The sequence below is a fragment of the Lolium rigidum genome, chromosome 3 (genome assembly GCF_022539505.1).
Source record: "Lolium rigidum isolate FL_2022 chromosome 3, APGP_CSIRO_Lrig_0.1, whole genome shotgun sequence".
NCBI lineage: Eukaryota > Viridiplantae > Streptophyta > Magnoliopsida > Poales > Poaceae > Lolium > Lolium rigidum.
Window position 1 is genome coordinate 114,624,368 of NC_061510.1, and position 106,788 is coordinate 114,731,155.

The 106,788-nt window shown below is 44.5% G+C and overlaps 8 protein-coding genes across 8 annotated transcripts; 6 read left to right on the forward strand and 2 right to left on the reverse strand.

Moving 5' to 3' along the window:
• The first annotated feature begins 18,141 nt into the window (after nucleotides 1-18,141).
• LOC124702193 (probable LL-diaminopimelate aminotransferase, chloroplastic) lies at nucleotides 18,142-21,425 on the forward strand. The gene is made up of 10 exons (XM_047234308.1): nucleotides 18,142-18,239; nucleotides 18,315-18,400; nucleotides 18,500-18,567; nucleotides 18,659-18,775; nucleotides 19,040-19,102; nucleotides 19,740-19,844; nucleotides 19,930-19,980; nucleotides 20,168-20,488; nucleotides 20,614-20,820; nucleotides 20,893-21,425. The coding sequence occupies exons 1-10, from the start codon at nucleotides 18,166-18,168 to the stop codon at nucleotides 21,184-21,186; spliced, it is 1,386 nt and encodes a 461-aa protein (XP_047090264.1). The 5' UTR covers nucleotides 18,142-18,165; the 3' UTR covers nucleotides 21,187-21,425.
• Nucleotides 21,426-24,433: 3,008 nt separating this feature from the next.
• On the reverse strand, nucleotides 24,434-26,053 carry LOC124698035 (probable xyloglucan 6-xylosyltransferase 1). The gene has a single exon (XM_047230564.1). The coding sequence runs from the start codon at nucleotides 26,051-26,053 to the stop codon at nucleotides 24,698-24,700; it is 1,356 nt and encodes a 451-aa protein (XP_047086520.1). The 3' UTR covers nucleotides 24,434-24,697.
• A 7,121-nt stretch (nucleotides 26,054-33,174) lies between these two features.
• On the reverse strand, nucleotides 33,175-37,552 carry LOC124698037 (programmed cell death protein 2-like). The gene is made up of 11 exons (XM_047230565.1): nucleotides 37,297-37,552; nucleotides 37,099-37,182; nucleotides 36,874-37,010; nucleotides 36,676-36,773; nucleotides 36,045-36,133; nucleotides 35,752-35,845; nucleotides 35,499-35,662; nucleotides 35,342-35,412; nucleotides 35,034-35,148; nucleotides 34,250-34,453; nucleotides 33,175-33,536 (listed from the first exon to the last, which is right to left on the reverse strand). The coding sequence occupies exons 1-10, from the start codon at nucleotides 37,531-37,533 to the stop codon at nucleotides 34,286-34,288; spliced, it is 1,257 nt and encodes a 418-aa protein (XP_047086521.1). The 5' UTR covers nucleotides 37,534-37,552; the 3' UTR covers nucleotides 33,175-33,536; nucleotides 34,250-34,285.
• A 235-nt stretch (nucleotides 37,553-37,787) lies between these two features.
• Nucleotides 37,788-44,714, forward strand: LOC124698038 (WD repeat-containing protein 43-like). The gene is made up of 12 exons (XM_047230566.1): nucleotides 37,788-37,883; nucleotides 37,958-38,098; nucleotides 38,188-38,303; nucleotides 38,701-38,855; nucleotides 39,685-39,773; nucleotides 39,893-40,427; nucleotides 40,643-40,810; nucleotides 41,196-41,365; nucleotides 41,502-41,581; nucleotides 41,680-41,788; nucleotides 44,230-44,304; nucleotides 44,389-44,714. The coding sequence occupies exons 1-12, from the start codon at nucleotides 37,788-37,790 to the stop codon at nucleotides 44,521-44,523; spliced, it is 1,869 nt and encodes a 622-aa protein (XP_047086522.1). The 3' UTR covers nucleotides 44,524-44,714.
• A 524-nt stretch (nucleotides 44,715-45,238) lies between these two features.
• Nucleotides 45,239-46,083, forward strand: LOC124698039 (pathogenesis-related protein 1-like). The gene is made up of 2 exons (XM_047230567.1): nucleotides 45,239-45,464; nucleotides 45,547-46,083. The coding sequence occupies exons 1-2, from the start codon at nucleotides 45,278-45,280 to the stop codon at nucleotides 45,840-45,842; spliced, it is 483 nt and encodes a 160-aa protein (XP_047086523.1). The 5' UTR covers nucleotides 45,239-45,277; the 3' UTR covers nucleotides 45,843-46,083.
• Nucleotides 46,084-51,677: 5,594 nt separating this feature from the next.
• Nucleotides 51,678-52,443, forward strand: LOC124698040 (pathogenesis-related protein 1-like). The gene is made up of 2 exons (XM_047230569.1): nucleotides 51,678-51,929; nucleotides 52,008-52,443. The coding sequence occupies exons 1-2, from the start codon at nucleotides 51,743-51,745 to the stop codon at nucleotides 52,301-52,303; spliced, it is 483 nt and encodes a 160-aa protein (XP_047086525.1). The 5' UTR covers nucleotides 51,678-51,742; the 3' UTR covers nucleotides 52,304-52,443.
• Nucleotides 52,444-52,557: 114 nt separating this feature from the next.
• LOC124695383 (pathogenesis-related protein 1-like) lies at nucleotides 52,558-54,927 on the forward strand. The gene is made up of 3 exons (XM_047228237.1): nucleotides 52,558-52,614; nucleotides 52,794-52,875; nucleotides 54,629-54,927. The coding sequence occupies exons 1-3, from the start codon at nucleotides 52,558-52,560 to the stop codon at nucleotides 54,925-54,927; spliced, it is 438 nt and encodes a 145-aa protein (XP_047084193.1).
• A 17,439-nt stretch (nucleotides 54,928-72,366) lies between these two features.
• LOC124698041 (pathogenesis-related protein 1-like) lies at nucleotides 72,367-72,939 on the forward strand. The gene is made up of 2 exons (XM_047230570.1): nucleotides 72,367-72,553; nucleotides 72,644-72,939. Exons 1-2 carry the CDS (start codon nucleotides 72,367-72,369, stop codon nucleotides 72,937-72,939), a joined length of 483 nt encoding a protein of 160 aa, XP_047086526.1.
• The last annotated feature ends 33,849 nt before the right edge of the window (nucleotides 72,940-106,788 follow it).

Sequence of the window (106,788 nt, forward strand, 5' to 3'; positions counted from 1 at the left end):
ATCTCGGTTAGGCACACGACGTACCCAGCTTCGGGTCCCCTCGGTGGAGGATCCCTACGTGCTGCTAGCAATCCTCTATATGAACACAAGTATCTTTACAGGGTGCCGCCATTGGCGGAGCTATGTTGTCTATCTTTTGTCTATCTGTTGGCCTCTCTATTTCGGGTGCCCTGGCTAGCTTTATATATGCAACCAGCCTAGGGTTTTACAAGAGTCCTAGTCGACTACTTCTTCGGGTTGCCTTGTTGGGCCTTCTCCATATTTGGTCTTCTCCATATTGGGCCGAGCCGGGTATACTAATAATGGGTACCCGAAGGGTATGCCCATGTCGCAGTAGCCCCGAGTTTATAGGGAAGTCGAAGACTTGCGTAGAAACTCCAAGCATAACCATCTCCGAAGTCGAAGAAATACAACGCGAGGTCCATGTCGTAGATCATGTGTAGCGTAGATGATGTCGACGATTCTCAAAGTTATTTTTCTATCGGGTACGCGACAGCGCTCCCGATGGGAGTAGCCCCCGAGTCTATGGGTAAGTGCTTGCACTTAGGCATAGACTCAAGTTGTACTACTCGATGAAGAACTTAACTATATTTCTGGAAGACTTGATGAAATCCATGTGCTCCCGATGGGAGTAGGCTCCACTCGAGTCATAGAATCGAGTTGAGTCTACAAACCTTAATTGTCGTAGATGATGTCGAAGTTATTTTTCTATCGGGTGCGCGACCAGCGCTCCCGATGGGAGTAGCCCCCGAGGCTACAGCCAAGTGTTTGCACTTGGGTGTATGCTCAACATGCATTTAATCGATACCACAATTTTTCCTCTTTCTTGTATCTTATCGGGAGGGTGAACAATACTCTCGATAAGAGTAGCCCCCGAGCCTATGGGCAGGTGATACGTCTCCAACGTATCGATAATTTCTTGTGTTTCATGCCACATTATTGATGTTATCTACATGTTTTATGCACACTTTATGTCATATTCGTGCATTTTCTCGGAACTAACCTATTAACAAGATGCCGAAGTGCCGCTCTCGTTTTCTCGCTGTTTTTGGTTTCGAAATCCTAGTAACGAAATATTCTCGGAATCGGAAGAAATCAACGCCAAAGATCTTAGAATCCCCGGAAGCATCCAGAACACACCAGAGAGGTCAGAGGGGGGCCACAGGGCCACCAAACCCTAGGCTGGCGCGGCCAGAGGGGGGGCCGCGCCGCCCTATGGTGTGGCCCCCCTGTTAGCCCTCCTGCGCCGCCTCTTCGCCTATATAAAGCCCCTGACCTAAAAACCTCGGGGCGTTCGACGAAACCCACGAAAACCTTCCAGAGCCGCCGCCATCGCGAAGCCAAGATCTGGGGGACAGGAGTCTCTATTCCGGCACCCTGTCGGAGCGGGGAAGTGCCCCCGGAAGGCTTCTCCATCGACACCGCTGCCATCTCCACCGCCATCTTCATCACCGCTGCTGCTCCCATGAGGAGGGAGTAGTTCTCCATCGAGGCTCGGGGGTGTACCGGTAGCTATGTGGTTCATCTCTCTTCCATGTACTTCAATACAATGATCTCATTGAGATTCATATGAGTTTGTATCACAATTTATCCATGTGCTACTCTAGTGATGTGTTATTAAAGTAGTTTTATTCCTCCTGCATGTGTGCAAAGGTGACAGTGCGTGCACCGTGTTAGTACTTGGTTTATGCTATGATTATGATCTCTTGTAGATTATGAAGTTAACTATTGCTATGATAATATTGATGTGATCTATTCCTCCTACATATGCATGAAGGTGACAAGTGTGCATGCTATGCTAGTACTTGGTTTAGTCTCGTTGATCTATCTTACACTAAAGGTTACTAAAACATGAGCATTATTGTGGAGCTTGTTAACTCCGACATTGAGGGTTCGTGTAATCCTACGCAATGTGTTCATCATCCAACAAAAGTGTAGAGTATGCATTTATCTATTCTGTTATGTGATCAATGTTGAGAGTGTCCACTAGTGAAAGTCTATTCCCTAGGCCTTGTTCCTAAATACTGCTAAGTTACTACTGCTTGTTTACTTGTTTTACCGTGTTACTACTCGTCGCAATACTACCACCATCAACTACACGCCAGCAAGCACTTTTCCGGCACCGTTGCTACTGCTCATACTTATTCATACCACCTGTATTTCACTATCTCTTCGCCGAACTAGTGCACCTATTAGGTGTGTTGGGGACACAAGAGACTTCTTGCTTTGTGGTTGCAGGGTTGCATGAGAGGGATATCTTTGACCTCTTCCTCCCTGAGTTCGATAAACCTTGGGTATCCACTTAAGGGAAACTTGCTGCTGTTCTACAAACCTCTGCTCTTGGAGGCCCAACACTGTCTACAAGAATAGAAGCTCCCGTAGACATCAGCAGGTGCTTGCACCTAGGCATAGGCTCAAGTTGTACTACTCGATAAAAAAACTTGACTATATTTCTGGGCGCAACCCCTCTTTTTATCGACTCCAGGCCGTTGCTATTTTTATTTGACATCCATATCTATATTGTACAGGGATAATGGTAATTGGGGCTAGTTCATCTGACGGATCAGGTACTAGTTAACTGCTCTTGTGGCAATCCGCAAAAACCTACTTCAAGATCACATCCCCGGACATGATCCCGGATACCGGTGTTAACTCGACAGGTGCCGCTTAAGGTCTTACCATTCTGTCGAGTCCCAGTCATATTTATCGGGTACCTAACGCGTCCGTTAGGATTTTTCTTCGTATCTGTTGATACGGATAAAAGTAGCAGAGCGCAGTCTTTGGCGATGCCACGCCCAGCAGAATGGATCTGGGTTCTTACCTTCGCAAAGTTTTGCGGCATTCAGAGATTGATCGCAACTTTGGCGCCCTGAGAATATATTGTCGAGTGCCTTATTCGGCAGATGCAGTGACCCATTTTGCGGGTTCTTCTATATTTTTCTCTCGGGCTTGATGAGATAGCCGAATATATTGGTTCTTCTATATTGTCGTCAGGCATATCGCCGATGCTCTTGCTCAGAACAAATAACGAGTCAATGGACCCGAAGATTTGTCCATCCTCTTTTTTTTTCCTACTCCTCTTTTTTTTCTCCTTGATGATAATTTCGTCGAGTTCTTCCCTCAGGAAAATTTCTTCGGGTCCTCCTTGAGGACAATTCTTCGGGTTCCTCCTTCAGGAAAATTTCTTCGGGTCCTATTTGAGGACAATTCTTCGGGTTCTCTTTGAAGATATTTTTTCGGGACCTCCTTGGAGATAATTTTTCGGGACCTCTTTGAAGATAATTTTTCGGGACCTCCTTGAAGATAATTTTTCGGCAACTCCTTGAGGATAATTCTTTGGCAACTCCTTGAGGATAATTCTTCGGCACCTCCTTGAATAAAATTTCATCGGGTTCTCTTTTGAAGAAAATTTCGTCGGGTTCTCTCACAATTTTATCGGGTTCCTCCCTGAAGAAGATTTTGTCGGGTGCTCTCTTTGAATTTTGCTTTCTCCTGCACAAATAAATAAACTTTTTCTATCTTTCCCTTGACTATCTTTTTCGCATGCGGTGTCAGATGCTCAGATTCGATGATATGTAAAGTGAATACATGCCGCGCAGCCCCCGAGCGTCGGGTGTGATGAAAGTAAACGATAATCAACTTTGCACAAAATAAAAGAACACTTAGCTTTTTGGACACGATGAAGTCGATGCATGATGAAGTCTTTGAGTGTAGATAAGAAATCTAGCCAAAGTAGAAACCACCAAATAGCAAAAGTGGATGCTGCGAAATTGTTGATGAAGAAATAGCCGAGCCCCCGAGTGCTGCTGAGGTAATATCATGATTGTTGTGTCGCAGTCGTGACCCAAGGAGAAATCGTTGTCGAGCCTCCGAGCGTTAGGCGTGACGTTTAAATAAGTTGATGGAGTCGCGGCGTCATATTTGGTGAAGCCATTTAGGATGAAGCCATAAACCATAATATACGAAGATGAATCCCAGATGAAGTATTTGAGATGAATCCATATTGAAGATTACGCCATTAAATATAGAGCATATATTGAAGATAAATCCGTCGATATCATAGAGGATGAATCCATTGACCCGAAGAATCCAGTAATAACCATAGAAGATGAATCCGTCGATATCTTAGATGATGAATCCATTGACCCGAAGAAAATAGTTCCAGTAATAATCATAGAAGATGAATCCATTGACCCAGAAACACATCGGGTAATATTGTATAAGAGGAAACCAATGATAACCCGAAGATAATAAATCTAGTAAACCGAAGAAAACCAATCCATTAAGCCGAAGAAAATAAATCCACTAAGCCGAATAATTTAACTGAGCCGGAGAAAATAATTCCACTGAGCCGGAGAAGATATATCTAGAGCCGAAGAAAATAAATTCACCAAGTAACCGAGTATATTTGTGGTAACGGAGTAATGGCACAACCTCCAGTGTTGGGTGAATTTGCTCTAATGATGTAATGGTGCAGGCCCCGAGTATTCGGGTGTGGCGAAAGTAAATAAATAATTGAATCTTGGAAGAGGAGGAAAACTTAGCTTTTTATCGGGTGCGGCGAAGCCGATGTGGACGCAAGTCGTGCCTCGGATGTAGTCGGTAGTTACGTGGCGCCTAGCCGAAAGTAGTAGATGTGGCCGTCATAGTCGATGAAGAGGACGCAGTCGATCCGGCGGATCCGCGATGGGTGAATTCCTTACTGTGTTAAGTCCGCGATAGGCAACTGTGCGCGGCGAAGTAGCAGAAACTTGTTCCGATCTGCGATTATATTACGACGCAAAAAACTACGCGCAAATAAAAGTATACGAGCCGAAAAATATTTGGCAGAATAAATTTTACGTAACTGGAAATATAGCACCTGATTTCTGTATCGGATAGCGAAATCGAGACAGCGGGTCTGCGGTGCCAGGACATGCTTTATTGTACATAGAGGCGTAAGGATCTGATCTTATCAATACCTTTATTTAGTGCCCATGCTTTTTTGTTGAGATTGAAAGAAAAAGGCAAGTGACATAATATCAGGAGCCAAAAATAATCCAAGAAAAGAAACTTTATTGTACATAGAGGATGATATGCGGGTCCCATTTTGTAGCAGCGGTCTCAACGCTTCCAAGGCGGCACAGGACCGAAAGAAAAATGAAGTAGCCGGAAACCGAGGTGTGAAAAAAATCCAAGAAAAGAAAGATTTCAATTGGGCCAGTATCCGGACATCTGGGCCTTCGAACTATCCTGCTGGGCCTTTTGACTCGTACAATTTCAGCCCACTCCAAAACAGGAAAGGTCGGATTTTTCTCAACAAAAAAAAACAGGAAAGTCCTATGCTTCGCAAAAACAAAAAACAAGGAGATTCAACATATAAGTTTGTTTATGTAGATATAAAGATTTAATTTATCCGTTTGCAATAGCTCAGAGCGAAATACAACGTTTATTGTCTGCAAAATAAAATATCACATGTTTCTTGTACGGGGAGGCTGAATCGGGGACCCATGAGCCAGCAGCGTCGTCAACGTTTCAAAGGCGGCAGGGGACCGAAAATAAAAAAAAAAGCCAAAAATCAGTTGGTAAAAAAATACAAGAAAAGAAAACATTTATCGTTCTGAGAGGATGACATTGATGACCCACAAGTATAGGGGATCGCAACAGTCTTCGAGGGAAGTAAAACCCAATTTATTGATTCGACACAAGGGGAGACAAAGAACACTTGGAAGCCTTAACAGCGGAGTTGTCAATTCAACTGCACTGGAAACGAGACTTGCTCGCAAGAGTTTATCGAGTAGTACCAGCTTTATAGCGATGAGCGTAGTGAAATAACAACAGACAGAGTAACAAAGACAAGCAGAGTGATTTTAGTAAACAGCGAGGATTAAAATACTCGTAGGCACGGGGACGGATGACGGGCGTTGCATGGATGAGAGAAACTCATGTAACAATCATAGCAGGGCATTTGCAGATAATAATAAAACGGTGTCCAAGTACAAAGCAATCAATAGGCATGTGTTCCATATATAGTCGTGCGTGCTCGCAATGAGAAACTTGCACAACATCTTTTGTCCTACCGAGTCGGTGGCAGCCGGGCCTCAAGGGAAACTACTGGATATTAAGGTACTCCTTTTAATAGAGTACCGGAGCAAAGTATTAACACTCCGTGAACACATGTGTTCCTCACATCGCTACCATCCCCTCCGGTTGTCCCAATTCTTGTCACTTCGGGGCCATTGGTTCCGGACAGCGATATGTGTATACAACTTATAGGTAAGACCATAAACAATGAATATCATGATGAAACAATAACATGTTCAGATCTGAGATCATGGCACTCGGGCCCTAGTGACAAGCATTAAGTATAACAAGTTGCAACAATATCATCAAAGTACCAATTACGGACACTAGGCACTATGCCCTAACAATCTTATGCTATTACATGACCAATCTCATCCAATCCCTACCATCCCCTTCGGCCTACAGCGGGGGAATTACTCACACATGGATGGGGGAAACATGCCCGGTTGATGTAGAGGCGTTGGCGGTGATGGCGGTGATGATCTCCTCCAATTCCCCGTCCCGGCGGAGTGCCAGAACGGAGACTTCTGGCTCCCGCGACGGAGTTTCGCGATGTGGCGGCGTTCTGGAGGGTTTCTGGCGACTTCGACTTCTCCCCGTGCGTTTTTAGGTCGAGGCCGATAAATAGTCCGAAGGAGGGCGTCGGAGGCCGGCCGAGGGGCCACACCACAGGGCCGCGCGGGCCCCCCCTGGGCCGCGCCGCCCTATGGTGTGGGGCCCTCGGGCCTCCACCTGGTTTGTCCTTCTGGCTCCGTCAGTTCTGCGGGAAAATAGGGCCTTCGCATAAATTCCGAGGATTTTCCCGAAAGTTGGATTTCTGCACAAAAACGAGACACCGGAGCAGCTTCGCTGAAAACAGCGTTAGTCCGTGTTAGTTGCATCCAAAATACACAAAATAGAGGCCAAACAATAGCAAAAGTGTTCGGGAAAGTAGATACGTTTTGGACGTATCAGACATGCGGGACCCATGAGGCAGCAGCATCCTCAACGTTTCAAAGTCGGCATGAGATCGAAAGAAAAAGCCAAGTGACATAATATCAGGAGCCAAAAATAATCCAAGAAAAGAAACTTTATTGTACATAGAGGATGACATGCGGGTCCCATTTTGTAGCAAGCGGTCTCAACGTTTCCAAGGCGGCACAGGACCAAAAGAAAAATGTGGCGAGCAGCATTCTCAACAATTCCAAGGCGGCAGGGGATCAAAAGAAAAAAAGGAAATAGCTAGAAATTTATTAGGGGTCAAAAATAAATCCACCAAAGGAAACTTTTACTGTTCATAGAGGATGACATGTGGGACCGACCTGCCAACAACGTCCTCATCGTTTCAAAGGGGGCAGGGGATCAAAAGAAAAAGGCAAATAGCCAGAAATTAGGGGTCAAAAATAACTCCAAGAAAGGAAACTTTTATTGTTCGTAGAGGATGACATGCGGGACCCATGAGCTAGCAGCTTACTCAACGTTTCAAAGGTGGCATGAGATCGAAATAAAAAGGCAAGTGACCAAATATCAAGAGCCAAAAATAATCCAAGATTTATTGTACATAGAGGATGACATGTGGGTCCCATTTTGCAGCAGCGGTCTCAATGTTTGTAATGCGGCTTGAGATCAAAAGAAAAAGAAAGTAGCTAGTAATTAGGGGGTGAAAAAAAATCCAAGAAAAGAAAGTTGATGGACATAGAGGATGACATGCGGGTCCCTTGAGCCAACGAGCTTACTCAACGTTTCAAAGGGGGCGAGGGATCAAAATAAAAAGGCAAGCCAAAAATCGGAGGGTGAAAAAAAATCCAACAAAGGAAACTTTTATAGCACATAGAGGATGACATGCGGGTCCCATGAGCCGGCAGGTTCCTCAACGTTTCAAACGTGGCATGAGATCGAAAGAAAAAGGCAAGTGAAAAAATATGAGGAGCCAAAAATAATTCAAGAAAAGAAACTTTTATAGCACATAGAGGATGACATGCGGGTCCCATGAGCCGAGCAGGTTCCTCAACGTTTCAAACGTGGCATGAGATCGAAAGAAAAAGGCAAGTGCCCAAATATGAGGTGCCAAAAAAACTCCAAGAAAAGAAAGTTGATTGCTCATAGAGGATGACATGCGGGTCCCATGAGCCTGCAGGTTCCTCAACGTTTCAAACGTGGCATGAGATCGAAAGAAAAAGGCAAGTGCCCAAATATGAGGTGCCAAAAAAACTCCAAGAAAAGAAAGTTTTATAGTCCATAGAGGATGACATGCGGGTCACATTTAGAAGCAGCGGTATCACCGTTTGAGAGGCGGCAGGGGATCGAAAGAAAAAGGCAAGTGACCAAATATGAGGTGCCAAAAAAATCCAAGAAAAGAAAGTTTTATAGTACATAGAGGATGACATGCGGGTCCCATTTAGCAGCAGCGGTATCACCGTTTGAGAGGCGGCAGGGGATCGAAAGAAAAAGGCAAGTGACCAAATATGAGGTGCCAAAAAAAATCCAAGAAAAGAAAGTTTTATAGTACATAGAGGATGACATGCGGGTCCCGAGTTAGCGACAGCGGTATCACCATTTGAGAGGCGGCGGGGATCGAAAAAAAGGCAAGTGACCAAATATGAGGTGCCAAAAAAAGTCCAAGAAAAGAAAGTTGATTGCACATAGAGGATGACATGCGGGTCCCATTTAGCGACAGCGGTCTCAACGTTTCCAAGGCGGCAAGGGATCAAAAGAAAAAGGAAGTAGCCGGAAATCGGGGGTCAAAAAAATCCAAGAATAGAAAGAATTTTGGTTCATAGAGGATGACATGCGGGACCCATGATCCTGCATCGTAAACGGCTCGATCGGAGAACGTTGAACGAGATGGCGCGATCGAGAAAAAAAACAATGCCAGAGAGGCTGCCATATGGGCCCTACATCCCTCGGCGGTGCGGATTTGCGTTGACTCGGCCGGCGAACGCGAGATTTCGAGATGCACCACGTCCCGGGCCACCATACGCGACGTTTTGGCCGCTTTCGTCGGGCTAGGTGGCCTCAAAAATGAGAAAAAAAAAGTTTTGACATGCACCACGGAGGGACCCAAAATCGTCGGCCATGGTACACCAGCAACCACGGCGCGACTTCAAATTCGTCGGCCATGGCAACTTTTCTTGTAGTGTCAGTAGCAACATGAGCAAACTCAACAATATAACTATCACATAAAGCATTCTTATCATGAGTCTCATACATAAAATTATTACTCTCCACATGAGCATAGTCAATTTTTTTAGTTGTAGTGGGAGCAAATTCAACAAAGTAGCTATCATTATTATTCTCATCATCAAATATAGGAGGCATATTGTAATCATAATAAAATTTATCCTCCATAACAGGTGGTACCAAAAGACCAATATCATTATCATAAATAGGAGGCAAAGTATCATCAAACAAAATTTTCTCCTCAATGCTTGGGGGACTAAAAAGATCATGAAAACCAGCTTCCCCAAGCTTAGAACTTTCTATATTATTATCAACAATGGTGTTCAAAGCGTTCATACTAATATTACTACCAGCATGCAAATAAGATTCCATGGGTTTTTTTAATTTTCGCATCAAACAATCCATGTTTTAAATCAGGAAATAGAAATAGAAGCTCATTCTTGTCCATTATGCCAAACTAGTGTAAACAAGAAACAAAAAGATGCAATTGCAGGATCTAAAGGAAATAGCTTCGAGTACTTACAACGGCGAAAATAGCTTAGTAGCCGAGATCCGAGTGTGAGTACCTTTTACCTTTCCTCCCGGCAACGGCGCCGGAAAATAGCTTGATGTCTACGCCCCTTCTTTTCTCGTAGACGGTGTTGGGCCTCCAAGAGCAGAGGTTTGTAGAACGAGCAGCAAGTTTTCCCTTAAGTGGATCACCCAAGGTTTATCGAACTCAGGGAGGAAGAGGTCAAAGATATCCCTCTCATGCAACCCCGCAACCACAAAGCAAGAAGTCTCTTGTGTCCCCAACACACCTAATAGGTGTACTAGTTCGGCGAAGAGATAGTGAAATACAGGTGGTATGAATATATATGAGCAGTAGCAACGGTGCCGAGAAAATAGCTTGTCTGGCGTGTAGTTGATGGTGGTAGTATTGCAGCAGTAGTAACGCAATAAAACGAGTAAACAAGCAGCGATAGCGATATTTAGGAACAAGGCCTAGGGATTAGACTTTCACTAGTGGACACTCTCAACTTTGATCACATAACAGAATAGATAAATGCATACTCTACACTCTTGTTGGATGATGAACACATTGCGTAGGATTACACGAACCCTCAATGCCGGAGTTAACAAGCTCCACAATTCAATGTTCATATTTAAATAACCTTAGAGTGCATGAAAGATCAATTCGACTAAACCAAGTACTAGCATAGCATGCACACTGTCACCTTCATGCTATGTAGGAGGAATAATACACATCAATACTATCATAGCAATAGTTAACTTCATAATCTACAAGAGATCATGATCATAGCATAAACCAAGTACTAACACAGATGCACACATTGTCACCATTACACCGTGCAGGAGGAATAAAACTACTTTAATAACATCACTAGAGTAGCACATAGATAAATTGTGATACAAAATACATTGCAATCATAAAGAGATATAAATAAGCACTTCACTATGCCATTCATAACAGTGAATAAGTATTTTGTGAAATATAGCCTAAGAGACCCACACGGTGCACACACTGTCACCTTTACACACGTGGGACAAGGAGTCTCCGGAGATCACATGAGTAAAATTCACTTGACTAGCATAATGACATCTAGATTACAAGCATCATCATATGAATCTCAATCATGTAAGGCAGCTCATGAGATTATTGTATTGAAGCACATATGAGAAAGATGAACCACATAGCTACCGGTACAGCCCCGAGCCTCGACGGAGAACTACTCCCTCCTCATGGGAGCAACAGTGGTGATGAAGATGGCGGTGGAGATGGCAGCGGTGTCGATGGAGAAGCCTTCCGGGGGCACTTCCCCGTTCCGGCGGCGTGCCGGAACAGAGACTCCTGTCCCCCAGATCTTGGCTTCGCGATGGCGGCGGCTCTGGAAGGTTTCTGTGGGTTTCGTCCTCCGTATCAGGGTTTTCACGACGGAGGCTTTAAATAGGCGAAGAGGCGGCGCAGGAGGGCTGACAGGGTGGCCACACTATAGGGGGCGCGGGCCCCCCCTTGGCCGCGCCGGCCTAGGGTTTGGTGGCCCTGTGCCCCCTCTCTGGCGGTTCTCGTGTGTTCTGGATGCTTCCGGGCAAAATAGGAACCCGGGCGTTGATTTCGTCCAATTCCGAGAATATTTCGTTACTAGGATTTCGAAACCAAAAACAGCAGAAAACAACGAATCGGCACTTCGGCATCTTGTTAATAGGTTAGTTCCAGAAAATGCACGAATATGACATAAAGTGTGCATAAAACATGTAGATAACATCAATAATGTGGCATGGAACATAAGAAATTATCGATACGTCGGAGACGTATCAGTCCCGAAAATGAGTAAGCATGAAAATTTTCCAAACATCATAATTTGTGCCATCAAATATAAACAATTCATTGTGCGCTAATCCCCTAACCGACATCTTTACTCTCAAGGCGGTGAAGCCTAAGAATGAGAGACCTTGCTCTGATACCAATTGAAAGGACACGGATGTCGCCTAGAGGGGGGTGACTAGGCGGTTTAAAACGTTTACGAGATGGGCTTAACAAATGCGGAATAAAACTAGCGTTTACTTTGTCAAGCCCAAAGCCTATATACTATGGTTCACCTATGTGCACCAACAACTTATTCTAAGCAATATAAGAAACTAGGTGATAGCAAGATATATAAATTCAAGCACGATGGCTATCACAAAGTAAAGTGCATAAGTAAAGAGCTCGGGTATAGGAATAACCGAAGTGACGCGGAGACAACGATGTATCCCGAAGTTCACACTCTTGCGAGTGCTACTCTCCGTTGGAGCGGTGTGGAAGACAAGTCACTCCAAATGCACGAGGGCCACTGTATTCTCCTCGAGAATTCCCACCAAAAGGGATATCCTCGATCCACTATGGAACCTTAGTGAGGTCACCGAACCCGCACAAAGCTTGGGGCTATCTCCACAACTTAATTGGAGGCTCCCAATAAATTGCCACTAAGGCCTTGCCCTTGAAGAATGTCCACAACTGAATTGGAGTCCCCAAGATCGAACACCACAAAGATGCCACAAAGGCCTTGCCCTTGAAGAATCTCCACAACTTAATTGGAGTCCCCAAGAACACCACAAAGACGCCACAAAGGCCTTGCCCTTGAAGAATCTCCATAATTTAATTGGAGTCCCCAAGAACACCACAAAGACCACTAAGCCGTCTAGGGTCCAAAGACCCAAGAGGAACAAGCTCCGGGAACAAGCTCTCGAAGAGAATATCTCACGAACTTTCACCTCCACGTATCACCGCGGAGAAGTCAAACCGATGCACCAAATGCAATGGCAAGAACACCACAAAGATGCTCAAGTCCTTCTCTCTCAAATTCCAACAAAGCTACAAAAGCTATTGGGGGAATAAGAGAGGAAGAACAAATAAGAGGAGGAACACCAAATTTCTCCAAGATCTAGATCTAGTGGATTCCCCTCACAAAGAGAGGGATTTGATTGGTAGAAATGTAGATCTAGATCTCCTCTTCCTTTTCCCTAAAAAAGATTCAAGAAGCATAGGGGGAGTAGAGGGATATGGCAAGATCTCAAGGTCAACAATGGCGGAGAGCAAATGGGGGAATAGATGATAGCCCAAGGAGGAAGAAGGGGGCTTAAATACTCCCTCCCATTGAAATATGACCGTTTGGGTAGGCTCAGGCCGGATTATTCGGGGCCGGATATTTGCAAAATTCCGGCCCCCGAAAAACGGCTAAGGACTAGAAAAAACGTGCCCCTGGATGGGGGCCGGATATTTGGCCGGATAATCCGGGCGCCGGATAATCCGCCCCCAACTAGGGCCGGAATATCCGCCCCCCTGAAAACTGCAGAATCACCAAAACGAGAATGATCATAACTTGAGTATCCGAACTCCGATTTTGATGATCTTGGGCTCGTTTCGAAGCTAGTAACAAGAACTACAAGATCATGCAGGGAACCATCATAGTAAAGCAATGTAGGATAGAAACAATGATGAAAGGTTTAACCTATCTAAAATACATACCGGTAAAACCTCCAACCTTGAAAATGCAACAAGTTGTCCGTGCAAAAACCATTCTCGATGAACTAGAGCTTGTCATGAGAATAAGCACAAGCTCTAAAAAATCACATGGATAAGATTCAAATAACAACCAAGAAAGATGGTGCAAGGATGCAAAGGTTTGAGCTCTCCGAAGGATACGATCGAGTTACTCACTCGAGAGCCCTCTTGATAGTACGGCAACTAAACTATAAACCGGTCTCCAACTACACCTTGAGACCGGTGAGAAAGAAACCCTATCAAGAGCAAACCTTAACCTTGCGCATTCCACTTGAGCTTGATGATGACGGTCTTGACCGCAACAAGATGGAACGCATTTCTTGATTGTGCTTGCTTGATGAAGTCATGCGAAATGCTCCCCCATAGTCCACTATGGGAGAGCTTCTTCTTCGGCGCATCTTCACATATCTATGATCACCATATGGATGGCAAGCTTCAAGCATATGATCTGTTCGAGTTGGCTCATATTAAACTTGCACTTCATTTCTTCATTCTTCATCATGTTGATGTCTTGAAGTAACTTGAGGGCTCACTTCATCTTCATCTTCAAGACATACTTGATACTTGATATCCTTCATCAATTTCTTCTTATTGCAACCTTGAAGCCAACATATGGTTCAAGCATTGCCTATGAACAACTCCTACAAATATAACTCAATGCAAACATTAGTCCATAGGGATTGTCATTAATTACCAAAACCACATATGGGGGCTCCATGCACTTTCAGAAGCAAAAAAAAAATCTAGGAAGCAGCTCAGATAGAGTGCAGTCATTTCAACTGCAAGGGAAGGGAGTGAGAGCATCTCCAGTCGCGTCCCCCAAACCGTCCCCCAAAGGGATTTGGGCGCGCCGGACAAAAAACGTTTCCAGCCGCGTCCCCGAAAGCCGCTTTTTGTCTGGCGCGCCCCGATACGGTGTTCGGCGCCCCGAGCCCGTCCCCGCCCCATAGGGGACGCTCCGGGCACGCCGGACACAACAAAAAGCGAGGCAGGCTCCCACATGTCGGCGACTATTTCCATAAACCGTTGGTTCGCGCCTTTTTTCTCATCGCTCCTTTCCTCCCGCGCCTCCCACCCCTCCGCCGTCGCTGGATTTGTTGGCCATTTTGACGGCTGATCTCTTCTGAGAGTCGGCACCTTCGTCGCGGCTGGCACTCTCGCCGGTCGTTCCGCCGCCGCCGTTTCGCCAGCGTGTCCTAGAACGCGGCGTCAAATCCGCCCACCTCCACACACACACAAGGTGCTCGACACCTTGCCAGGTAGGCGCGATTGACCGTTATTCGTTGCCTCGTTTGCCGTGGCACAATTCTCACCATTGATTTTGCTTCAGACATGGATAGGGACGACGAGATGCTTGCCCTACTGCTAGAGAACGAGCAAGCCTTCGACGACGACCTCCGGGAGCTTTTGCTGATCATCGTGTCCCTCCAGGACATGCTTGACGCCGAGGCGAAGAAGAGGAAGAGGCCACGCCGCGGAGGATCAAGGCCGGTGAGAAATAAGTCGAAGCCCCGGAAGAGGATGGAGGGGCATACCATGCTGCACAACGACTACTTCGCAGATGACGCAACACATGCCGACAATTTTTGGCGCCGATATAGGGTGAGCAAGGGTCTGTTCATGAATATCTTCCACGGCGTTCGAGAGTTCGACCCTTACTTCAAGCTCAAGCACGACGCTGTAGGCGTTGTCGGGAACTCGTCGAAAGTGCATCGTCGCCATGAGGATGCTTGCATATATACAGAGCACCTACCGATACACAGGATGACTACCTTCGCATGAGTGAGTCTACTGACATTGAGTGCATGTACAAGTTTTGCCGAGCTATGGTGAGAAAATTTGGCAAATACTACTTGAGAGGGCTAACTGAGGAAGAGACTGCAAGGATCATGGCACAAAATGCTGCCAGAGGATTCCCTGGAATGCTTGAAAGCATCGATTGCATGCACTGGTCATGAAAGAACTGCTCATTTTCTTGGCAAGGTATATACAAAGGGCGTCATGGATATTGCAGTGTGGTACTTGAAGTTGTGGCAGATTATGACCTGTGGATTTGGCATTCTTTCTTTGGTATGGCGGGATCACACAATGACATCAACGTGTTGCAGCAGTCTCCGGTGTTCAGCAGACTAGTGGAAGGGCATGCTCCACCATGCAACTATGAGATCAATGGCCACCAATATACCAAAGGCTATTATCTAGCCGATGGTATATATTCAAAATGGGCCACTTTTGTCAAAAAAATCTCGGCTCTATCAGGTCAGAAGAATTCTCACTTTGCTGCGCGACAGGAGGCTTGCATGAAGGATGTCGAGCGGGCATTTGGTGTGCTTAAGCTCAATTTGCAATTGTCTGGTACCCTGCTCTAAGCTGGTCTCACGACCAAATGTGGGAGGTGATGCAGCCTTGTGTGATGATGCACAACATGATCATCGAGGATGACCGCAAAATCATGCCAGGAGACATGTTGGTCCCTATGAGTGTGAGGGCCCTCTTGCGGAGGTTGATCATAAGTTGCCTGCATATTTTGCTGATTTCCTCGCCATGCATGCAGAGATCCGTGACAACAATGTTCATGATCAACTTCAAGCTGATCTCGTTCACCATTTGTGGAGGATCAAATGATTATCAACAAATGCCGTGACATCTTGATCTAGCCCTATTTATTACATTTGTTTAGTTGTTTTATTGTTTGTTGTATTTTAATTTGAAAACAATCTCCGCAAACATATTTATTTATATGCTATATTTGATAAATGGTTGTGTTTTCAAAAATCCTTAAAAAAAGTTTGGGGCGGCGTTCGGGGTGCGCGACGTCCCCCAAACGCGGCACGAACAAAACACATCCCCCAAACGCTCAATCCGGTGCCGTTTAGGGGACAGTTTGGGGAACGCGACTGGTGATGCTCTGAATGGAACATCATATCCGTAGGTGCATATCCACGCAGACTGCTAGCTGGTATAACAATTTCATGGCATAAATTACAAATAAAAATATAAAAAGTATCACTAGTTGGACATGGTCTGTTCTGAAATGTAATTGGAACCTACAATAGAAGATATGGAAAAATGTAAACTGAACTTACGGAAGCATTGCGAGGAAAGTGAATAACACTACGCCGCCGGTAGGTGTGTTGTTGAATCGGTGCAGGTAGAATTAATAATTGCATTGTGCAAATTAAACAGAACACATATGACTAGATGGACATGGTCTCATCTTGACCTATAAATAGGAGAAGGGAGAGCACAAGAGCTATGAGTGATTTTTAATAAAAAGGCCGTGTGCATCAATTGATGCAGAGGCTGGGACGATTGCTACTTTATCTAAAAACAAGAGCTATGAGTTAAGAGGCAGTTGATGCATGAAGCTATGAGTACATACATGAATGTATCATGTATGTCCTGACTAACAAGGAGCGAAGCATGCAACTCGATTCCAGTGTTTGTAGCGTCTTATAGGACTGTGAGGTATTGGGATCTTACAATTAACATTAATGTAGCGCATGGGTTTCAGATTCTTTCTACATTGGCAACTTAGGAAACCACTAGCTACTTTTCTCCTTATTCGGCCTTGTTTGCAAATTCTTTGAATACTTCAGTTTCTTCAGCTCTTGCTAATTGACGAAGACATTTCAGATCTCTGTCACCTTCTACTACCGGAAGCGGCTTATGTTGAGTTCCACAGTTTCAGTAATTCGATCTTAAATGTTCCAACTGGAGATAGTAAAGATATTTGGTCTTATAATTGGGGTTCAGACTATTCAGTATCCAAAGCATATGCTGCTTTCCCTTATTGAAGTCTTGTTGCCAACATAAGCGCTTTTTTTTTTAAAGATAAGAGAGCATAGCCCCAGCTTCTGCATCAATAGATGCACATGGTTTTGCTTTATTTAACTAAAATAAAAGTTCATAAAGAATCCAGTATTACAATTAAGGAAAAACTAAGATTAACACATGAATCAACCATAAGAAAATGCAGGACATAGACTTATTTTGGTTACTCCTTCCGGACAGACTAAATACCAGAGACTTAGTGATGAGAAAACAATTTTTCCATTGAGGATTATAGTTGTGGTCTATGCAATGAGCATACACGTGAGAGTAAAACACGTATGTTCTTTCAATGCCCCTTTTCTCAGGTTTGCGGGAAGTATCTTTGTCCATCTTGACTTAGGCAAGGTTCATATACTTATTTTGACCGCATTTCTCGTATTAAAGGACAATTTAATAAACCCCTTTTCATGGAAGCTATTATCCTTGGAGCATGGGTTACTTGGATGACCAGAAATGATGTCATTTTCAAACATATTAGGGCTCATTTTTGGGATTCACAACATAATCCTCGAGGATGAAAGAGGGTTTAACTTGCCATATTTCTTTGATAATGTTGGCACTCGAGTGCAACCCAAGAGGAACCCCGATCGGCTCGTAGCTTTCCTTGAAACGCGTCGCCAGATTGAGAATGAGCAGATTCATCATCAGCTCAAGAATGATCTGATCGAACACCAGTGGATGCTGGATGGCCTACGCCAATGATCTTCCTGCCCTCTGTTCTCCCCATTCACCCTAGTGCGCCGCCCCTCAACCACCGGCCACCGCTCATTCCCGTCGCCCCCGCTCACCCCGCCGCTCGCTGTCACTGCTCATCGCTCGTTCCCGCCGCCGCGCCATATTGTTAAAACAAAAAATAGCAAAATCACGGAATATTGTGACGGGCCGGCCAATCGAGTAGCGGTGGCCTGCAGGTGAGTCCGGTGGGCTCATTCGACCCGGCCCGGCCTGTCTCAGTGCTCTCCTTACTGCCTCGTCGGACTCGGGAGGGCTAAGCTAGTAGGTACGGACTCTCCCTCTCCCGCTGTCAAGCCACGCCGCCGCCGCCACTCCTGCCGCCGTCGACCATGGGAACAACCGCCTCGCCCGCCACCACGGCAACCCCCTCGTCCTTCCTCTCGTCGCCGTCCTTCTCCCTCAGGTATCCCACTTCTCCCCCGCTCCGCACCGTTCCGACGCGCGACGAGTTCCTCTAACTAGTGACACATGCTTCAAGGGCGTCGAAGTCGAGCCACCTCCGGCCGACGAGGAGGCTGCCCGTCAACGTACGCTGCGTCAGCAGCCCTCCGGCCGCCGATACAGGTACCATCCTCTCTCTCAAACACCTCGCTTCTAATATTTCAACCTGCTGCCATACTCAATACTATCAGTTTACTGAAAGATTCTGCTTTCGTGCTGAAGCTTACACGACCAAGGTTTCGCGGAATGCGAACATAGCCAAGCTCCAGGCAGGCTACTTGTTTCCCGAGGTACTGTTCATCTTTTAACTTTCTTCTTGCTGATGCTATTGTGTTGCGGAGATTTGGGTTTGATAGTGGTAGTCTCTCAACTGCCGTTCAGATTGCCAGGAGGAGAGCTGCTCATCTGCTCAAGAATCCTGATGCTAAAATCATAAGCTTGGGGATCGGTGACACGACGGAGCCCATTCCTGAGGTCATAACAAATGCCATGGCAGAGGTACCTCATCGTTTCTTAAATCACTTGTTGTGTTGCTTTAAACTTTGGTTATCACAAGAGGATGGCAAAAGTTCGTTCTGTCAAAACATGTTGCTAGATGTTCTGCATGACACTTGTTCTAGTATTTAACATCTTTCTTTCAAAGCATGGCCACTCACATGTTCGATCCAGGAGTGAACTAATAAAAATTCATATCTTATTTTGTTGCATAATGTATCTTTTGTAGTACAGTATTGTTCTTTGATGCTCTATGTATACATGCAGAGAGCACATGCTTTATCTACAGTAGAGGGCTACAGTGGTTATGGAGCTGAACAAGGTGAAAAGGTACTATAGCTTCTCACTTTACTACTAACTTCATTTGTAAAATAGATGAACCATAAAAAGCATACAGTCAAACTTCTCTAACTTAAGTTTGTAATCTATGTTTAATTATTTAGGTTGGTTAGGTAATTCAAATGTCATTAGATTGGTCAGGAATATATTTCTGTAGTATCTTGAATTTATAATTTCTTACAAACATATTTGTATGAGAACTAATGATCAACAATATATGTTGGAGGCCGTGCCCATGTCGCCATATCTAAACTTTCATCTATTTGCGAATGGAGTGTGTAGCATTACTTCTCTCATCCATCAGTAGACATCATTCAAGTAGGACATGTGCTCTGTTAATCCATGTAGGTATACTAACATGTAATTGCATCCGACTCGTTGGTTCAGTGAGTTGTGTTTTTGAATTGTCAACTTTATGCTTTAGGTTTTCTCTTCAAGAGTCAGATATCACAATCACTTGATAAGTTGATTTTACTAGCACATCCAAGTACTTTTGTGGCTCTTGATTTTGGCTACATTGAATTTAATGCTTGTCCTGTTCAGTTACATGTTTGGGTTATTCCTTGACATACTCCCTCCTATACTGTTATTTCATCATCGTAAAATAGTGCATTATTTTTCTGTACAGAAACTAAGGGCAGCAATTGCTGCGACCTACTATGCTGATCTTGGTATTGACGAAACAGATATATTTGTTTCTGATGGTGCAAAATGTGACATTTCTCGTCTACAGGTTCAGAACAGACCCTCTTCTTCCTCCATTAAGTTTACTGTTCACTTTACATTGTCATTGATAATTTTTCCGACTCAAATTTCAGGTTCTTTTTGGATCTAATGTGACAGTTGCAGTCCAAGACCCATCCTATCCTGTAATGATCTTCTGCAATTTTGTTTTATCCTTCAGTTGTTGTCCCTTAAAATATTTGTGTTTCCTGAACCTAAATGATGTCTGTGGCGATATGATACTTTCTATCGTTGTTATCATCCTGTTATTAAGTTAAACTATTACTTGTGCTTTCTGTTGTGAAATTAATATTATCTCTCTTTTTTTTATAGGCATATGTTGATTCAAGTGTTATCATGGGGCAAACTGACTTATATCAGCAGGATGTTCAGAAGTATGGAAATATTCAATACATGAAATGCAGTCCTGAAAATGGATTTTTCCCTGATCTCTCAAATGTCGCACGGACAGATATAATATTCTTTTGTTCACCCAACAATCCTACTGGTGCTGCTGCATCTAGGGAGCAGCTAACACAGCTAGTGAAATTTGCGAAGGACAATGGGTCCATAATAGTCTATGATTCTGCTTATGCCATGTATATATCAGATGACAGCCCAAAGTCCATTTTTGAAATTCCTGGAGCAAAGGAGGTATGCTCTATGTTTGATTTTTTTTTTCCATCATATGTTTCGTCCTAGTAGGTTCTTAAGTTAAGAATCATCTCCACCGAATACTTCAAACTAGACTTATGCCATAATGGTATGTTCATGTGTAGGTTGCCCTTGAGACAGCATCTTTCTCTAAATATGCTGGATTCACTGGTGTCCGTCTGGGTTGGACCGTGGTCCCTAAGGAGCTCCTTTTCTCTGATGGACATCCAGTTGCTAAAGACTTCAACCGCATAGTCTGCACTTCCTTCAATGGCGCATCAACCCTCTCTCAAGCTGGTGGTTTGGGCTGTCTCTCTCCAGAGGGTCTAAAGGTAGAGTTTCAGTGCTTCAAATCTTTTTATGGCTCTTCCACACTGTTTTTTCTCATCCCTATTCCCATGCAGGCTATGCAAGATGTTGTCGGGTTCTACAAGGAGAATACCAAGATCATTGTTGACACATTTACGGAGCTCGGATTCAACGTCTATGGTGCCAAGAATGCTCCCTACGTGTGGGTGCACTTCCCTGGCCGTAATTCTTGGGATGTCTTCGCCGAGATCCTTGAGAAGGCAAATGTGGTTACTACTCCGGGCAGTGGATTTGGGCCTGGCGGTGAGGGCTTCGTGAGGGTCAGCGCGTTTGGCCACAGAGAAAACATTATTGAAGCCGCGAGAAGACTGAAGCAGCTATACAAATGAGTGTTGATTCAGCCGATGCCCTCTCTCGCTGGGGAGCCCATATCAATAAGAAACCCAGTAGCACTAAGAACATGAGATTTGCCCCTGGGCTACTGGCAAGTGTTAGGATTTGGTTTGAACAATGCAGGGTGTTGTATTTGCTACTCTAGGTGTTACTCCATTCATAAACATTTAATACACAGAGATTTGCTTGTTGAATCGCTGTGGAGTTTGAATCAACATATCCTACTTGTGTCTCACATATGCTCATAGAGTCAAAGTACACCGCTGTGCATTGTTATTGTCACGCTTGTGTGTCTAACAGACTACATTTCTCAAATCAAACCAGTTTTGTCACCTTGGCACGTGAACTGCCGTTATAATACTGCAGTACCACGGAAATTGCTCCAGTATGTACCTTAGTTGACTTACCTAGTAGTGTATAGAGAAGAAAACTCATTGGGGCATGAGCAGTAATTACTCCAGCGTTGAGAGAAGCAAATCGTTGACTCTGCTAATATTTAAGTTAACTGGAAATTAACATGTACTGACCATGTGATGACATTGGATACTGAAAAACCACTGTCCCAGATCCATGGCAGACTGGCAGCACAGGTGTTCACACAGAAAATACCAGAAGGTGGCGAGTCCTTCAACTGTGCAGAACAAATCACTACTAGAGGCAGATAACCGATCTATGAAAGAGTCAGACTTAGTCTTTCGGTATTTCCCAGCTGCACTGAAGTACAGACAGTCATTTGTATCACGCAGAAATCAGCTCTGTGATGGTAAAGTTGCCACACCAGCAATATAGATAAAGGCCTTCATGTGACAAAAGCCACAACACAGATGTGGGCAATTGCTGCTTTCCATGGAAATAGAAATAACCGACTAGATTGTGTAAATTTGCAGATAGACAAGACACTGAAAAATGCAACATGAAGCTTTACATAAAAGGGTTTCATGACAGAGAATGATGACTATTACATACACAACCGGGCACTAACTTAGTTCATATTAATTCTTAATTTTGTCAAAAGTACAGAAGTGGATGAACTGATGTGTTGCATATACCTACCAGCCATATTAAGTGATTCAACAGTAAACTGAGAAAGATGAAGCTAGGACAACTGGAAGTAGTTCCAACTAGGTTGTATATTTTTGGGAATTTGCAGTCACTAATATATGACAAAAACAAGATATCCTCCTACTCTACTACCACCAACAGAAATGCAAAGAAGAAACCAAAATAATTGGCTCAGATGGACAACCATATCCTACTGAAGAAGACGCCAATAAGCACATGACAAATACTCCCTCCATCCCATAATATAAGATGTTATTACAGCTACTATATGTTGGTTGTAATAGCATCTTATATTACGGGAAAGGAGGGAGTACCTTTTAGGGAACTTAGTTGTACAATTGTCACAAACGAAAATCCTAGCTATTTCAGTCAATAAATGAAATAACAATGAGCTTTGTAATAGTCAAGCTGATACATTACAGAGTATAGATGAATAAGCTTATGCAATCCGCTGGAGTAAATTTGCAGATAGATGAAATCGAAAAATGTAGAAGATACAAAGCATTACATAACACGGCATTACAGAGTATTGCCAATACAAGATATGGCTGAACACACAATGTAACATGACAGAGAAATGACAGCTAATATGTTGACCACCCAGCACTAACAAGTTTACATCAATCCTCAATTTGATTAAATCTTAAAAGTTTACAAAACATGATGATTGATGTATTGCATACCAGCCATATTAAGTGATTCAACAGTACATTCAGAAAGATGAAGCTACCACAGCCAGCCAATATAAACTGAAAGTACCTTCCCAATCCTCAATTTGATTAAAGCTTAAAAGTTTACAAAACATGATGATTGGTGTATTGCATACCAGCCATATTAAGTGATTCAACGCTACATTCAGAAAGATGAAGCTATCACAGCCAGCCAATATAAACTGAAGTAAATTTCCAGTAGGCAGTAGGTGCATTTGTGAGAAATCAGTCCTCATATATGACAAAACAAGATATCCTACTACTCAACTACAACCAATAGTAATGGAAAGAAGAAAGCAAAAAAAAAAAAAAAGGTTCAGAGGAAGAACAATATCCTACTAAACAAGATGTCAATAAGCAGTTAAGCACATGACAAATACCTTTTAGGGCACTTAATTTGTACACTTGTGACAAACGAAAATCCTAACTATTCAGTCGATAAATTTTTTTATTTAGAAGTGACCAATTAGTCCAGTTACCTTCACTAACAATTTCTAGAAGCGTTAAGACATATATTACGTACTTGCATTGCACAGAACAAATAGCTGAACAAACCATATATTTCATAATGGAGAAATGACAACTAATATATAGACCACCCCGCAACTGACAAGTTCACATCAGTACTCAAGTTGGTCAAAAACACATAAACATTGATGAAATGATGTATTGCATAGCAACCATATTAAGTTACTCAAGACTAAATTGAGAAACAAGAAGCAAGGACACAGCAGGCCAATATGAACTGAAAGTAGCTTTGCTTCCAACTAGGTTGTGTACTTTTGGGACTTTGTAGTCTCTCATATATGACAAACAAGATATCCTCCTACCTAACTACCACCAATAGCAATGCAAAGATGAAACCAAAAATTGTCTCAGAGGCACAACCATCCTAGTGAAGAAGATGCCAATAAGCGCATGACAAATACCTTTTAGGCCACTTAATTATTCAGTCGATAAATAGTTGAAAAAAATAGGAAACCTGAGTAACTCAGTTCCCTTCACTAACTGAATTTCTAGTAAGACGTTGCTTATGCCATTGATGATATAATATGATTCTCTAAAATCTGACAGAGAAATGACAATTAATTTGTAGACCACCCAGCACTAAAAAGTTTACATCAATCCTCAATTTGATTAAATCTTAAAAGTTCACAAAACATGATGATTGATGTATTGCATACCAGCTATATTAAGTGATTCAACACTAATTTTAGAAAGATGAAGCTAGGACACAGCAGGCCAATATGAACCAATAAAAGTAGCTTCCAACTAGGTTGTGTACTTTTGGGAGTTTGTAGTCACTCATATATGACAAAACAAGATATCATCCTACTCAACTACCACCAATAGCAATGCATAGAAGAAAGCAACATAATTGGCTCAGAGGGATAACCATATCCTAGTGAAGAAGAGGCCAATAAGCATATGACAGATGCCTTTCAGGGCACTTAATTGTACACTTGCCACAAACAAAAATCCTAACTATTCATCAGTAGATAAAAGAGAGAAAAATTAACCCAGTTCCCTTCATGCTAGCTGAATTTCTAGAAGTGTAAGACATTGCTTACGCCACTGATAACATAATTTGATTCTCTAAAACCTGACAGTACAACATAGATACCGATCCAAACTCCTTTAGCGAGTCTACAAAAAGAAGAGCAATTATAGGATCCAAGAGGACCTAGAACGAACGAACAAAATGAAAGTGGAATGTAGTAAAAAATAACTATGATCACGAAGGAGTGGTCTTGACAGCCTTGAACGCGGGGTGCAGCAAGCCGTAATCATCCTTGGTCTCAAGCGGGTTGCTGGTCTCATTCCTGATCCTCTTGACCCTCCTGCTGGCAAGAGACTTGTGCTCGAACCCATACATGTGCAGGACCTGGTTGTCCCCGAAGTTGAACGCGCGGTCCATCTGCTTGAGGCAGCGCTCGACGGGGTAATCGCCGAACTTGGAGCAGGGCTTGCATCCGACAAAGTGGGTGACGAGGGGCCATCGGTGGTCGCCGAGCCCTGGCTGGTAGTTCTCGAGCATCTCCTCGTACCTGTCGACGAGGATGCCCCAGTAGCCGTGGAGGTAGTAGCCGTTCTCGAGGTAGACCTTGTCGCCCCACTTCTCGCGCTGCGTGGCGAGGATGTAGACCATGGCGGACTGGTCATCGGCCTCGAACACGGGTCGGTCCTTGAGGTGCTTGGTGAGCACCCTGCCGGCCTCGGTGCGGACGGGGCCCTTGGGCCCCATGGGCGCCCAGGTGTCGAGGTAGTCGAGCGACCACTGGCAGTTGCGGATGAGGAAGCTGCCGGTGTTGAGTCCGATCCAGTTGCGGTCGTCGTAGACCATCTCGTCCCAGCCGTGGAGCACGAAGTTGTAGGGCCCGTAGCGCTCCCAGGGGAGCTCGAAGGCCATGTCGGTGAACATGGCGTCCGAGTCCATCCACCAGAAGAACTCCACCTCCGGGTGCGCGAGCAGGAGCGCGCGCAGCAGGGGCAGCTTCGCCCAGAAGCCTGCTAGTTCGGCGTCGAGCAGGGCCATGTTGTAGAAGACCTCGATGTCGTGGATCCGGCAGTAGTCCATCTTGTTCTTGATCGACTTGAGCAGGTAGTGGTCCCCGACGGGATTCTCGCAGGGCTTCGGGGAGGACCCCGTCACGAGCATGACGCGGGGTTTGATGTCGTTGAGGAAGGGCGGGGTCTCCGGGTGCCGCGCGTTCCAGGCGGCGCGTTGCTCGTCCCAGTCGGAGATTTTGGGGCCGAGGGTGTACGGCGGGTCCCGCAGCGACCGCGGCTGCGGCTCCGGCTCGTCGTCTTTGGGGGTGGTGGTGGAGGAGGCGGAGAAGGAGGTGGACTTGGAGAGGGCGTCGTGGTGCTCGGCGAGGGCGCGCTGCTGCTGGGGGTGGGGTTGGGAGATGAAGCGGAGGCGGAGCTCGGTGAGGTCCTGCTGCGGCGTGCCGAAGCGGCCGGCGCCGACGGTGCCGCGGAGGACCAGCACGGTGAGGAAGAGGCAGACCACGGTGAGCCTGGCGTTCCGCGCGAAGCGGTTGATCTCCCGCATCCGGCGCTCCCCCAGCATCCGCTCCGCCACCCACATTTCGCTCGCCGCCGATGTCCGATCGAAGGACGAAACCCTCGCCGCGCGCCGCCGGCCCGACCAAATCAGGGAATGCGTGGGGTAGAGAGGGAGATCCCTCCTCCAAATCGACGGACGCCGCGGCCGGGCAGCGCGGCGGTGCGGGGGCGGGGACGAGGACGGCGAGGAGGAGGAAGGTGGGGGAGGAGGTTTTGGAGTGGGGAATGGAGGGGGAATTAATAAGGGAGGGGGCGAACTCTAGTGCGTGCGTGAGGCGCTGCACGTTGAGGGGACGCCCTCGGCCTCGGCCTCGGGGAGCGGATTGCGGTGGCTGTCTGGAGCTGAGATTGGGGGAGGAAATCTGGAGGCGGGATCGGAATGGAATCGATCCGGCCGCGGAATGGAATGGCTTGGGGGAGGAGGAAGGTGAGGAATAGAAATGGCAGACGAGCTGGCTGGACGCGGATACGAGATGCGATGCGATGCTTCTACTGCTTTTTCCACCTTGTCGCCTCGCTGCCTGCCTGCACGGTAATTACGCGTTATTATCAAGGTTTAAAATAGCGTGCTAAATGAAATAGCGTCGGTCTCCTTCAAACGCTATGGACGCTATATCGTGCTAATTGCGTGCTATATTTCAAATAGCGTTCTGAAAAATATATCAAATATAGTCTAAAAATAAAGGATTTCGCTAAAAAGTTTGGATATTTAGTCCAAAAAATGACTGAATCATACATACATAGCCACATACAACAAATAGATCTCGAATTTTCAGAAGGCTAACATCAGTATTCCACAAGGCGACGACATAGTATAAATTATTTATTAAGAATCATCAGCATTAGCGATATTAAGTTCTAATCTAGAAGAGGAACCAACATATCGCAGTTCATCATCACGAAAAAGTGAAAGTAACTTTGCCTGAAAAAATAGCGCGCTAACGCTATGAAGTTTTAGCACGATATATCATGTTATTTCACAAATAGCGCCATAGCGAGTAAAATTACTAAAATTTAACGTAAACCCTCCAAATATGCTATTGCGTGGTATTAACGGAGAAATAGCGCGCTATTTTAAACCTTGGTTATTATTAGTGACTCTTCCAGATTTGTTGGTGCCGGCGTGCGGGCTAATGGGTCGATGGACGGGACCGGGTGGGAGTGGCCCATTTTTCAGTGGGGGGTGCGTGTGTTGGGTAGGTACACGTCATAGCGGTGTGGCTGAAGAACGGGTCTGCGTTGCTACCTGGCTGGTAATCAGGTTCGGTTTCGTGCTCGAACCTTGTCATCTATATGGTGATTATGGACATGTGAAAATGCGTTGAAGAAGAAGCTCTTCCATAGTGGAGTATGAGGGAGCAATTCGCATGACTTCATCAAGTAAGCACAAATCAAAAAAGGCATTCCATTTTGTTGCAGTCAAGACCATCATCATCGAGCTCACGTGGAATGCGCAAGATTAAGGTTTGCTCTTGATAGGGTTTCTTTCTCAATGGTCTCAATGGTGTAGTTGGAGACCGGTTTATAGTTTAGTTGCCGTACTATCAAGAGGGCTCTCGAGTGAGTAACTCAATCGTATCATTCGGAGAGAGCTCGAACCTTTGCATCCTTGCATCATCATTCTTGGTTTTTATTTGGATCTTATCCATATGATGGTTTAGGGGTTGTGCTTATTCTAATGACAAGCTCTAGTTCATCGAGAATGATTTTTGCACGGGTAACTTGTTGCATTTTCAAGGTTGGAGGTTTTACCGGTGTGTCCTTTTTAGATAGTTCAAACCTTTCATCATTTATTTATATCATCCCTTGTTGGACTATGATAGTTCCCTGCATGATCTTGTAGAGCTTGTTCCTAGCTTCAAAACAAGCCCAAGATCATCAAAATCGGAGTCCGGATGCTAAAGTTATGTCCGTTTCGGTTTGTTGTTTCTGCCAGTTTTCGAGGGGGCGGATATTCTGGACCAAGTTTGGGGCGGATTATCCGACCCCGGATTATCCGGCCCGAATGAAATATCCGGGGCCCATCTAGGGGCATGTTTTTTTTTGGTCCTTAGCCATTTTTTGGGGGCCGAATTTTTGCAAATATCTGGCCACGGATAATTCGGCATGAGCCTACCCAAACAGTCATATTTCGATGGGAGGGGGTATTTAAGCCCCCTTCTTCCCCCTTGGGCTGTTACCTCTTTCCCTTTGTGCTATCCACCATTGTTGACCTTGAGAGATTCCCCTTTCCCTCTACTCCTCCTATGCTTCTTGAATCTTTTTGAGGGAAAAGGAAGAGAAGATCTAGATCTACATTCCTACCAATCAAATCTCTCTCTTTGTGAGGGGAATCCACTAGATATAGATTTTGGAGAAATTTGGTGTTCCTCCTCTTATTTGTTCTTCCTCTCTTATTCCCCCAATAACTTTTGTAGCTTTGTTGGAATTTGAGAGAGAAGGACTTGAGCATCTTTATGGTGTTTTTGCCATTGCATTTGGTGCATCGGTTTGAGTTCTTCACGGTGATTCGTGGAAGTGAAAGCAAGAAAGTTGTTACTCTTGGGTTCTTGGAACCCTAGATGGATTTGAGGCCTTTGGGGCGATTTCTTGGGAGCCTCCAATTAAGGTGCGGATGCGTGCCCCAAGCTTTGTGTAAGGCCCGATTTCCGCCTCGAAGGAAATCCCTTAGTGGAACCGTGACCTAGGCCTTTGTGACGAGGGTCACCGGAGAATAAGGTGAGGCGCATTCGTGGCGTTCGGTGTGTGGTGTGAGTACCACATCTTGGGGTGAGGCCTTTGTGGCGTTGGTGTGCATCGAGCAACCACACCTCAAGGTGAGCCTCTTGTGGCGTTCGGGAGCACTAAGCCACCACACCTCTCCAACGGAGATTAGTACTCGCAAGAGTGTGAACTTCAGGATAAATCATCGTCTCCCGTGTGCCTCGGTTATCTATATACCTGAGCTCTTTACTTATGCACTTTACTTTGTGATAGCCATCGTGCTTGAAGTTATATATCTTGCTATCACCTAGTTGCTTATATTGCTTAGCATAAGTTGTTGGTGCATATACGTGAACCATAGTATATAGGTTGTGGGCTTGACAAAGTAAACGCTAGTTTTATTCCGCATTTGTTAAGCCCATCTCGTAAAAGTTTTAAACCGCCTATTCACCCCCCTCCTCTAGGCGACATCCGTGTCCTTTCACCAGTGAACGGGGCGCCGTCCGCACCGTGGTCCTGGCTCGTGCTGGGTCCCTGGCTCGTACGCCGGGGAGTAGAAGACTGAGTTGGGTGTTGAAGCCTCCATGTGGCGGCGTATCCTGGTAGTACGGCGACAAGTTTGGCGTCATGCACCCGGGAGTGGCGGAGGGGCCGTCGTTGTAGACCCCGGATGTCGACGGAGAGACAACTCCCGGTACGTACACCGGCGCCGACGTACTCCATGGGCTCGCGTTGGTGGCAGCGATACACCCGGCTAACACGTGCTGGTGCGCGCGCGCCGCCAACACCTTGTTCTCCTCCGTCCTTTTTCGCTCTGCCGTCGACATCTTCTGGTGCAGACAATCTTTATGCCACTGATCATCGGTCCAGCCTTCCGGCTTCTTCTTCGGAGCCGGCGCCTTCCGCGGCTTCGCGAAGGGTGCCTTCGCCTCTTTCATCTCATTGCCCGGCGGCTTCTTCGCCGCTTTCTTGGCCATTTTTTTTGGGACTGTCGACGTCGCCATGGATGGGGAGAGGGTAGGGGCGGCGGGAGGAACAGAGTACATTGGCGGGAGGGAGAAATGAATCGGCGGGATAGGTCAAATGTGTTGGTACGACAGAAATGCGCGGCGGGAGAGGCGCGATGTGGTGGCAGAGGCACGATTTGGCGGGAGAGGGTGACGGATTTTTCCTGTGCCGCTGACGCATCGGTCCCGCCACTCCCCTCTTTGCTTTTCGTTGTGTCCGACGTGCCCGGAGCATCTCATGTGGGGCGGGGACGAGCTCGGCCGGACACCTTAACGGGCTGCGAACTGCTTTGGAGACGCGAGTGAGATCTTTTTTTGTCTGGCGCGCCCAAATCCCTTTGGGGACGGTTTGGGGGCTGACTGGAGATGGTCTAATTTGTCAAATTTGTGGAGCATTTCTTAGCCAAACGATTGGCAAGGCGACTAACATTTGGTAAAAACCGTGATGTGAACTTCTGGTGTGAAGAGCTACGGGCAACAGCAGATCCGGTAACCCGTTTAGTCAAAACGGGGAAAGTTCATCAGTCATCACTTGAGCCAGTGCCGGCCAGTTGTAGCCAGCCAGCACCGCCGCAGGGCAGGGACATTGCAATTTGCAAACCAGCACAGCACATGACGCGGTGACTTTTTCCAACGTTTAAATCCGCGTCTACATCCTGGGCCCACCCAGTTCAAACTACCTAGAGTAGTTCTTTCCTGACGTGCGGGGCCACGTATCACTCGGCCCCAGATGGCAGTCAGATGAGAGGTAAACCTGCTGCGTAGCTTTCGGAGGAGCTAGACGGTGTCGGTCGAGCAGCTTTCACTGTACTTGCATTTGCTTTTGCTTCCTGCTATGGGATGGCGACGGCAATCAAGGGTTTAACTGGTAAATTAAGGTTTTGCACTTTTGCCCGTGTAACGAAAATCACAGAGAGAGCGGGGTGCAAATTATATTTTTCAACCACGTGACATCACCTTGGACTACACAAGTACGCAATTACAAAACTAAGTTTTTCATACTACGTTCAGTATAACGTGGACACATCTGCATCGGAATAAGCTATAAAGTAGTCAACTCTTCCCTTCGCATCTGGGAATTGCTCTATTTCATGTACAGTACTCGTATTACGCCCTATTCAGTTCAAAGAAATGCCATAAGAATTTGGTAGGTTTTCTGTTCTATAAATTTTTTTTTCTCTATGCAATGTTCGATTTGAAAAATTGGAGCCCTTAGGAATGACTATAATATTTTCCTAGAATATGATCCAATCACATCTTATCCTATAATTCCTTTGCTTCTTCCGTAAGTCAAATGCTACTTGAGAAAATATCATGTAGATTTCAAATCGAATCATGTAAGATTCAAGCGGACATGACATTCTAATTATACAGTTTTCCTATTCTTGTGCTCTAAGAATCAAACATTCCCTACTACATTTTAACAGGTGAAGTTCAATGTTTTCTTAGCCCCAAATTCATTAATATGCGGTCTCGTATCCTATGTTTAGACAAATGTATTCCTAAGTTGCATTAATGAAATTGAATCGGAGGTTTTATTTCGGCCAATCAGCTTCATCCTTCATCCTTCACGGCACGCCCGTCCAACACCCTGTGCGTAGGGGCAATACATGGTTGCCGGTGGTTTTATTGACGTCGAAATTGTGCTAGCACATTATTTGACACACAGGTGTGAGCCCAAAATATGATCAACACCCTCAGTGACCTATTGAAGATGTTATTGAGGCCACCGATGGAGATGTTTTAAGGTTTTGCCCGTGTAAGAAAAATTACGCCGATGGATCCATTCATCCATCATGCCTTTGGGTAGGTGCCAGGGAGGCACAAATTATAATTTCCAACCACGTGACATCACCTTGGACTACACAAGTATGTACTTGCAAAAAGAGCCTTCATCTACTAAGCCTAGCATCAGCTAGAGAAATCTGCTTATTGCATTGTTAAAGTAGTCAATGCCCCCCCCCCCCCCTCCCTCTCACATGCATCCAGAAAATGATAGTACTCCGATTCACTAATGTACTGTAAGAAATTTTAGTTTCTTTTTCTTCGTAGATCTACCAATCCCAAGACGCTTTACCGTGTATACTCATTCATTTTGATTCGTCTCTAGTACTTTGCTGTAAAATATTTAAAATGATAGAGGAATTACGTTTTAAACGAGGCCCTATTCAGTCAGTCAGCAACAGCACTTTAGGATTAACCAGAACCGACACTAGTTTTGCACTGATACCTTGGTGATGCAGATCAGCAGATCTCGCGGTGGATCTCAGAGGTGATTCCTCCAGCCAGCGTCGTGCGCCATGGACCCATGATTACCGGCGATCACTGTAGGGATCTGCATTATTGTAATGTAAGCGGCCGGTGCCGGTCGCCGTCAACAGGCGCGGTGCCGCCCTGAAACTTGCACGTATCCACGGAAAAAAGTCGAATTGTTTTGTTTCCTCTTGGCTCTGGCCGGCCACTTGCCTTGCCAGGGGCCATGCCTTCTCGCCACGCACGGCACATGTCCACGGCAAAAAACAATGATGATCGGCCGCTGGATCCGAGCCGAGCCGCTCGCCGTCGTCTTTCCAGCTGATGGATACTTGCCGTGCCTCGCCTGCACGCCAAATGCCTAGTAGCATACTCGCCGGCTGATCATCGTTGTTTTTTGCCAAAACACAAACTCGCCTAAAAGCATACTCGCCGGCCGTGGAATCGGCAACATGGTTTGGTAGACACGTCGCTTCCTGCTGACGACGAGAGGAGACGGCGGTTTCGGTGCCGAGTTTTCCCATCCCTACATGTTTTCCCGGAAAAAGGCAGCGCTGGTTCGTCTCGAGTATGTTTCCAGAAGGGCAGAAAATCTGGGCAGCGGCTGGTCGTGCAAGCAACGCCTACGAACAGACGTGCAGCCATGAACGCAAACCAACGTGCTGCTAACAGGAAGTAGAAGCATTGCGCATGGCCTCACTCTCACCGGTCGTCGCCAAAATAAAGATCACATGGACACTGAACGCACATCCTGAGCATCATTTTGACCGGCATTCCAGCGAGCTGAGACCAATGGTGAGCAAGGCAGAAAAGTCTCCTCATTTGCATAAGACTAGTCATAGTGGGGAGTAACATAGAGTAGTAACATGGTGTATGTTACTACCCTATGTTACTACCTTCATAGTGGGTAGTTACATATATGTGGTGTCATGCATGCCATATTTATTAGATTGTAGACTCATCTTGTCTTGAGAAGTGTGATGTTATGATAACATAGCTAGTTACCACCCCACTCTCTTTCTTCATTTATTGACATGCCATGTCAGCAAAATGCTTTGGGGTGTGTGATGTTACTACCTATGTTACTCCCACTATGAGCAGCCTAACTAACTTCAAGGATCAAAATTTCAGCCGATAAATATAAAACACTGGAGACTAGACAATTTACATGTATAGAAAATACCTGAAGAATAAAATGAGGACTTTGGATCTTACGGACTTTAACATAAACCCCCAAAAAAGACAAGGATATTCCATATAAAAAGAGCCAACAGTCTCAACCAAGAAAAAAAAGACACATACTACACTAATGCTAGTGACCAACGACCTGTCTTCAGATGTTCTAGATGGGCCATAGCGGCCAAAACCGACCAGAGCCAATGCAGCGAGCATCAAATCATTCAGAGTTTGGGACCACAGTGTTAAGCTGGCTCATTAAGGTCTGGAAACATCAAGGCCCATTATGAAATCTCGGGTAGGTAAGCCTAAGCTATCTCGCTCGGAACACAAGTCTTCAACTTGAGATGCACATGGATGATGTCCCTGGTAAGACAAGACAGTGTTCAACAGGTTACTAGGAGCCATTATCGTCAGCACAGTGCAGATCATCACACCAAAGCTACATCTTCTACTAAATGTATGCTTTACTCCCCCCTATATGATATACAAGGTACATTCGCCAGGCAGAGGGAAAAGCAGAGCTATTCACCAAATAGTGCTTTCTGATTTAACTATTCTCTAAAACACGTATAGACCAAACCAATGGTGGCCAGTAATTAGCAAAAATACTTGCAGAAACAAAACTGAAAACTGTAAGCAACATCACGGAAAATCTGTAGCTTTTGAATAATGGTGCCACTTACACGACCGATATTGTTCAGTGTTCACATTGGTTATTTTGACTCATCATTTTAACTAAGTAAAACTTTGTTATATACAGTCCAGGGCACGCATCATCAAGCAGTACTGAAGACTACAGACATTGGAGGCACAGCTAACTACTGGTACTCGGCTTGGAATATAAGAAAGTTCACGCCACTTGGAACATCCTATTCCAAAATTTTCTCATACTAGGTGCATCCACTAAACTTGTACTGCAATACAGTATAAGTTTACTTCTGATGCTGTATACACCAATGAAACACGCGGAACTTTGCTTATCAATGCATCACATGTGCTATTAACCATATAATTGGATTTGAGGGCTTCAGCAGTTGCTAGAGCATAACAAGAAATTAAATGAGCAAGTTACAAACCTGAAGCAGTGAAGAACAGACATTACGTAAACATTACTAATGCCGTGAGGGTGCTGTAGGGTATAACTGAACCCATGCAAATTCTTCCTTGTAGCTAATGTTTTGGTCACATGATCCTTGACACGTGTACACAACAATTGTAGCCCAATCAAGAGAGTCTGGTTCATTTTTCACACCAAAGAAATACAGCAACTGTGGCATTATCTGGAGATACAGTGTACAGAGTGTAAGCATATGTAATCACATGAGAGTGTGTATGTAGTAGGCACAGGAGGGAGAGAAATGTAATGATAAGCATACTGCGGTTGAAAGGAATACTTAACATAACATAAGTCTACCAGAATTAATTTCATTTACAACATTGCTTGAAGCAGGGAATGAATTGCTTCCTGGGCAGTTACATGCAAGACAATATAAGCAGAAATCAACAGTAACTGACAGGCATAAACCATACATTATATCATGTCCCATCTTGATCTAGTAGCATAAACAATTAAACAGCTAATAGTGCTAGGACCATTAACTTCTGAATTCTGTATTTTAAATTGATGGTAATAATGGCTCATACACAAAGTATTTGCCCGATGGACATTTTACAGAGCAGAGAGACATTTCCTCAGTTCATTATTTGTGTGTCCGTGTTGTTGCCTATTGACTATAACTGTTATGATGGGACATTACCACAACAAAGCTAGGGTTCTTGAGTTTATTATTTTTGGATATGCAGCATTGGCTATCACTGTTGCATCAGAAATGTAATTTGGTCCATAGAATATTGACCAACCTGAAATTCATAGCATAGTGGACCTTTACAGTAGCCACATGAAGGGATATCAGCATTGGATGGGCGACCAGCTGACAAAGCCCACAAAGGCTTTGCATTTGGTTCTCGACAATATCTGCGTAGTTTAGACAAGTTACTCATTTCCCAATACAATAGTTGTTGAGGATAACTATGCAAGAGAGCTGAAATGAACTCAATTACGAAGTGATGGGAACAATGTTTGAAACTGCTCCCATTTTCCGAAGCAAGCAAAATGAAACTAAATAGATCACTAAACATAGGATATACTTCATGCAAGTGATGCCTACCTCAATATTTGCTTTGGTTCTCTTGAGATCCGTTCTTCAAAATGTGCCCAACACTGGTTGTCAGCATCAGCCTACACAAAATGGCAGTGAATAAGCAAATCATCTGGCTTACCATGCTAGCAAATGTATAAAAGAGAGAGAATGTACAGTTCAAAACCTCAAATTGATCCATCCACGATTGCATCAAATCATCTGGTTTACTATGTTTTTGCATCACCAACGACTTTGAGTTGCTTTCATCTCCATCACAGCTATCAGAATCCGAATCAGCTTCATAGTCAATCGTTATCTTATATTCTGGCCAGGAAGCCCTAGCAGGAACTGCAAATAGATAGGAACTGTAAGAAATAAAAGACACAATTCAATAGTTACAAGCATATATATAGCATTGTCCATTCAAACACAATCACCTTTCCCTACAGCTGGCAGAACAGAACTTGAAGCTTCGGAAGAATTGATCATCTGTAGGCAATCGTTTTTATGACCAGAGCGCCAATGCAGTGCCTGATAAAGAGTGATGTAGAATTGCTCAACCAAAATAGGCCCTTGGTTACCAAAAGAATATTTAGGGTGTCTTGACCAAGGCAGACAAAATTGTATCGGAAGACCTTTTATTTTTACAAAATGGTAGGATCTGGGCACAAAGTCGCAAATCAAACATACATAAGAGACCGATAGGATGGGTAAAATGAAATAAGAATACCTGATGCTTCTCAGAACAGTAGCGTGATTTCTTGCAGCTGCCACATATTTTATCACCTTTCCATGTACCACACCAATGACAAAGAGGAGCTGGCAACACACGGTCGGTTAAACGGAGGAAATCGATAGAACTTACATGGAATATGACCATCTATTAATATAAACAGGTTTCTGACTGACAGCAAGCGACAATTGTTGCCTATGAATATAAGTGCATCAATAAACTAAATTAATAAGCATCTAGCAAACCCCACCCAACCTATGAATATAAGTGCATCAATGTTTTTTTTTTGGAAAAAAAACAGAAAGCAAAAGATAAATAATTTTTTTTAAGAATACTTTAGAAGCAAAGGTTGCTGCTATGTGGAGAAACCAGCATAAACAAGTGAACTTCAAGATTTCAGCATATTGAAGAGATGAACCAGCAAATCTTAAGTCATATATCAAGAAAGTATCTATGTAATAGCTAGATAAAGTGAAAGGGATCTGCTGGGCATAAGCACATTTTCCTCCAGGATAATAATAACTAGTTAATTACTACATCAAGCAGGAAATGTAGCGATGTCATTCAAAACTTATTAAGCATGGAAACTCCAAGATACCATACAACAACAGAACAAAACGAAAGCTACCTCCTGCACACAGTGGCTTGTCAGAGTTATTGTGTTTTGGAGCTTCACTTGAGTAAAAGGCATTGCTACGGGGCAGCTGGCACCGGAAAACCTTCACACTGCAATCCACCCAGGCAGTCAAAATCAGCAAAATGTTTTTGAGCTCTGCTCTAAAGTCTAAACAAACAACAACAGATCGGCCACGGCACTCTGCTTCACCTTCTACGAGGATTGCCCTGCTTGCGCGTCCACTGTTCGTGCTGGTCCCGGTGCAAGCACTCCATGGACGGGCACATGAACATGAACAGAGTGCGGTGAAACGTCGCCGCCTCATTGTCCCCAATCGGAGCATAGATCTACAGTGAGACCAACCCAGTTTCAAAACGAAGTTGTCATCCAAACAACAGGTACAGCTGCTGCTAGTACTAGGCGCAGAGGGAGCACCTGGAGGACGAAGTGCAGGGGCTCGCCGCAGAAGCCGCAGCAGCTGGAGTTGCCCGACGGCAAGTTCGCAGGATCCAACCAGGCCTGCATGGAATTCGCAGAACCTGACATTAAAACCTTGGCCGAATTGTATATACAGTGCTACCAATTTAAGGGCAGTCAGTTGGTATTTTAACAATCGTGTGGTGTGGCACGCACCGGGATGCCGCCGGCCTTGCTGGGGAAGAGGTGCCGGAGGAGGAGGCCCGGGCGTTTCGGCTCCTCCAGCAGACCAAGCATGACTTCCGCCTCCTCCTCCTCGTCATCGTCGTCATCGTCGTAGTCCACGGCGGCGGCGGGCAGGGGTTGGTGGGGCAGTTCGGGCTCGTCGTCCTCTTCATCGTCGTCCAGGGAGGTGATGCGAAGGCCGCGTAGCTTGTCGGCGCTGGGCTCCATCTCCGGCGGCGGCGCGGGTTGGACGGGGCGGGAGCGGCGCCGCAGAATGGCTTTTCTGGGGCTAAACGGTTCTGGGCTTGAAAACCCTAGCCCGTCTCGGTCCGGCTCAGACGCGCTCGAGTCCAGATAGATACAACCAGAGACCACACGCTCGAACGAAAACCCTCGCCCGCCGCGCCGCCGCCGCCGCATAAACCCTTCTCCTCCTCGCCTCCGCCCCCGCCGCCGCGGCGACCGTCCGCCACCCGCGGCCCATGGCGCCCGCCCCAGCGACCATCCGCGACCTGCTCACCTCCTTCAGCCCCGCCTCCGACTTCCTCGCCCTCTCCTCCGGCGACGGCCGCATCAAGGTGCGGAACCATCCACCCCGACCCAACCCCGTTCCCGCTTCCACGTTAACCCCTACGATTCGCCTCTGCCGCAGGTATGGGACGCCGCGCGCGGTCACTTGCAGACGGAGTTCGCGGACATCCCGGCGGTGGAGGCCGGCGCGCTGGCCGAGGCGAAGCGCGGCCACCTCGCGCTCGACTACACGTGCATGAAGTGGGTGCAGCTCTCCAGCAAGGTGAGGAGACGCCCCCCCCCCCCCATTTCCGAGCTGTTACTGTCCGCCTCTGTGTGCGCGTCTCATGTGTTTGTGTTTTGGCCCAGCAGAAGAAGCGGAAGGCTGGGAGCTCGCTGCTTGTGCTTGGGACGGGCAGTGGGGATGTACTCGCGCTTGATGTTGCTGCGGGGCAGTGGAAGTGGCGGATCAGCGACTGCCATCCTGGGTATGGCTGGTGTTTTGGTGCATTTTGTCTCTCTAGCTACTAGGAGGGGAACCTCGTGGTTCATTTGTGGAAACCACGTTTTAGTATGAGATCTTCGTAAAATTATTTCCCGAGCCCATACCCGCAGCTGTAGTTTTGTTTCTGTTTGCTATTTCCCTCTAGGGTTAATTTCTGCGGAGCTTGAGCTCGGAAGTGTTCACTCGTGGTTCATTTGTGGAAACCGCGTTTTAGTATGAGATCTTCGTAGCACCATTCCAATGACGAAAATCCTAAAATTATTTCCCGAGCCCATACCCGCAGCTGTAGTTTTGGCTCTTGTTTGCTATTTCCCTCTATGCCTAATTTCTGTGGAGCTTGAGCTCAGAAGTGTTCACTTATGTTGGTTGTACATGTTCAGGGGTGTGACAGCAGTAGCATACTCGAGGCTTGGGCGGACGGTGTACACAGCAGGCGCTGATGGCATGGTCTGTAAGATTGATCCCTCAGATGGGTCTGTTGCAGGGAAATTTAAATCTTCCTCCAAGGCAATATCTGCGTTGGCGGTGTCATCAGGTATGTCAGTGGTGAAACCAGGCTTCTTGTTTCTTTTTTCCACTTTTTTTGGTTTCACTATTGTTTGATTTGCTGAATTATGCACATGCTGCCTTTTCATCTGTTCTATGGATGTTTCGCATTTACTTGTGTGGTTTCTTCTTGAGCCAATTCTGAACTGTAGTTTAACTGCTCTTACAGATCCTAACAACAGTTTAATAGTTGACTGATCACGGTGACCTTTATAGTCAACGAATAGATAAGCTTCATTGACCATGTTTTATCCATCTTATCATGTTGGCACCCTGAAGTTGTTTGCTAATAGAATGTCTACTCTAATAAGTTCTTTTCTGAAAATACAATTGTAATGTTCTATTCGAAGTGTAGATGGAAATCTAACACAAGTACCCCCTCCGTCCCACCGAAGTTTGTCTAAATTTGAATGTATCTAGTCACTATCTGGTGTCTAGATACGTCCACATTTAGACAAGCTTCCGACATGTTTTGTGGGATGTAGGGAGTATTACCTACCAGACACATGGATCCAATAAAGAAAGTCCTGCTACCTTCATTTGCTTGTATATAATCCCTTCTTTTGGTGAAGTTAGAGCTTAAAATGTGTATCCATTGCTTAATACGATGTATGCACAAATGTATGCTTTTTTTTAATTATCATATATATCCTTTTATTGAAGGGTCTTGTAGGATCTTATATTTGTCTCTATGGTATATTTCCTATGTTGAAATGAAGTATGCCTATTCATTTGGTTTTGCTTCTATCTGCTCCATACCAAACAATTTCCATTCTAGTTCAAAGAAATGAAATGCGCTATGTATTTGATCTCATCAGATGGAAAGGTTTTAGCAACAGCAGCTGGTCAGTTGAGGACATTTGATGCTTCTGACAACAAGAAGATTCAAAAATTCTCTGGGCATCCGGTGAGTGTGTCTTGTATGCCCTCATCTATCGTGTTCCTCTTCTGAACCTTGTCATGAATTTGATTGTATTTTTTCCCCTAAATGCTCACCTGTTGCTTTTGGCTACATGTCCATTTTAGGTGGCTGTGAAAACCATGATTTTTAGTGACAACGGTGAATATGTTCTGTCATCTGGAGTTGGGGAACGTTATGTTGCCATTTGGAGGTTGGGCAGTGGTAAAACTCATAGCTCAAGCTGCATACTCTCTATGGAACACCCAGCAATCTTTGTGGACTGCAAGTGTTCAGGTATTAATGCCAATAATGGAGAGATACATGTGTTGGCTATTTCTGAGGTTGGTATCTGCTATTTCTGGTCTGGGAATAGCATGGACGACCTGCGCAACAAGAAGCCAACTAAGATTGCTTTGTCCGAGTCTTCTCTTTCAAGAACAAAGCAGGATTTCACAATATTTGCCGCAAAACTTCAAGGAATAGATGGACCTAATTCTACGCATGTACTTCTGGCATATGGATCTGTGGTGAAACCATCGTTCAATAAGCTTTTGGTTTGTTATGGTAAGGATATTAATTTGGGTGTATCTGAAGATGGAGTCCTCTTGCCTACAATTCAACCCACCATGGCCCAGAAAGGTCAATATGCTAAAACGAAAGGTATTCTACTTGTGTTCATTAACTATGGTGGTAATTTAAACTTGTATGTTGTTTATTTATATATGAATATCCTGGTGGCCCAACCGGCCAAACCCTGTTTAGAACAGCGGATTCTGGTAGGAATTCCTTAGAGAAATGATTGTCTGCCTTCATTTGAGAAGACTCAAAGGTTATTGATGGTGAATCTCGGTCTGAATCTTGTTTGCTTTTGGTAGGAACTATCACTGCTCTAGACCGGGCGAATGCAGAAGATGCCATCCTTCCTCTTCCGAAGCTTCATACACAAGAAAAGAAAAGGAAACATGGTGTAACAAAACCGAGTGGTGACAAGCTTGCGATTGATAGTGACCTTGGAACCACAGCAAGATTAACAGAGAAAAGAGGTAAATTATCTCTTGCCGTGTCTTCTCCTTTTCTACCAGTGATGAAATGTCGCTAATATTTGTTCCCAATTGGAGTCTGCAGCAATCAACTGCAGAGGAATAACCTGCTGTTCTTCACATGAAATGATGTACACCATCTGTTCCTAAATATAAGACGTTTTGGGAGTTAATTTAAGTCCCAGTACATCTTATATCTAGGAACGGATGGACTAGCAACTAATTCTATGACAATGAGTCATACATGGCTATATGTTGCATTATTTTAGGTTTAACTATTTTTTAGGAAGACACAGAATACTGATAGTGCTTGCTATATTTACTTTCAAATATTTGTTATTATCAGAATTTTCTAGCTCAATCACTTAACTCTATTTTCCTTATTTAGTTCCTGTGCAAAGAATTGAAGATGACAGCATATGCATCGAAGACATGCTTAGGGAGTGTGGTGTCATTGATCAGAGCATTGAGCGCGATCCTGACATGGCAACTAAAATCTTGTCAGATCTGTTTGGTCGCAGCGGCATACCAATTGACTCTAATTTACCCAGCAAGAAGGTTTGTGATAACTCAGTTTCAGTTTAAAGTTCTAGCACTGTTTGCATCTTTACCATGTATAAGTGCAGCTGTCAAAGTTAATTCATTGATGTGAAGAGGGGTGTTCTTACTATTTTGATATTGTTCTGTTCAACAGATTCGAGCACATCTAAGATCTTTGAAGCCTGTAGATGCTTGCAAACTTCTAGAGAATCTTGTATCTGCATGGAAATCAAGGTGCTTATAAATCTACACCTGTCTTTCACCGCTGTGCATTTGCATGCAATGTACAACTGTGTATCATCTGTTGATTGCTTATATGTTTCTCTCCACAGATCTGGCAGCGCCGAGCTTGTTTTGCGGTGGATATACTGCTTATTGGTTATTCATGGTCGTTTTATCTCCTCAGAGAAACCAAAAAAACTAATTAGCAACCTTGAGAAGGTATTATTTCTTGTTACCACTTACCAGTACTACCTGTTTGTTTCTGTTATCAGATCTGTTGATCATTCAAAACATAATCCCTCGAACAAAGAGAAGTGATATTGTCTAGATATGTAGCTAGGTATGTTAAAATGATGACTAAACCTGTTCTATATTTTTGGGACGTTTTCAAATATACTCCATCTGTCCTAAAATAACTTGCTCAACATTTCTAGATGCAGATGTATCTATAACTAAAACGAGTCTATATACTTTCGTATGTAGACAAAGTTGAGCAAGTTATTTTGGGACGGAGGGATTATTTAATTTCTGGGACGTTTTCAAATATATGGTTACAAAACTTAGTGCTTCAGATAGCATCTTTATGACTGCCAAAGATTAAGTGCCATTTTTTCCCTGAATCCAGTACTAAAATGGTGTTCTGGTGATAGAGGGTTGTGCTATTAACAACTGCTTCTATCCGTTTGATATAAGATGATGCACAATGGGGATCACATATTTAAGAATGGGAGTTGGTTCCCGTTTAACCAGTGGTTCGGTTAGCCAGACCTAAAAAGGAGCCCATTAGGTTTTTGGTTCAGCCCCTAAATTGCAATAGGTTATTTGGGTTTGCTCCATTTTTACCTAAGTGGTGCGAACCTTAATAACCAATGGCTGACCATTTCTAGCCCTAATAACTAAATAGGTAACCCATTTTACCATTTGCACGACATGGCTAATTAGGTTGGACTACAGAACAAAAATGGTTAACCTAATCCCATCATGACAAATATTCAAACTTAAGACTATAAGTACATTGAGGGTAGTTTAGCTCAGTAACAAACCTGGCCCTGTCATACAAAAGTATAACGAAATGCAAGAATCTGAGTATCAGTGGCCATCGCCTGATGTTCAGAAGGTCCATGACTTAAAGTTATTGTAGTTTCACAGTAACCTCTTTTATAAGGCACATCAATGGCAGTGAGCTGAGACATTGATATGGGGCATGGATACAGCAATTTCCAGAAACAGCCTTACGGGGTATGCTGGTGTTGTTGCTGACTGGCTAGGGAGTGGAGAGTGGGGGCGAGTGGCATCTGGGGCAGTGGCAATGTGGCATGACAGGCACACAAGCTTCTGGTGGTTTGAGTGGGACTGGTACTGGGACTGGGACTGATCACACATCTTAAATGATTAAGTGTTTACATGCTGGATGCTGCATTTTTATAAAATAGAAAACCAGCAAGAAAATTGATAGACAACAAACAGCCAACAGAAAACCAGCAAGAAAATTGAATACAGCAACAACAGAAAACCAGCAAGAAAATTGAATAGCAAGCAGCCAAGCAAACACTAGGTGGAAAGAACAGCAAGTAGCTGCACTAGCCAGGACTGCATGCCGGCAAGAACGCAGACCAGCAGGTGAGTGTGCGAAGGAGGGAAGGGAGAGAAGAGGATGTGAACTGTGTATGTTTGCTGCTGGAATTAGAGGAGATTTGGTGGCGATGAGTGAACACAGACCAGCAGGCGAGTGGGAGAAGGATGGAGTGGAGAGAAGAGGGTGTGAACTGGGTAGTGGGTAGCTTGCTGCTGGGATTAGAGGAGATTTGGTGGCGATGAGTACAGGGTGTGTCCATATTCTGTTTGTATCACCACCCATGCACCATTGCTTCCCTTTTTTGGGTAAAAAATATCAGTGCTGTGTTCGTACGTACGTGGATGCGGCCAACTCTGCTGTATCAGTTCTTTCTACGTGAGTACATGGTGAGTACTCACCTTTGTTGAGTACATGCAAACTCACGATCTGAACCTTCTGATTATTGTGAAGAGGATTCACTTGCCAACATTATGTTGTGGCTAATGTTGTTAGAGAGTACGATGTCTGGAAGGTGAAACACTTGATTGTGCTGATGATAGTTTGCCCTAGACAGATTTGGATAGCTCGAATCACGAGTTCCCGAGTCATCCTGGAAAGATGGATTTCATTTGGGATCCCAAGTTGTACCTGCACTTGATAGAGGTCAGTTGTAGGTTCGCTGCACAGTATTGTGCAAATACGCATACAGAGATAAGGCCTCAAGGTTTAAAGGAGTGAGCGTAGTGTACAGATTTGGGTGATATGCAGAAATGCAATATCAGCGCCGCACCATAATTTCGTGGGCATAATGAATTATTTTATTTATATCTCATGATTGATCTGAGTAAGCTCCCAACTAATGTCATTACACTTGTCATGCCAAATATGATGTGGCCTTTGGCTGCTGGGTGTTTGGCGGTGAATTCGCCAAAAAATACAACCTGCATTGGCATGCCCAGTTTGATCAGGACAACCAAATTGGGCTCGTTGATGCTTGCAAATTGATGCTACAACTGCGAGCCCACAAGCCAGTCTCCAATCATGTAAATTTGAAAATAGGCCAAAGAAAACAAAATGTAGAACTGACCATTCTTTTCTGCTTCAGATGTGTGCAGAGAGATATGCAGCAACTGAGGATTTACTGAAGCTTTCTGGTCGTCTTCGCCTGATAATCGCTCAGGTTTTGATCAATTTATAAGGCTGAAAATAAGTCTATAGTCGCTTCAGTTAATGGTAAAATGATCATGTATTTCACTTTGCCCAGGTCGACAAGGATGCGAAAGATCTATCAGTGAAGACGCAGGATTCTGTCTCAACCCTGTCTGATGAGGAGGAAGAAGAAATTGATGAATTGGTGTATGGCGAAGACTTGGAAAACAGTGATGATGATGCTGAATAGAGTCACCACCCGTAGCATTTGGTGCTCTTGCTACGTCTTATTGTAGTTTTTAGCCTTCTTGCCGGAGTCGAGTTTGTAAAAACTAAGCAACGCCCGAAAGGTTGCGAAGAATTTTGACAAAGGAGGTAGCATCTGGATGGCACTATATAATTGTGTATCTGTTCGCTTGCAATTTCCTTCTCTGGCACCAAGTGTCTGATCTGAATCTCATTACGTGGTTTACCTAAAAGAAACTTGGTAAAACTAAATCAAGTTATGCAAGTGTGCTAGCTAAGTTTCCAAAGTTCCATTCACTTCAGTGCCAGTTTGTTTCTTCGTTCTAACAACACCAACCGTGACTAGCAACTCTATCCCTTGCTTTGATCTAGGAGTCGGTCATCATTCCCCTTTTATCATTCTCGAACATTTTGCACACGCGGACTTTGCTGCCAATTTGAACAAATCTTCGCCTTTAGCTAAAAAAATATATCTTGAAAAAGTTTGAGCTTTCAGACATGTCCTTCCAGACCCATCAATGAGAAAAGCTTAGTCGACAGACAGCCATCTAGTACTTTGGAAAAACTAGACGCCCGGTTTGACTCACCACACCCACATTGGCCCAGCCAAGCTTCACCAACCCCGGTTTTCGAGGCCTATTTAGAGCGCTCACTTCTCCGCTCTCCAGGCAACCAAGCAGCAGCTGCACTACAACACATTTCAGCTCATATCACTTGCACTCCAGCCGGTCATAAACTCATAGTAGATCACCGCAGCAATGGCCTCCACCAACAGCTGGACACTCGAGATTGAGTCGCCGGTGGCCGCGCAGCGCCTGTTCCGCGCCGGCGTCATGGACTGGCACACCCTGGCTCCCAAGCTTGCACCCCACATCGTGGCCAGCGCCCACCCTGTCGAGGGAGAAGGCAGCATCGGCAGCGTCAGGCAGTTCAACTTCACCTCAGGTTAGTACACGTACGCGCCACACACGTACACTCATGTCACCTCAGGCAAGAGCAGTAGCATAACAGGCTGTTGATGTTGCAGCCATGCCCTTTAGCTTCATGAAGGAGAGGCTCGACTCCGTGGACGCAGACAAGTGTGAGAGCAAGTCAACCCTCATCGAGGGTGGCGGCATCGGCACGGCGATTGAGACAGCCACGTCGCACATCAAGGTGGAGACAACGGCTAGCGGTGGGAGTGTGGTGAAGGTGGAATCGACTTACAAGCTGCTGCCGGGAGTGGAAGAGAAGGATGAGGTAACCAAGGCCAAGGACTCCGTCACCAACATCTTTAAAGGCGCCGAGGCCTATCTCGTCGCAAACCCGGATGCCTACAACTAAATCACTTCATTCAGTGGGAGAAATATTTATACAGTAATGGGGCGTTCCTTATATGTGCGAGTGTTTTTCTTTCCATCCAAATAAAAAGCTGCCCTCAACGGTGGCGAGAGATCACCAGGCAGGATGTGTGAACCTAAGAAGTGTGCCACGGAAAGTTGTGATTTGAGAGTGTATACCTTTTTGTTGTTTTTGCTATGTATTTACATCTTCGTTTTGCAAGTGAATAAAAGTTATTCAAGAAGTGGTGCTCTGTTTTGGAATGGGAAGTCAGTATGTATTCTGCAACTTCTTCATTTGAAATCATCTTGGGGAATGATTCTTCCACATTACAAAATAATACAATGGTTCCCACGATAAAATAGGTGGATATGATCATATATTAAGTCCACATATAATCCTACACAACACGACAAAATGGAAACAGGACACAAAGAAACAACATTGAACGCATATAACCAAAAATAAGTTAAATTGGCTAGATATATGTGAGAATTTATTGAAGGCAAGAACAAGAGGTGCAACGTATGATGCGTTTGGTACATATCTACTGATGATGAAGCGAACTCAATGACGACCTAAAAGATAATAACAACATGGGTGGCGGTCGGATCGTAGCTATGTCTCGCTGCACAATGTAACATAGGAACAAAAGCACGAGTGTACAATCCGTGAGTGGGTTCTCTCATTTTTCTATAGGTATGTCCATAGCATTTCCCGATCTCCGCGTATGTTTATTGTTTAGGCATAGCAAGCCCAAAACCTGGGTAAAGGAGAAGAGATATGATATGGTTGACAAGCCAACATAAAAACACAACATTCCTATGAATATGAAACCCAACAAAATCTCTTAGTGACACGCCATAACGGAACCTGGGTATGGTGTTAAACGAGAAAGTTCAGATACACCACCCATTTGGTGGTACATGAGCAATGGTCTTCACATTTTAGTTGGCGGATGCTAAGGGTTAGGAAGATAGTCAAGGAAAATAGGAGGATGAGTAGTTGGAATGCAGGGCCTTTAACAATGAAGCTATAGAGTTGTTGATGTTGTTATTAGAGGCGTACAATTTTTTTTTTGCCCAAGAGTAAAGGAGAGGTTCAAAAGGCGAGGAAGTAGGGAATGTCAGCTTCAAGCTTTGGTAATCAGACTTAGCTTGAAATAGGAACTGTCATATGCATCGTGATAGATAAGATCCGTAAGAACGAGGTAGTGGATGTCGAGACAACATGATAGGATTATCCTAGTCAAACTAGCTGTTGAAAATCTGGTTGTGAAAGTTATTAGTGTTGATACCCTACAAGGAGGCCTCAACATTAGACTGATCACATATTTGAAATTTTTTTTAGAATGATCACGAGATAATTCTGGTAGGACTTAGAGGGGATGCCCACCATGAGAGGTTTAGGGTTGACGGAATCCTATAGGCTAGCACGAGACATCAGATATCAGACAAACCGGGAGAGAGATTTACCTAGGTTCGGGACCCTCGATGAGGTAAAACCCTTACTTCCTGCTTGTCTGATCTTGATTTATCAAGTGAAATAGGTTACAATGGGGTAGCCGATAGACTACTATGGTCGACTCGCCGGGAGGCAATGATTTTAGGGTTTGTGCTCTAAGTTGCGATGGTTCTGCATATTGTTGTTCTGTTGTTCGGCAGGCCCTCTCCTGGCCTTTATATAGCAGGCCAGGTCCCGAGAGTCCTGTCCAAACTCGACTAGGTTACATTAAGATTTAATCTAATCTTTCCTTTATCGACGCCTTCTTGCCTTGTTCATCAAGAATTCGTCTCCTGGTAGGTCTTCTTCGTTGCAGCCGACGTACGGGCTCACCTTGATCTTGGACAATCTTCATGGGCCCCTAGTTGAGCCAAGGGAGGTAGACTAATATCGGTTACCCAAAGGGTAATGCCCACATCAGGATGGTTAGACAAATGAGAAGCTCTTCATTAGAGGGGATCTCAGTGGTCATGTGGGTGCAACTAACAAGGTGTTTGAGGGGGTGCATGTCTCGGTATGGTGATGGAAACCAAGAGTGTAAGAACATTTAGAATTTGCAATAGAGTACGACATGTTGTTAGTTAACACCTTCTTGAGAGAGAAGATATTTCATTAGTGACCTTTCATTGGACCCAACACTCGACTCAGATTGATTTTTTCCTTACTAGGAGAATGGATATGCGAGACTTGTTTAGATAGTAAAGTGATACCTATGGAGTATGTTGTGGCACAACATAAGCTTGCATTGTCCAATTTACAATTTCACACACATGTTTAACGGGACAAATTAATTAAGGTGCCAAACTCACATGAAGTGATGGAAATTCAAATGCGAAGTACAAAATACCTTTAAATACATGATGGTCGCAGAAGGGCCATGAGATGATGAGGGTTGTGGTGACTAAAGGTAAGTTGCGCACACCTTATACACATGGTGGCGCAATGAGGAAGTTCAAAATGCTATCAAGGAGAAGGAAAGCTACAAGAGCTGGCATCATGGTGGAGGCACAAGAGACATGAAGAAGTAAAAGGAGGCCAAGAATAAAGCAAGACGGTCCGTGAGTGAAGCAAAGGTGCATACCAATGATGTGCTATATCATCCGCTAAGCCAAAGGAAGAAAAAAAAATCACGGGACGAAGACAACTCCCACAGGCTCGTTGCCTACTAATGTAGTTCATCGGAGCCTATCAACCTCGCTAAGCTAACACATCCACTCTTGCACTGTCATCTCTAAGCTCTGACAAGGTGGATGGCGTTGATTTTAAGTACAAGCCTGCGATCTATCATGAGGTCGTAAATGATATTTGTGACCTCTACTGTTAGTAGCGGAGAAGAGGAGGGCGAGAGACAACAAAGGTGGAGAACGCTTGGTGGAAGGAGAGTAAAGGCGATGTCCGTTTACGAGCTAGCCGAGGACGGCGTGGTGACGGAACAACATATGAGAGAGGAAGGGGGGAGGGAGAGAGAGAAGAGCACATGTGTGCCTCAATGCCTGGTCGATTCAGATCGGTCCGGTAGATTGAATCATTTGCCTTGAGTCCTTGACAATATATGCGCACGTAGTTCCATATTTGCATTGTGGGTTAAAAATATTGAATCCTAACATAAAAAAGAGTTATTTGTAGATTATATCCCTAAGTTTGACATTCTTGCTATTATTTCACTTAATAGAATTTCTCCCTAATTATCCCCTTTAGCAACTTTTTTGCCAGATTTTACACATTCTAATCTAAAGATGTTTGAGGGTTCTAACAGTGATTCACCGTCGTCATGAACACGTGGTACCGTGCACACCAGATGGTTAAACTAGCTCCAACTTGGCCCACCACAAGGTCTCGATGATCGGTATCCACCGGTCAGAACACAACCACATTTTTAGAAGGGAGCAGATCTTGCAAGACTGTCCGCTATATAAGGGTAAATTTCATGAAATAATTCAAGATGAGGTAATTAGTGTGAAAATATAAAATTTAAAGGGAAAAAACTGAAATTCACCTTAAATTAAATACTGAGTCCTACGGCACTAAACTTGTATTCAGTTTGGCAGAAGTGGCCGGTGGTGCCCCTGTTTAAAACATTTGGTTCTATTTCCGTTTGGCGAAGCTGTATGCTTCAACAGTTATGAGTTGTAATCCTGAATTGTTGTGATACCTGAGCTTTATTAAGTTAAAGTCGGACAATAAAATTGCCTTTTATCTATAAAAAAAAACTTGTATTCAGTCGTTCAGTGGCTTACCTATAGAAAAAACACGAGAGTACGTGAGTCAGTATTTCAGTTTGTTTCTTCGTTCTGACCGGTGATTCAGGATCGTCATGGCCTCATGGCACCATGAGAAACAGATGGTTGAATGAGGTAATTAGTGTAAAATTATTAAGTTTACAGGCAAAGCTGAAATTCAATTACATTAGAAAACATAGTGAGTCCTACGGGACGAAACATATATATATTCCGTGTCTCCCGTAACCACATACCTCCCGTAACCCTCCAGCCTCCCCAGCCCTAAACGCCGCCGGTAGCGCCGCCGGGGCAAAGACCCTCGGGGCGTGGCAGCGGCGGGGGCCCTTCCTCGTCGACGCCTGGTGGACGGCGGCCGGATCTCCTTCCTCGATGCATGGCGGGCGCGCGGATCGGTTGGGCGGCGGCGGCCTGCGCTGCACCCCCTTCTCCTGTCGGCTCTCCCCTGGTGGATCGGCCGGCGCGGTTGGGATGGGCGGCGGCGGCCAGCGCTGCGGCCTCCCTCCCCCCGTCGGCTTTCCGCAGCACTCCGGCAGGGGCTGGTGGTGGGAGGCGGCCAGGCTCATGGCCTGCGCCAATTTCCCCCCGCCTCTCGCCGGTGAGTGGAGGCGATCTCGGGCTTCACCCGCGACACGAGGTCGCCCGGGGCTGCAGCCTTGGGTACGACGGTGGAGGTGGCCCTCTTCTTCGCCGGAGAGGGTCGGCCTGCGGTTGGTGGTGGTGGATCTATCGATCTATCACCGCGTTCCGGCGGCGAGATGGAGATGCTTGGAAGCCGGCGACGGAGTCGCCGGTGGAGGGTTGGAGTGGCCAGCCCGGGATGGTCGCCGACGTGGGGTCCGACCTGAATAAAGGCGGTGGTCCTAGGGTCTCTCTTGCGTGAAGAGGAAGACCTACCGGAGGCCTGGACTCGTGATCTAGCCGGAGTGTTGAGTTCCGGAAGGCTCCACCGGCGAATGTAACAGTGCTTTTTGCCTGGAGTTTGCTGGATCGGTGGTATTCGGTCGTGCACACCCATGCTTTTATTCCGACCGATTGGTTCTGGAGGGAGCGGCGCGAAGCTCTTTTTCTGTGTTGACATCAAGTGACTATGGATCCATGATGAAAGTCGGAAGAAGAGAAGTTCATGAAGGCCGGAGGGAGGACTAGCTAAGGGAGGTTCAAGTCTCCGAGCTGTTGAGGGACTTGCTTGGTGTTCCGGGCTTCACAGCAGCGGTATGAAAGTGGGGGCGACAACACAGGTGAAGTTCGAGTCCTACCTTTCGAGGTGAAAACTCAAGGTCTGGCCTTAACTTGGTTGTGCCTGGCAATGACCTTGTTGGAGGCATTGTTTTGAGAGCGGGGACTATCTTCGGGGTGAAAACCTAAGATCGTTGATCAGGCGACGATGGTGTTAGCGCACTTGTTCCCTTCTTGGAGGCGTCGTTTTTGGAGATTCTGTATTTCAGGTGTTGTCTTGGCGGTGGATGTATTGCTTGTTGTTAGGCCCGAGATACTGTAGCGGGACTTTTGTTTCTTAGTTTTCTTTTCTTTTTTTTGGCTGTGTGCATCCGTAGTGCCATTAGGGTGGTGCGTTGTTGCAGAGGCTGGGTGTAATTGGTATCGTTTTGATATTAATATATTCCCTTTATCGAAAAATATATTCCGTGTCACAAAACTACACAAGGCCGTAGTGCAACTGTGCAATTGTGCTATGTTTCGAATCAATTCAGTAGTTCAGTCTGGTTTCTTCTTTCAAACCACACCGACAACAAAATATTGGGTGTTTTTTTTTATTAAGACGTCCATTCTTCTCCTCATTTTTCTCTTCACATTTACCCACGTGATGGTGATGCCGATTTGATAACATATTCGTCCCTTTTCTCTATATATTGACGTGTGCTTCCAGACCAGCAATACCCAACAATCATAAAAGCATAGCCGACCGAGGGGGCCATCCATTTTGAAAAAAAAACTCGATGCCCACTTTGGCGCCTCGTGCCTCTCCACTTACCAGACCCATGCGGACAAGCTTCACCAACCCCAGCTAACCAGCTTTCGAGCCCTATTTAGAGCGCTCACTTCTCCGGTCTCCAGGCAACCAAGCAGCAGCTGCACTACAACACCTTTCAGCTCATATCACTTGCAACAGCCGGTCATAAACTCTAGTAGATCACCGCAGCAATGGCCTCCACCAACAGCTGGACCATCGAGATTGAGTCGCCGGTGGCCGCGCATCGCCTGTTCCGTGCCGGCGTCATGGACTGGCACACCCTTGCACCCAAGCTTGCTCCCCAGATCGTGGACAGCGCCCACCCTGTCGAGGGAGAAGGCAGCATCGGTAGCGTCAGGCAGTTCAACTTTACCTCAGGTACACGAATGCACCACACACGTACACTCATGTCACCTGAGGTCAAAGCAGTAGCATAACACGCCGTTGATCTTGCAGCAATGCCCTTTAGCTTCATGAAGGAGAAGCTCGACTTTGTGGATGCGGAGAAGTGCGAGTGCAAGTCAACCCTCATCGAGGGTGGCGGCATCGGCACGGCGATTGAGACAGCCACGTCGCACATCAAGGTGGAGACAACGGCCAGTGGTGGAAGTGTGGTGAAGGTGGAATCAACTTACAAGCTGCTGCCGGACGTGGAAGTGAAGGACGAGATCACCAAGGCCAAGGACTCCGTCACCAAAATCTTCAAGGGCGCTGAGGCTTTCCTCATGGCCAACCCTGATGCCTACAACTAAAACAATTCAATGGGCCGAAGAGATCCATACAGTATTATGGTGTTTCCATATGTGTGTTTTGGTTCGCTCCAAATAACTGCTCCCAGCCGTTACAGCAGAGCACTGGACAGGGTGTGTGTACTTGAGATGAGAAGTTAAGACTTGGGAGTGTTATTACTTGTTTTTATTTACTGTTGATATGTATTTACCTCTTGTGTTTTCATACCAATAAAATTTATTCGTGAAGTAGTGTACTGTTTTGGAACAGGAAGTTCATGGGTATTCCAATAACTTCTTTATTTGAGATCATCTTGGGGAAGGATTCTTCAAAAGTAACAAAACAATACAATTGTTATTTTCCCACCCTAAACTTGGGGGTGATGATCATGCATGCCATGTTGGATATTTTGACCACCAAGAAAACTTACATAACGAGACAATAGAAAAACAAAATACGAAGAAACACGTCGTATTTTGTTGATGGATTGTTACACCCTGCCTCCCCTCTAAGCTTGTTCCTGACATCATCACCAACGCCCACCCCGTCGAGGGAGAAGGCAACATCGGCAGCGTCAGGCAATTTAACTTCACCTCTCTCGTACTAATGACTCATGTCACTTTTGTGTGATCGTACATACATATGCAATCAAATTGGCCGGTATTATAACACGCTTGTTGATCTTGTACCAATTCCCTTTGGCTTCATTTTTTTGGATAAAGAACATATATTAATATCACGAAGATACCAATTACACCTAGCCTCTGCAACAATATCATGCCCTAATGGCATAAAGGATGCACACATCCAAAAAAGAAGAAGAAATACAACAAAAGAAAAGTCCCGCTATAGAGACCGAAAACTTGAAACAACAACACAGACACCACCAAGACAACACCAGAAGATCAGCTTCTCCATAAGCGACGCCTCCAAGAAGGAAACTGTGCAAAAACGCTGTCATCGCCCGATAGCAGATCTTAGGTTTTCACCCTGAAGAAAATCATCCCTCTCAAAATAATGCTTTCAACAAGAACATTGCCATGCACAACCAATTAAGGCCAGACCTTGGATTTTCACCCTAAAAGATAGAACTCTGAACTTCTCCTGTGAAGTCTCCCCCACATACAAGTCGCTGTTTGAAGTCACGAAGCTCCAAGCCAATTCCACCTCACCACCAAGATCCGACAGCCATTGCTCTTCCACCGATCTCGGCTTTCATGACCTTCTCCGCCAGCACCATGGAAAGAAAACGAACTCCATGATATTAATAGCCAACAGAGCTTCAAAGCGCTCCCTCTGAAACCAAATAGCCAGATAAAAAACATGGGTGTGCACGATAAAAAATACCCAATCCAGCAATCTTCAGGCATTGATCGCACAATGAATTTCGCCGGCAGGACCTTCCGAAACACGACAATCCAGCTAGCCCGGTGGGAAGAATCTTCCGATTGATCTTCACTTGGCACGAGAAAAATCCTAGGACAACCACCTTTATTAGGCAGAACGGCAGCCCCCCTCGATGTCGCCCGCCGGTCGACCTCATCGGCGGGAGAGGAGGCCGCCACTGACCATAGACCAGGCAACGAAACATTCGTCGCCTCCCCCAAACCCGAAGAAGGCCACCACCACGAGCCACCGGGAAGGTGAGGCGCAGAGGCTCCACCGGCCACCACCAGGCATGACTACGCCGCCGAAGACGCCTGATCCACGGCCGTCAGGGTCATCCCACCGCCAGCCGCATCCCCAAGCATCACCTAGCCGCCGCCGGGCAACCAAGCGCGACGAGCCGCCGAACCAATGCCCGAGGACTCCACCCTGGATCATGTCCGATAGGTGACGTAGCCGACGTGCCAAATCCAGCGAGATATGGCGAGCACCACCCGCCGGAACGCTTCTGCACCCCGTGAAGCAGCTTCTATTTCCAGAGCTTGGAGGGGGGGGGGGGCACCCCGCCCCATCTCGTTGGAGCCAAGACGCAATGTGGAGCCTGCACCTCCTGACGCCACCACAGCCAGCAGGAGGGAGGAGTCCCACCGTTGAGGCTCAAGCCCTCACTGCCTAAGGCCGAGGCCTCAGGACCCGAGCGAGGATATCGCCATCCGCCATGGGGAGCACCCCGGAGCAGCCACATCACCGCAGGAGGCCGGGCCTCCCCCACCAATAGCACCACTGCGAGGAAGAAAAGGGGAGGCCGCCGTCCGCCAGCCAGGCTTCGCCCATAGGCCTCCTCCGACGGCGGAAGGAGGGCTTGGAGGAGGAGAGCCGGTGGCGGCGAATCTGGGGCGTCCGCCCGAGCCGCCCTGGGAGGGCGACGCGGGGGCCAGCCAAAGACTCTTGTAAACATGTACCGGTGCCACCCTTCAGCTTCATGAAGGAGAAGCTTGACTTCGTGGATGCTGAGAAGTGTGAGTGCAAGTCGACCCTCATCGAGGGTGGTGGTATTGGCACATCGACTGAGACAACCACGTTGCACATCAAGGTGAAGCCGACAGCCATCTGTGGGAGTGTGGTGAAGGTGGAATTAAATTACAAGCTGCCGCTAGGCGTGGAAGTGAAGGAGGAAATCAGTAAGGCCAAGAACTCTGTCACCATCATCTTCAAGGGCGTTGAGGCCTATCTCGTCGCCAATCAGGATGCCTACAATTAAATCACTTCAATCAGTGGGCGAAAATTTCATACAGTAATGCTGTATTCCTTACATGTGAGCACCGGGCCGGGTGTGTGAATCTGAGAAGTTGAGAAATTTCTTTGTGCCATGAAACATTGTGATTTGAGAGTGCATACCTTGTTGCTGCTGCTGCTATGTATTTAGCTCTTGGGTTTGCAAGCAAATGAACGTTATTCATGAAGTGGTGCTGTGTTTTGGAACGGGAAGTCTTCACATTGCAGAACAATACAATATTTGTTTATCCCACGCTAAAATAGGTGGAGATGATCATATATTAAGTCCACATACAAAAACTACATAACAAGAAAAAAGGGAAACAATACACGAAGAAACAACATTGAACAAATATAGCCAATAATAAGTCAAATTGGTTAGATATATGTGAGAATTGATTAAAGACAAGAAAAATAGGTGAAAATATGACGTGTTTGGGACATATCTACTGCTGATGAAGCAAAGTCAATGACGACCTAAAATAAAATAACATGGGTGGAGGTTCTATCGTAGCTATGTCTCCCTGCACAATGTAACATAGCAACAAAAGCATGAGGAATGTACGACGCGTGAGAGCTCTCAGTTTTCTATACTTATGTCCAGAGTATTTCTCCAATTCCCCAAACCTAGGTACATAAAAACCAACCATTCCTACAAACATGAAACCTAACAAAAACTCTTTGGGGAGTAGCCCTCTTACTGACACACTATATTGGAACCCGGGTGTGGTGTTAAATGATAAAGTGCCAGTACATCACCCCTTCCATGGAGCGCAACATCAGTGCCTAGGTTTAGTGGTATGTGAGAAATGGTCTTCACACTTTGCTTGATAGATGCTAAAGGTTATGAAGCTGGTGAAGTCAGTGACGAGGAATATCATGAAGGCCGAATTGGAGGACTAGCAATGGAGGTTCGAGTCTCTGCACTGTTGAGAAATTTGCTTGGTGTTCTAGCCTTGTAGCAACGGTTTTGACTAGTGGGGGTGGCAACATAGAAGAAGTTCAACGTTTTACCTTGTAGGGTAAAAATTTAAGGTCTGGCCTTAATCAGTTGTGTCTAGCAATGGCCTTGTTGAAGGCATTGTTTCCTGAGCACGAACTTTCTCCGGGGTGAAAACCTATGATCTTTGATCTAGCGATGACAGTGTGTGTGTTGTTTTCCTTCTTGGAGACGTCGTTATTGGAGAGGCTGGACTTCTGGTGTTGTCTTGGTGGTATTTGTTCTGCCGCTATTAGGTTTTGATCACTGTAGCGGGACTTTTCGTTTATTTAATTCTTCTTCTTTTTTAGTTGTTTGCATCCGTATTGCCGCTACACACTGCGTTGGTGTAGAGGCTGAAAATAATTGGTATCTCCCCGATATTAATATATACTATTTATCGGAAAAGCTGAAATAGGAACTTCATAGGCATCCTAATAGATAAGACCCTCAATAACGAGGTAGTGCATGTCCAGAGATAGCGTGATAGGGTTATCCTAGTCAAACTAGTTGTTGAAAATCTGATCCTTAATGTTATTAATGCTTACGCCCTACAAGGAGGACTCAACATTAGCACGATCTCAAGAGCTAATTCTTGTAGGACTTATAGGGGATGATTAGACAAATGAGAAGCTCTTCATTGGAGGATATCTAAACGGTCACGTGGGTGCAACTAACAAGGTGTTTGAGGGGGTGCATGGGGTTTCTATATATGGCGATGGGAACCAAGAGGGTAAGAAAATGTAAACTTTGCAATATACTACGACATGTTGTTATCTAACACCTTATTTAGGGAAGATGATATTTATTTAGTGATCTTTATTAGAGCCCAACACCGTGTCTAAATTCATTTTGTCCTTACTAGGAGAATGGAAAGGCCGACTTGTTTATAGATTGTAAGGTGATAACTATGACCTGCACCATACTTCATAGTTATCACCTTACAACCTAGTCTTGTATTGTCCAATTTCTGCTTTCACACACATGTTCAACATGACAAACTAATTAAGGTGCAAAAATCAGAAGAAGAGATGGAAATTAAAATCGGAAGGACGACATACCTTTAAAGAGATGATGGTTCCAGAAGGACCATGGGACAACAAGGGTGATGTGGATAGCAAGTGCATGAAATTGAAACTTGGATTTAGAAGGTAGCTAGGGAGGTGTTTGTGGTGACTAATAAAGGTAAGAAACACGAGCCTTAAATATGTGGTGGGGCAATGAGGATATCCCAAGAACTATCAAGGAGAAGGAGAGCTACAAGAGTTGGAATCATGGTAGAAGAACAAGCACGAAGATGTAAAAATGAGGCGAATAGTAAAGCAAGGCAAGCTGTGAGTGAAGCGAAGAGACATACCAATGTTAAGATATATCATGCAATGAGAAGAAAGAAAGGCGAAAACAACATCTAGCATGATGGTAAAAATTCACGAGAGGAAGACATGACCTCGGGCTCGTTGGCGACTAATCTAGTTCAATATAGGCTTTCGACGCCGCTAAGCTGGACACTTCCACGTATGCACAGTCATCTCTGAGCTCTCACAATGCTTATGGCTTTGATTTTAAGCACAAGCCCGAGATATACCGTGAGATCGTGCATGGCATTTATGACCTCCATTGGCAGTAGCGGAGCACATGAGGGCAAGTGGTAGCGAGGTGGAGAATAGAGGTTGAAGCGGACTAGATGAGAGGCTTGTGTACGAGTTAGCCACAGACGACATGGTGAAAGCTCAACATATGAGAGAGAGGGGAGGGGGAGGGGGAGCAGTATGTGTGCCGATTTAATTTACAGGTCGGTCGAGTAGATTGAATCGTTTGCAGTTGCAATATATGCATCCATAGTTGCATATTTACACTGAGTTAAAATTATTAGAAGCATTGAATACTAACATAAAAAAGAGTGACGCTATGAGTGCATTTGTGATATCTCATTTAGGAGACTTTGAACATGATTTAACTCCGGTTTAGCATGCATGACACTACTAGGAAAGGCATATAGGTGAAAGTGGTACTGCCGGCGCACCATCGAAACCTTGCGCCGGTGGAAAATGGTGCCGGCGCACCTAGTTGTCGCCGCGCCGGCAATGATGCCCTACTGCCGGCGCACCTGCGGTAAAAACGCGTCAGGGATAATTCCAGGCCTGGGCTCGCCCGATTCGAGCCAGGCCCAGGAATTACTGTCGGCGCACCAGGCCAGGGGCGCGCCGGCGGTAATTCCCTATTGCCGGCGCGCCCCTGGCCTGGTGCACCGGCAGTAATTTTTGGGCCTGATCCGCACCAGATACAACCGGATGGGCTATATACTGCGGCGCACCCACACCCTGGTGCGCCGGTAGTAACCTGGGCAGTTATTTCTGCCACCAACCTGCACTCACACCCTACTACTCCACTCCTCCCACACAACCCGAGCCTTCTCCCAACCCAGCTAGTTTTTGCCCCTTTCTACCCTAAATTTGGCCAAAGAAAATAATATTTTTTAGCAAATCTCCCCTTCCTACATGAATCTCCCACATCCCTATGTAGATCTAGATCTATCTATCCCGTATTGACCGCTCAATCTAGATCTAGAAAGTCGGAATCCATACGTCGTGGTCGCGGCGTGACGTCTCCATCTTGTCTACTAATATATCAACCAAATAGGTGATTAATGAACAAATTGAGGAATGAAATCATCGTATATTGGAAATTTGAAACTAAGCTAGTGTGTGGCATATATGTTGTGTTTGTGCTTATGTGTCGGTGTTGAAAATGAGTTGCCAAAGTTGCGCCGAAATGTTGATTCGTTAAGTTTCCGTTTCGGCACATTTCTGGCGCTCCTATGTCCTACTGTGTAGGAAGGTCTTGCCGAAATTTTCCGTAAAAATTACCGACGGATGCATGGTTCTAATCAATTATATATCTTGTCATGCAGGCGATAATGGTTATAAAGATGAGAGAAAGCGTCGTGATGGGATATCTGAAACACGCGATCGCCGACATGTATGAAAATAACCTCACGGAGGTATTGTGTCCGTGTAAAAAATGCAAACTAGGGAAATGGTTTGACCCCTATTCAGGCAAATTGCAGGGGCACCTGCTCACTAATGGTTTCATGCATGGACACACTCAATGGATGAGTGATGATGGAGCGGAGGTCAATGGGGCGACGACAGCAGGTGGTAATGGCCGGCAAGAAGGAGGACATCATGATATTGATGACGATGAACAGTTTGTCGCATAGGACGATGCAGATCAGTATCATGATGAACAAAATGTTGAAGACACAGACAATAACCTTGATGACGACGAAGAGGTGCCGCTAGCTTCAGTCGTGCGGGACCCTCATTTCAAGATCTTTTTCTCGAAAAGACGAAAGGCGCCAAGCGGAAATCAAAGCTTGAGCAACTGGAGACAGACTCGAATACTCCGTTGTACGACTCAGGTCGCGGGTTGGAGTCCCGCTTGAGAGTAGCGCTCGATGTGCTGCAGATGAAGGCGAAACACGGATGGACGGACACAAGCGTCGACGACATTCTGGAATATTTGAAAGATCTCCTTCCTGCTGGGAACATGTGTCCTGGTAGTCGAGCCAAGGCCAAGAGAATCACGTGCCCTCTCGACTTACCCCACGAAAAATATCATGCCTACATCAAAAACTGTATCATTTATCACAAGGAGCACGTGGAAAAGACCAAATGTCCATTGTGTGACGTTGAACGGTACAAGAAAGGGAAGAAGAAAGCTCCTCGGAAAGTTGTGTGGTACTTCCCGCTCGCCCACCGGCTGCAACGGTTCTACGCGGACCGCAAGGAAGCAAAGCTCATGCGCTAGCACGCTAAAAGAAAGGAGACAGTGCTGAATTATGTAGAGAAGATCGAACACCCAATGCTGACTGATGTCTACGCACGCTTCTATTCCTGTAGACAGTGTTGGGCCTCCAAGAGCAGAGGTTTGTAGAACAGCAACAAGTTTCCCTTAAGTGAATCACCCAAGGTTTATCGAACTCAGGGAGGAAGAGGTCAAAGATATCCCTCTCAAGCAACCCTGCAATTACGATACAAGAAGTCTCTTGTGTCCCCAACACACCTAATACACTTGTCAGATGTATAGGTGCACTAGTTCGGCGAAGAGATAGTAAGATGCAAGTGATATGGATGAATATGAGTGGTAATAGCAATCTGAAATAAAGATGGCAGCAAATAAACATGCAGTGGAACAGTAAATAAACGGTGATTCGATGCTTGGAAACAAGGCCTAGAGATCATACTTTCACTAGTGGACACTCTCAACAATGATCACATAAATAAATAAGTTCTCTTCTCTTATGCTACTTTCAAAGACTCTATTGTTGGATAACAAACACCATTCATTGTGTAGGGCTACGAGAACACCCTCAAGCCGGAGTAAACAAGCTCCACAACGTCATAAAGGAATCACACACGATGCAAACACTGTCACTGTCACACCATAGAGAGTAATTCCGGAGTTCATATTAAAGTAACTCTAGAGTGCATAGTAATAGTTAACTTCATAATCTACAAGAGATCACAATCATAACCTACGCCAAGTACTACATGATGCACACACTGTCCACATTACATCATGAAGGAGGAATAGACTACTTTAATAACATCACTAGAGTAGCACATGGTAATAGTGATACAAAGCTCATGATCACATAAATATCACATGGGAGAGAGAGATGAACCACATAGCTACCGGTACAGCCCTTAGCCTCGGGGGAGAACTACTCCGTCCTCATCATAGGAGACAACAATGGCGATGAAGATGGCGGTGGTGTCGATGGAGATGCCTTCCGGGGGCAATTCCCCGTCCCGGCGGCATGCCGGAACAGAGACTTCTGTCCCCTGAATCTTGGCTTCGCGATGGCGGCAGCTGTGTAACTTTTCTCGTATCGTGGCTTATATTTTTAGGGTTCTCGCGACGGAGAGACTTTATAGGCGGAAGGGCAGCCTCGGAGGGGTCCTGGGGGACCCACACCATAGGGGGGCGCGCCCCCCCTTGGCCACGCCGCCATGTGGGGTGGGGCCCCCTTGGCTCCCCTCTGGCCCCTCTTCGGTGCTCTGGAACCTTCCGAGAAATATAAGATCGTGGGATTTTGTTTCGTCCAATTCCGAGAATATTTCCTGTGTAGGATTTCTGAAACCAAAAACAACAGAAAACAGGAACTGGCGCTTCAGCATCTTGTTAATAGGTTAGTGCCGGAAAATGCATCAAAACGATATAAAGTATGAATAAAACATGTAGGTATTGTCATAAAACTAGCATGGAACATAAGAAATTATAGATACGTTGGAGACGTATCAAGCATCCCCAAGCTTAGTTCCTACTCGCCCTCGAGTAGGTAAACGATAACAAGGATAATTTCTTAAGTGACATGCTACCAACGTGATCTTAATCAATACTATTGTAAAGCATATGAGATGAATGAAGTGATTCAAAGCAATGGTAAAGACAATGACTTAAACAACTGAATCATATAGCAAAGACTTTTCATGAATAGTACTTTCAAGACAAGCATCAATAAGTCTTGCATAAGAGTTAACTCATAAAGCAATAAATTCTTAGTAGAAAGTTTTGAAGCAACACAAAGGAAGATATAAGTTTCAGCGGTTGCTTTCAACTTTAACATGTTTATCTCATGGATGTATATCTCATGGATAATTGTCAACACAAAGTAATATGATGAATGCAAATAAGCAAGTATGTAGGAATCAATGCACATAGTTGACACAAGTGTTTGCTTCTAAGATAGAAGAAGTAGGTAGACTGACTCAACATAAAGTAAAAGAATGGCCCTTCGCAGAGGGAAGCATGGATTACTATTTCTGTGCTAGAGCTTTTCATTTTGAAAACATAGAAACAATTTTGTCAACGGTAGTAATAATTCATATGTGTTATGCATAAGATGTCCTATAAGTTGCAAGCCTCATGCATAGAATACCAATAGTGCTCGCACCTTGTCCTAATTAGCTTGGATTTATATGGATTATCATTGCATAACATATGTTTCAACCAAGTGTCACAAAGAGGTACCTCTATGTCGCCTGTACAAAGGTCCAAGGAGATAGATCGCATTTGATTTCTCGTTTTTGATAAATCTCAACTTAGGACATCCATACCGGGACAACATAGAAAACAGATAATGGACTCCTCTTTAATGCATAAGCATTCAACAACAGATAATATACTCATAAGAGATTGAGGATTGATGTCCAAACTGAAACTTCCACCATGATTCATGGCTTTAGTTAGCGGCCCAATGTTATTCTCTAACAATATGCATACTCGAACCATTTGATCATGATAAATCACCCTTACTTCAGACAAGACGAACATGCATAGCAACTCACATGATTTTCAACAAAGGTGTAATAGTTGATGGCGTCCCCAGAAGCATGGTTACCGCTAAACAAGCAACTTATAAGAAATAAGACACATAAGCTACATATTCAATACCACAATAGTTTTTAAGGCTATTTTCCCATGAGCTATATATTGCAAAGACAAGGAATGAAATTTTAAAGGTAGCACTCAAGTAATTTACTTTGGAATGGCAAATAAATACCACATAGTAGGTAGGTATGGTGGACACAAATGGCATAGGTTTTGGCTCAAGGATTTGGATGCACGAGAAGAATTCCCTCTCAGTACAAGGGTTTGGCTAGCAAGGTTGTTTGAAGAAAACAAAAGTATGAACCGGTACAGAAAAACTTACATAAGAACATATTGCAAGCATTATAAGACTCTACTCTATCTCCTTGTTGTTCAAACACTTCACCAGAAAATATCTAGACTTTAGAGAGACCAATCATGCAAACGAAATTTCAACAAGCTCTATGGTAGTTCTTCATTAATGGGTGCAAAGTACATGATGCAAGAGCTTAAACATGATCTATTTGAGAACAACAATTGCCAAGTATCAAATTATTCAAGACATTATACCAATTACCACATGAAGCATTTTCTGTTTCCAACCAAATAGCAATAAATGTAGCAGCTTTTAACTTTAGCCATGAACATTAAAAATAAAGCGAAGAACACAAGTGTTCAAATGAAAAAGCGGAGCGTGTCTCTCTCCCACACATGGATTGCTAGGATCCAAGTTTATTCAAATAAAAACAAAAATAAAAGCACACAGACGCACCAAGTAAAGCACATAAGATGTGACGGAATAAAAATATAGTTTCACTAGAGGTGACCTGATAAGTTGTCGATGAAGAAGGGATGCCTTGGGCATCCCCAAGCTTAGATGCTTGAGTCTTCTTGAAATATGCAGGGATGAACCACGGGGGCATCCCCAAGCTTAGACTTTTCACTCTTCTTGATCATATTGTATCATCCTCCTTTCTTGACCCTTGAAAACTTCCTCCACACCAAACTCAAAACAAACTCATTAGAGGGTTAGTGCATAATCAAAAATTCACATATTCAGAGGTGACACAATCATTCTTAACACTTCTGGACATTGCACAAAGCTACCGAAAGTTAATGGAACAAAAAAATCCATTCAACATAGCAAAAGAGGCAATGCGAAATAAAAGGCAGAATCTGCCAAAACAGAACAGTCCGTAAAGACGAATTTTTCAGGGGCACTTAACTTGCTCAGATGAAAAAGCTCAAATTGAATGAAAGTTGAGTACATATCTGAGGATCAGACACGTAAATTGGCAGATGTTTCTGAGTTACCTACAGACGGGGCTGCTAAATTTCGTGACAGCAAGAAATCTGTTTCTGCGCAGTAATCCAATTCTAGTATCAACCTTACTATCAAAGACTTTACTTGGAACAACAATGCAATAAAATAAAGATAAGGAGAGGTTGCTACAGTAGTAACAACTTCCAAGACACAACAAAACAGTAGCAAAATAAAAATATGGGTTATCTCCCAAGAAGTGCTTTCTTTATAGCCATTAAGATGGGCTCATCAATTTTAATGATGCACTCATAACGATGAGAGTTGAAGCAAAAGAGAGCATCGAAAAGCAAGTATGAAACAAATTTAAGCCTAACCCACTTCCTATGAAAAGGAATCTTGTACACAAATAAATTCATGAGGACCAAAGTGACAAGCATAGGAAGATAAAACTCGAGTAACTTCAAGATTCTCAACATAAAGAGGGGAAACTTAATATTATTAAGATGCATATAGCCATGTTTCCCTCTCTCATAATAACTTTCAGTGGCATCATGAACAAACTCAACAATATAAATATCACATAAAGAATTCTTATTCACATGCATAAAAGTATCATTACTCTCCACATAAGCATAATCAATTTTATTAGTAATAGTGGGAGTAAAACTATCACAACCATCATTGTAATCATCATAAATTGCAGGCATGGTATAATCATAATAAACTTTATCCTCCATAGTAGGTGGCACCAAAATACCGCTATCATTATAATCATCATAAATGGGAGGCAAAGTATCATCAAAGAAAATTTTCTCCTCAAAACTTGGGGGACTAAAAATATCACAACCAGCTTCCCCAAGCTTAAATTCTTCCATAGCATTAGCAATAATAGTATTCAAAGAGTTCATGCTAATAACATTGCTACAACTATTTTGTAAACAAAGTTCCATGGGTTTTTTAATTCTCTCTTCAAACACATCATGTCCTAATTCAATATAAATTTCATAAAGATCTCTAATTTTTTTGTTGTTTTCCATTAAGAATAACTAGTGAAAATAAAAACAAGAAATAAAAAGATGCAATTGCAGGATCTAAAGGAAATAGCTTCGAGCACTCACACACCGGCAACAGTGCTAGGAAATAGCTTAGTAGTCGGAGGATGTGAATACCTTTTACCTTACCTCCCCGGCAACGGCGCCGTGAAAATAGCTTGATGTCTACGCACGCTTCTATTCCTGTAGACAGTGTTGGGCCTCCAAGAGCAGAGGTTTGTAGAACAGCGAGCAAGTTTCCCTTAAGTGGATCACCCAAGGTTTATCGAACTCGGGGAGGAAGAGGTCAAAGATATCCCTCTCAAGCAACCCTGCAATTACGATACAAGAAGTATCTTGTGTCCCCAACACACCTAATACACTTGTCAGATGTATAGGTGCACTAGTTCGGCGAAGAGATAGTAAAATGCAAGTGATATGGATGAATATGAGTGGTAATAGCAATCTGAAATAAAGATGGCAGCAAGTAAACATGCAGTGGAACAGTAAATAAACGGTGATTCGATGCTTGGAAACAAGGCCTAGGGATCATACTTTCACTAGTGGACACTCTCAACAATGATCACATAAATAAATAAGTTCTCTTCTCTTATGCTACTTTCAAAGACTCTATTGTTGGATAACAAACACCATTCATTGTGTAGGGCTACGAGAGCACCCTCAAGCCGGAGTAAACAAGCTCCACAACGTCATAAAGGAATCACACACGATGTAAACACTGTCTCTGTCACACCATAGAGAGTAATTCCGGAGTTCATATTAAAGTAACTCTAGAGTGCATAGTAATAGTTAACTTCATAATCTACAAGAGATCACAATCATAACCTACGCCAAGTACTACATGATGCACACACTGTCCACATTACATCATGAAGGAGGAATAGACTACTTTAATAACATCACTAGAGTAGCACATAGTAATAGTGATACAAAGCTCATGATCACATAAAGATCACATGGGAGAGAGAGATGAACCACATAGCTACCGGTACAACCCTTAGCCTCGGGGGAGAACTACTCCCTCCTCATCATAGGAGACAGCAATGGCGATGAAGATGGCAGTGGTGTCGATGGAGATGCCTTCCGGGGGCAATTCCCCGTCCCGGCGGCGTGCCGGAACAGAGACTTCTGTCCCCCGAATCTTGGCTTCGCGATGGCGGCGGCTGCGTAACTTTTCTCGTATCGTGGCTAATCTTTTTAGGGTTTTCGCGACGGAGAGACTTTATAGGCGGAAGGGTAGCCTCGGAGGGGTCCTGGGGGACCCACACCATAGGGGGGCGCGCCCCCCCCCCTTGGCCACGCCGCCATGTGGGGTGGGGCCCTCTTGGCTCCCCTCTGGCCCCTCTTCGGTGCTCTGGAACCTTCCGAGAAATATAAGATCGTGGGCTTTTGTTTCGTCCAATTCCGAGAATATTTCCTGTGTAGGATTTTTGAAACCAAAAACAGCAGAAAACAGGAATTGGCGCTTCGGCATCTTGTTAATAGGTTAGTGCCGGAAAATGCATCAGAACGATATAAAGTATGAATAAAACATGTAGGTATTGTCATAAAACTAGCATGGAACATAAGAAATTATAGATACGTTGGAGACGTATCACTGACACACCCTTCGGATGCAAGCCAGTGGAAATCATTAGATATTGAATTTGGAAGTTTCGGGGCAGATCCCAGAAACATCAGGTTGGGTGCGAGCACAGATGGATTCAATCCGTTCAAAAACTAGAGCAACACACATAGCACATGGCCCGTGTTTGTATGAATCTACAACCTCCCGCCCTGGCTGTGCATGAAGAGGAAGTACATACATATGAGTATGCTAATTCAAGGGCCGACACAACCAGGGAACGATATCAACATGTATCTCGAACTATTAAAGGCGAAGCTTGAAACGTTGTGGGCGGAGGAAGGGGTAGATACATGGGACACCGTCGCAGAAGAATATTTCCCTTTGAGAGAAGCGTTGATCACGATGGTGCAGGACTACCTCGGATACATTTATATTGCCTGCTAGGTGTGCCATGGACACAAGGCATGTGTCAGGTGCATGGAAGATACGGTGTTTTTGCAGCTTGGTAAGGATCCTGGCTCTTCGAAAACCGTTTACATGGAGCATCGAAGGTGGCTACACAAGATTGACCCATGGACAAAGCGTGGAGATCTGTTCGATGGTACAGATGAACCCCGAGGAACTCCACGTAAGAGGAGCGGCGAAGAGATCGATACATTACTGAAAGGTTGGAAGGAGTGCTCTGCACCGGGAAAGATTCATCAAAAGACCGGAGAGAAGAACCAGCACCGCCGCCCTCGCGCCAACATGTCGCCTCTGAGCCCTCGAGCCACTGAGAGGAGGAGAACCGCCACGAGGAGGAGGAGAAGCCATCGCCACCATCGCTGCACCGGAGCCGCCCTTCACCGCCGTCCCCCACCACGGAGAGGAGGAGCTTTCTGCGCGCCGGAGCCGCCCTGCGCCGTCATCCCCCACCACGGAGAGGAGGAGCCCACACTCATCATCGACACCGCCGCTGCTCCACGCCTCCTGGTGATCACCATCTCCCCCTCGCCCCTCTCCCTTCCCCTCTCTCTGCCATGGAGCTTCTGCTATTGGTTTTAGGGTTCATAGTTTGTTTCTTTTCTTTATTTTCTCACCAAACCAACAAAATAAGTAGTTAGTCATTTGGCATATAATATCTCGTTGCTTTAATTCTTCAACAATCCAAACAACCCCTTATGCAACTCTAAACAAACATTACCATCTTTAGAAAGTAAAAGGAAGAGTGTATTTTATATGCTTACAAATTATAAAGGCTGAAAGGGATAATCATTAATCTAAATAAATATTTAGTTACAAATTATAAAGGCTGAAAGGAAGAGTGTATTTGATATGCTTACAAATTATAAAGGCAGAGTGTATTTGATGCCCTGGTTACATGCCTACTGGTTGAATGCTCATGCTCATACTCACTGGTTGCAAATAATGATTTTGAAATGGATTTGAAATGATACTGCTCATGCTCATGCTCACTGGTTGCAAATAGATTTGGTTCAAAATGAAAATGCATCATTACCCACTACCAAAAAAAGAAAATGAAATAGAGGTTTGGTTCTAAATGAATGCAGTAGATAGGTTGCTATAGAAATAAACTTGAAGTAGCTAGGTTGCTATATAAACTTGCAGTAGCTTGGTTGCTATATAAAATGGCCAGAATTTAGTTGATTTAGTTGATATATAAAATGGCCACAATTTAGTTGATTTAGTCGATATATAAAATGAGCTAGTTCTCTGGTTATAAAAGAACTAGTTCTCTGGTTATAAAATGGCAAGAACTAACTCATGTATTGTAAAAGTGTAAGAACATAGGACTTGCCGTTAAAAGTTGTTAACAAAGTGGTGATATAGAAATAAAAGTGGTTATAAAATGATGCTCTCACCGGCTTCGCCTCCAAGACAGGCCCCCTCAAAGTACAGAGGAAAGTACGAGGAGGCTTGGCGTTAACCCACACAACCAACTTCGCCTGCCTCAAGCAGTCATCGGAATAGAATGAGATGGACACGTGGTACGCCATCCTTCAGATGCAGAAGTACATAAAGTAGCAGATGACATGTTGTTGCCAGAGACACTTAGAAACAGATTTAAAAACATGGCGGATGCCAACGATAGAGACCTGAGACTCAACTGGGGTCGCGTCAAGCAGATGATTTGCACGATAATCGTGCAGGATGTCACCAATAGGTCTGGTGCGTTCTTCTACAGCTATGGCCAACCACCTAATTGCGAGATAGAACTCCTCTTGGAGATGTCGCGTGAGGACAGGCCGTTCAACTCGCTGAAGGGCTGCCGTCCATTCCCCGCTAGGCCTACAACCTGATCCTACGATGGGAACTCTTTTGCTTAAGCTTGAACGATATGTCAATGAACTTGCGTACTATAATTGCTATATATTCCGGCCCAATCGACTTGTCGCTTTTATTTAGTTTTATGGATGTGCATGTGAACCTGCGTCTATAATTCCATTTACTTTGGTATATATTTCTAGATTATGGCATGTTTATCTTAATCATTTGCATTTACTCGACCCTTACTTGGCTCGTATTTGGAGTTCGCCGATGATTAGAATGTTCCGTCACTCGTACACTCACTCGTACACTCAGGGGTGGAGCTAGTGAGCCTTAGTGTGATAGCCACAAATATCAATCTATTGTGCATCCTATCTGACCTCACTGACTCCATCCCTGGATGTTAATATTTGTTTCAACCAATAAAGTATGAGGCATGCTATTTAGTTCATACTACTTGCATTTTATTTGACTTGGCACTTCTTAATTGCATTGGCTGGTGATTAGAATGTTCGGTCACTACACTCTGGGATGGGGTGAGTGAACCTGGTGTGATGGCACAAATATCAATCTGTTGTGCATCCTACTTGGCTTCACTTACCCCATCCCTGAATGTTAATATTTGTTTCGACCAACAAATTATGAGGCATATGCTATCTACTTGATAGTACTTGGCTCTTATTGGAGTACGCTGATGATTAGAATGTTTGATTGCTCATACACTCGGGGGTGGAGCCAGTTAGCCTGGTGTGATGGCCACAAATATCAATCTCTTGTGCATCCTACCTGGCCTCGCTGACTCCATCCCTGAATGTTAATATTTGTTTCGACCAACAGAGTATGAGACATGGTATTTAGTTCATACTACTTGTCTCTTATTTGAGTTGGCACTTTTTAATTGCATTGGCCGATGATTAGAATGTTTAGTCACACTTCTCATATATACTTATATGTTGCAAATAGATATATATCATCTATGATTTGGTACTGATGTTTTATTTGTCTTGTGCATGGAGATGCCGACGACATATGTCGTGTACAAGGGGAGGGTTCCTGGACTCTATGACGACTGGGGGGACTGTCGGAGACAGGTGCACCGCTTCAACGGTAACATCTACAAGGGATACCCCACTAGGGTGGAGGCGGAAGGAAGATACACGCGTTATCTAGCGGGAGAGATGAGGGACATGAGGAGGAACCAGATGAAGACCATGGCCTTCGTGATGATGCTCATCGTGACCATGGTCATGTTTTATGTGATTGTAGTTTAGGTTAGTAGCTACATTGTGAGGTGTATGACCACACTTATGATGACTATGTACCAAGACTTCTAACTTTGTGAAACTTCGTCGTTCGGTGTTGCATGTGTGTTGTATGAATCAACATTTCGAAACGAGACTTGACTATTTGTGCATTGAAACTGAAATGAGACTTGGCTCTCTATGTGATTTTCATATTGCATGTGTACTGCTGTATAAATATATACTGTAATGGATGATATAAATAAGCATTGTAATACGCTGGAAAATAATGCAAAAATTGGATTTCCGAATTATACCGCCGGTGCACCTCTATACCTACCGCCGGCGCACAACGCGCTCGCCACTGCTAACAACCCCTACTGCCGGCGCAGCACCACGTGCGCCAGCGGTATACATCTTTTGCCGGCTGCGCCAGCGGTATACATCTTTTGCCGGCGAAGCAAGCCCAGTGCGCCGGCAGTAGCCAGTTACCACCGTCCCGTTCACACCATCGGGCTCTGGTGCGCCGTCAGTAGCCCAAAACGGTGCACCGGCAATAGGCCTTTTCCTAGTAATGTGATGTGTCGATGTGTTGCACCAAAATGTGTAGATATATAAGGGCGTCATCGAAGATTATGTATGGACTTATTTTCTTAATATGTTTCATTCTTCACCATCGTCTTGATACTTCCGGACCACAATCATTACCTAACACATTGCCCAATGAACACACATAATAAAACTAAAGGTCCAAAGCTTCTAAAATTGCATTCTACGCAGATTTCCATTCAACGCGATAATTAATGTCACAAATGCACAACTACAAAATAAAAGGTGAAATTCACTCTAAAATAAATGATCTTTAATTGTTCCCCAGATGTATGTTATTTATTCCACCTAATGGAATTTCACCTCTTACCCACTTTGGGGACTCCTTTGTCAGATTATACATACTCTAGACCGTGGTTCACGTCTTCATGATCACATGGTATCACGCGCTAGCTCCAATTTAGCACACCACATAGTCATGAAGAACTGGCACCCACCGGTCCGAAGACATCTAAATTTGTGTTGGATGTAGATGTGTTGCAGCTCAGTAAGACAATGTAGCCTACAATTTCTGAAATTATCAAGGCCCATGCATCACGTTGGTAGCTTGAGAACAACCTTAGGGGACAAAGTTTAGTCTCACATTGCTAGTTGGGAGGGAGTTGAAGTGGTTTATAAGGGCTGCTCTCCTAATCCTTCCAAGTGAGTGAGAAGAGAAGGAACCCTCGCGCACTCCTCCTCCTCTGCCGCCCGTCTCACCACGCATCGCATCGCACGTCGCGTTTCGCGACTCGAGTTCGAGTTCGAAACACCTTTTGTTGGAAGCCTAATTTTTTTGGTGCAACAATTGAGTTGGGTACATGTTGACCATGCGTGTGCATGTTCTCCGAGTGTCCCTGGCTTCCTACGCGTGGTAACACGGTCGATCGGCTTACCTCCCAGGCTATACCAGGAGATAAAACAGATCTGGATCGCGTCTCTCGCTCTCTCTCGTCTCTCTCTCGAGAAGTTCCTTTTGATGCGCTACTCTCTAATCTTCCCCATGCCGGCGACTGCGTGTACGGCCGCTCGGGAGAGGAGGCATTTGAAACCCTATCCGTTGAGATCCTGCACCGAGAAGCGGGCGATAAGGTTTTTGGGGAGCGTCTCAGCGCGACTGCTCGCTGTTGTTCGTGTTATTCTTCGCCGGTTCGGCTGCTTTCTCGACAAATCCGACTACACCATGGGCGACATCAATCTCGATGGCCATGGTGGTGTTGCTGCAGCTGCGACCTTTCCGGTCGTGATGTACGTGCTTTTCCTCTGTTACCTTGCACTGCTACTAGTCTAATGTGTGTGATTAAGTATGCTAGTGCATTAGTAATGTTGCTTTCCATAATTAAACTCACTTGAAAATTGCCTAATAATCTAACAATTTGTAGAAGGGGTAAGATCTTGCAAAACTGTCCGCTACGCTAAAAAGGGTAAATTTAAAGAAATAATTCTTGATGCGGTAAATAGTGTAAGAATATAAAGTCTATAACCCGGGTTTTCTTACTACTACTCTAACCAGTGATTGCAATCCTGTTAGTTAAGTAATAAAGCTCTCGATAATTCGCAAAAAAGAGGTAAAAACTGAAATTCACTTTTAAATACTGAGTCCAACGGCACAAAAATTATATTCAGTGGTTTACCTAAAGAAAAACAAAAGACTACGTGTACATATATCCTTACTCATGCAAGTACGCTATGTTTTGAATCAATCACTTCACTATTTTAGTTTGTTTCTTCGTTCAAACTACATCCAACAACTGTCGTGTACTCCTGTATTTTCTGTAAAGACGTCCATTATTCTCTTCTCATTTTTTTCTCGCTCATTCGCCCCTTTCATCTAAAACGTGGGCCGACCGACGGGGCCATCCAATTTGGAAATAAATCTCGACGCCCACTTTGGCGCCTCACACGCGCTCACCAATCTCCACTCACCAGACCTGTCCGGCCAAGCTTCACCAACCCCTGCTGCTTTCGACCACCTATTTAGGGCGCTCACTTCCACTCTCCAGGCAACCAAGAAGCAGCTGCACTACAACACCTTTCAGCTCATTTGAGCTGCACCAGCGGATCATTGAGTCATTGTAGATCACCGCAGCAATGGCCTCCACCAACAGCTGGACCCTCAAGATCGAGTCTCCGGTAGCCGCAGACCGCCTCTTCCGTGCAGCTGTTCTAGACTGGCACACGCTGGCACCCAAACTCGCACCTCACATCGTGGCCAGTGCCCACCCAGTTGAGGGAGAAGGCAGCATTGGCAGCATCAGACAGTTCAACTTTACCTCAGGTATGCACCACACGTACACTCATGTCACCCGCAATCTGGCACTCATGGCCAACAGTAGCATAACACTCAGTTGATCACTTGATCTTGCAGCCATGCCCTTCAGTGTCATGAAGGAGAAGCTCGAGTTCCTCGATGTTGAGAAGTGCGAGTGCAAGTCCACCCTCATCGAGGGTGGTGGCATTGGCACGGCGATTGAGACAGCTACCTCACACATCAAGGTGGAGGCAACCGCCAGTGGTGGTAGTGTGGTCAAGGTGGAATCGACTTACAAGCTGCTGCCGGGCATGGAAGTGAAGGACGAGATCACCAAGGCAAAGGACTCTGTCACCAACATCTTCAAGGGTGCCGAGGCGTACCTCATCGCTAACCAGGATGCCTATAACTAAATAAATCCAGTGGGAGGAAATTCATACAATAATACGGTGATGTTCCTATACAAGTGGTTGTTTTTTTTCTTGTTTTCATCAAAATGAAGCTATTCACGGGGCAGGGTGTGTGAACTTAATTAATAAGTTGAGACATTTTTTATGTACCATGGAAATTGTGATTTGAGAGTGTATACTTTGTTTTTCTGTTGATGTGTATTTACTTCTTGGTTTTGCAAGCGAATAAAAGTTATGCAGTAAGTGGTGCTCTATTTGGAATGGTAAGTCTGTTTGTATTCTGTAACTTCTTCACATTTGAAATCATCTTGGGGAAGGATTCTTCCGCAGTACAAAACAATACAATGGTTGTTTTTCCAAAGCCAAAATTAGTGGACACGATCATATATTAAGTCCACATACAAAACCTAAATACCAAGGTAGAATGAAAAAAAACACGAAAAAACAACATTGAACAAATATGGCCATTTACAAGACAAACTGGTTAGATATAATATGTGAGAATGGATTAATGGAAAGAACAAGAGGTCCAAAACATGGTGTCTGTGGGACTTATCTACTGATGATAAATTGGAGTTAATGACGGCCTAAGAGATACTACCTCCATCCCAAAGTTTAAGACTTATATTTGTTTTTTGAAAAGTCAAGTCTAGTAAAGTATAACCAATTTTTTAGAAGAATCTATCGATAAATATGATATTTTGTACCATATGAAAATATATTTCATTATCTATATAATGATATTGATTATGTATTTTAGATGTTAATGAATTTTGGTAAAAACTTGGTCAACTTGATATAATTTGACTTTCTAAAAATAATATAAGCCTTAAGCTTTGGGATGGAGGTAGTAGGAGCTATTTCTCTTTCACACTGTAACATAGCAAGAAAAGCACAAGGATTTTACCACAGGTGGGAGGGTGCTCTCATATTTTATAGGTATGCCCATAGTATTTTCCCAATTCCACCTATGTTTACTTTTGTAGGCATAGCAAATCCCAAAACTGGGTAAAGGAGGAGAGTTGGGATATGCTGGGCGAGTCAACAATAAAACCAACCATTTCTATGAATATGAAACTGAACATAAACTCATTGGGGTGTAGCCGTCTTAGTAACGCGTCATATCGGAACCCTAGTTTGGTGCTAAGTGAGAAAGTGCCAATACATGACCCCCTTGGTGGTGTGATAGACATCGCCTAGTGTAGTGATATGTGAGCAATGGTCTTCACATTTTACACAATGGATGCTAAGGGTTATGAAGGAAGTCGAGGAAAATAGGAGATAGGTAGTTGGAATGCAAGTTCCTTAACATGGAGGTCATTAGAGTTACTTGGTGTTGTGATTAGAGGCGTGGAAATATTCTTTGTGTCCAACACTAAATGAGCGAGTCGAAATGTGAGGGAAGTAGATGATGCCAACTTCAAGCTTTGGTACTCAGAGTTAGTTGGAAATAGGAACGACATTCCCATACCAGTTGAAAATATCCTCAGAACGAGGTAGTGGATGTCCGAAGACATCGGCATAGAATTATCCTAGTCAAACTAGTTGTTTAAAATCTGGTCTTGAATCTTATTAGTGTTGGATATATGCCCTAGTGGCAAATAAATAAAGAGTTTTTTCCTTTATCATTTCTATTTTTGTTCATAATATGTTTTATGCCATGCTATAACTGCATTAAGCGGAAACATTAATGCACGTGTGGTATTAAACAAAAACCCGTCTCTAGTGATATAGTCCATTGATTAATAAGATGATAAAGATTTTCTGATCATGTGGAAAGTAGTCATTAATAATGGAGTCATGTTGGTGAACATGATGGACACACACTCATAAGGTATTGCAATGTGATTAAGTCACAAAGTTCAGCATCGCAATACCGTCATGAAATATTGTAACCTAATCCTTAGACTCTGAGATCATATTTAATCACTATCACCTGCGGCTACTTTGATATCATCAACCTCTACACTATAATAGGGTAGTAATAAAGGTGATTCTCAGGTATGATAATGGGATGGGTTGAGGCATATGTGTTAGGAGCGGAATTTGTACAATCCCGTAAAGGATAGCTACGACAAAGGGCTCATTCGGTAATATCATATCAACACCACTTGCAAGCACGTGACTAGGTCACAAGGGATATGATATTATGATCAAGAGTTGAATTGTGTTTGTAGGTAACGAGATAGAACAAAGGTATATATAGAAGATACCAAAGATCAAGTCTCAGACAAACAAAGGTATCGTGTTACAAAAGGAATATGACTTGACGTTGAGGTTAAAACTCAACTTATTCGTGTTTGCATAGGGACCGATATGATTTTCTAGAACCCCCTAATGTTCATTGATCGGTAGAGTCGTCTCGGTCATGTATACGTATTCCCAAAACCATAGGGTGGCAGACTTAAGGGTATATGACGCTTTGAAATTGATTCGGTATTGTTAGAGAATAGGGAGAGAACACCGGAATTGTTCTGGAGAGGAATCAGAATAAGTTCCGGGGTCGGAGAATAGTTCAGAGACTCCCATATATGTTTATTATTTAATTAGATGAAATAAATAAATAAAAAAGGATACCCCTTAAAAAGGTCACCATATGGTGGCCCAATAAGGGGGCTGGCCAAGGGCCAAGGGCCAAGGGATAGGGAGAAGGGGCCGGCTTGGTGAGGCCGGCACACCCCCAAACCCTAACCCTAGCCGCCAGCCGACACATGGGAGGAAGGGGCGAGGGGCTGCCCCCAGGTGGCCCCATGTGGCACCCCCGGGATCAGGGTTAAACAAATACCAGATCTTCGTCTGACATAAGCCTAACCTAGAGCTCGAGAGACTACAATGAGAGAATCGGTAACACACCAGTGACTCTACGACTCAAAAAGGTAATACAAGCTCATAACCTAGCGAACAACCAAAGCATTACAAGTAGAGGTCACTGACCCGACATACATCAATCAACGAAAGCGATGTTATGCTATTAGACATAGCAAGATAGCAAAAGGCCTAAGAGGCCAGGAGCATAACGGCGACATCCCAGCCCATAGATTCCAGGCTGCCACCTGGGAACCCCAAGCTACTCGTCGATGTTGACTTAGAAACCACCATCTGTTGGAGTGAATTCGTCTGAAACAAAAGCATGCAAAGCTGAGTACAGGGACTCAGCAAGACTTAGTACAACCTTTGAGCAAAGCGGGTATGCGGGCTTTCTGTAGAGCTTCTTTTGCGTAAAGCCAGTTTTCCTTTAATAAACAAGAGGCAGAAGAAGCTCGACTACTCAGAACCTTTAAAAGGGGATAAGAGAGCGATATCTCTATCTCTATTGATCAATATATTGTATCCACCAATCTTCATCATCTCGAACAACTATCCTCGGATCACCCCCTCAACACACCCGGAGAAGGTATCCATAAACACGCATTGTTGCCAAGTTTTATGTTGTTGCCTATTCGACGGTACTCCAGAGGAGGGATCCTCATGGAGGGAAGAAGAAGTAGGGGCCATTGGGCGGAGAGTCCTCGGGAAGGTGGTACGCGATTTACCCAGCTTCGGATCACCTGCATGATGGCAAGGCCTACTGCTGCTTGTCTGGAATTATCTGGGCGCTTTCACATTGTTACAATGGGTTGTGGTTGTGCCTCTAGGGCTCCCGGCATCCGGCTTATATAGGCGCACAGATCTAGGGTTTACATGGAGAGTCCTAGCCAGAATACAAGTTGCCTAACTACGGTACAATGTCTTGGCGTGTACGTCAAGGATCCGCCTTCCTTCTATACCGTGCGGGATCCGGATACATTATGGGCTTCTACGGATCCGGCCTTCTTCGTAGGTCGGTTGGGATCCGGCTTCCTGCTCCTGGGCTGGACTTCATCCTTCAGGATCTACAGCAACTGGGCCGCCCGATGGGCCACATGCCACATCACCATATGTGGGCCACCCGGGCTTGCCGGATCTATGCCATGCCATTGATATACCCATAAAGTATACCCACAACATTTTACGATCAGGTTAAAGTTGTCTATGATCTCAGAATCCATTCCAAAGTCGTCTGTAATCGTGGACACGGCTTTTCGAAAAGATTTAACCCTGCAGGGGTGTACAACTTTACCCACACGTGCCAACCGACTCTTAATGCCAAATTATTAGCTCTCTTCCTTGGAAAGCCGGCAGAGGGTGGTCGACCACGACCTTTACCTTGCTGTCGCTGAGACCATGAGTCACACGCTAAGGATTGTTCTGCCGTAATGAGTCAAGTCTCGAAGTTGGTCCTTAACGATGTGTGCCGAGGTGGGTTTCCCCAGAAGCCGCAACCCCCAGCCACCACGACCACGCTTACCTGCCTGTTATGTACCTTTACCCCCAAGAAAAATGCAATGCATATGACCAGATAACGCGCAAACTATGTGACTCATGGAATCTACTAGGCAAGTTAGTGAGTCGAGAGGGTACCATAATAGGGCCTCGTGTGGTTGTACGCTTGGTCTTGGTTCAAGAGGCGAGAACTCGGTTCCTAGGGTCGGCAAAAACGAAACAACCCACCACATCCCAATGTGGCCTCTCGTCTGAGCCTTTAATCAGATTTATCAACATCTCTATACTTACCACGTCAACCTGTCATGCTATTTTCATTTCATTGTAAGGCTCCAGTCCGAAGACCGGAGTAGCAGCGTAACAAACTAAGCATGGCTAAGCATAAAGAGATAAAGGCTCTAGCGATGCACACATGCCAAACCTAGTTATGCTAGGAGCGGTGGATCAGGTATTTGAGGCTACAAGGGTGGAACATGCAATAGATAGGATAACTCTACTTATCGATAAAAGACAGTTGAATCGCGTGCAATATGTAGGAACCAGAAGTAAAAGCATTTCAAAAACATATATGAACAAGGCTAGGGCTTGCCTTTGTCCCTGACAAACCAAGGTGGATCTCCGATAAACTTGTACTTGACTTGTTTGTCGGAGGATGAGTATTGATCTTCAGGGTGGTTGATCTTCATCGTCTCAGACTCGTGCTCTATCGACCGCAAAGAAGCAAATACTAGAAATAGAGAAATAACAGTCAACACATGGCATCGATGCAATGCGCATACAAGTATGAATGACATGTCATATTAATGGAATTGAGTAAACCGTAGGTGTATCATCAGATTAAAGGGGTTCCGGCATCGGACCCCGACATATGAGAGGGGTGTATTAGGGTTTTCTACTAAGCTCCACATTTAATGGGTTCAATCATGTATGGAACATGTATAAACAAATAAGAAATGTTTTCTTGATCAATTTGATATATAAATTTGTATTTTTCTGAATTTATATGAATTATTAAACAATTACTGAAAATAACAGAAATAAAAAAGGAATTATGACATCACGCTGATGTCAGCATGATGTCAGCGCGGCCATGAGCTCACTGGGAGCTCTGGTCGAGCTCCAATCGGCCGCCTCAGTCTAGGATTGGGGCGCGCGAGGGGGGGAAAGAGGCGCGGCGAAGCGGGCGGCCGTTTGGTGGTGGCGCCGCCTGACATAGGCATCCCCAATGGGCCTGCCGAAGATGATACCCGGGGTTTACTGAAGGCCCATGACTCGAAGGATAAAGAGAATCGGAAGCCCAAATTACTATTAAGGAAAGCTAGAGTTGTATTAGGAAATAATACTTGTAATCTTGCGGGATGAGTTGGAAACCCTCCCGGACTCTGTAACTTGTGTATTGCAAATCCCTCGGCTCCGCCTCCTATATAAGGGGGAGTCGAGGGACAAAGAAAGCATCGATTTATTGTCTCACAAAACCCTAGTTTTCATATCGTCGAGCACTTTTCGGCTGAAACCTTCGAGATCTACTTGCCCTCTACTTCCGACTAAAACCCTAGTCTACAATTTGTAGGCATTGATAAGTTAATCCCTTGTCAATTGGCGCCATCTGTGGGAATTAGAGGCGTCAAGGATCTGATCTCGATGGCACGTTCAAGATCATCGACTTCATCAACTGTAAGCAACGCAATGGACAGAGGTAAACAGATCGAAACTGGTCTAGTTGATTTTGTACCTCACCCGCCCTCCCGTTTGGATGCATATGCGTATCTGGAGGAGCCCATGGAGATGACGTTCGGAAAGTTCCACTTCTGCGTTGAGAAAGAAGGAGCGTATCGTCTCGAAATCCCGATCTCGTCGGGATTATCGGTGTTCGATCCCGATTTCTCGAGCTCAGCGTCATCAATCGAGTCAGGCAACGAGGTGATTTCATCGCCACACTTCATCAGCACCAGGGCGATTGAAAAACTCGTCAAGATCTTCAGCGACATGTCCTTCGAGTCATCTGCGGACTCCTATATAAGCGATGACTCGAGCGACACCGATAGCTTCAACCTCATCGACAAATCCATCACCGTTGGAAAGGTCTTCACCAATCTCTATGATGGTGCAAACCCGACAAAGTCTAGCGTCCAAAATATCATCAGATCTACGCAATTGGAGAACCAAGCCGGACAGAACCAGCAACGTCAGAGGCTTTCGATGATGCGGGAAATCCGCATGTCGATCCCGCAGATCTTGCGCGAGGTTTGGGAACAAAATATATCGGAACAGGAACACGAGAGATGGTGCAATTTCCGCAGGCCGTGTGGGATCGAGTCGCAAGAGCTATCGATGGCACAGAACCAATGACTATCGCGGCAACACCCGAGGAGTCACAAGCATACCAATATAGGCTTGCCCGTATCAGGAGGGAGCTCGAGAAACAGAAAATCGAGTTGGATAGGAGGCAGGAAGCAGCCTCTGCATCAAGCAGGCGAAGAGCGGAGCTAAGTCGACATTCAGGAACTTCGGGAGATAGTCACAGGGAAGCTCGAAGGAGAGCGAGATCTCGTCTGCAAAACATACCTGAAGCAGAGAGAGAAAACTTAGTTCAAAACCTCGACATGTCTTTTATGTCAATCGACACGAGGGGGAATATTATTCCCAAAACATCGGAAGCTGGGTATATGGCGACGCAAGCCTTTATCCTCGCAAATAGACCACCTCCCGGAGATCCAAGAGAAGCACTGTACAATATGGCCATGGCAGGAGTCGGAGTCATGGGGACAACATTCGTAACTCCGCCCCCTGAAGGGGCAGCAAGGCAAAATAGTTCACGACCCGCTGCAGCAGCACCAGGTCCCGAGAGAACAAGTGGAGCACGAGACACAGCCGCACAAGCACGAGTGGACAGAGCACGACAAAACAGAAGGGAACATCGACACTCCCCAGAGATAGATGATGAAGATACGTGTGGGCTGCCGTGCTTTAGAAGGAGGGTCCGGAAAACTCGAGTTCCTTCAGGGTTTAAATTACCCGACAATTTCAAAAAATTCGACGGCCTGCAAGATCCAGAGGACTGGCTAGTCGATTATCTCGAGACGGTGAAGCTGATAGGAGGAACCAGAGCAACAGCCATGCAGAGCATTGATTGCGCGTAATTAACACGTCCGTTGGGAACCCCAAGAGGAAGGTATGATGCGCACAGCAGCAAGTTTTCCCTCAGTAAGAAACCAAGGTTATCGAACCAGTAGGAGCCAAGAAGCACGTTGAAGGTTGATGGCGGAGGAGTGTAGTGCGGCGCAACACCAGGGATTCCGGCGCCAACGTGGAACTTGCACAACACAATCACAGAACTTTGCCCCAACGTAACAGCGAGGTTGTCAATCTCACCGGCTTGCTGTAAACAAAGGATTAGATGTATAGTGTGGATGATGATGGTTGTTTGCGAAGAACAAGTAAAGAACAATTGCAGCAGCTTGTATTTCAGATGTAAAGAATAGGACCGAGGTCCACAGTTCACTAGCGGCGTCTCTCCCATAAGATAAACGAGATGTTGGGTGAACAAATTACGGTTGGGCAATTGACAAATAAAGAAGGCATAACAATGCACATACATATATCATGATGAGTACTATGAGATTCAATCGGGGCATTACGACAAAGTACATAGACCGCTATCCAAGCATGCATCTATGCCTAAAAAGTCCACCTTCAGGTTATCATCCGAACCCCCTCCAGTATTAAGTTGTAAACAACAGACAATTGCATTAAGTAGGGTGCGTAATGTAATCAACACAAATATCCTTAGACAAAGCATCGATGTTTTATCCCTAGTGGCAACAACACATCCACAACCTTAGAACTTTCTATCACTCGTCCCGCATTTAATGGAGGCATGAACCCACTATCGAGCATAAATACTCCCTCTTGGAGTCACAAGTATCAACTTGGCCAGAGCCTCTACTAGCAACGGAGAGCATGCAAGAACATAAATAACATATATGATAGATTGATAATCAACTTGACATAGTATTCAATATTCATCGGATCCCAACAAACACAACATGAAGGATTACAAATAGATGATCTTGATCATGATAGGCAGCTCACAAGATCTAACATGATAGCACAATGGGGAGAAGACGACCATCTAGCTACCGCTATGGACCCATAGTCCAGGGGTGAACTACTCACACATCGATCCGGAGGCGATCATGGCGATGAAGAGACCTCCGGGAGATGATTCCCCTCTCCGGCAGGGTGCCGGAGGCAATCTCCTGAATCCCCCGAGATGGGATTGGCGGCGGCGGCGTCTCTGTAAGGTTTACCGTATCGTGGCTCTCGGTACTGGGGGTTTCGCGACGAAGACTATATGTAGGCGGAAGGGCAAATCAGGGGGCCACACGAGGACCCCACACAACAGGCCGGCGCGGCCAAGGCTTGGGCCGCGCCGCCCTAGTGTGGCGGCGCCTCGTGGCCCCACTTCGTAAGTCCTCCGGTCTTCTGGAAGCTTCGTGGAAAAATAGGCCCTTGGGCGTTGATTTCATCCAATTCCGAGAATATTTCCTTACTAGGATTTCTGAAACCAAAAACAGCAGAAAACAACAACTGGCTCTTCGGCATCTCGTCAATAGGTTAGTGCCGGAAAATGCATAATAATGACATATAATGTGTATAAAACATGTGAGTATCATCATAAAAGTAGCATGGAACATAAGAAATAATAGATACGTTTGAGACGTATCAAGCATCCCCAAGCTTAGTTCCTACTCGCCCTCGAATAGGTAAACGATAACAAAGATAATTTCTTAAGTGACATGCTATCATAATCTTGATCAATACAATTGTAAAGTATATGAGATGAATGCAGCGATTCAAAGCAATGGTAAAGACAATGAGTAAACAATTGAATCATATAGCAAAGACTTTTCATGAATAGTACTTTCAAGACAAGCATCAATAAGACTTGCATAAGAGTTACTCATAAAGCAATAAATTCTTAGTAGAAAGCTTTGAAACAACACAAAGGAAGATATAAGTTTCAGCGGTTGCTTTCAACTTCAACATATTTATCTCGTGGATAATTGTCAACACAAAGTAATATAACAAGTGCAATAGGTAAATATGTAAGAATAAATGCACGGTTGACACAAGTGTTTGCTTCTGGGATAGAAAGAATGGGTAGACTGACTCAACAATAAAGTAGAAGATAGGCCCTTCGCAGAGGGAAGCAGGGATTAAATCATGTGCTAGAGCTTTTTAAGTTTTGAAATCATATAGAGAGCATAAAAGTAAAGTTTTGAGAGGTGTTTGTTGTTGTCAACGAATGGTAGTGGGCACTCTAACCCCCTTGCCAAACAAACTTTCAAAGAGCGGCTCCCATGAAGGACGTTATTTCTACCAGCAAGGTAGATCATCCCTCTTCTCTTTTGTTTACACATGTACTTTAGTTTTATTTATGGTTGACACTCCTCCCAACCTTTTGCTTACAAAAGCCATGGCTAACCGAATCCTCGGGTGCCTTCCAACATGCACATACCATGGAGTGTCTATTTGCAAAATTAAGTTGCTTACTGATGAATCAGAGCAAAACATGTGAAGAGAATTATTAATGAAGTTAATTAATTGGGGGCTGGGAACCCCGCGCCAGCTCTTTTTGCAAAATTATTGGATAAGTGGATGAAGCCACTAGTCCATTGGTGAAAGCTGCCCAACAAGATTGAAAGATAAAAAACCACATACTTCCTCATGAGCTATAAAACATTGACACAAATAAGAAGTAATAAAGTTTTGAATTGTTTAAAGGTAGCACATGAAGTAATTTACTTTGGAATGGCAGATAAATACCATGTGGTAGGTAGGTATGGTGGACACAAATGGCATAGTATTTGGCTCAAGGATTTGGATGCACGAGAAGAATTCCTCTCAATACAAGGCTAGGCTAGCAAGGTTGTTTGAAGCAAACTCAAGTATAAAAGGTGCAGCAAAGCTCACATATGAACATATTGTAACTATTATAAGACTTTACATTGTCTCCTTGTTGTTCAAACACTTCAACCAGAAAATATCTAGACTCTAGAGATCAATCATGCAAACCAAATTTTAACAAGCTCTATGTAGTTATTCATTAATGAGTACAAGGTACATGATGCAAGAGCTTAAACAAGATCTACATGAGCACAACAATTGCCAAGTATCACATTATTCAAGACATTTTACCATTTTCCACATGCGGCATTTTCCGTTTCCAACCATATAGCAATGAATGAAATAGTTCAACTTTCGCACTGAACATTAAAGATGAAGCTAAGAACATATGTGTTCATACGAAACAGCGGAGCGTGTCTCTCTCCCAAACAAAGAATGCTAGGATCCGATTTATTCAAACAAAAACAAAAATAAAAACAAACAGATGCTCCAAGTAAAGCACATAAGATGTGACGGAATAAAAATATAGTTTCACTAGAGGAACCTGATAAGTTGTCGATGAAGAAGGGATGCCTTGGGCATCCCCAAGCTTTGACCTTTCACTCTTCTTGATCATATTGTATCATTCTCCTCTCTTGACCTTTGAAAACTTCCTCCACTCCAAACTCGAAACAAACTCATTAGAGGGTCGGTGCATAATTCATATATTCAGAGGTGACATAATCATTATTAACATTTCTGGACATTGCACAAAGCTACTGAAAGTTAATGGAACAAAGAAATCCATCTAACATAGCAAAACAGGCAATGCGAAATAAAAGGCAGAATCTGTCAAAACAGAACAGTTCGTAAAGACGAATTTTAAAGTGGCACCAGACTTGCTCAGATGAAAAAGCCCAAATTGAATGAAAGTTGCGTACATATCTGAGGATCACGCACGTAAATTGGAAGATTTTTCTGAGCTACCTACAGAGAGGCAGGTCGAAATTCGTGACAGCAAGAAATCTGTTTCTGCGCAGCAATCCAAATCTAGTATTGGCTTTACTATCAAAGACTTTACTTGGCACAACAATGCAATAAAATAAAGATAAGGAGAGATTGCTACAGTAGTAAACAACTTTCAAGACTCAAATATAAAAGAAAGTGCATAAGTAAAATAATGGGTTGTCTCCCATAAGCGCTTTTCTTTAACGCCTTTCGACTAGGCGCGTAAAGTGTGTATCAAGTAACATCAAGAGACGAAGCATCAACATCATAATTTGTTCTAATAATAGAATCATAAGGTGAATTCATTCTCTTTCTAGGGAAGTGTTCCATACCTTTCTTGAGAGGAAATTGATATTTAATATTACCTTCCTTCATGTCAATGGTAGCACCAACAGTTCGAAGAAAAGGTCTTCCCAATATATTCTTAGGCATAACAGAAATACTTGCACCAAGATCAGATAAAGCATTACAATCAAAATCATTGACCCTCATCTTAATGATAGGCTCCCAACCATCTTCTAACTTTTTAGGAATAGAAGTTTCAAGTTTTAGTTTCTCCTCTCTAGCTTTTATGAGAGCAGTTGTAATATGTCTTGTAAAGGCCAAATTTATAGCACTAGCGTTGGGACTTTTAGCAAGCTTTTGTAAGAACTTTATAACTTCAGAGATGTGACAATCATCAAAGTCTAAACCATTATGATCTACAGCAATGGGATCATTATCCCCAATATTTTGAAAAATTTCAGCAGTTTTATCAATTTCAGCAGTTTTAGCAGTTTCGGGCAATTTTGCACGCTTTGCACTAGGAGTAGTAACATTGACAACACCAATTATTTTACCATTGATAGTAGGAGGTTTAGCAACATGTGAATCATTAACATTACTAGTGGTGGTAATAGTCCAAACTTTAGCTACATTATTCTCTTTAGCAAGTTTTTCATTTTCTTCTCTTTCCCACCTAGCATGCAATTCAGCCATCAATCTAATATTCTCATTAATTCGAACTTGGATGGCATTTGCTGTAGTAACAATTTTATTTTCGATATCCTCAGGTTTAGCAGCCATTTTATTAATTAAAGAGGCTTGTGACGCAAACAGGTATGAGATTCGGTTTTCAGCATTTGAAATCTTAGTTTGCAAACCCGAAGTCCCCATATTCAAATTTTCAAGTTGATCTCCTATACTTTTCAACAAGGTAGATTGTTCATTCATAGTTTTAGTAAACAATTGATTTTTCTCATATTGTGATTGCATAAAGCTCTTAGTGGATCTTTCAATTTCTAGCATCTTTTCCTCATATCTACCGTAAGAATGATCATTACCACTAGCAGGATATGTCCTATAGTTGTTACCCAAGTTATTCCTATAAGCATTATTATTTTTAATGAAATTCACATCAACATGTTCTTCTTGGGCAACCAATGAAGCTAAAGGAACATTATTAGGATCAACATTAGATCTACCATTCACAAGCATAGACATAATAGCATCAATCTTATCACTCAAGGAGGAGATTTCTTCAACAGAATTTACCTTCTTACCTTGTGGAGCTCTTTCCGTGTGCCATTCAGAGTAATTTGTCATCATATCATCAAGAAGCTTTGTTGCCGCCCCCAAAGTAATGGACATAAAGGTACCTCCAGCAGCTGAATCCAATAGGTTCCGCGAAGAAAAATTCAATCCTGCATAAAAGGTTTGGATGATCATCCAAGTAGTCAGTCCATGGGTTGGGCAATTCTTTACCAAAGATTTCATTCTCTCCCATGCTTGAGCAACATGTTCATTATCTAATTGCTTGAAATTCATTATGCTACTTCTCAAAGATATAATTTTAGCGGGAGGATAATATCTACCAATAAAAGCATCCTTACATTTAGTCCATGAATCAATACTATTTACGGGCAGAGATAGCAACCAATCTTTAGCTCTTCCTCTTAAGGAGAAAGGAAACAATTTTAATTTTATAATGTCACCATCTACATCCTTATACTTTTGCATTTCACATAGTTCAACAAAATTATTAAGATGGGCAGCAGCATCATCGGAACTAACACCGGAAAATTGCTCTCTCATAACAAGATTCGAGTAAAGCGGGTTTAATTTCAAAGAATTCTGCTGTAGTAGCAGGTGGAGCAATAGGTGTGCATAGGAAATCATTATTATTTGTGCTAGTGAAGTCACACAACTTAGTATTCTCAACAGTACCCATTTTAGCAGTAGTAAATAAAGCAAACTAAATAAAGTAAATGCAAGTAACTAATTTTTTTTTTTGTGTTTTCGATATAGAGAACAAGATAGTAAATAAAGTAAAACTAGCAACTAATTTTTTGTGTTTTGATATAATGCAGCAAACAAAGTAGTAAATAAAGTAAAGCAAGACAAAAAACAAAGTAAAGAGATTGGAAGTGGAGACTCCCCTTGCAGCGTGTCTTGATCTCCCCGGCAACGGCGCCAGAAAAAGAGCTTGATTGCGCGTAATTAACACGTCCGTTGGGAACCCCAAGAGGAAGGTATGATGCGCACAGCAGCAAGTTTTCCCTCGGTAAGAAACCAAGGTTATCGAACCAGTAGGAGCCAAGAAGCACGTTGAAGGTTGATGGCGGAGGAGTGTAGTGCGGCGCAACACCGGGGATTCCGGCGCCAACGTGGAACCCGCACAACGCAATCACGGAACTTTGCCCCAACGTAACGGCGAGGTTGTCAATCTCACCGGCTTGTCTGTAAACAAAGGATTAGATGTATAGTGTGGATGATGATGGTTGTTTGCGAAGAACAGTAAAGAACAATTGCAGCAGTTTGTATTTCAGATGTAAAGAATAGGACCGGGGTCCACAGTTCACTAGCGGTGTCTCTCCCATAAGATAAACAGATGTTGGGTGAACAAATTACAGTTGGGCAATTGACAAATAAAGAAGGCATAACAATGCACATACATATATCATGATGAGTACTATGAGATTCAATCAGGGCATTACGACAAAGTACATAGATCGCTATCCAAGCATGCATCTATGCCTAAAAAGTCCACCTTCGGGTTATCATCCGAACCCCTCCGATATTAAGTTGTAAACAACAGACAATTGCATTAAGTATGGTGCGTAATGCAATCAACACAAATATCCTTGGACAAAGCATCGATGTTTTATCCCTAGTGGCAACAACACATCCACAACCTTAGAACTTTTCGTCACTCGTCCCGCATTTAATGGAGGCATGAACCCACTATCGAGAATAAATACTCCCTCTTGGAGTCACAAGTATCAACTTGGTCGAGCCTCTACTAGCAACGGAGAGCATGCAAGAACATAAATAACATATATGATAGATTGATAATCAACTTGACATAGTATTCAATATTCATCGGATCCCAACAAACACAACATGAAGGATTACAAATAGATGATCTTGATCATGATAGGCAGCTCACAAGATCTAACATGATAGCACAATGGGGAGAAGACGACCATCTAGCTACCGCTATGGACCCATAGTCCAGGGGTGAACTACTCACACATCGATCCGGAGGCGATCATGGCGACGAAGAGACCTCCGGGAGATGATTACCCTCTCCGGCGAGGTGCCGGAGGCGATCTCCAGAATCCCCCGAGATGGGATTGGCGGCGGCGGCGTCTCTGTAAGGTTTTCCGTATCGTGGCTCTCGGTACTGGGGGTTTCGCGACGAAGACTATATGTAGGCGGAAGGGCAAGTCAGGGGGCCACACGAGGGCCCCACACAACAGGCCGGCGCGGCCAAGGCTTGGGCCGCGCCGCGCTAGTGTGGCGGCGCCTCGTGGCCCCACTTCGTAAGTCCTCCGGTCTTCTGGAAGCTTCGTGGAAAAATAGGCCCCTGGGTGTTGATTTCGTCCAATTCCGAGAATATTTCCTTACTAGGATTTCTGAAACCAAAAACAGCAGAAAACAAAGAATCGGCTCTTCGGCATCTCGTCAATAGGTTAGTGCCGGAAAATGCATAATAATGACATATAATGTGTATAAAACATGTGAGTATCATCATAAAAGTAGCATGGAACATAAGAAATTATAGATACGTTTGAGACGTATCAAGCATCCAAGTACATCTAAGTGGAGCCGCAAGATCATGGATAAAGAAGCTTCCCCCAGGTTCCATCGACAGCTGGGACAGTTTTGAGGATGTGTTCGTCAAGAACTTCCGATCTACCTGCAAAAAACCTGCGTCATTAGAAGAGTTAAGATCGTGTCGACAAAAGCATGATGAGTCAATGAGAAAGTATATCCAAAGGTGGAATATCATTAAAAACTCGGCAGAGAACATATCTGATGAGAGAGCGATAGATGCGTTCGTGGCAGGAATTCGACGAGGAGACTTTGTCGAGGATTTGGGGAGAACTAACCCAAAAACAGTATCAGCATTGCTGGAGATAGAAAACAGGTGGGCAGATGGAGAGGATGTTGTTCACAATAAACGGCACGAGTCGCTCGAAGAGGACCGCAATCGAAATTTCCAAAATAGGCGACGATTTTCTCGGCAGTACTCGAGTTACGACGCTCCTGGTCAAATCTCGGCTGGGTTTCGAGCAAGCGCTGGAGGAGGCAATAGATAAGACAATCAAAGGAGTAGCGAGCAGCGAGGCGACAATAGAGATGATTCTCGAAATAGTAGGCAAAATAATGGGCCAAGGTTCCAGAGACCTTTTGTGTCCCCTGAGGACATGATGAACGGGCCGTGTCAGATGCATTTTTATCTCGACAACAACGGAAAAAGACAGTCAGGACATTTGCAGAAGGAGTGTCAAAATTTTCAAGCAATGGTTAAGGTTTGCGGGGCAAGCCAATGCCCAAGCGACAAATAGAAATCCTCAAGGGCCCAGGAGTGAGATCCACTTGCCACCTCCTCCCGCAATTACGGATGAAAATCGGCACCAGCTCAGAATAGCGGCAGCGCCACAACCACCTCCATACATTGACCCCAACTCCAATGGTGCGGTCTCGATGATTCAGAAGGGTAGGCCGTCCAATAGAGCTCAGAAAGTAATCTCGCGACAGGTGTTCATGGCAGAGAAGATGGCTCCACCAACGATTGAGTACCTAAATTGGTCAGGGCAAGACATTGGCTTCACAATAGCGGATCATCCGCAGCAAGTTCCTCGACCAGGGCAGTCATCACTTATCCTACCAGCAGTAATCGCAGGATTCGATGTATCTCAAGTATTCATAGATGGAGGCAGAATTTTAAACCTTATGTATGCCGATACGCTAAGGAAGATGAACATCTCCCTAGCAAATCTGAAACCAACCGACACACGTTTTCACGGTATCACACCAGAGAAGCCAAGTTACCCACTGGGGAAGATCAATCTCGACGTTCAGTTTGGAACCCGAGAAAATTACAGAATAGAAAAGCTTGAGTTTGAAGTTGTGGATTTTCCATCGCAATATCACGCTTTGTTGGGTCGACCAGCATATGCCAGGTTTATGGCAGTACCACATTACACATACTTACTATGGAGGCTACCTGGACCTAAGGGACCAATAACAGTCAAAGGAAGCTTTGCGTTAACTGATAAGTGCGACAAGGATTTTCATCGACTGTCAGAAACTTTCGGGATGCAAGCAGAATACATAGCGTCAAGGCTCATGACTGATTATGATGTGCTGCCAGATGTAGGGAGCCCTAACAAAGAACCAACCTTTAACACTGCGAAAGATTCCAAGGAGGTGCAGATTCACCCGATAGATCCGAAGAAAACGATGTCCATCGCGACAGACATGGACCTCGCATAGGAAAGCGCGCTCATCGAGTTCCTCCGTGAGACTGGAAAATCTTCGCATGGTGTCCAGCTGACATGCCAGGAGTACCCAGGGAACTTGCCGAGCACCACCTAAACTTGGATCCAATAGCGAGACCAATCAAACAACCTTTGCGGCGTTTTTCGGAGCCAAACCGCAAAGCTATGCTGTCAGAGATTGATCGACTAAGAGAAGCTGGTTTCATTAAGGAGTTGCATACAGAAGCCACATGGGTAGCAAACCCAGTGTTGGTCCCGAAGAAAAACACTAAAGTCCTTCGCATGTGTGTCGACTTTACGTGTCTCAACAAACATTATCCAAAGGATCACTTTCCCCTCCCAAGGATCGATCAAATTATCGACTCCACGGCAGGATGTGAACGTCTTTCCTTTTTGGATGCATACTCTGGTTATAACCAGATCAGATTGAAAGAAGAGGATGAGGTTAAAACATCGTTCATTACACCTTACGACGTGTTTTGCTATAGAACAATGCCCTTTGGTCTGAAAAACGCGGGAGCAACATATCACCGGATGATGCAGAAGTGCTTAGCAACACAGATTGTGAAAAATGTACAAGTATACATTGACGATGTCGTTATAACGTCAAAAAGGGGGCAACACTAATCGAGGACCTAAAGGAAACTTTCGACAACCTCGACAAGTTTTGTCTCAAGCTGAATCCGACGAAGTGTTCTTTCGGCGTTCCTGCAGGAGAACTTCTCGGGTTCCTAGTCTCAGCAAGAGGGATTGAAGCTAATCCAGAAAAAATTCAAGCTATCGTAACAATGAGGAAGCCAACAAAGTTGAAAGAAATACAGCAGCTAACTGGGCGAGTCGCAGCTTTAAGCAGATTCGTCGCCAGACTGGGAGAAAAAGCGTTACCGGTCTACGATTTAATCAAACAAGGAGAGAAGTTCCAATGGAACGAAGAGGCAGATAGAGCTTTCGAAGATCTCAAGCGCACAATTTTGACACCACCAATCTTGGTGGCGCCTAAAGAGAAGGAACCCCTCCTGTTATATATTGCAGCTACGCCTCAGGTGGTCAGCACGGCACTCGTTGTCGAAAGAGAAGAGGAAGGAAAACTCCATGGAGTGCAGAGGCCGGTATATTTCATGAGTGAAGTTTTATCGCCTTCAAAACAACGGTACCCGCAGTACCAGAAGCTAGCATATGGAGTGTTTACAACCGCAAGAAAATTGCGGCACTATTTTTCGGCACATCCGATAATAGTGGTTAATGAGGCGCCCTTGTCCAATATATTAAACAATCCAGAGGCTACGGGTCGTGTCTCCCTTTGGGGAATAGAGCTTTCACCTCGGGACATCACGTACGAGAAAAGAAAATCAATAAAGTCACAAATTTTACCGGACTTCATCGCAGAGTCGATGGAGTTACAAAATACAGGACCCCCAGATTTGTCGAGAACTTGGACTATGAAATTCGACGGCTCCAAGAGATTAGAAGGAGCTGGAGCAGGAGTGATACTAATATCACCTGAAGGCGACAAATTAAAGTATGTCTTACGGATGACGTTCCCAAACGCGTCCAACAATGAGGCAGAATATGAGGCTCTTATACACGGGATGAAGATGGCGAAGGCTTGTGGTGCAACTCGACTAAAAGTATTTGGCGACTCACAATTGGTGGCTCAGCAAGTCATGAACCAATGTGATGCAGTCAACGATAGTATGGTGGCATACAAAGAAGTGTACAACGATAGAGAAGTTGTTTGATGGATGCGAAGTAAATCACATCAGCAGGCTGAGCAATGATGAAGCCGATGTTCTTGCAAACATCGGGTCGCAGTGCCTCGCAATTCCACCAGGCGTGTTTTGGGAAGAGATAGCTGAGAGATCTACAAAGCCGAAGAAAGCACAGAAGAAGCAGAAGGATGAGAAACCCTCGGGGGCTCCTAAAGAGGCACTAGAAGAAGAAGAGGAACAGGAACTAGTAATGATGCTGCAGGTTCCGTGGATGCAAGCTTACATATCATAGATCCTAAGGAAAGAAATACCCGACGATCCAGTTGAAGCAAGGCGAGTTATTAGACGATCCAAAGCTTTTACGGTGGTTAAAGGGGAGTTGTACAAGCGAAGTATTTCGGGTGTGTTACAAAGGTGCGTCACACCCGAAGAAGGAAGGATGATGCTGAAGGACGTACACGAGGGAATATGTGGTCATCATGCAAGCAGTAGAGCTATCGCGGCCAAGGTTTTCCGAGCAGGATTTTATTGGTTGACAACAATCGAGGATGCAAAGGAGATAGTACGAACTTGCGACGCGTGCCAGAGATTTGCCGCAAAGCCTCACTCTCCGGCAGCAGAATTGATGCCAATACCCTTGTCTTGGCCGTTTTCTCAGTGGGGTCTCGATATGGTGGGAAAATTACACAAAGCTTCGCCAGGAGGATACGAGTACATGCTCGTCGCTGTCGAAAAGTTCACGAAGTGGATAGAAGCAAAGCCGATAAATTCACCAGATGGAGCACCCGCAATTAAGTTCGTGAAAAGCTTTGTCTTTCGGTTCGGAGTACCTCATAGCATCGTCACATACAATGGCAGTAATTTCGCATCCAAGGAATTCAAGGCATATTGTGCAGAGGTGGGCATCAAATTGCACTTCGTGTCAGTTGCGCATCCACAAACCAACGGCCAAGTCGAGAAAGCCAATGGTATCATCTGCAATGGTATCAAGAAGCGTTTGTTAGGACCATTGGAAAAAGCTCGACATACTTGGCCAGAGGAGTTGCCAGGGTGTGTTGTGGAGTATCCGAACAACACCAAATACGGCGACACAGGAGACTCCGTTTTTTCTGGTCCATGGAGCTAAGGCAGTATTGCCAATTGAGATAGAGCATGATTCTCCAAGAGTCACGGAGTATGATGAAGAAGCTTCTAGAAAAGCATTGGAAGACGATGTCGAAGCATTGGACGAAGCCAGAGATGAAGTATTATCACGGGTCACTAAGTACCAGCAAGACTTGAAAAATTACCACAGTCGACGTTTGCGACCAAGATCCTTTCAGGTTGGAGACTTGGTTCTACGACTCAATCAAAACAGTACTGAAAAACTCGAGTCTCCATGGCTTGGCCCTCACATCGTCACAGAAGTAATCGAAGGAGGAGCGTACAGGATAAAGGACAAGAAGTCGGGGGCTCCCGAGAAAAACCCCTGGAACGTGGCACAACTCAGGCGTTTTTATGCCTAGAGTCGAAATGTAGTCCTCCTTGTAAAAATACAATGTACTGAAATGCCCGCGAGTTTTCAGACGCACTCTTTTCCTGTTTCAGGGCACCGAGTGGGGCTGGAAAAGGTTTTTAATGAGGCGGGCTCGCGGTGCTGCAATATAATAAATATAGTAGAGATATATATATTTTTTCTTCGACAGGCTCGGGGGCTTGTGCCCAAGAGTTACAATATATATTACCGAAAATATTTCGCCTTGGTGCAAAACACCTCGCAAAATAAACGAAGATACAAAATAGCGATCAGCACAAAAGGCCCGGGGGCTCGTACCCGCAAATATAGTATACTCAATATAATTTAGTTGCCTTGGTTTAAACCTCGCATACACAATAAAGAAATTCACCACCGAAACACTCGGGGGCTTGACAAAGAAATCAAGGAAAACATATCTAGTGGCTTTACAATATAGAATATGTTATACAAGGTGCAATCATTGAGAAAAATCGGCAAGACAAAGAAAAAATTATTAACGGCCGCCTAGTATGTTATCTATGGTCAGTCGTTCACTATTGGAAGTACGAGTACTATGTTCAGCATAGCTACCCTTCACGAAGAACTCAGCATCCATCTGAAGCAATTCATCCATCATGTTTTCTCGCTACAGGCTTCACCACATCATCAATTTTGTCAATATTCCTTTTCCTCTTCGCCATCTTGGCTAGGCACTTGGCAACAATTCGACTCATATCTAATTTCGGATAGCAGATTTGTATCATAATCATAGCAAATCTCGCGCCAATAGACATTTGAGCCCGTACAAATCCATGGATTCGAGGTGCATCTCGGAACTTATCCATCGGAAGCGAGCGGGGTTTCTGGCATCTTGTTGCGCGGGAACAAGGCGTTGTAAACTAAAGATAATGTCCTCGTACAGAAATCAAGGAACTCACGAACTTGACAAGCGCGGTCTTGAAATCTAACAATCTGTCGGGTGCGTTCTGGAGTAGCCCAGAACAGAGAACCATGGTCAAGTGAAAGGTTAACCAGGAGATTTGTCCTTGTGTCTACCCTTTGGGCTTCGGCAGCAGTGTCTAGAAAGGAACCTATTTGGCGACAACACAAGAATATTAAAGGAGGAAACAGCGAAAAACAGAAGAAGTTTTTGTTTGCAAAAGCATACCTGACATATCCAAACTGGCTTCATTCATTAACTCGAGCATAAAATTCTCTCGGGTGGTAACCTTTTCAGCTTCAGAAATGGCGGCTTCCTTGGCAGCTATGGCTTCCTGAGCCTGCTGTAGCGCAACTTTCTCTTTTTCGGATGACTTTCGAGATTGCTCCATCATCACAAGTGTTTGCTTCTTCGCATACTGAAGCTGCTGACGAAGTTCCTCCAAGTCCTGCGCTGAACCTTTACTCGAGGAATCTTCACCAAATTCACTATCAATAGGCGTTTTCTTCGAGCGAGAGGAAGCAGGAAAAACATCGGAGGGACGAGGAGTCGAAGTGTAGTTAACAAATATCAACTGAAAACAAAAGGTTCGACATCAATCATCAGGCAAAATAGAACTCCATTGATTCTCAGAATATTTAGAAGGCATTACAATGGAGGATACCCTAGCGAACTAGTGGGAGAAGTGTCGCCTGATGTCTACGGGTGCTTCTATTCTTGTAGACAGTGTTGGGCCTCCAAGAGCAGAGGTTTGTAAAATAGCAGCAAGTTTCCCTTAAGTGGATCACCCAAGGTTTATCGAACTCAGGGAGGAAGAGGTCAAAGATATCCCTCTCAAGCAACCCTGCAATCACGATACAAGAAGTCTCTTGTGTCCCCAACACACCTATTACACTTGTCAGATGTATAGGTGCACTAGTTCGGCGAAGAGATAGTAAAATATAGGTGGTATAGATGGTGGTAATATTGCAGGAAGTAAAGATGCGATAAACGAACATGTAGCGAACAGTAAGTAAGCGGTGTTTGCGGTATTGGAAACAAGGCCTAGGGATCCTACTTTCACTAGTGGACACTCTCAACATTGATCACATAATAAAACCACTCTACACTCTCTTGTTGGATGATGAACACCACTAATTGTGTAGGGCTACAAGAGCACCTCAATGCCGGAGTTAACAAGCTCCACAACATTCGATATTCATATTTAAATAACCTTAGAGTGCATGATAGATCATTGCAATTACACCAAGTACTAACATAGCGTGCACATCTGTCACCATCACACTATGAAGGAGGAATAGATCACATCAATACTATCATAGCAATAATTAACTTCATAATCTACAAGAGATTACAATCATAACCTACGCCAAGTACTACATGATGCACACACTTGTCACCGTTACACCATGGAGGAGGAATAGAGTACTTTAATAACATCACTAGAGTAACACATAGATGAATTGTGATACAAAACTCATATGAATCTCAATCATGTAAGGCAGCTCATGAGATCATTGTATTGAAGTACATAGGAGAGAGATTAACCACATAGCTACCGGTACAGCCCTTAGCCTCGATGGAGAACTACTCCCTCCTCATGGGAGACAAGCAGCGTTGATGAAGATGGCGGTGTTGTCGATGGAGATGCCTTCCGGGGCACTTCCCCGTCCCGGCGGCGTGCCGGAACAGAGACTCCTGTCCCCCAGATCTTGGCTTCGCGATGGCGGCGGCTCTGGAAGGTTTCTCGTACCGTGGCTTTTTCGTATCGAGGTTTTAGGTCAGGGACCTTTAAATAGGCAAAGAGGCGGAGTCGGAGGGCTAACGAGGCGGTGACACAATAGGGGGGCGCGGCCCAGGCCCTGGCCGCGCCACCCCTGTCATCTGGTGGCCCTGTGGCCCTCCTCCGCCGGCTCTCGGGTGTTCTGGAAGCTTCGTGGAAAAATAGGATGCTCGGGCATTGATTTCGTCCAATTCCGAGAATACTTCCTTACTAGGATTTCTGAAACCAAAAACGAGTAGAAAACGAGCAAGCGGCCCTTCGGCATCTCGTCAATAGGTTAGTTCCGGAAAACGCATCAAAACGATGTAAAGTGTGTATAAAACATGTGAGTATCATAAAAGTAGCATGGAACATAAGAAATTATAGATACGTTTGGGACGTATCAAGCATCCCCAAGCTTAGTTCCTACTCGCCCTCGAGTAGGTAAACGATAACAAAGATAATTTCTTAAGTGACATGCTATCATAATCTTGATCAATACAATTGTAAAGTATATGCGATGAATGCAGCGATTCAAAGCAATGGTAAAGACAATGAGTAAACAACTGAACCATATAACAAAGACTTTTCATGAACAGTACTTTCAAGACAAGCATCAATAAGTCTTGCATAAGAGTTAACTCATAAAGCAATAAATTCAAAGTAAAGGCATTGAAGCAACACAAAGGAAGATATCAGTTTCAGCAATTGCTTTCAACTTTAACATATATATCTCATGGATATTTGTCAACACAAAGTAATATAACAAGTGCAATAGGTAAACATGTAAGAATCAATGCACACAGTTCACACAAGTGTTTGCTTCTAAGATAGAAAGAAGTAGGTAAACTGACTCAACAATAAAGTAGAAGAAAGGCCCTTCGCAGAGGGAAGCAGGGATTAAATCATGTGCTAGAGATTTTAAGTTTTGAAATCATATAGAGAGCATAAAAGTAAAGTTTTAAGAGGTGTTTGTTGTTGTCAACGAAAGGTAGTGGGCACTCTAACAACCTCATCAACCAGACTTTCAAGAGCGGCTCCCATGAAGGACGTTATCTCTACCAGCAAGGTAGATCACCCCTCTTCTCTTTTGTTTACACATGTACTTTAGTTTTATTTATGGATGACACTCCTCCCAACCTTTTGCTTACACAAGCCATGGCTAACCGAATCCTCGGGTGCCTTCCAACATTCACATACCATGGAGGAGTGTCTATTTGCAAAATTAAGTTGCTTATCGATGGATCGAGCAAAACATGTGAAGAGAATTATTAATGCATATTAATTAATTGGGGCTGGGCACCCCATTGCCAGCTCCTTTTGCAAAATTATTGGATAAGCGGATATGCCACTAGTCCATTGGTGAAAGTCCATCCGAAGTAAATGACAAGATCGAAAGATAAAACACCACATACTTCCTCATGAGCTATAAAAAATTGACACAAATAAGGAGTAATAGCTTTTGAATTGTTTAAAGGTAGCACATGAAGTATTTGCTTGGAATGGCAGAGAAATACCATGTGATAGGTAGGTATGGTGGACACAAATGGCATAGTATTTGGCTCAAGGATTTTGGATGCACGAGAAGAATTCCTCTCAATACAAGGCTAGGCTAGCAAGGTTGTTTGAAGCAAACTCAAGTATAAAACGGTGCAGCAAGGCTCACATATGAACATATTGTAACTATTATAAGACTTTACATTGTCTTCCTTGTTGTTCAAACACCTTAACCAGAAAATATCTAGACTCTAGAGATCAATCATGCAAAAGAAATTTTAACAAGCTCTATGTAGATAATCATTAATGGGTACAAGGTACATGATGCAAGAGCTTAAACATGATCTATATGAGCACAAAAATTGCCAAGTATCACATTATTCAAGACATTATACCATTTACCACATGTAGCATTTTCTGTTTCCAACCATATAACAATTAACGAAGCAGTTTCAACCTTCGCCATGAACATTAAGAATAAAGCTAAGAACACATGTGTTCATATGCAACAGCGGAGCGTGTCTCTCTCCCACACAAGCATGATGGATCATATTTTATTCAAACACAAACAAAAACAAACAGACGCTCCAAGTAAAGTACATAAGATGTGACTGAATAAAAATATAGTTTCAAGAGAAATGACATGATAAGTTGTCGATGAAGAAGGGGATGCCTTGGGCATCCCCAAGCTTAGATGCTTGAGTCTTCTTGAAATATGCAGGGATGAACCACGGGGGCATCCCCAAGCTTAGACTCTTCACTCTTCTTGATCATAGTATATCATCCTCCTCTCTTGACCCTTGAAAACTTCCTCCACACCAAACTCGAAACAAACTCATTAGAGGGATAGTGCATAATCAAAAATTCACATGTTCAAAGGTGACACAATCATTCTTAACACTTCTGGACATTGCTCAAAGCTACTGGAAGGTAATGGAACAAAGAAATCCATCCAACATAGCAAAAGAGGCAATGCAAAATAAAAGGCAGAATCTGTCAAAACAGAACAGTCCGTAAAGACGAATTTTAAAGAGGCACCAGAATTGCTCAGATGAAAATACCCAAATTGAATGAAAGTTGCGTACATATCTGGGGATCACTCACGTAAATTGGCAGATTTTTCTGAGTTACCTACAGAAAATCATACCCAAATTCGTGACAGCAAGAAATCTGTTTCTGCGCAGCAATCCAAATCTAGTATCAACCTTACTATCAAAGACTTTACTTGGCACAACAATGCAATAAAATAAAGATAAGGAGAGGTTGCTACAGTAATAACAACTTCCAAGACTCAAATATAAAACAAAATTGCTGTAGTAAAATAAACACATGGGTTATCTCCCAAGAAGTGCTTTCTTTATAGCCATTAAGATGGGCTCAGCAGTTTTAATGATGAACTCGCAAGAAATAAGAGTTGAAGCAAAAGAGAGCATCATAAGGTAAGTTCAAAACAAATTTAAGCCTAACATGCTTCCTATGCATAGGAATCTTGTAAATAAACAAGTCATGTAGGCATAATGCAACAAGCATAGGAAAACTAGACAAGCGCAACTTCAAGATTTTTAGCATATAGAGAGGTGTTTTAGTAACATGAAAACTTCTACAACCATATTTTCCTCTCTCATAATAATATCCAGTAGCATCATGAGCAAACTCAACAATATAACTATCACATAAACCATTCTTATCATGAGTCTCATGCATAAAATTATTACTACTCCCAACATAAGCATAGTCATTCTTATTAATTGTAGTGGGAGCAAATTCAACAAAGTAGCTATCATTATTATTCTCATCAAATGTAGGAGGCATAGTATAATCATAATAAAATTCACTCTCCATAGTAGGTGGCACCAAAAGACCACTATCATTATAATCATCATAAATAGGAGGCAATGTATCATCAAAGAAAATTTTCTCCTCAATGCTTGGGGGACTATAAATATCATGCTCATCAAAACCAGCTTCCCCAAGCTTAGAACTTTCTATATCATTATCAACAATGGTGTTCAAAGCGTTCATACTAATATCATTGCTACTAGCATGCAAATAAGGTTCCATAGGTTTTTTAATTTTCGCATTAAACCATTCATGTCTTGACTCGGGAAATAGTACAAAAAGCTCACAGATGTTTTCCATTATGCCTTACTAGTGAAAAATAAAAACAAGAAACAAAAAGATGCAATTGCAGGATCTAAAGGAAATAGCTTCGAGCACACACACAACGGCAACGAGAAAAGTACTTAGTTACACGGGACCGGAGTATGAGTGCCTTTTACCTTACCTCCCCGGCAACGGCGCCGGAAAAGTGCTTGATGTCTATGGGTGCTTCTATTCTTGTAGACAGTGTTGGGCCTCCAAGAGCGAGAGGTTTGTAGAACAGCGGCAAGTTTCCCTTAAGTGGATCACCCAAGGTTTATCGAACTCGGGGAGGAAGAGGTCAAAGATATCCCTCTCAAGCAACCACTGCAATCACGATACAAGAAGTCTCTTGTGTCCCCAACACACCTAATACACTTCTCGGATGTATAGGTGCACTAGTTCGGCGAAGAGATAGTAAAATACAGGTGGTATAGATGGTGGTAATATTGCAGGAAGTAAAGATGCGATAAACGAACATGTAGCGAACAGGTAAGTAAGCGGTGTTTGCGGTATTGGAAACAAGGCCTAGGGATCCTACTTTCACTAGTGGACACTCTCAACATTGATCACATAATAAAACCACTCTACACTCTCTTGTTGGATGATGAACACCACTAATTGTGTAGGGCTACAAGAGCACCTCAATGCTGGAGTTAACAAGCTCCACAACATTCGATATTCATATTTAAATAACCTTAGAGTGCATGATAGATCATTGCAATTACACCAAGTACTAACATAGCATGCACACTGTCACCATCACACTATGAAGGAGGAATAGATCACATCAATACTATCATAGCAATAATTAACTTCATAATCTACAAGAGATTACAATCATAACCTACGCCAAGTACTACATGATGCACACACTGTCACCGTTACACCATGGAGGAGGAATAGAGTACTTTAATAACATCACTAGAGTAACACATAGATGAATTGTGATACAAAACTCATATGAATCTCAATCATGTAAGGCAGCTCATGAGATCATTGTATTGAAGTACATAGGAGAGAGATTAACCACATAGCTACCGGTACAGCCCTTAGCCTCGATGGATAACTACTCCCTCCTCATGGGAGACAGCGGCGTTGATGAAGATGGCGGTGGTGTCGATGGAGATGCCTTCGGGGGCACTTCCCCGTCCCGGCGGCGTGCCGGAACGAGAGACTCCTGTCCCCCGGATCTTGGCTTCGCGATGGCGGCGGCTCGGAAGGTTTCTCGTACCGTGGCTTTTTCGTATCGAGGTTTTAGGTCGGGGACCTTTAAATAGGCGAAGAGGCGGAGTCGGAGGGCTGACGAGGCGGTGACACAATAGGGGCGCGGCCCGAGGCCACGGCCGCGCCACCCCTGTCATCTGGTGGCCCTGTGGCCCTCCTCCGCCGGCTCTCGGGTGTCTGGAAGCTTCGTGGAAAAATAGGATGCTGGGCATTGATTTCGTCCAATTCCGAGAATATTTCCTTACTAGGATTTCTGAAACCAAAAACAGCAGAAAACAACAACTGGCCCTTCGGCATCTCGTCAATAGGCTAGTTCCGGAAAACGCCTCAAAACAATGTAAAGTGTGTATAAAACATGTGAGTAGCATCATAAAAGTAGCATGGAACATAAGAAATTATAGATACGTTTGGGACGTATAATCGCCAAAAGCTACTTTGGCGACATCATCAAAAGGAAAAAAGAAAAAGAAAAAATAAGAAAGATAGGGTGGTCTACTTGACCTCCGGCTTGGATGAGCTTGGAGCAGGAGTTGGCTTGCAACCGAGGAAAGCAAGGATTGGCTTGGAGTTAGGTTTGGCAGCCTTAATCAAGGATTGCCACTTCTTCGTTTCCATCTCCTTTATCTCGCCAACCTTAGCTAGTTGACGTCCTGCTGGCTGTCCGCAACCAGAGCAATGGTGCCCTCGACACCAATCTTCAGGCCTTCTTGGTGAAGTTTAAGCCCAAGATCTTCTTGGGAGTTGAAGTGCTTGGCGAGATTTGTGAAAATCTTGGGCTCTTGTGTCTTCGGGAAGAAATAAGGAAAAAGATGTGACAGACCTGCTCTAGCTTCAGCAAGGCCTTCGCGTGCTTCTTCTCCATGAAATTCAAGAAGGGAAAGCTCATCAAGCGGTGATCGCCTTCAAGACACTCCAAGTCAAAATCCTGATGTGTTTTCCCTACAAAGAAGCAAAAGAAAGATCGTCAAAGATTGCGCAAGGATAAATTTGATAACCCGAAGAGGTAGCAAAGGTTTAAGGGCTTACTGACAAAACGTCGACTTTGCGATTGCAAGCGACTGAGGATTTCAGCTTCACGAACAGCTTGCTCGGATATGTTGTCGCTCAAGGCAGTTTCCGCGTCATGAAGTCTTTTTCGAAGATCTTCGACAGCGGCGGCATCTGCCTTAGCTTTCTTGGCATCTGCTTCAGCCTTCTTACGAGCTTTTTCACTTTGCTCAAGTTTAGAAACAAGTGCGTCAGCACGCTTGTTGGCTTGCACAAGATTTTCTGATAAAATAGTCGACATCAATCAAAATCATGACAAGAAAGGAGGAAGAGGTCATTTGCCAGAAGAAGTAGCAGAATATTACCTTCGGCTTTTTTAGCATAGTCGCGGTACCCGACAAATTGGGTACCGAGACGGATGAATTCCTTCATCAAAGGCTGACAAAGGAAAAAGAGAAGCAAGCATCAATAAGGTAAAAAGCTCGACAGCAAAAAAGTACAGAAAAAAGAAGCAAAAAACAAAAAAGAGTTGGTACCATCGAAAAGTATTTTGCACAAAAGAGGAGAAGTGAGCAACTTACGTCATCCAAAGGAGGAGTCGTGGAGCCACCAAGTTGTAGGGTAGGCTCCTTGGCTGGCTCGATCCTTGCCCTTTTTGGCGAAGGGGCACGAGGGCTTGCGAGGTGGAGTAGGATGCTCGATATTTTGCTGAGGAGGCGAGGTTTCATCTCCATCAGGCTGAGCTTAAGAGAAAACTAAAGTACGCGACGTACTCGTTCAAGCAGTCGCGTCAATAGGTTGATCTTCATCCTCGTCACCGCTACAACACAAGGCGAAAATATAAGAATCAACATAGACAAAAAAATCGAGAGCAAACAATAAAGAGCAATAGAGAACTTACGAGCTGACAAGGGCATCCTCGTAAGGATTGAAAGTTGTCTTCTTTTCAAAAGGACCAACTTCTTCGGCAGGGAGGTGCGCCGGCCTTGGAGGTGCCGGAATCGGCACCTCGTCCCTTCTCCTCTTGTTCCTTGGAGAAACAGCGGAAGGAGGGGAGTGTGTCGAGGCAGTGGCCTCGGACTCGGCTTCTTTTCGAAGAAGCCGCAGATTTCTGAGAACCCGCGACTTCACTTTCGAGGCGAGAAGTACCTCGGTTGTCCTCCTCGACAACGGTACGTTCTTCGACTTCTCCACCTTCAGGAAGAGGAGGAAGAGAAGCCAGAACAGGGTGGTTCTGTGAAAAACAAAGAGTGTCGACAAACAGTTATGCAATGGACGCTAGCAAGATAGTAATCGACAGATACCAAAAACTCGAGAAGACAATATAGTAGTCAAGAGGAACAATTACCTCGGGAAGGGGATTGGCGCCACTATATGGCGTAATGCGGCAAGAGGATGGAATAGTATCCTTCTTGCTGAGCGACGAGATCCTTCGGATCAGTTTCTCCAAATCCTTCACAGGAAGGTCTTTGGAGAGCCTATCGATGTCTTCTTCACCAGCGTACATCCAAAGGGGATTTTTGCGAGCCTGGAGAGGCTGCACTCTAATCCTAAGGAAATAGGCTGTGATTTGAATACCCGACAACTCCTTGTCACGGTTGTTCTGCAGCTGGTGGATGCGAGTCATCAGCGTCTCTGTCGCCAATTTCTCATCTTCCGTGGCTTCAGCATCCCAGGAATGGCGGCGAAGGATTTTGGCTCCTCCGTCGAAAGGGGCGATATTGTTCTCCACTGAATCGGAGCTCTCTTCGTGCACATAGAGCCATTTCTTGCGCCACCCTTGGACGGAGTCGGGGAATTTGACGTCGAAGTACTCGACGTTAGAACGAACACAGATAACAACGCCGCCGATGTTATAGGCGACGTTGTGGGAGCCATTACGGCGGAGGCAGAAGATGCGCTTCCACAGAGCCCAATTAGGTTGGACTCCGAGGAAGCATTCACACAATGTGATAAAAATTGACACGTGCAGGATGGAATTGGGCGTCGGCCGATGCGGCCGAAGCCCATAGACAAAAGAAGACCTCGAAGAAACTCGTGGATAGGGGAGAAAGACCGTGGATGAGATGGTCAACGAAGCCTGACCTGGTACTGGATTGGAGGCGATGGATAGCTCTCCTCCTTGGGGAAGCGCAGCGCGTTCTCCTTCTTGGTGAACCCCAGCTTCTTCAGTAGGTTCATATCCTGGTTGGAGATCTTGGATCTCTCCCACTCCAGATCTTCGGTGGCCATCTTGGATTCGGGAGTACTATGCCTAGATAGACGTGCGCGTGGTGGCATCAATGAGCGTGGAGGAGAAAGGTGCGAGCGTGGTTGAGCGCAAGAAGCAATGGGAGCAGTGGAGGATTTTGCAGAGGAGAAGCAGAGGTGCGACGCGAGCGAAAGTATTGACGGAGGAAGACGATGACCTTAGATAGAGGTGCGGTGAAACGACGCACCGTTGGATGAAGAGATTGCGGGATAGATGGTGTACACGTGGACAAGGGGTAAAAAGTAATTTCATTCAGACGAGAAAGAACAGGAGTTACAGTACGTGCGCCACGAAAAGTGGAGGACGTGTGCCCCCCACTTGCACGACGTGTCAACTTGATGAGCAATTTGGGCCCGCAAGGCAGAGAGAGAGCAGTTCTCGCGTTTTCCCGATACAGTGGTCGTGGCTATCGTCAGCAATGATGTCACCTGGGCAAGAGAAAAATTCGGCTAAGCAGCTTCATAGTAATGGCGACAACAGAAGATTGTTGATTATTTCGAGAGCCTTTGGTCAAATACAAGTATTTGATCAAATGCTCGAGAGTTACTTGAAACAATGAAAACCTCGAGAGTGACAAAATAGAAATGGCGAGAGCCTATGATCAAATACAAACATTTGTTCATAGCCTCGGGGGCTACTCCCATCGGGAGCGCTGGTCGCGCACCCGATAGGTACGAAAACTTCGAGAAAGATGGAAAATATAGCAACATAAGGCGTTGAGCCTACACCCAAGCACAAGTCCTTGGCTGTAGCCTCGGGGGCTACTCCCATCGGGAACGCTGTTCGCGTGCCCGATGAAATTATAATACAAAAGAGAGAGAAGGAAGAACAAGTGAGCATATTTCGAGTTATATAAATAACTCTACATATACTCCCATCGGGAAGGCAATATAAGTCTCTGTTGACTCAATAAAATGTGCTATTCCAGCAGCCGAAAAAGCACTCGACAATATATTCTCAGAACGCTGAAGTTGCGAACAATTTCTGAATGCCGCAAAACTTTGCGAAGATAAGACCCCAGATCCGTTCTGTGTGGCGTGGCGCCGTCTCTGACGTCGGTTTGCTACTTTTTTCCGTATCAACAGATACGAAGAAAAATCCTAACGGACGCGTTAGGTACCCGATAAAATATGACTGGGACTCGACAGAATGGTAAGACCTTAAGCGGCACCTGTCGAAGTTTACACCGGTATCCCGAGATCATGTCCAGGGACGTGATCTTGAAGTAGGTTTTTGCGGATTGCCACTAGAGCGGTTAACTAGTACCTGATCCGTCAGATGAACTAGCCCCAACTACCATTATCCTCTGTACAATATAAAATTTCGTATCCAAAGATATGTGGTAAAGTTCGAGCTATTGAACGAATATAAAGTTGGAGATTTTCCCCGACTGCGCGATTCAAGCAAAATCCCGGGGCTATCGACATAGGCATCCCCAATGGGCTCTACCGAAGATGATACCCGGGGTTTGCGAGAGGCCCATGACTCGAAGGATAAAGAGAATCGGAAGCCCAAATTACTATTAAGGAAAGCTAGAGTTGTATTAGGAAATAATACTTGTAATCTTGCGGGATGAGTTGGAAACCCTCCCGGACTCTGTAACTTGTGTATTGCGAATCCCTCGGCTCCGCCTCCTATATAAGGGGAGTCGAGGGACAAAGAAAGCATCGATTTATTGTCTCACAAAACCCTAGTTTTCATATCGTCGAGCACTTTTCGGCTGAAACCTTCGAGATCTACTTGCCCTCTACTTCCGACTAAAACCCTAGTCTACAATTTGTAGGCATTGATAAGTTAATACCTTGTCACTGCCCGCCAATGGTCGTCGGAGATGGCCGGTGGCGAGCTCGCGAGGCGGCAGATGCGGGCTCGCGTCGTGGGTCCGGCACATAGGGAGGCCGAGGAAACGGAGGGGACCAGGAGGTTCCCCAGCTCACCAAGAGCACGTGGAGGTCGACGGCGTCACCGGAGGTGGCCGGGAACACAGAGCAGAGGCGGTGGCCGGCGGCTCGGGCTCCGCTCGATTGGCGCGGTAGAGAGCTCCCCGGCGGTCGGTGCTTGGTGGAGGAGACCCAGGAGAGCACGGCGGAGCCGGTGGCATCGTCGGCGGGGCTCGGGGGAGCTCAGAGCGGCGGCGATGAGAGATGGCCGGCGCTAGGGTTTGGTCGGGCGTGGAGCAGAGAGGAAGAGATGGAAGAAAAGGGGCATGCTAGGGTTTGCTCCGGTGCCGCGGAGGGGCTTTAAGGTGGCCGGTGTCAACACCCGGATTTTTATGTCCGGATGCCTATTATGCCATTCATCGCAATCCCAGGAATATTGTTTTTGCGAGACATAATAGATTGATATCACAACACATCATTCATTACAACACATAATCGTCTTACAACAAAGGATCACATGATCCAGTCTTAATACAACATAGAGGATCTAAGGATCCAATTACAAAACACATAGCGGAAGCGAAGTAGCGGTCGTGGTCCATCTGTTCCACAGGAAACTATTGACGTCAGGAGTAGTCCTAGTTGTCGTAGACGTCCTGCTGTCCATCTTCCTCGTACAGCTGTTCCTCTTCATAGTCTGGCCATTTGAATAGCCAGGGACAAAGCCATGAGTACTTTAAAGTACTCACAAACTAATACTAGTGTAAGCACTATCACTTTTAGTAATGGGGTGCTAAGCTCTAAATTTATTTGCACAAAGCCAATTTTAGTTCAAAAACATTTAGTAAAAGCCTCTTCATTTGCTAACTAACTCAAGTGGGAACATTAGTGTCATTCCCACAACTTCGTTGTGATTCAAGTCAACATTCACCTTTTCAAGTTCAAATCACCGAGTCACCCTTCACATGTCACATTTTGAAAATGACTCGATGACGGAA

Bases quoted from the DNA above. Each gene is read 5' to 3' on its own strand.
- LOC124702193 (XM_047234308.1), top strand. From the start codon at position 18,166: ATGGGAACAACCGCCTCGCCCGCCACCACGGCAACCCCCTCGTCCTTC. The intron at 18,240-18,314 runs GTATCCCACTTC...ACATGCTTCAAG, and splicing joins TCGCCGTCCTTCTCCCTCAG to GGCGTCGAAGTCGAGCCACC. The intron at 20,821-20,892 runs GTAGAGTTTCAG...ATTCCCATGCAG, and splicing joins TCTCTCCAGAGGGTCTAAAG to GCTATGCAAGATGTTGTCGG.
- LOC124698035 (XM_047230564.1), bottom strand. From the start codon at position 26,053: ATGTGGGTGGCGGAGCGGATGCTGGGGGAGCGCCGGATGCGGGAGATC.
- LOC124698037 (XM_047230565.1), bottom strand. From the start codon at position 37,533: ATGGAGCCCAGCGCCGACAAGCTACGCGGCCTTCGCATCACCTCCCTG. The intron at 36,134-36,675 runs GTAGCTTTCGTT...GTGTGTTGCCAG, and splicing joins CAAGCCACTGTGTGCAGGAG to CTCCTCTTTGTCATTGGTGT. The intron at 35,413-35,498 runs GTTTTGAACTGT...CATTTTGTGTAG, and splicing joins CGTGGATGGATCAATTTGAG to GCTGATGCTGACAACCAGTG.
- LOC124698038 (XM_047230566.1), top strand. From the start codon at position 37,788: ATGGCGCCCGCCCCAGCGACCATCCGCGACCTGCTCACCTCCTTCAGC. The intron at 39,774-39,892 runs GTGAGTGTGTCT...TGTCCATTTTAG, and splicing joins AAAAATTCTCTGGGCATCCG to GTGGCTGTGAAAACCATGAT. The intron at 44,305-44,388 runs GTTTTGATCAAT...CACTTTGCCCAG, and splicing joins TTCGCCTGATAATCGCTCAG to GTCGACAAGGATGCGAAAGA.
- LOC124698039 (XM_047230567.1), top strand. From the start codon at position 45,278: ATGGCCTCCACCAACAGCTGGACACTCGAGATTGAGTCGCCGGTGGCC. The intron at 45,465-45,546 runs GTTAGTACACGT...TTGATGTTGCAG, and splicing joins GCAGTTCAACTTCACCTCAG to CCATGCCCTTTAGCTTCATG.
- LOC124698040 (XM_047230569.1), top strand. From the start codon at position 51,743: ATGGCCTCCACCAACAGCTGGACCATCGAGATTGAGTCGCCGGTGGCC. The intron at 51,930-52,007 runs GTACACGAATGC...TTGATCTTGCAG, and splicing joins GCAGTTCAACTTTACCTCAG to CAATGCCCTTTAGCTTCATG.
- LOC124695383 (XM_047228237.1), top strand. From the start codon at position 52,558: ATGGGTATTCCAATAACTTCTTTATTTGAGATCATCTTGGGGAAGGAT. The intron at 52,615-52,793 runs GTAACAAAACAA...CTCCCCTCTAAG, and splicing joins TGGGGAAGGATTCTTCAAAA to CTTGTTCCTGACATCATCAC. The intron at 52,876-54,628 runs CTCTCGTACTAA...GTAAACATGTAC, and splicing joins CAGGCAATTTAACTTCACCT to CGGTGCCACCCTTCAGCTTC.
- LOC124698041 (XM_047230570.1), top strand. From the start codon at position 72,367: ATGGCCTCCACCAACAGCTGGACCCTCAAGATCGAGTCTCCGGTAGCC. The intron at 72,554-72,643 runs GTATGCACCACA...TTGATCTTGCAG, and splicing joins ACAGTTCAACTTTACCTCAG to CCATGCCCTTCAGTGTCATG.